The sequence below is a fragment of the Esox lucius genome, chromosome 12 (genome assembly GCF_011004845.1).
Source record: "Esox lucius isolate fEsoLuc1 chromosome 12, fEsoLuc1.pri, whole genome shotgun sequence".
Lineage (NCBI taxonomy): Eukaryota > Metazoa > Chordata > Actinopteri > Esociformes > Esocidae > Esox > Esox lucius.
In genome coordinates, this window is record NC_047580.1 from 7,348,964 (window position 1) to 7,464,111 (window position 115,148).

At 41.7% G+C, this 115,148-nt stretch overlaps 2 protein-coding genes and 1 long non-coding RNA gene across 7 annotated transcripts; all 3 read right to left on the bottom strand.

Moving 5' to 3' along the window:
• Positions 1 to 22,860: 22,860 nt before the first annotated feature.
• Positions 22,861 to 79,513, bottom strand: LOC105030889 (cadherin-2). 4 transcript variants are annotated; one of them, XR_003782657.2, is made up of 16 exons: positions 79,406 to 79,513; positions 78,713 to 78,835; positions 78,440 to 78,589; positions 78,133 to 78,277; positions 77,708 to 77,883; positions 77,477 to 77,608; positions 77,165 to 77,347; positions 76,641 to 76,939; positions 69,248 to 69,390; positions 68,895 to 69,122; positions 67,971 to 68,192; positions 67,707 to 67,828; positions 67,538 to 67,612; positions 67,361 to 67,453; positions 66,583 to 66,858; positions 65,483 to 66,502 (listed from the first exon to the last, which is right to left on the bottom strand). XR_003782657.2 is itself a non-coding variant. In XM_029123893.2 (15 exons), exons 1-15 carry the CDS (start codon positions 79,436 to 79,438, stop codon positions 66,649 to 66,651), a joined length of 2,334 nt encoding a protein of 777 aa, XP_028979726.2. In that variant the 5' UTR covers positions 79,439 to 79,513; the 3' UTR covers positions 65,483 to 66,648. The 4 variants fall into 4 exon arrangements, 2 of the variants coding, with proteins under 2 accessions (XP_034151609.1, XP_028979726.2); XR_003782656.2 differs by having other exon boundaries at positions 65,489 to 65,589; positions 66,400 to 66,858; XM_029123893.2 differs by having other exon boundaries at positions 65,483 to 66,858.
• Positions 79,514 to 93,732: 14,219 nt separating this feature from the next.
• On the bottom strand, positions 93,733 to 106,972 carry LOC106024589 (cadherin-like protein 26). 2 transcript variants are annotated; one of them, XM_013136553.4, is made up of 19 exons: positions 106,536 to 106,972; positions 104,314 to 104,385; positions 104,104 to 104,196; positions 103,464 to 103,625; positions 103,235 to 103,382; positions 102,828 to 103,000; positions 102,585 to 102,713; positions 102,282 to 102,467; positions 101,727 to 102,007; positions 101,445 to 101,587; positions 100,430 to 100,657; positions 98,997 to 99,218; positions 98,538 to 98,665; positions 97,428 to 97,487; positions 96,384 to 96,422; positions 95,819 to 95,926; positions 95,573 to 95,611; positions 95,352 to 95,423; positions 93,733 to 94,646 (listed from the first exon to the last, which is right to left on the bottom strand). In XM_013136553.4, the coding sequence occupies exons 1-19, from the start codon at positions 106,563 to 106,565 to the stop codon at positions 94,440 to 94,442; spliced, it is 2,520 nt and encodes an 839-aa protein (XP_012992007.3). In that variant the 5' UTR covers positions 106,566 to 106,972; the 3' UTR covers positions 93,733 to 94,439. The 2 variants fall into 2 exon arrangements, with proteins under 2 accessions (XP_012992007.3, XP_012992008.3); XM_013136554.4 differs by lacking the exons at positions 104,314 to 104,385; positions 106,536 to 106,972 and having other exon boundaries at positions 103,464 to 103,671; positions 104,104 to 104,181.
• Positions 106,973 to 111,300: 4,328 nt separating this feature from the next.
• Positions 111,301 to 113,906, bottom strand: LOC105030891. Its single transcript, XR_829648.1, has 3 exons — positions 113,840 to 113,906; positions 111,958 to 112,134; positions 111,301 to 111,336 (listed from the first exon to the last, which is right to left on the bottom strand). It is a non-coding gene; the product is annotated as an uncharacterized LOC105030891 (long non-coding RNA).
• Positions 113,907 to 115,148: the final 1,242 nt, after the last annotated feature.

Consider the following 115,148-nt stretch of genomic DNA (forward strand, 5'->3'; position numbering starts at 1 on the left):
ATATGTTCCCTCTGCTCCCCCTGTCTTTGTGTGTAATTGTCTCTGTAAGCCCAAAGAGCTGGGTCACGCTTCGCTCACTTTTGTTCTTTATTTTCAAACATATTAAAAGACTGTGGCCGTTACACGGTTCTCCTGCTCCTCCTTGTTCCGCCCTCGAAGCCGTGACAGGTTTGCATTAAAGTCTTTTACAACAGATTCCTCACCAAGGACACAATCGCATTGGTCCCCTCAGGCAACTACAATCGTTGTCAGAAGAAATTCTCAAACAGCTCAATCCAATGGCTTGAATATCTGGCCTCTGATGAGAATATATCGATACAGCATGCCCTGAAACGGGTTGAAATGAAAATCACGGCATACTATGTTGATGGATATGGTGAACGAGATGGTGTGTGCACAGCCTATGAATTTCTAGGCTGTTTCTGGCACGGTCACCCAAAGTGTCATTGTTCAAAAAGCACCAATCATTTGACAAAGAATTGGTTGATGCACCAGCAATGTCTGGCAAAGTTTGAAGCTTTAACCCTTTGACGTGTACAATACCACCAATGTGATCAGGCTATAGTGGTCCCTGAAGCATACGATCACACCGGTGTAATTAGAACGTATTGTTTACAACGCACCATTCGAACGCCTAGGTACAAGTGATGTAACTCTGGCTGGTCAGACCGCTGGTCAGACCGACAAGAAGGGTTACTTACATACCAACAGGCAGCCAACACTAGCAGTTATATTTTTCTATAATAAACATAATACACAAAAACAAATGATATTAGCGACTACTATAAGGCATCTTACCATTTCCTGGTAGAGCTGACAACCGGTCGAAATCATTGTGTAAAAACTTTCTAGAAGTTACCTTACCAGTTTGTGGGCGCCGCTATGCTTTTTTATCAACCAAAATATAGAAAGGTGATTTACTCATTTTAATTTGCCAGTCTTTCGGACAGATTTGCCATCCTGGGAAAACTATAATTTGTCCCAATATATCACTGTAAAAATATCTATAATTTCAAGAAAAAATGATAACACGCAATGAAAGCACTTGTGCTTGATATAGACACCTAAAAGCGCATTTTTAAGTTTAAAATGATTGCGACCCACCGCCCTTTGCCTCACAATAGTTTGATCCAGTGCTCAGCAGCGACACATCATGCAGATATAACTACAGTTTGTGTTTGGAAATCTGAGGGAGTCTGTTGTTGGTGGCTGACTTTCAGTAACTAGTTCTAACAAAAGATATGTTTGATTTTTTTTTCACTTCTACAGCTCAATACAATAAAACAGATACAATAAAAACGGTTAGCTGACGTTTGCTAGCTAGCTACAGTTACACATCAACCAGCTTTTGCAGCTCTTTGAATTTGAGTCAATGAAAGAAGCTTGCAATGCAATGTATAGTGTTCCTTACCTGGCAAGGTGACGGTTCATGTCAACCTTCTGAACAGCACTCAATGCATGTAGCTAACGTGGGATTAATCCAGTCAGTTTGTTTTGGTAGGGTTCTGTGATGGCAATTTCTAAAGTCAAAACCATTTACGAAAATGGGGTAAGTTCTCCCACATTCCTCTACTTATCTAAACATGGGGACCCAGTCCTTTAATCAGTAAGAATACATCAGTTTAAGAAATTTCCCAGACAGTTCACACACAATAACTCAATTGGCAGCTCTAGTAGCAAAATGATGGCACAAACTAAAACAGTGTTACAGCACTACTTTTGTTGTAAAAAAGGAATGTAATCTTCAAAAATAAATGTTGTCACTGATCGCATTTGTCCATGACTAACTGCAAGAATCGGAATTTATTATTTGTCAAACTTTTGAGAGCTTCTGAATAATTACCTAAATACATAATTTACAAACCACCAATTGCCTGATAGATAGCGTATTTTTTATTGATACAACAAATGAAGCGTGTCAGTATCTTTCGCGCCGCGATCTTTAGAAAACCGACAGCAATTTTTAGATTGGTCAAAAATTATTCAATATACATTTTTAACAGTAACTAGCGGTAGAGGTTTGCTAATATAATTGAAATAAAAAATGTGATGCTTAAAGGAACCGTATGTAGGATTGTGGCCAAAACTGGTACTGCAATCACTTTTAGCGGTGTTTCCCCTCCCCCTCCCCCCTGACTCGAGGTTGCCAGACAAGCTGCAGGATTGGGCAGAAACGTAGGCTGCTTCTACGAGCTTCCAATGGCAAGTGACGACGAGTCGTACACAGTACGTTTTTTTTCTGTTAATTATGCTTATGCTTAATTAACAGAAAGAGATATTTTGTGAAGTAATTATGTATTGCAAAAATTTACTAATTGTCATTAGTCAAATATAATCGTAAAGAAGTATGCTCGTATGTGACAATACCCCAGATAGCAAAAAATATCCGCACGGCTTCTTTTTGCCGCCAGCCCTAAAGCTTCGTTCACACCAGACACGGCAATCTTTATGCGTTCCGGCGGAAGACCATTCATTTCAATAGAAAGCAATCCGCACCGCTGCGTCTAATCTACCATACTCGGCCAGATTTGGTTGCGGTACGGCAGGTGTGTCGCATGAGTTGACATTTTCCAACTTGTGCTGTGCTTTTCCGTACGGTATCAGAAACGGAAGTTGATGTACCACCAAAGAAGAGCTAATATGTAGCTTTCAATTACGGGTTTATGGGATCGCAAAAATAGATTTGACAGCTCATTTATTATTTGTAATAGCCTACCAGATCAAAGTTTGAAACGCTAAATATTTGAGCGGGACATATCCTAGACCTGATTGGTTAAAACATATTTGGATGGATGACGTTTTCATTTCATCTACTACAATGAAACATAAACTGAGAAAGCTTCTGCTCATGCTTGCATGGCTACACTTCCACGCAGCATTTTTAACATTTAGGTCTCGGTAAACGTCCGAGGTAGTTTCATACAAACAAGGGTGGCTAGACACTAGCAAAATGAGGCTCTTCTCCATCTTTGCGATACTGGTAATGAAGATGCGGAAGATTGATTGCGTTTTTTGCGTAGATTGATTGCGATGTTTGCGTTAAATTACCGTACAGAAATTTTATGCCGTGTCTGGTGTGAACAAAGCTAAAGCTGTCGGCTGTAGGTGCGTCCTGCTGGCAGGGATGAAACGTTTGCCGCCGAATACCTCACTCCCATTTCTTGCGAGATTTCTTGACTGCTTCATTTTCTCTGGTGGTTGCCTCGGTCTAAAGGACCGCGGTCCTCCGGCGGCAAGACGCTTTTAAATACAAGGCTACTCTCAAAATCGACCGGCCATGTTGGTTTGGACACACATTCGCATCAGTTCGTCGCTCAATCACGAGTTACAGCCTGCAGTTTGCTAGCTAGCAAAGTAATCGACTACCATTGTTTAAGTAACATGTTTCCTTTTTGTGTAACGCAATATTATGTTTACATTGTTTTTAGTTTATATATTCAAGATGTGTAGTCATCTTTGTTCTTGCCTAACTAGCTAAAGTAGCCTTGTTAACGCTGTTGTTAGTACATGTAGAATTTTAACGAGCTATAATAGGTAGCAAAAGCTTTACATCTAGAAAGACTAAATTTTACTTTTAGTGTTATCTTACAAAAATAACGATGTATAAATGTTGTTTAAATTATTTTGTTTGCCTGAACAAGTATGCTGCTAGTCCAGTAGCTAGAGTGGCTAGTAAGTGTTAGCTAGCACATGCTGTTTTGCCTTTGTTACAGTACACACTGTGGCTAGCAAGTTTTGTGCTGTGTTGCTACTGTACTGGATTTAAGGCGATTATGATTTCTAATTCTCTGAACTGCTGTACTTTTTATGTTTGAGGAAAATTATGTGTTCACTTGAATCACAGCACTCGGTGAATACATTTTATTTTTTAACAATTTCACTGTTCCACATTTGGCAGATAATGTTTCCCCCCCACAGCATAGCTACTGTATATTCCTAACGTTAACAATCCGGTTTTGTTCACGTTTTCTTGCAGATACCTTGGCCAGAGCATAACCGGTTATCTTCACCCAAGAGACCTACTGTTGGTCAATCGTTTTGGTATGTATTGCTGTGCTGCTTAATTTGTGACCCTGTAACTAAACTATACACTTTGTTAGATTTTCAAATTTCTGTTGCCTCTTTCTCAGAACAAGTTTTCTCCCCAGTAATCCAGACTTCACAGAGCCAAGAGTTTGAGTACAAGTAAGTGATGTTATTTGTGACGTTTTTTGTCTTGGAAACTATTGCTTCTATTTAAGATTAGGAATCCTTTTATCCATAATCTGTTTTTCATTAGGGCACTTGACTTTCTGGATAAAAGGAGTCAAGGTGTGTTGTACATATCATTAGCTTTGCACAGTTCAATTATTGTTTCATTACTGAATATGCAATCTCTGCAGTGAAATTAAAGCTGTTATGTTTGTTCCCCCAGCTCGTCAAGTACTAAGCTTTACACCACCAGCAGCAAATTTACCCTGGCAGCATATGGGTGAAAACGCTGGAGGTATGTAATACGTTGCGCTAAACTAAGTTTTACATTTAAGCCCAATTCATTAAATGTATGCAATTACTTCAAACATATTTTTACGTCAATGATTATCAATAGGAGAAAGTCATCGCTTTGTAATTGGCCCTTGGATGCCCCTGGCATCTTGTGTACAGCACAAAGTTTTCAGCTATGAAGGTATATTCTAGGCCTATGTTATATTGTCCAGTGTTTTAACAGTATTGAAAATATTGCCTTTAGTAGTTGTTTTTTTTATTTTTTTATGTAGATTTCCAGAGACTCCAGAATGAAAACCAAGCTCTGAGGGAGGAGAACCAAGCCCTGAGGGAATGCAATGCACAAGCAGGTGAGAACGTGCACTCTTTCTTAAATTTTACTTTTTTGTGTGTAATGTAGGTTCAGAATTACCATATGCCTTTGATTTTGTAGCTTCGGATGATAGCGGCTCACTTCAAGAGCAGGTGAAGCAAGTAGGGACAATGTTGAAGACGTTTGCTCTCACTGGGCAATCAGGTACAACTTGCAAACAACACCTGTGGTTGTTAGTTTAATACCTGTACGATATAAATGTCGTAGTTTAGTATTTGAGGGACCAGGACTGACTACTTGATTCTTTTATTCTGGGAACCCCTGTAGGTGCGTTACCTGAAAGGAGCATCTGACCGTGAAGGCAGAAAAAGCCACACAGCTGAGAAGGACCCACAGCCGACCCCTTAAACCTAGGCTGACTACTGACACCCCAGCATCACTGAACTGGAACACTTTCTTTATCCTGCAGTCAGTAACATCAAGAAGCCAGAAGTGCCAGACTACACTCACCAAATCCACCCAGTTCACTGTGGAAATATATATTTTTTTTGTATTTTTACTTTAGTATTGGCTTATTTCATTCCGTCAGTGCTTAACGATTCTATTATAGTTTGTAAATCCTATTTCATACCTGTTATTTGATATTGCACATTAACTAGTACCAAAATTCTACTTTCATTCCGTCAGTGTGCTTAACTGTTATTCTATTAATAATAGCTTGGAAATACTATTTCATACCTCTGATACTTGATATTGCACATTACCTGGTACCAAATATTCTACTTACTGTTTTTAACATCAGCATTTTTCATTCCGTCACAGTGCTTAACTGTTTTTCTATTTTTAAATATAGCTTGTAAATCCTTGTGCCACAGGTCAGCATTGCTGTTATAATGTTCTGTTCTACTACTGTTTTTACCTCTGTATTTTTATATAAACAAAACTTGACATATATATTTATCACAGATACAAGAGACACAGATCTTATTGCAGCACGGTGTAAATCTTGTGCTCTAGGTCAGCAATGCCATTATAATGGTCTTTTCTACTCTAGAGCTTTATTCTAAATTATTACCACTTTTCCTATTGTTAGAAATGGCTTGAAAATGTGATGTTATACCTCGATTTATTTGGTATCCTGCACATTCTTTGGTACCAAATATCCTTATTGCTTGTTATGTTTACTGGTAATTCTTTTCATCCCAGAGCTGGCCTCTTTATATTATAAAAAAATATTGTTTGTGTTATTTGCTTGTATGGCTGGTTTTTTAAATTTTTTTAACCAAAATTTTATTGGAAACCTACGTGTTCTGTAGTGTGTATTTATATGTATATTTTTTTCTGCCTGTTATTTATTTCAGTGATCTCACACATCTTGTTTGAATGACAGTTACTGTACTTATTTGTGTGTTTTCATTACGTATTTCCAACCTGTGTTAACATGTCACATGCACTATTGGAATGTATGATGTATTATGTTGTACACCACCTTTCTCGGTTTTTATGGAATTAAAACACCAAATGGAAATTTGTCTGGTTTGATCAATCATTATTCTCGATAAACTGCATGCTATAAATATTAAATATATATATATAAAAGCGGCAGATCGCTCGAAAATAGCGTTTGCTGCGGAAGATCCGCCTTCTGTATAACGGCATTGGAATGGCGGTTGGCTCACGGGCCGTCCGCAGAACAAAGGCGGTGAGCCGGCAAACGTGTTTGCTATTAAGACATTCTGACGCTTCTGCCGCTGGTCCGCCAACTCATTGCTATCTGGGTACTAGCTTTCAGACATGACTATGTAATGGGATTCGAACAAGGGCTATTGTTGAAGGAGTCCGCCATGGCCAATATTGGAGACATTCTTACAGAAATATTGTCACCAAGAGGGTATCTATCATTTCTTTATTATGGAACTGTTTTTTTTTTTTTTAAATCTGGAATAAAGAGCAGGAATAAACTGTTTGCAAGGTATACCAAAAACAAATGAAGTGAAGACTGGCAAAACTGTGATGGTGCGAGTGTGTAAAGGTGAGGCAAAAAAGAAAGGAAAACCAAAACGAGGGATAATGATCAATAGTACCTTTACTCTAATGTATACAATAGGATGTTCAAAAACAGCACCTCATGGTGAACAAGAACCAAACAATAGTCTGTGGGGTTCAATGGTAACACAAACACATATATAAGCAGCTAATTAGTGATGGGGAACAGGTGCGTCCTCGGGGATGGTTAGAACACAGGCGAGGTGTAACACCGGAGAGGCGGACAGACATTACAAAAACCAACAGAATTGTTTATTATTTGAAACTTTTTAAATCCAAAATAAGAGGTAAATTCCGGCTGTTTAGCAAGGAGCAAGGCACAGCTCCTTAATGTAGCTGGTAGCTTCATTAAATAGTACCTGCAAAACACTGGTCTTAACGTCAACAGTGAAGAGTGTTGTGGATATTCTTGAACTGATATATACTTGGTCCTATACATGTATAAATGAAATACAAGTTAAAGGTACTGAGTCCCCATGTTTGGATGAGAAAAGGAATGTAGGATAGGGGGATCTGGTATTGGCTGAGGGGGCATCATTGACTGGTATCGGCAGGTTATAAGGTTACTCATTCATCTGCCCATCTGTAGAACTCATCAGGGCATCTATTGTCTGTCCGGATGCTGTAAGAGCTCTTTAGAGTTCAAGAGGTTACCCATGTGGGGAAGGACAGCTTGCCCCTTATGTGAAGCATAGGTATTGACAGAACAAAGGGAATGTGTTTTATTGACAAGACAGATGGGCAGCATCTTACCACACCCCTTTTACTTGTAATAAATACAGACTGTTCATGTATCTACTTCAGAGACTCCTCGGACGATTATTTTTCTTAGCGTTTGACACGTCTCTATATTTGCAAATAAACTGTTAATTATGTCAAGAGAATTGTGTCTCTGTACTTCCTCCTTTAAGAGTTCTGATCAATGAACTTGCCATCACAAAAGGTGACTACAGTATGCTGGCCTTCTAGGCAGAGTTGCAAATAAGAAGCCATATCCCATACTAGCCAAAAAAAAATATTCATGAAGATGGACAAAAGAACACAGACACTGGACAGAGAAAGAAATCTGCATAGAAGGCCAATATCCCAGAGTCACCTCTTTATTGTTGATGTTGAGACAAGAGTCTTGCTGGTTCTGTTTAATGAAGCTGCCAGTAAAGGACCTGTGAGGCTTCTGTTTCTTAAACTAGACAGTCAAATATATTTGTCTTCTTGCTCAGTTGGAGACTCCCACACCTCTTTCTATTCTGGTTAGAGCCTGTTTGCGCAGTTCTGTGGTGGGTGGTGTGTGTCAAATATTTTCAGCAACCTCGCATGACTTACCCCATACATGTTGTGCAAGCTTTATCGCCATAATCTGGTTGTTTGGCTGCAGGACCTTCCAGAAACCGGTATATATATTCATGTGATACCTCATTGTTACACAAACCAGTAATGACAGAGATGGGCTTCTATGGAAGTTATGGTTTCAAATGCAGCCATGAAGTAAATACCTGCATCAGTCATTTCACGAGAAATTCAGAGGAAGGGACACTGCACGTGATTTAATTGCAGTTGTGTTCTGAAATGAAACATTATCTTTCATAATTAAAGGTTGTCAAATACTTTTCCATGTTCACTTTCTCCACCCATTCTAATCACCCAGGTAGAAACTGGCAAAGAAATACATGTAACACAGTGTGATAAAAAAAAATGTATTACGTTAGTGGGTTGGGCAAATAGGGAAGGAATACTGGTATATTGACTTATTGAGAAGACAAGACAGGTTCTGTCAGTTTATAAATAAATACAGTAATCCTCAAATGTCAACTTGACACATAAGTACATTTCTGTTTTTACAGAAGCCACCACAAATGATCCCCAGAGTTTTCTCAGAGGACCCTGACGGGAAGCTGCAAGAATGGCAAAAATGACAAGGCCATGTATTGTGTTAGAAGGGTTTGGTCTTGAGTCAAGTAATACCGTAGAAAACGGGTGCTTGAAAAGATATGTCCTGACCTATGCCTTTGGTGCACATGGACTGCTGCAGCCTGGGTTTTACACTTCTAATTAATGTTGTTTACATCAATAATCAAGGGATTATTAATCTACAACGATACTATTCCCCTGTTTTTAAAGGAGGAGATCACATGTACCATCAGAAAAAAAACATGTTGCTATGCAAATGCTATGAAGGACAGGCTGTTCTAAGGTTGTCTGCAGATTTATTTCCAGATATGTAGAGCACTATGTATGATGGGGTTCTGATTATAATGTTTATTTCTCCAGCATGACAGAGGCCGAGTGTTTTGCCCTTTGAAATTACCATCCCAAGCCAGCTTGGTGAAGCTGGTGTGTTGTGGAGCCACAACATATATTATGAACCTTACTTGGATTGGACAACCAATTGGACAATGCAGTTCAGTTTGAGCTGTATGTCAAGCAGCACAGTACCTAGATGCAGTGTTGCCATGTGCAATATAACATTGGGTTACTTTGATATCTAACTGGAGAACACATATAGGGTGGCAATCCTATGGGTTACTTTTAAATTGCATGGTGGTTGCCATGGCATTGCTATTTAAAAAGAAGTGCAGGGAAGGAAAGGAAGGCCAGTTGAGTGTCTATGTTGTGGTTCTTATAGCTCAGTGGCTAACATGCAAGTCATGACAATTGATGTCACAGAGCCATTAGAAAACCTGGAAAATCTGTGTTTGGCACCACACTTTGGATTTAGTATTCAAGAGAATTCTAAGATGCAAGGTGTTAAAAAGGGGCAAGTGCAGGTTTATGGGCTGAAATATGTGCCACCAGAAACTGAATTTGAATCATTTATATTTGAATTTGAATTGCTAAACTTGAATAATTGCATTGAAAAACTGAATTTGAATCACATAATTTGAAATTGTATTGTTTAATTTGAATAATTGCATTGAAAAACTGAATCTGAATTGTATAATTTGAAATTGAATTTATTCGTTTGGATCCGAAGTCCAATAAAATGTGATCCTCACTGAAAATTAAACTCTCTATATATCTTCACATTCACTTCTCACAATTCAGATTCAGTTCTCAAATTCAATTTCAAGTTACTGAGACAGACATCCGGGTAGTTGGAGGATGAAGGAAGAGCAATCGAGCGCAGATCGATAGATAGCGTTCATTGGCGCACAGGACTTCTCTTGGGCCAATCAGCACCTTCATTTTGGAGCATAGTACATGAAACAAGGAAGAAGCTCTTGCCTTGCCAGTGGCCGGCCTTAACCCAGAACGCCTAGTCTGGCGTGACCACCATGGATTCGGCTGGGACAAATACGGTAATTACAATTTCCCATATCTACGATCTAACGATCTTTTGTTTAAATGTTGTTAATGATATAGCTGTTTTTATAGAAACAGGGGAAATTAAATCTTTCTCTCGACGTTGCAAACACAGTAGCTATTATCCCACGTTTTTATGGTAGCCTACTCTGGTAACATCTTTGCCTGGTGTTTATTATTTCTAAGCGTTTGCCTCTTCCTCTGGTGAAAATGTTGTTGCAAACGTAGCTAGTGCTAGCCGCCGCCAAGTAGACTGGTCATGTCTTCAGCATGATTATTTCCGATAACTACTCCTTGTGATTGTCATTGACACCGTCAGGGTACTGCTTACTGAGAGGGAGGGAGGGAGAGTAGTAAGCGTGTCTGTGTCGCTGTATTTGGCAGGTGTTAGGATAATGTAAGGCCATAAACTTCCGGGCAATTACACCATAGCACTAGCCCTACTAATTTGAATTGAATGCAGAGCTAATTCCGGTTGACTTGAACACAAAAATAGCACATTTACTCTTCGAAAGAAAGCTGGCTGTTCTCCGTATTTGCAGGGAAAATAAAAAGGGATGGTTTTTAAAACTAGCAATCCAGTAGTGCTTTCATTATTTTGTTGAGAGCATTATCTAGCTAGCGCTACAGTAAATATGGGCTAGTAGCAATAAAACCGTGCTTGCCACTATATAATAACATCATACTTGGTCAACTTAGTGTAAAAACAGTCATGTTTACATTAAATGTAATAGTGCATATGGTATTGTGGTCTATAAATATAGTGCCTGTTGTATTAATGTTGTTTTATGTTGATATAGCTAGCCATTTACTTGAATAACTTTTTGCAATACATTTTCTTTGGAATATGGAAAACATCCCACTTTGTAATTTTTTATTTGGTAATTCAGTTTCCATGTAGATTTCATTATCATTGTAAGTACTTATGTACCTCTGTGCTGGTACAGGTAAACCAAATATTTAACATGATTGTTTGCTTTCTGTCTCTGAAAAGGTGAACATCCAGAGGCGGGTGACACAGTAGACTATCCAGGTCACCTGTCCCCCAGCACGTTTCTCCAGTGGCTCACAGGACAGGGCCACATTCCTGTCTTACCAGAAGAAAAACACAAAAGTCTTTGTGCAGTTCAATCACACCTGTGACATCCTGTATGGTTCACATACAGTTTGCCACCCAACAGTCGCTGCATGTAGTAATACAATCCTCGTGCCTGTTAAGCATATGCAAACTTCTGAGTTCAAACAAGTGATGACAGAGGCCTAGTGCCCATAATCACTATAACGTTAAGTTTCACCTTGCTAAACATTGTGCAGATCACAGCATAAGTTGGTCAAAAATTAATCTCCAAAAGAACAGCTGGGTTGTTTTAAGTCACAGGTGGGACTGGCAAGTTAGCTAGCACGATGCCTTCTATTTCTAGATCTTACTAAGTTTACCGGTACTTATCTGAGCTAACGACATGATCACTGTCACTAGTCACTATGAAGAAATCATTGACTTTCACTTGGTGCTATTCACTGACAGTAAAAAAAAAAAAAAAAAAAAGGGGTTGTTATTGTACACACAGCTGTTTGTAGACTAGCTCCAGCGCTCCTAGCTGCGTTGCTAAAATAATAGCAGAAACAATGCTAACGTGCTAGTCATAAATATAGAACAATGGTGCTAGCTAGTCGTCTAATGTAATTGTAAACATGATTTGTGTATGCTCGCGGACTAAACGAAACGTTTCTACAAAACAGCTATAACATTAACGACAGTTAAACAAAAGATCGTTAGATCGTAGATATGTGAAATTGTAATTACCGTATTTGTCCCAGCCGAATCCATGGTGGTCACGCCAGACTGGGCGTTCTGGGTCAAGGCCGGCCACTGGCAAGGCAAGAGCTTCTTCCTTGTTTCATGTACTATGCTCCAAAATGTAGGTGCTGATTGGCCCAAGAGGAGTCCTGTGCGCCAATGAACGCTATCTATCGATCTGCGCTCGATTGCTCTTCCTTCATCCTCCAACTACCCGGATGTCTGTCTCAGTAACTTGAAATTGAATTTGAGAACTGAATCTGAATTGTGAGAAGTGAATGTGAAGATATATAGAGTTTAATTTTCAGTGAGGATCACATTTTATTGGACTTCGGATCCAAACGAATAAATTCAATTTCAAATTATACAATTCAGATTCAGTTTTTCAATGCAATTATTCAAATTAAACAATACAATTTCAAATTATGTGATTCAAATTCAGTTTTTCAATGCAATGCATTCTCGTTATCACCTCCCTATATAGTTTCCCCAGTTCCCTATGTCTTTATTGGCCATTGTTCCCCCGTGGCATCTCTTCTTCCTGTTCATTTCCAGTAAGTCTTTGAATTAAATTGATTTTATTTACACTGAGCCTGTGTTCTGCTCCACTACTGATGACTTTACATGTCTACATAAACTTATCTATTGAGATTATAAAACCAACTACTTGTTGATGGTTTAGCATGTTAGAGACATCCTTTCTCCAATTCTGTAGAATATTTGCTGCCAATGCTGAACTTTAAACGAAATTTAACGGAATCTGAGGACAGTGAAAATCTGCTTTACTTGCAACAGAGGAACATATGGTAGAACTTTATTTTGCAGGATGGAAATAGCAAGGTTTTTTGCAGGAAACAACATAGAAACAAAGAGGAATAAAATGGGTGACAACATGGTAACTAAAATAGTAAGCATGTTTCTGCAGAAATTGGTAGGTAATTGCTAGGAAAGTTGTGAAGGAAAAGCACTGTAACTGAGACAGCAACACTAGGTCAGAGCATGCTACTCATCCATTAATTGTTTGTTTCTTTATGCTGAAATGACAAGGAAACTTTAAGGAAACAATACAGCATATAGACCGCAATAACCAAGTAAGACTGTGGCAATTACCCATCAATTGTAGACAGGGTTGGGTAGGTTAATTTTTTAATTTTAAGTTAAAAGTTACCTTTCCACATTTGTAATCAGTAACATAGACTTTTTATCTGAACATAACCCAAAATCTAATGATGCTTAACCCTGTTCTGTTATTTGTGTTTTATTCATGTTTTTAATTGCTTCAAAACATTGTTGAAAAATAAATTACTCGAAAAGGGTATTGACATTGTTGTATATAAAAAAATAAGATATCCGTAGCTTTTCGCGCATAAACTAAATCTGCAGAAGTGAGATGATTTGCTCAACAACCAACACGTCACAATTTTGCAGAAACAACTGGTACGCGAATGCACGTTTGCAATCGTGAACATCCGCATAGAAAATAAGATTTACCCGCGTGAACATAAACTGCGATTATTATGGCCACCAGCAGCGTACTTTGTGTCCCGGGCGGGACGGTGGGCTAAGCCCCGAATGTATTGTGATCCTGGCAACGCCTCTGGCAACCAGTGATGGATTTTCAAAAAATGAAAGAAATAAATTGTGATTAAAAACCTGCACTCTTAGCTTCAAGTAAATGACGTTAGCAGCCAATGATAACCAATGAACACAATTTTCAGAGATGCAAAGCAAGAATCACACAGTCTACCTGTTTGGACCAATCAATCAAATGTATTTATAAAGCCCTTTTTGCAACAGCAGTTGTCATAAAGTGCTTTACAGAGACACCCGGCCTTAAACCCCAAGGAGCAAACAACAGTAGTGTTGAATTTCAGTGGCTAGGAAAAACTCCCCAAGAAGCCCTAACTATAGGAAGAAACTTAGAGAGGACCCAGGCTCAGAGGGGTGTCCATTCCTCTAGGCTGAGATATTAAGAGTCCAATTGGAATAATTACACATTATAATCCAGAGTCTATTTAATAAGTATGACCAGATGGACAAGGACAGGGACAGCAACAGGCCCCCCAAACCAAGTACTCCACAGGTGTGGACCAGGACCTCATGTCCTCCTAAAGTTTAAAACTTTCCTCATATCAACAACGATTTATAGTGGGGAAGGAGAACTGAACCAGTCCCCCAGCACAATAGTATAGCAGTATAAGACCTTGGAACTGAGACGGGGGGGTCCGACGACACTGTGGCCCTACCCGGGGGAGGCCCCGCTCTGGGTCCAACAGGCAGGAAATCAATCCACCCACATTGCCAAGCATCAATCAAAGGGACACCCACCAACCGCACCCACACTGAATGAGGGCTGAGTATTGCCAGCAGAGTACAGCCCAAATGCACAAGTGTGCAACAGAGAGACAACAACAAGCCAGTGACTCTTCCCCCGAAAGGCATTGGCGATGAGAGCCCACCTGGCAAGACAGCAAGGGTGGACAGTATCAAGCCTACTGGTCACCTTCACGCCCCCGGGCCACACCTAATTATAAACCGTGCTGTAGAGATGAGTTTTTAGTAGACAAAGTTTTAACTGAGTTTGCATTTCTAACCTTAATTGGCAGATCATTCCACAGTAGTGGAGCTCTATGAGAAAAGGCCCTGCCTCTGGCTGTTTGTTTAGATATTCTAGGTACAATTAAAAGGCCTGCATCTTGCGATTGTAGGTTACATGTAATTATGTATGGCTGGATCATTTCAGCAAGGTAGGTAGGAGCAAGTCCATGTATTGATTTATAGGTTAAGAGTAAAACCTTAAAATCAGCCCTAACCCTAACAGGCAGCCAATGTAAGGACGCTAGGACAGGAGTAATGTGTTAAATTTGTTTTTGTTCTAGTTAGGATTCTAGCAGCCGTGTGCAGCACTAATTGAAGGACAGAGTTGATGTGGCCGTGTCAAATGCAAATAATCATCCTTTGGCAGAGTGCTTCCCAACACATCATTTCTCCTCAAATGTCGTGGTGAATTCCATATGTTTTATCTTGAAGGCAATGCCATGATACAGCAATATACACTCACCTAAAGGATTATTAGGAACACCTGTTACATTTCTCATGAATGCAATTCTCTAATCCACCAATCACATGGCAGTTGCTTCAATGCATTTAGGGGTGTGGTCCTGGTCAAGACAATCTCCTGAACTCCAAACTGAATGTCAGAATGGGAAAGAAAGGTGATTTAAGCAATTTTGAGCGTTGCATGGTTGTTGGTGCCAGACGGGCCAGTCTGAGTATTTCACAATCTTCTCAGTTACTGGGATTTTCACGCACAACCATTTCTAGGGTTTACAAAGAATGGTGTGATAAGGGAAAAACAAAATGCCTTGTTGATGCTAGAGGTCAGAGGAGAATGGGCCGACTGATTCAAGCTGATAGAAGAGCAACTTTGACTGAAATAACCACTCGTTACAATCGAGGTATGCAGCAAAGCATTTGTGAAGCCACAACATGCACAACCTTAAGGCGGATGGGCTACAACAGCAGAAGACCCCACCGGGTACCACTCATCTCCACTACAAATAGGAAAAAGTGGCTACAATTTGCATGAGCTCACCACAATTGGACAGTTGAAGACTGGAAGAATGTTGCCTTGTCTGATTAGTCTCAATTTCTGTTGAGACATTCAGATGGTAGAGTCAGAATCTGGCATAAACAGAATGAGAACATGGATCCATCATGCCTTGTTACCACTGTGCAGGCTGGTGGTGGTGGTGTAATGGTGTGGGGGATGTTTTCTTGGCACACTTTAGGCCCCATAGTGCCAATTGGGCATCGTTTAAATGCCACAGCCTACCTGAGCATTGTTTCTGACCATGTCCATCCCTTTATGACCACCATGTACCCATCCTCTGATGGCTACTTCCAGCAGGATAATGCACCATGTCACAAAGCTCGAATCATTTCAAATTGGTTTCTTGAACATGACAATGAGTTCACTGTACTGAAATGGCCCCCACAGTCACCAGATCTCAACCCAATAGAGCATCTTTGGGATGTGGTGGAACGGGAGCTTCGTGCCCTGGATGTGCATCCCACAAATCTCCATCAACTGCAAGATGCAGCCTTTCTGAAGGCGAAAGGGGGTCAAACACTGTATTAGTATGGTGTTCCTAATAATCCTTTAGGTGAGTGTAGTTGCCTAATCTATTAAACAATTCCTGTAAAAGTTATTTGGTGCAACTCGTCCTGGCTGTGTTGTGCATTTGACAAATAAACCTTAAACTTGAAAAAGATACAGTGGATATAAAAAGTCTACACACCACCTTTTAAAATGCCAGGTTCTTGTGACGTAAAAGAATGAGACAAAGATAAATCATGTAAGAACTTATTCCACCTTTAATGTGACCTATAACGTGAACAATTACATTTTAAACCAAACTGAAATCATTGAGGGGGAAAAATAAAAAACTCACAACAACCTGGTTGCATAAGTGTGCACACCCTTAAACTAATACTTTGTTGAAGCACCCTTTGATTTTATTACAGCACTCAGTCTTTTTGGGTAGGAGTATATTAGCATGGCACATCTTGGCGTGGCAATATTCAGATCACCCCACAGATGTTCAATTGGATTCAGGTCTGGCTTGGTCATTCCAAAACGTTAATCTTCTTCTGGTGAAGCCATGCTTTTGTGTATTTGGATGTGTGCTTTGGGTTGTTGTCGTGCTGAAAGGTGAACTTCCTTTTCATCTTCAGCTTTCAACAAACACCTGAAGGTTTTTTGCCAATATTGCCTGGTATTTGGAACTGATCATAATTCCCTCCACCCTGACTAAGGCCCTGGTTGCAGCTGAAGAAAAAATGCCCCAAAGAATGATGCTGCCACCACCATGCTTTGCTGTGGGTATGGTGTTATTTGGGTGATGTGCACTGTTGTTTTTGCGCCAAACATACCTTTTGGAATTATGGCCAAAACGTCATAACTTCAGCCGAGCTTGGATGTTTTTCGTTGTAAGAAAAGGCTTCCGTCTTGCCAGCCTACCCCATAGCCCATTCATATGAAGAATACGGGAGATTGTTGTCACATGTAGCTGTGATGGCAATTCCATCAATCAGAACTCTTAAAGGAGGAAGTACAGAGACAGAATTCTTTTGGCATAATTAACAGTTTATTGCAAATAGGGAGACGCGTCAAATGCTTACAAAATAATCATCAGGGGAGTCTCTGAAGTAGATACCTGAACAGTTCGTATTTATTACAGTTAAAAGGGGTGTGGTAAGATGCTGCCCACCTGTCTTGTCAATAAAACACCTTCTCTTTGTTGTGTCAATACGTATGCTTCACATAAGGCGCAAGCTGTCCTCCCCCACATGGGTAACCTCTTGAACTCCAAAGAGCTCTTACAGCATCCGGACAGACAATAGATTCCCTGATGAATTCTACAGATGGGCGGATTTACGAGTAACCCTTTAATCTGCTGATAGCAGTCAATGATGCCCCCTAAGCAAATACCAGATCCCCCTCTCCTACATTCCTTTTCTCATCCAAACATGGGGACTCGGCACCTTTAACTAGTAACCCATTTATACATGTATAGGACCAAGTATACATCAGTTCAAGAATTTCCACAACATAGCACACAGCCAATACTTGCCAGAAAATCCTGCAGTTCCTATAATGTTGCTGTAGGCCTCCTGGAAGCCTACCTGACCAGTTTTCTTCTCGTCTTTTCATCAACTTTGGAGGGACGTCCAGTTCTTGGTAATGTCTCTGTTGTGCCATATTTTCTCCACTTGATGATGACTGTCTTCACTGTGTTCCATTGTATATCTATCCATCCATCCATCCATCACCTTCCGCTTATCCGAGGCCGGGTCGCGGGGGCAGCAGTCTAAGCAGGGATGCCCAGACTTCCCTCTTCCCAGACACTTCCTCCAGCTCTTCCGGGGGGACACCGAGGTGTTCCCAGGTCAGCCGGGAGACATAGTCCCTCCAGCGTGTCCTAGGTCTTCCCCGGGGTCTCCTCCCGGTGGGATGGGACCGGAACACCTTCCCAGGAAGGCGTTCCGGAGGCATCCGAAACAGATGCCCAAGCCACCTCAGCTGACCCCTCTCGATGTGGAGGAGCAGCGGCTCTACTCTGAGCTCCTCCCGGGTGACCGAGCTTCTCACCCTATCTCTAAGGGATCGCCCAGCCACCCTGTGGAGAAAGCTCATTTCAGCCGCCTGTAACCGGGATCTTGTCCTTTCGGTCATGACCCAAAGCTCATGACCATAGGTGAGAGTAGGAACGTAGATTGACCGGTACGGCTCAGCTCTTTCTTCACCACGGCAGACCGATGCATCGACCGCATTTCTGCAGAAGCTGCACCGATCCGTCTGTCAATCTCCCGTTCCATCCTTCCCTCACTCATGAACAGGACCCCTAGATACTTAAACTCCTCCACTTGAGGCAGGCACTCTCCACCAACCTGAAGTGGGCAATCCACCCTTTTCCGACTGAGGACCATGGCCTCGGATTTGGAGGTACTGATTTTCATCCCCACCGCTTCACACTCGGCTGCAAACCGTCCAAGTGCATGCTGAAGGTCCTGGCTTGAAGGGGCCAACACAACAACATCATCCGCAAAGAGCAGAGACGAAATCGTGTGGTCCCCAAACCTGACACCCTCCGGCCCCTGGCTGCGCCTAGAAATTCTGTCCATAAAAATTACGAACAGAACCGGTGACAAAGGGCAGCCCTGCCGGAGTCCAACATGCACAGGGAACAAGTCTGACTTACTGCCGGCAATGCGGACCAAGCTCCTGCTTCGGTTGTACAGGGACCTGACAGCCCTTAGCAAAGGACCCAGGACCCCATATTCCCGAAGCACCCTCCACAGGATGCCACGAGGGACACAGTCGAATGCCTTCTCCAAATCCACAAAACACATGTGGATTGGTTGGGCAAACTCCCATGAACCCTCCATCACCCTGTAGAGGGTATAGAGCTGGTCCAGTGTTCCACGGCCTGGACAAAAACCACACTGTTCCTCCTGAATCCGAGGTTCTATTGTATATCTAATGCTTTGGAAATTATTTTGTGCCCTTCTCCTGACTGATACAGTGGGGAGAATAAGTATTTGATACAATGGTGATTTTCCAGGTTTTCCCACTTACAAAGCATGTGAGTGACGGAATCTAAAACAAAAATCCAGATAATCACATTGTATGATTTTTAAGTAATTAATTTGCATTTTATTGCGTCAAGCACACACATCCTTCCACGTGATGTAAAAGAAAAGATTCATCAGACCAGGCCACCTTTTTCCATGGTCCAGTTCTGAGGGCGAAAGGGGGTCAAACACAGTATTAGTATGGTGTTCCTAATAATCCTTTAGGTGAGTGTAGTTTCTGAGCATCATACTGCCAATTGGGTCATGTCATTATAGTAGATGTCAGTGCATAATGATCTTATATTATGTAACCAATGGTCTATGTGATTTGGCTATGACATGTTGTGGCTGTTTCTTATAGCCTATTCATCTCCATATTTCTCCCTGAATCCTCAACAGTGATTCAGGAGGTCCCTCTGGCTCTTGACCCCCACCCCACTGTGACGCCATCATCTGGCTGGCCATTTCAGAGCTTCCCTAGGAGTCGATATGTCTCCCCCTTCTTTCTCCTATTCCCTTCTATACATGATGTTAGATCACCACATATGATGTTAAATCAGCACATACGATGTTTGATCACCACATATGATGTTAGATCACCACATATGATGTTAGATCACCACATATGATGTTAGATCACCACAGATGTTAGATCACCACAGATGTTAGATCACCACATACGATGTTCGATCACCACATATGATGTTAGATCACCACATATGATGTTAGATCATTGGATCCGCCTCCTTGTCGCGCCTCCTGTTAGTACCTTTATGAACGGAAGCTAATTTTCCATCATGTATAACATTCCTGGGAGTGTGTAACCCTTATTTTAAACACCTTTGCACTGTTGTATGTTCTGTGTAGGTATGGACTTGAATGTGTAGATGAACTTGAATCTGTAAAGGAAACTTTGGCCTTGCTTTACAAATTAGTAAGTAGATCATTGAATTTTAAATCAGATGGCCTGAAACTCGACCTGGATCCTGCTAACATCTAGTGGATCAATTCCTCCAGATTCCTAATCCATGTTTGGCCTACACCACTGCAATTCAAACATGATGAGGAATTTCGTTTTTTACCCAAAAAAAGCATTATACTCTCCTGCATTAAAGTGTTATACTTTCCTGCATTAATGTATAATTCCTACAAACTACAGTGTCTCCTTTCAACTATATGGTCTACTCTATTAAGGTCATGAGCTAGAAACATTTAGATTTGTGTACATCATTTTAGGTGGAAATCGACTTTTTAACAGGTGAAAGACTCACCCAACCCCCCCCCCCCCCAACAATCGTACCATTTGGATGAAAAGACACAGACACACATGTGAACCTAAACTGACAATTCTTGGGATAATTAGAAAATGTTGCTTTATTTAACACTTCAATGTATCTTTAAAATAAAATATACCACAGAAGTGTATATATATACAATTTTGAATAAAATATATACATTCAAAGCCAACACCAATATTACAGTTAAGCCCAAAAGTATTTATACCAATGCAAAATTTTGAGCTATAGTGAATTTTTATTTGACCAATAGGTTTCTTCTGGCTGGAAATGACGTAAACAAGTGACAATACACGGCAAGACATTGTGCTGGAGACACAAATGAATAACGTAATTATTTCTGTTTTTAACCACGGCTTGCAGTTGACTAGTACCTGACTAGAGAACTACTGCTGTTCAGCTGTTCTCAATTTATAGGTGATTAGAATGCTCTCTCATGGTGGAAATCACAAGACCATTGTAAATGGTATAGAAATTGTAATAATAATAATAAAAACATTCGTAAAAATGAAATAATTATGTTATTAATTTATGTTATTAATTTGACAAACTGGCCACTAACTGATACAGGCTACGGTGCTGTAAGCTGTTCAAGCTCGCGTGTTTGGGATATTAGCGATCACTAAGCTTGTCAAAAGTCCATCCATCCCTGTATTCCAATCGAAGTTCCAAATTCAAGTGAAATGGGCAAGCACCTTTTCATAATCTTACTGATAAAGGTAAGTTAGTTGAAAAGTGGATATTTATCATCCATATATAATGCGAAGTCAGGTCTGTCTGAGATTGGGTCTCCCACTTCAAATTCACTCATTGGACTCCAGTATTAAGGTAAAGGGTAAAGCATGACATGGTTTTCAAGAGAAATCGGTTCAATTCATAAAAGGCAAATGTAATGGATTTGGAAAGTGGGCTGACCGGGCTTTGAAATAGGGAGCAGAAGAGAAAGACATGCGCCAACATTCATAAAGATATTGTCCGCATTATTATATACAATAATAAATTATTGGGGGGACAAATTGGCCTTTTATGAATATTGAGGGGGTCTTTTGGGCTGATTATTACTAGGCTGGTCTCGGGAAGAATTTACGAGTCCTGACAGTCGGAGACCAAATCAAGACCGAGTACAAATGCAACCAAAACAGAGACACTCAACAAGGGGTCTCGAGACTGGACTTGAGACCGAGACCAGCCGCGAGTACTAGAGCTCTGCCTGTTATACAAGTGCCAACTAGCCAGTCCTAGCAGAGGTTCTTGGCCCGCTGAGGGTTAAGTGGGCTCAGAATGTGCTGAGGTTCTGAGTTTTGCAGATAGAGGCCAGGTTCTTGAACCTGGGGCCCAAGTAGAGGAGTGTGTCCTGGTTGAAAGGGGTGTCAGGGAAGGAGATTGCGTCTAGTTGGTTGTTGGTTTCTAGGTCCCCTTCTTCAGCATAAGGGTGGGGGGCGTAGTCTCCTAGCTCTTCTCCTGGAACCTGCATCAAGTGGATCTTCTGAAGACGGTTGGATGGAGGGATGTTCATGGATGAAGAGTGGTGTTAATACAGTTAATTAACAATCAAACCGTTGACTAAAGAGCAAATCAGTATGAAAGTTACAATCATTTTGGTTTTTTGCAACTCTCGAATACAGATATGATTGTTTGAGTTGTCAACTGATTGAGTAAAAGCTGTTGTGATTTCTTGATGTAATTCTCTTGTCTCCCTGAGGAGTATCTTTTTATGTACCTCAAACAGTTTATTGACCCCTGTTGGAAGAGAAACATATACCAAACAACACACATACAAACACACACACACAAACCCCTACACCATCCGTAAAATGAAAGAAAACATTTATTCAAAATCTTAATTCCTGTCCAGAGCCAGTGGTGCAAGTGTTTGTGAGTGCACTCTGAAAAACATTATAGTACTGTGCCACAAACAATTGAATTGACAGGTTATTAGATTTCTATAGCTTACCTGTTGCAGACGTGTTCCACATTCAAACGAGGAATGTTGTGAATTGCTTTTGAAGTCGTGCTGAGATATTACTTTCCAAGATACTGGGAAAACCTAGGAAAATATATTCACATCTTTTCAATCAACAGTTTTCTATTTGTTAAGAAAATGTATTATTTTTGATTGAATATTGGAGGTTTCCTAACTGATGACGTTTGGTTTTGATGATAAGTAACTTTGGTGTCCACTTTGTTGTCCACTTGTGTGATAGTAGTAGGCACCTAGGATCAAAGACAGCATATTGTATGATGGGGGAAAAGCATATGACCAGAGAATAACATGGAATTGTAGTGAATGTGATGTCTGTGGTTACCATGCAATCAGTTCCTGGAGCCTCAATGTTAAATTTGATGAGATGTTCTGCAGAGTCTTCATTTATCGGGATCGGCATTCGTTTGTTCTTACAGGTCATCTGGAAGGACAACAGTAGAATACCTACAAGAGATTTGTATACATGTTGATTAGATACAAGTTGTCCTCTGTGGTAACTGGGTCTGTGAAATTTGTATTTGGTGGAACTTGACACTAGGTGGCAATGTAGGCCAGTTTGTATATTCCCCTGAACAAGACTTGAAGGATAGTGTGTGATCTACCTAGTAATAGCAGAATGGCAGCCATGAAAATCACTACAGCGCTCACTCCAATGTTGGCTCCACTGGACCTTTGCATACTGCATTGATACGTGCCAACGCATGCACACACAGTGATTGTCAGGTTGTGGCGCACACCCTGATCCTGCTGGTCAAACACCTCTAGCACCAACTGATGGTGACCTGCATACACTGTGTTCTCTTTCACCAGGGTCACTGTGTAGCCTGTAGTAAGAAAAATAGAAAACCACATTAGTTTTGCTACTTGGTAACCCAGAAGAAATTGAGAGATGTAGGTACAATTGTATGTATGTAAAGGGTCAAAAAGCCCATATGTAATGAAGTATGAGGAATGAGAGGCCAGACGTTTATCAGGAAGAAATCCTCACCATGGTTGGGGTTAATACTCCACTTGCCCTTGACATCATCCCCCAGGAGCTGAAATCTGAAGGGTCCACTGTAGGGATCTTTATCCAGGTCGTAGGCTGTGATGTTGACCTTTGAGGGTTCATCTGACAGACACATGCCCATAGTGGTCATCTCCAACTGTGGAAGGTTGTCGTTCCGGTCCTTTAGGTGGATGTTGAGCGTTCCGGTTCCAGTCATGGGCGGCTTGCCTGGCATTCAGAGAAACTGTCATCTGCCACATAATAATGGCTCTCTGGATGATCTTAAGATACAGTGGTTTTTAATGGATATTAGTTTATTTGACAATACTAGAGCAGTACTTTATGGTTCTTACCATCATCAACGGCAAACACTGTCACTTGATAGACATCATTCTTCACGTAAGGAGATTCTCGATCTAAGATTTTAGTAGTGGTTATTTTACCAGTCTTTGCGTCTACTGCCACCCATTGGGCCGGGTCATTTCCTTTCATGTACCTGCAACACATGATTTAGGACTGTTAGCTTGATGTTTGGCTGTGAGTTGTTTCCATCCTTACATCTACCTGTATTATATTTTTTTAAATGTTGTTCATGTCATTTAAATCCATCTACATCACTTGTCAGGTGCCATCCCCTACACTGCGATGGTGGCCATAAGTCAGGTAGCTTTCCTTAAAAGCTGCCACAGCTATAATGCTGACCCTATTCTATACCTATACAGTTACCACAGCAACAAAAAGACAGGCCTTCATTACACCAATCAAAAAAAGGATTGTGGTTCTTGCAGAGGTGAAATTAATTATGATGATACATTTCTAATATACTTAGAAGCAGGACAGGCGCGGATGATACAAACAAAGGTTTTCACATGAACAGACATACTCAAAACAGCAACATAAGAACATAACAGGAAACAGGGATGTACAGGAAACAATGACCGACGGGAGGAAATTATATAGGGACATAATTAGGGATAATCGAGATACGATGGATCCAATCAAAGAACATAGAAACAGAGAAACTAGAACATAAATACACTGAACATACAAATGCCACAGCTGGCACGGCACAGGCCATGCACATTTGTTACAATACCGTAAAACAGTATTATAGTAAGACAATTCATAAGAGCTTTATTCACTGCATACTAAACAATGCAAGTGCATGTCAAGTGTATTTCAAGACAGACTTACAAAAAGTTGTTGGCATAGCTCCGGTCCAAGTCTTTGGCTGTTAATGTCTCCAGGTACCAGCCCACTGCCACGTTCTCATCCACTGACACATTTTTAACAGCTGGGGTGAAGATTGGCGGGTCGTTGACGTCCTCCACCCTAATGGTCACGTGGCGGAACAGTGGTAGATGCCGTATCGAAGTTTCCACATCCCACAAGCCTTTGGGAGGACGTCTATTGACCTTACAGGAGAAGTATGGTTCCTCATTCTCTACACTAACTGACACGTTTCTCACAGAGCCCTCCTCATAGTCCAGAGGCTAGCAGGAGAAAAAAACAAACATGGAAAATTTGTTAACGTTTACATCCGATAGCAATGGAGGGATATGATTATTGCACCACTATTAGTTGGTTACTACAATTCAAGTAATTGAAAACGAAATGCTTTTAATTAGTTGATTGCAAGATAACCAACAACAGCCAAAATATAAATAATACAACAAAGTTTATTGTAGAAATTGTTGAGTAGTCACAGACCTTTTCAACCAGCAACACTCCTTCATTGGTTTTCAGGTCTGTGATGATTCTGAAGTTCTTATCCTTGTCTCCATGGATTGTGTACACAGCTTTCCATGCTTTAGTACCCTTGGTATCTTGGTCTGAAACCTGAAGCCGAAGTACTTCCACACCACTGTCTCTCTCCTTGATGCTTCCTACACCCTAAATAGCATCATATGCCAGGATGGTGGACCATTGTCAGTGAGGTATAGTAACATGGAGATGACATTTTTACAAATACTTCCACCGCCTATTATGTCACAATGAGGATGATATAATTCTGTTTCCCACCGTTTGTCCAGTGAAGGTAGGCGGATGGTTGTTTCCGTCCTCTATATTGATGATGACTGTGCAGGTGCTGGAAAGCTGAACCATCTCTCCACGGTCTTTAGCCTCCACCAGGATGGTGTATTTATCTGATTTCTGAAATGGAGGATTGAAATGGTCATTGACACTACAGTTAAAACTGTATAAGAGAGACTGGACAATAACGGAACTATAAATAGAGGCTATTCTAACCTGATGGTCCAAACACCCTTTGAATGTAATTCTTCCTATTGTATCTTGTTGGTCAAGGAAAAACTCCAGGTCCTCTGTGGGTTTTGGGTTGATGGACACAATCTTCAGGTCAAAGGTGCTGTTCTTAGTGTTTATTTTATCTTTATCTTTTGCAATTACAGCTGTCAGAAATTCTCCTGATATGAGAGGAAACAGTTTCCCAAATACATCAAACATAGATTAAGTACAACCATATTGTTCAATCCAAATGTTCATTCAAAATTTGTACTCTGTCGCTAATGTCTGCAGTTCGGGTTGCTATTAACAATATGTCAACATTTCACCTAATCGCAAAGTATGTTTTTCATGTACGTGATAATTAAAAGTATGACAAACATAGTGTAGTACCTTTTGAGTCATTCTCTCCCCGGTTGATAGTGTATGTGCTTGGATGGAAAACAGGTGCGTTGTCATTGATGTCTAGAATCTCCACCTCCACTCCAAGCCGTGTATTCGGTTCCAGTTCCTCATCGGATACATATTTTGCCTCAAATATCAGCTGTCGTCATGTGTAAGAAGGAAGATAAGAATCAATGAATCAACCAACCATTAATATATAATAAATTAAACACAGTTTACAAATTAAACAATTAAACAAAGTTAACAACTATAAAATACTTAGATCCCTCCCCTTCTTACCACAAGTTTCTCGTTAGACTCGTAGTCCAGCTCTCCTTTAAGATAAATCTCTGGGCTTCTTTCTGTCATGAACAATTTACCCTTTGGTTCCTGATCAACACCTGGACCGGTTAGACTGAAGCGCGTCGGAATGCTGCTATTTCCTTCAATCTAACACAAAAAATCCAATAAATTACATATGAGACTTCCTGTCTTCGTGCAAGAATGTGCATGCATATCTGTCCATCCACATGCCAGTCCTACCATGACAAAATAGAGAGTGGTTTAGACTTACTTGATAAATGACACGAGGATAAGGTCCTTGCCACCCCTCTTCAATATTTATAACATCTATAATCCATGATCTCTTCTGCCGATGGAGTAACTCTTCACATGACACACTGACAATCCCCAGACACTAGAGAAGCAATCAGACCGGAATTGAGACCTTAGTAAGAAAAAAGGTATTCCATATGGTTTTCTACCTTTACATCAATGGCAATTTTCCAATACTAGCCTCTGAAAAGTAAGACTTAATTGAAGCTCAGCCATTTGTTGTCTGTCTCACCGGTGAGACAAGCAAGACATCACATTATTTTACCAATAGTTCTACTAGCAACAGCATTTTTTACTGGGTCCACCTATACACTGTTAATGTATTGCACTGCCAGAATTCTGTCTGGAACTTGACCAGTGGGATAATGTTCAGACTAAGACACCAAGGGTACTAAAGCATGTAACGCTTTGGAGACAAGGATCAGAACTTCAGAATCACCACTGACCTGAAAACCAATGAAGGAGTGTTGTTGGTTGAAAATGTCTGTTAATTTAGATGTATCATGGGTTTCATCCTCCTTCACCTCAGTCTGCTTGCGCTGCCCGGCGCTCACAGACCTAGTGTTGCATGGACTCAACATGTATCCATTGGGTGGAGCAATGGATACATGTCACTCAAACTAGGCCTACAGTTCAGCTGTCATCATTAGGTCATCAATTCAGGCGTGATTGCAAACTACCTATCATGGTGTCTGGGTCATTTCTGAAAATCTTTATGTTTGGATTTGAGGACCATGTCGGCATCTCTGCTTAGACTGCTGCCCCCGCGACACGGCCCCGGATAAGCAGAAGAAGATGGATGGATGGATGGACCATGTCGTGGTCGGGGAGGAAAATGACAGCAGTATGGAATACTAAAATGTATGTAAATGTACAAATGCAATAGCCAAAATGTTAAAGGTTTTGAGTCTTTGTTTTCTTTTTAACATCCCTATACACAGTTAGGTCTGGAAATAATTAGACACTGACATGTTTTATTTTGTCTGTTTACCAAAGAATATTAAAGTTAAAGTTAAGGGTTAATGAAAAAGGGCTTAAAGTGCAGTCTTTCAGCTTTAATTTGAGGGTATCACATCCAAATTGGAGGATTTACAGCTCTTTAATATGTAGCCTCCTCTTTTTCAAGGAACCAAAAGTAATTGGACAATTTACTCAAAAGCTGTTTCATGGAGAGGTGTGAGCTATTCCTTTGTTTCTTCTTCATCAATTAAGCAGGTAAAAGGTCTGGAGTTGATTGCAGGTGTGGCATTTGCATTTTGAAGCTGTTGCTGTGATTGCACAACATGCAGTCAAAGGAGCTCTCAGTGCAAGTGAAACACGCCATCCTTAGGCTGCAAGAGAGATTGCAGGATCATTACGAGCGGCCAAATCAACAGTTTGGTACATTCTGAGAAAAAAACGAACACACTGGTGAGCTCTGCAAAACAAAAAGGCCTGGACGTCCATGGAAGACAACAGTGGTGGATGATAGTAGGATCCTTTCTATGGTAAAGAAAAACCCCTTCCCAACATCCAGCCATGTGAAGAACACTCTACAGGAGGTAGGTATATCATTATCCAAGTCTACCATAAAGCAAAGACTTCACAAGAGCACATATAGAGGGTTCACCACAAGGTGTAAATCATTCATAAGACGTTTGCCAAAAAACATCTAAAAAAGACAGCCCAGTTCTGGAACAGCATTCTTTGGATTGATGAAACAAATATCAACCTGTGCCAGAATGATGGGAAGAAATATTAATGGGAAAGGCCTGGAACTGCTCATGATCTGAAGCATACCACATCATCTGTAATACACGGTGGAGGCAGTGTGATGACATGGCCATGCTTGAGTTCCAATGGCACTGGGTCACTAGTGTTTATTGGTTGATGAAGACAGAAGCAGCCGGAAGAATTCTGAAGTGTATAGGGATATATTGTCTGCTAAGATACAACCAAATTCAGTGAAGTTGTTTGAACGGCGCCTCACTTTACAGATGGACAACAAGGAAAACATACTGCGAAAGCAACCCAGGAGTTTTTAAGGCAATGTAGTGGAATATTCTGCAATGGCTGAGTCAATCAACTGTTATCAACCCGATCAAGCATGCATTTCACTTGCTGAACATAAAATTTAAGGCAGAATGACCCACAAACAAACAACTGAAGGCAGCTGCAGAATGGTCTGGCAAAGGACAATAAAGGAGGAAACCCAGTGTTTGGTGATGCATTCTAGACTTTAAGCAGTCATTGCCTGCAAAGGATTCTCAACAAAGAACCCATCCCAGCTACAATCAGTTTTTCAAATTAATTCAGAATTTTCTTTTAAGTTAATTACTTTGGTGACCACCTTTATTGGGCAACTTTTGATTAATCTAATCAATGTTTATTGATTTGACAAAACAGGAGACTCCTGTCGGGCCCACTAAAAACCTGTAATTGGTCAGTTCCTAGTGAATATCGTGGGGGATTTGCATTGAGGTTTTAAAGCCACATTAAATAATCAGAAGAGGACTTGGCAACACGTTGATCAATTATTGTAGGCACATAGTGCTCCCACCAGCAAGCAGATGGTTATCCATCATCATGTTCAGGTAATACTTCACACATGGTTGCTAAAACCCATTCCTCCAAACATTGTTGACAATGTATAGATATAGAATTCCAGTGTGGTCTCCCATATTTTCGAGAGTATATGAGCAATTTCTTTGCTTTCAAACCAGTGCTTCCATTGCCAACTAGTCCCCCCACCCACTTTACTACCCTTCACTGCAAATGAGTGGTGCTCTGATGTTTTAGTGCTTGCATCGGAAACTGTGTAAACTTGGCCAGAGTCCCAACAGTACTGTCTGTCTTGCTAAAAGACAAATCGGTCAGGCAAATATATGAGAAGTTGGTAGCCAATATTAGACGTGGTCAGGCTCGATATACAGTACATTTGCTTTTTAATTATAGCAGGATTAAACTGCAGCACCTTGTACATGATCATATGAATTACATTATAAAGCTAGAGGTTTCCCCCGCTACCAGTGACCTAAGTATTGTTTCCAAAATAACACTCAGCCCTCTAATCACTGTACTCCATAAAAAAATTGCTCACTTAATAGGTTTAGAATCGATAGTCTGCCGGCCTTTAAAGAAGGACCCAAAATGTCATTAATGAAAAAAACTGAATATATTTAATTCAATAAATCATTGAAACAAATAATGGCAAGATCCTCCCTTTATCTAAATACATTGTCAAAGTTTTTGAAAACAGTTAAAACAAATCCAAGAGAAAACATCTCAATAACATTATTCAAGAATAGCATTCAATAATCAATCAATGAGAAGTACAAAATTTTTTTATTTCCAATGTAAAACATCAAAAAAGTAATGTGGTAAGCAAAAAAAATGTAATCAAATATGGTTTTGGTTAGGCTTACCCCGGCAGTGCGTTTAGAGATCCACATAAATCTCACCAGGACAAGGTGATGTTTTTCAACAGATTGGCTTCAATTAACTATCCTACAGATATACAGTCATCAAAATGCCAAGGTGGTTTAAGCCTACACGCAACACAGACCTAATCTGAAGTGGATCCAAAAAAGACATGTTAGAAATAAATGGTGTAATAGACATGGTTATCGAGTTATTCGGCCAGGTTTTATGGGGATTATGATCCAACAGTACTGTCTGTCTTGCTAAAAGACAAATCGGTTAGGCAAATATATGAGAAGTTGGTAGCCAATATTAGACGTGGTCAGGCTCGATATACAGTACATTTGCTTTTTAATTATAGCAGGATTAAACTGCAGCACCTTGTACATGATCATATGAATTACATTATAAAGCTAAAGGTTTCCCCCGCTACCAGTGACCTAAGTATTGTTTCCAAAATAACACTCAGCCCTCTAATCACTGTACTCCATAAAAAAATAGCTCACTTAATAGGTTTAGAATCGATACTCTGCCGGCCTTTAAAGAGGGACCCAAAATGTCATTAATGAAAAAAACTGAATATATTTAATTCAATAAATCATTGAAACAAATAATGGCCAGATCCTCCCTTTATCTAAATACATTGTCAAAGTTTTTGAAAACAGTTAAAACAAATCCAAGAGAAAACATCTCAATAACATTATTCAAGAATAGCATTCAATAATCAATCAATGAGAAGTACAATTTTTTTTTATTTTCAATGTAAAACATCAAAAAAGTAATGTGGTAAGCAAAAAAAATGTAATCAAATATGGTTTTGGTTAGGCTTACCCCGGCAGTGCGTTTAGAGATCCACATAAATCTCACCAGGACAAGGTGATGTTTTTCAACAGATTGGCTTCAATTAACTATCCTACAGATATACAGTCATCAAAATGCCAAGGTGGTTTAAGCCTACACGCAACACAGACCTAATCTGAAGTGGATCCAAAAAAGACATGTTAGAAATAAATGGTGTAATAGACATGGTTATCGAGTTATTCGGCCAGGTTTTATGGGGATTATGATCCAACAGTACTGTCTGTCTTGCTAAAAGACAAATCGGTTAGGCAAATATATGAGAAGTTGGTAGCCAATATTAGACGTGGTCAGGCTCGATATACAGTACATTTGCTTTTTAATTATAGCAGGATTAAACTGCAGCACCTTGTACATGATCATATGAATTACATTATAAAGCTAAAGGTTTCCCCCGCTACCAGTGACCTAAGTATTGTTTCCAAAATAACACTCAGCCCTCTAATCACTGTACTCCATAAAAAAATAGCTCACTTAATAGGTTTAGAATCGATACTCTGCCGGCCTTTAAAGAAGGACCCAAAATGTCATTAATGAAAAAAACTGAATATATTTCATTCAATAAATCATTGAAACAAATAATGGCCAGATCCTCCCTTTATCTAAATACATTGTCAAAGTTTTTGAAAACAGTTAAAACAAATCCAAGAGAAAACATCTCAATAACATTATTCAAGAATAGCATTCAATAATCAATCAATGAGAAGTACAAAAATTTTTTATTTTCAATGTAAAACATCAAAAAAGTAATGTGGTAAGCAAAAAAAATGTAATCAAATATGGTTTTGGTTAGGCTTACCCCGGCAGTGCGTTTAGAGATCCACATAAATCTCACCAGGACAAGGTGATGTTTTTCAACAGATTGGCTTCAATTAACTATCCTACAGATATACAGTCATCAAAATGCCAAGGTGGTTTAAGCCTACACGCAACACAGACCTAATCTGAAGTGGATCCAAAAAAGACATGTTAGAAATAAATGGTGTAATAGACATGGTTATCGAGTTATTCGGCCAGGTTTTATGGGGATTATGATCCAACAGTACTGTCTGTCTTGCTAAAAGACAAATCGGTTAGGCAAATATATGAGAAGTTGGTAGCCAATATTAGACGTGGTCAGGCTCGATATACAGTACATTTGCTTTTTAATTATAGCAGGATTAAACTGCAGCACCTTGTACATGATCATATGAATTACATTATAAAGCTAGAGGTTTCCCCCGCTACCAGTGACCTAAGTATTGTTTCCAAAATAACACTCAGCCCTCTAATCACTGTACTCCATAAAAAAATAGCTCACTTAATAGGTTTAGAATCGATACTCTGCCGGCCTTTAAAGAAGAACCCAAAATGTCATTAATGAAAAAAACTGAATATATTTAATTCAATAAATCATTGAAACAAATAATGGCCAGATCCTCCCTTTATCTAAATACATTGTCAAAGTTTTTGAAAACAGTTAAAACAAATCCAAGAGAAAACATCTCAATAACATTATTCAAGAATAGCATTCAATAATCAATCAATGAGAAGTACAAAAAATTATTATTTTCAATGTAAAACATCAAAAAAGTAATGTGGTAAGCAAACATTTTTTTATCAAATATGGTTTTGGTTAGGCTTACCCCGGCAGTGCGTTTAGAGATCCACATAAATCTCACCAGGACAAGGTGATGTTTTTCAACAGATTGGCTTCAATTAACTATCCTACAGATATACAGTCATCAAAATGCCAAGGTGGTTTAAGCCTACACCCAACACAGACCTAATCTGAAGTGGATCCAAAAAAGACATGTTAGAAATGAATGGTGTAATAGACATGGTTATCGAGTTATTCGGCCAGTTTTTATGGGGATTATGATTCATAGTACTTCAGTCAATACCCCTTTCATGTTAAAGTCAACACTTGTTTTTCAGAGTTGTAGGCTACTCAGTGTAAGCATCCCAATCTAAACTGCTGCCACCATTTTCATCTATTATAGAGGATTTGCGAGCAAGAATTTTGTTTTCTAGCTGCCCTGCATCGAACCTTTGTTAACATTTGTAATTGAAATCCTAGTCTTAATGATCCCAAATGATCTGAACCCAAACTGTATGAATGTGTGACAGCCTCGGTTTATCCGTATTTCTGTAGACCCCTGCCTCCCATCATTCAGTAGATCTTTGCAAAATAAAACACTAAACCTTACCAGTGTCATGAGCAGACAGGTGGTTGTTCCCATATTGTATCCAGGTGTTTGAGAATATGGTACTCCAATGCCAAAAGGTCTCAGATTGTCCCTACCGCTGCTAAGTGCAGAACTAAAGAGATATTACAGCTGAACAGATCTTGCTTTACAGTAGACTATATATGAGAGAGGGAGACGCAGGCTAAAAAGTGTGATGTCATTCACACCTCATCAAGCCCTACTGTGGGTGAATGACTAGGCTTTACATAGAAGGGTGTGTGTGGGTGTGTTCTTTAATTCTTTGTCTTTAATCTTTTCATTTTACACTTTTGTCAACTTTGTGATGCCAAACTTACCAGCAAGACCCCAATCCATGACGAGGCCTGTTTTGCAAACACCCTCCTAATCCTGGGTAATGCTGAGGAAATGTCCTTCACATTTTAAAGACACCCAGGCACTTTTAGAAACACATGACCTGGATTATAAATCTGGTCCCAATGAGTCAGAATGCTGTGGGGAGCCACCAGAAAACCAGCGAAAAAGGTTTTCTTTGGAAGTCTTGGCTGCATGCACAATCATGTAGTAACTACCTATGACTTGTCTGACAAGCAGAGTTCACACACAAATTCCATGACTTTTCCCTGACTTTCACTGACTAAAAGGCTGGATTTCCATGACCTATAATGAATGGAAAAACAAGCAGCCTTTGTGCAGAGCACTGAGCAGACAAAAACCAGCCCACAATATATTAAACACATCAATTTGCAAGCTAACTAGATCACAGACGTTTTCAGTACAAAGGTACGTTTTTACTGGTTAAGCCTACACCGATCAGCCATAACATTATGACCACTGACATGTGTAGTGAATAACATGAATAATCTCGTTATCGTGGCACCAGAGCATCTCCAAAACTGCAGCCCTTGTGGGGTGCTCCCGGTCTGCAGTGGTCAGTACCTATCCAAAGTGGTCCAAGGAAGGAAAAGCGGTAAACCATGGTTCATTGATGCACGAGGGGAGCGAAGGTTTGCCCATGTGGACCGATCCAACAGACGAGCTCCTGTAGCTCACATTGCTGAAAAAGTGAATGCTGGTACTGATAAAAAGGTGTCACAACACAGTGGATCGCAGTTTCTGCTGGGAAACCATGGGTCCTGCCATTCATGTGGATGTTACTTTGACACGTACCACCTACCTGAGCATTGTTGTAGACCACATGTACTTTCATGGCAAAGGTATTCCCTGATGGCATTGGCCTCTTTCAGCAGAATAATGCCACGAAAGCAAAAATGGTTCAGGAATGGTTTGAGGAACACAACGAGTTCAACTTGGCCTCCAAATTCCCCAGATCTCAATCCAATCAAACATATGTGGGATGTGCTGGACAAAATAGTCTGATCCATGAAGGCCCCACCTCAAAACTTACAGGACTGGAAGGATCTGCTGCTAACGTCTTTAGGCCAAATACCGCAGCACACCTTCAGAGGTCTAGTGGAGTCCATGCCTCGACGGGTCAGGGCTGTTTTGGCGGCAAAATGGGGACCTACACAATATTAGGCAGGTGGTCATAATTTTATGGCTGATTGCTGTAGTGCACAGTTATGATCATCATTAAGATGATGCTCCTGTCGGCTTCATCGGGTGGCATGCTTCTTACTGTTTGCGTGGCTGTGAAGTGCTCCCTCTCCCATATTTGATATCGGTAGCAGTTTTACAAACTTTACATTTAACTTTTCTGTCATCTACTTTTAACACCCAGTCTTTTAAGTCATCATTATGTACCCAAAGCTCTTAAAATGTACATTTTCCTGGCATGTTTGCCTTCGTTAGCAGGTACAGGAGGCCACATCTTGACTAAAGTGATTGCCAGTTGACGAGCTGGAAGGGAATAAATGGACGCTGAAACATTAAAGTGGCCTAACCATAACAATATGGGAAATGCGTAAAATAACCTGATAAAGAACAATACTGTATGGAAAATACATTTTGATGAATGGCAACTAGAATTTAAACATGCTACTAAATTCCCTGATATTACATGACTTGGATTAAAAACTACAAAATCCCGACTTTCCATGATATTCCAGAAATTCCATGAAAAGTCGTATTTTGAATGCTGTCGTAATCTTCGTCTTTGTACCTGTATGGGGACCAAGGGAAAGGCCCTGCAAGGAGAGATTAGCTCATTCTACTGCTTTCATGATGAAAATAATGTCTACGGCAAGAAAAGGGCAGCCAAACAAAAAAAGCATGTCATTGGCCTTCACCTCACACACCTTCAAGGAAGTACACACCTTCGAACGTTCCGGCCTTCTACATTTTACTTTCAACCATTGCAGTGGAGATAGTGTCAGTCCTGACACTGCCAGAGACAGTTTTTTAACGTTAACTGATGGAATGTATGAGTTATTATTGGATATTTTAAATGGGAAATGCTGCATAGGGCACCTTTTAAAAAACTCACATTGTATATTTTGGTATAATATAGCAAATTCACAATTATTTTATTTGACACTATGTTCCTAGCACTAATTCACTGTATAATCTTAAAGTGCAGTCAAAATATTCACTCCCTGTCAGATTTGTATTTACATATCTGCATATGTTTTACATTGGATATTGTCAGATCTTTTTCTGGGTTGTAGTACAGTTTAGAGGTTATCTGAGCAAAAAAGTACACCAAAGTTAGGTACTTGCTTGATTTATTTAGTGCACTGGTAATACAAATATAATCTTCAGGTGCTTAACAGTTATTACCCCCATAGTTAATTACACCCAATTAATAGGATTATTGGGGTAAGGTGTTTGAATTCCTTTGTATAAAATCTGGCCTGATTTGTAACAGCCATGCCCAGCATAAATATGACTTCTAAAGGCACATCATGCCATAAGTGTGCAGTGGCAATTGGTTTCTGGATCGGTGACTCCATATTGTTTTAATGTAGGGAGTAATAAAACAATATACGCCTAACAAGCCTACTAAATAGGAAATACCAATATGGGCATCTTGTGATGAAAGAATGCAATCATGTGAATTTTCATGCACTGGTATGCACATTCGCTGTCTATACATTTTTTTAAATAAAAAGCTATTTGTCATTTTATTTTCAAAACAAAGTTGTGGTGGTTAACATAATTAAAATGTTAATTAAAATGTGAAGTAAGAAACAGCGCCACATCTTTGCAAATTAATTTCCATGCTCTAACGCTGTTTTCCTAACTTAATGAAAATGACATTGCAATGTGATTTGAATTTTTATTTTTCCACTGCCCTTTCAGTCATTCTCTGAAGGCGGGAATCTGTCAGGTCCTGGCTGGGTGCTTCTAGGCATCTCTATGCACCTGGGGGGTGCCTCTAGGCATGTGCTGCTGTTTTTAATTGTCCCCAATTAGAGGCAGCTGCCCCGTGTTGCTTCTAATTGGGGACCCTATTTAAGTTGCTCTTGGTTTGCTTTTGGTGTGGATTATTGTTTGTGCCGTCTGCCTCTTTTTCTGGTTGTGCTGCTCTTTTTGTTGTTTTGGTTTGCAAAGAACATTAAAAAGATGTTACCCTCCTCTCGCTCAGCGCATGTGTTATGGAAATTTTGAACTAAGGTGCATTTGAGAAATGTCTGTCTTTCTATTGCCTGGTATGTAAATCTTTACCATGTTCTTCTGCCTAGACCAAGAAGGGTATCACTCCTTTGTTTCTTAGGAACGTGGTCCTTGGGGGGTCCGTTGGCCCCTTTAGGTAAACACAACAATAAACATTATAGCAGGAAGGATAAGGTGGGGGGACAGCCTGCCCTTTGGGTAAAACCTATGTGACACAAGACAGAATGGGCAGCATCTTACCACACCCCTTTTCCCACTATAAGTACTAATGATTGTCATGTATTAAGTTAGATGATTATTTTGTAAGCGTTTGATGCGTCTCTCCATTTGCAAATAAACTACTAATTGTGCCAAGGGAATATTTTCTATGTACTTCCTCCTTTAAGAGTTCTGATCGATGAAATTACCATCACACTTGTCAGACGGAAAATGTAGGCTAACAATCTTAAAGGTTTAGGTAATGGCAACTGCAGGGCTAGTGCAGGAAATGTTGGATTTCACAGATCATATCGAAAGCAATTTGATTTCCTCATCAGATGCTCATGGAAGTCTAAATGCTGCAGTCACACCCCAGTTCTCATTGTTGGCACTGAGGTGGAGAATGTAACCAGCTTCAAATTCCTGGGTTGTAATTTGTACTTGCATTTACCTTAATTTCACATCTATGAATCCCACTTGTAAAACTCCCAAAACGGGACCCTTAAGTGTAGCGCACGTTAATGCACGCATATTGTTAATCCCCACTTAGACAATTGAGTCGTTTTCACGAACTGCATTGTGGGATTGTTGAGATTGCAGATTGTTGACTGCAGATTGCTGTATGCTGCCTGCTGTTACCTACCTGGCTACCTGCCAAACCTTTTTCGAATTTACTCTATATAAACTAATTGGTCAAAATTCTATTTTAAGAGTTTTACCAACGCAATATTTTTATCTGTTGACCTCTTCCCCAATTTTACTACACCGGGACTCTTTTTGGACATAATTAACGGAACTACTCACCCCTGAACACCCAAGGCTAAGTATCATTAAAATGCCTTATCACTGTAAATGTTGTAGCAACAACACGGAGGAGAACTATCGTCTTCAGTTAAAGATAGCAGAGTTAGAGGCTCGGCATCTGTTGCAAATGTCAGGCAAGGATTATGCTAGTGTAGAAATAGAAAAAACTGCGACAGTGCCACCAGGAAGAAACTATAGTTTTTTTTAGCCCCCCGGCACAGCTCCTGCAGCCGGGCAAGAACTTTCTCTTGGTCACTGGGAAGAAATGCCGTCGACCAGTTAAACCTGAATCGTTGCTAAATCCAACTGAGACTTTCAACAGGTTTTCCCCACTAGAGTCGGAGTCAAGGTCCGAGCCGTCTTCGGAGGGGAATGGTCGGCAGGCATGTTCTACCGGTGGCCTTGAAAAACAAAAAACTTCCATTACACGCAGTATCAGACTAAAGTATCAGCCGGCGATCGCACACTGTTTACCGGGGGGCAGAGCCACCGATGTAGCTGCAATCTGGGGTTGGTGCTAGCGAAGTCCAAAACTGGCAAGTATAGAGAGTACAGAGATATTGTTATTCACGTTGGCACCAACGACGTTAGGATGAAACAGTCAGAGGTTACGAAGCAGAACATAGCATCAGCGTGTAAATTAGCTAGAAAGATGTGTCGGCATCGAGTAATTGTCTCTGGCCCCCTCCCAGCTAGGGGTGGTGACGAGCTCTACAGCAGACTTGCGCACCTCAATCGCTAGCTGAAAACGGAGTTCTGCCTGTCACAGGAGGTAGAGTTTGTAGATAACTGGCTTTCTTTTTGGGACTCTCCCAGAAATAGGGCCAGGCCTGATCTGCTGGGGAGCGACGGACTCCATCCTAGCTGGAGTGGTGCTCTTCTTTTATCTAGGAACATTGACAGGAGTCTCACTCCTATAGCCTTAACATGAGATAGGGTGGAGGTCAGGCCGCAGGCTATTAGCCAGCCTGCTAGCATAGTGGAGTCTCTCGATAGCATAGCCAGAGTAGTTAGTACAGCTTTACCTATTGCCACTGTGACTCGTTCCAGGCTGAGAAAAGTTAAACAAGGTAGTGCTAACAAAAACAACCTTATTAAGACAAAGCCTTCCTCCGCCTCGGTCACAAATAAAAATGACTATTTCACCTTGCATCTCAAAATGGGACTCCTAAATGTTAGATCCCTTGCTCCAAAGGCAGTTGCCGTAAATGAATTAATCTCTGACCATAAACTAGATGTTATTGGTTTATGTGAAACATGGCTAAAGCCTAATGAATTCACTGCCCTAATTGAGGCCTCTTCTCCTGGTTATACTAGTGATCATATCCCTCGTGCATCCCGAAAAGGAGGGGGTGTCGCTATTTTATGACAGTAAATATACATTTACTCTCAAACATATCACTGAGTTTAATTATTTTTAATTAATTAAGTTTTACTAATAAAAGTTAACCAGGCCGATAAATAGTTTTACATACCTACTATTTATAGGCCCCCTGGGCCATACACAATGTTCCTCACTGAGTTTCCAGAATCCTTGTCTAACCTTGTAGTCATGGCAGATAGTATTCAAATTGTTGGCAATTTCAATATATGTCTCAGGTCCAACACATTGCCACAATCACACCCTAGATTTAGTCCTGTCACGAGAAATAGATATTGTAGATCTAATAATATCCCCCCAAAATGGATTATCGGATCACTGTGTTATTACATTTACCGTTAAAACAAGAAATCCACTTGCTCCGCAAACCATGAGTTTCAAAAGCCGTACTATAAATTCTCGGACTACAAATAAATAACTTGATATTCTTACAAGTTCGCTCATTAACGACAGAGTAGATGAATCTGTAAACGATCAAATCGAGGATCTAAACTCAACACTGCGAAATACATTTGACACAGTTGCACCAATAAAAACTAAAGAAATACGCAACAAGAAACTTGCTCCCTGGTACACAGACAATACTAGAGCACTTAAATAGTTATGGTCCTCAAAATCTCAGTTGTCCTGAGAATGTCCTGAACCTCCCTGACCAGGTGTCAATGGGGACACTTGATTTTTTGACACCGTATTGCTCAACACATTTACTAAATTTGTAATGAGTTCTAAACCCACAAACTCACAGCTAGACCCGATTCCAACAAAATTACCTAAGGAGCTATGTCCTGTGCTAGGTCAGCCAATGCTGAACATAATAAATTGCTCCCTTTCCTCCGAATGTGTACCAAACTCACTAAAAATAGCGGAAATTAAGCCTCTTCTAGAAAAATCTAATCTGGATCCCGACATATTATACAATTATAGGCCAATATCGAACCTCCCGTTCAAAAATCTTAGAAAAATTTGTTTCCCAACAACTGAATGCCTTCCTAAAGACAAATAACATTTATTAAATACTCCAGTCCGGTTTCAGATCCCATCATAGTACTGAGACTGCACTCGTGAAGGTAACAAATGACCTTCTAATGGCCTAAGGACAAAGGTTCTGCATCCGTCCTGTTGCTTCTTGATCTTAGTGCTGCTTTTGACACTATTGATCACACCCTTCTCTTAGAGAGACTGGAAACCCATATTGGGTTAAGTGGACATGTTCTAGCCTGGTTTAAATCTTATTTATCTGAAAGATATCAGTTTGTTAGTGTGGATGGCATATCCTCTGACAAGTCAAAGGTATGCTTTGGTGTTCCTCAAGGCTCGGTTCTGGGCCCATTATTGTTCTCACTATATATGCTCTCTCTGGGCAATGTAATCCAAAATCACAATGTAAGCTTTCACTGTTACGCTGATGACACACAGTTATATATTTCAATGAAGCATGGAGAAGCCCCTTAGTTAGCTACTTTGGAAGCATGCTTTCAGATATTAGGAAGTGGATGACAGAGAATTGCTTGCTCTTAAACTCAAGGAAAACAGAAATGCTCGTTTTAGGACCCAAGAAACAAATAGCGTTGTTAGCAGATCTCACTGTGAACCTTGATGGCTGCATGGTCGTATCCCAAAAAACTATAAAAAACCTTGGCGTTACCCTTGACCCTGACCTCTCCTTTTGAAGAACATATAAAATATGTCTCAAGAGTTGCTTATTTTCATCTTCGAAACATTGCAAAAATTAGAAACTTTCTTTCAAAAACTGATGCAGAAAAATTAATCCATGCTTTCGTTACTTCTAGACTAGATTACTGCAATGCTCTTCTCTCTGGTTATCCAGACAAATTAATAAATAAACTTCAATTAGTGCTGCTTCAATTAGAACAAAAAAAATGTAACACATTACTCCTGTCCTAGCGTCCTTACACTGGCTGCCTGTTAGGGTTAGGGCTGATTTTAAGGTTTTACTCTTAACCTATAAATCAGAGGTGTCAAACCGGTTCCACAGAGGGCCGAGTGTCTGCAGGTTTTTGCTCTCTTTGCTCTCTTGCTGCTCTCCTTGTACTTGATTGGTTAATTAGGTCACTGATTGGTTAGTTTCTACCCTCACCTGGTTGTGTAGGTATGAACTAGGAACCAATTTATAGGAAAAACCAAAAACCTGCAGACACTCGGCCCTTTGTGGAACCGGTTCGACACATGTGCTATAAATCAATACATGGACTTGCTCCTACATACCTTGCTGAAATTATCCAGCCATACATACCTACACGTAACCTACGATCGCAAGATGCAGGCCTTTTAATTGTACCTAGAATTTCTAAACAAACAGCTGGGGGCAGGGCCTTTCTCAAACAGCTCCACTACTGTGGAATGATCTGCCAATTAAGGTTAGAAATGCAAACTCAGTGCAAACTTTCAAGTGTCTACTAAAAACTCTTCTTTACAGCACGGTTTATAATTAGGTGTAGCCTGGCCGGGGGCGTGAAGGTGACCAGTAGGCTTGATACTGTCCACCCTTGCTGTCTTGCCAGATGGGCTCTTGTCGACACTGCGATGCCCTCCCTCCAATGCCTTTCGGTGGAAAAGTCACTGGCTGGTTGTTGTCTCCCTGTTGCACACTTGTGCAATTGTGCTGTACGCTGCTGGCAAAACTCTGCCCTCTTTCAGGGGGGTTGTGGTTGGTGGTTGTCCAGGGGGATTGCGGTTGGTGGTTGATGCCTGACAATGTGGGAGGATTGACTTCCTGCCTGTTGGGCCCTGTCCGGGGCCTCCCCCATGCTGGGGGATTTGAGGAATGCACTTTCTAACTTTTCTCAGTCTCCTCCAGTTTTACATTTTAGGAGGAGATGAGGTCCTGGTCCACACCTGTGGAGTACCTGGTTTGGGGGTCCCGTTGCTGTCCCTGTCCTTGTCCACCTGGTCATACTTTTGACCTAGTCTAGAATCAAATAGACTCTGGATTTAGCCCAGAGAAATGTATTTATTATTCTAATTGGACTCTTAATATCTCACCTGGCACAGCCAGAAGAGGACTGGTCACCCCTCTGAGCCTGGGTCCTCTCTAGGTTTCTTCCTAAAATTCGGCCTTCTTAGGGAGTTTTTCCTAGCCACTGAAATCCAACACTATTGTTGTTTGCTCCTTGGGGTTTAAGCCCGGGTGTCTCTGTAAAGCACTTTGTGACAACTGCTGTTGTAAAAAGGGCTTTATAAATACATTTGATTGATTGATAATGGTCGAGGCCCTTTGGGTCTCTTATGGCAACAAGTATGCAAAGTTTCATGCAAATTGAGCCACATATGGCCGAGTTACGGGACTGTATATGTTACTGTAACTAAGCAATTGTCTTTACATTTGCACATTCAATTAAAGCTGCAAGCAGCATTTAGTGGGTTTTAGCATTTATTTAGCATGAAAATTATGCAATATGGTATGTAGGGTAAAAGAAACTGCACACGTGTACAAACATTAACCCATTGTTGGATGTTTTTTCCTGTCGAATGGTGAACCTGTGTACTTTTTACATACTGGTCTGGTTTATACAACCCTTGAAGATCTTCGTACATACAGGTGCTGGCCATAAAATTAGAATATCATAAAAAAGTTGATTTATTTCAGTAATTCCATTTAAAAAAATGAAACTTGTATAATGTATACATTCATTCCACACAGACTGATATATTTCAAGTGTTTATTTCTTTTAATTTTGATGATTCTAACTTACAACTAATGAAAACCCAAATTCAGTATCTCAGAAAATTTGAATATTGTGAAAAGTTTCAATATTGAAGACAGCTGGTGCCACACTATAATCAGCCAATTAACTCAAAACACCTGCAAAGGCCTTGAAATTGTCTCAGTCTAGTTCTGTAGGCAACACAATCATGGGGAAGACTGCTGACTTGACAGCTGTCCAAAAGACGATCATTGACACCTTGCACAAGGAGGGCAAGACACAAAAGGTCATAGCTAAAGAGGCTGGCTGTTCACAGAGCTCTGTGTCCAAGCACATTAATAGAGAGGCCAAGGGAAGGAAAATATGTGGTAGAAAAAAAGTGTACAATCAATAGGGATAATCGCACCCTGGAGAGGATTGTGAAACAAAACCCATTCAAAAATGTGAGGGAGATTCACAAAGAGTGGACTGCAGCTGGAGTCAGTGCTTCAAGAACCATCACGCACAGACGTATGCAAGAGATTTCAGCTGTTGCATTCCTCGTGAACAAGACACAGCGTCAGAAGCGTCTCGCCTGGGCTAAAGACAAAAAGGACTGGTCTGCTGCTGAGTGGTCCAAAGTTATGTTCTCTGATGAGAGTACATTTTGCATATCCTTTGGAAATAAAGGACCCAGAGTCTGGAGGAAGAGAGGAGAGGCACAGAATTAACATTGCTTGAAGTCCAGTGTAAAGTTTCCACAGTCAGTAATGGTTTGGGGTCCTATACCCCTGGTTGGGATCCACTGGTCTATAGCATAGCTCTCCAGCACAGCACTAATCAACTAGCTAGCGAACTTCATGTAGCTCAATTAGTAAATTAGCTAGCTACAATACCGCATACAAAATAGTTGTAAGATATGTGGTAGCTATCCGCCGTCAACCTTGTTTGAAACAGGAACTAGCTCGCTATATCAACGAGAGAGTGGGCAATGTATGCTTTACCTGGTTGTGTATAACGTTGTGGGAAATTAGGTTGCTAACTAGCTCAATTAAACTCACCTTACTATGGCATATAATCCTTTGTTTCAGGAAAACTCAGGCGCAAGCAGCATCTGTTGCAAGAAGTCTAGCTGCACATACAAGTACCAGAAATAATTATGAAACAAAGAGGCGAGATGTCAGAGTTTGATACCCTCTGGCTCTGAGTCTTTTTTTGTTGCCTTGGCCTGCCTGCCACTCGTCCTAATTTGGAAGAGGCGGACAGTAATGCAATTTCGAAATGTGGAAGGGACAAGTCCCTAGTGAAATATCCGCCTTCGTAAGATACCATTTTTAAAAATGTGGCTTTCCAATAGCTTTTTTAATAGTTTCCATTTCCAGTGTACAGGCTACATTACATCACTTTTAACAGGAAATGTTGCAATAATTAGGCCTATTATATCTATAAACGTTTCCAAAATATACCACAACAATTTACCAAATAGGCAAATATCCCCATTACAATACCTAGCTTCATTTGAAAAGTACCCACAAATCCAACAGGCCGACTTACGATTTGACATTGACACAAAACAGCATGCAAATCCGTTCAGCGGTCTCGGAGGAGATGTCGTTAATGTGGTTTTCACTAAATTCAAAATGGAGGAAAAGGGGCTAATTTGAAAGACCCCAGAGACTTTTTTGGTCAGCATGAGAAGGGGCATATCTGGAATTTGGTTGCATGTCTCTACGACATTCGGTTCATTAGATCTGAGGTTCACTTTTTCCATTTTCGACTGAGTGCTACAGCGCCACCATGAGGAGTATGGGTACCATGATGGCCAAGGTCCTTCAGACATCTACAATCAGGCAAAGTTTGGAGAGTTTTGAGCCAGAGGGGACTGAGCTATGGACCTCTGAAAATGGCCCTGGAGAATAATAATAATAATAAAACGTACAAACATAAAAGGTTACAATAAGGTACCCTACCTACAATAAGGTACCCTACCTATGGTACTTGGTCCCCTAATAATAATAAAAATAATAATAAAACCAACAAAAACAATAGGGTACCGTACCTACGGTACTTGGTCCCCTAATAATAATAATAATTATAAAACCAACAAAAACAATAGGGTACCGTACCTACGGTACTTGGTCCCCTAATAATAATAATAATAAAACGTACAAACAAAAAAGGGTTTTGTTAATAACTGTTTACTGAACCCCTTGGATAAACTTGTCAGTCCTTTTGTGAGATAATACACTACATCGATGTCATCCGCAGATTGTTACATTTACGCAGAGGTTATTCCTCTGATAGCACCAGAACTTGCATTACAGAAGTAGGATTGGTAAAACAAATAAAAATAGAAATAGAATAACTGCGAAATAATAAAACATTGAATCAAAGAGAGAAATAGAAAAACACATCCTAATAATAAAACATCAAAGAAGAAAATAGAATAAAATTAAAAAGTGTGGTTAAGTTCAAGCGCTGAGTCATAGGCATAAGTGTTTTTTATGCAGCATAACTGCTAAACGCAGCTTCAACATGTTTAGTTTGGACTCTGGGCTCCACTAGCTGACCTGAGTTCATGTATGTAAGTACCCTGCTCAGTTTATACTCTTTAAGCATATCAGAAATGTATTTGGGGCCTAAACCATTCAGTGATTTATAGACTAAAAGCACCACTTTAAAATCTATTCTGTAACTGACTGGAACCCAGTGTGAAGACTTAAGAACCAGAGAGATGTGCTCTGTTCTCTTGGTCCTGGTTAACATTCTAGCAGCAGCATTCTGAATGAGCTGCAGCGGTTTTACAGTCTTTTTGGGAAGTCCAGTTAAGAGGCCATTACAGTAGTCAACCCTACTAGAGATAAAAGCATGGATGAGCTTCTCTTGGTCTTTTTGGGACACCAGCCCTTGATTTTGGCTTTATTTTTAACATGATAGAATGCTGTTTTGGTGACCGCTTTGATAAGACTGTTGAATGTGAGGTCTGAGTCAATCCCTGGTTTTTAGGGCCTGGAATTCAGCTCTTTACTAATACTAGTCCTCTTTTGTTGCCAAACACAATAATCTTGATAATGTTTTATCTTGGTTCACCCAGGTACACACCCGATTCCAAAAAAGTTGGGACACTGTACAATTGTGAATAAAAACAGAATGCAATGATGTGGAAGTTTCAAATTTCTATATTTTATTCAGAATACAACATAGATGACATATCAAATGTTTAAACTGAGAAAATGTATCACTTTAAGGGAAACATAAGTTGATTTTAAATGTCATGGCATCGACACATCTCAAAAAAGTTTACCACTGTCATTGCATCAACACAAGGCCATGTTTACCACTGTGTGGCATCCCCTCTTCTTTTTATAACAGACTGCAAACGTCTGGGGACTGAGGTGACAAGTTGCTCAAGTTTATGAATAGGAATGTTGTCCCATTCTTGTCTAATACAGGCTTCTAGTTGCTCAACTGTCTTAGGTCTTCTTTATCGCACCTTCCTCTTTATGATGCGCCAAATGTTTTCTATGGGTGAAAGATCTGGACTGCAGGCTGGCCATTTCAGTACCCGGATCCTTCTTCTATGCAGCCATGACATTGTAATTGATGCAGTATGTGGTCTGGCATTGTCATGTTGGAAAATTCAAGGTCTTCCTTGAAAGAGACGACGTCTGGATAAGAGCATATGTTGTTCTAGATCTTGGATATAACGGTCAGCATTGATGGTGCCTTTCCAGATGTGTAGGCTGCCCATGCCACATGCACTCATGCAACCCCATATCATCAGAGATGCAGGCTTCTGAACTGAGCGCTGATAACAACTTGGGTTGTCCTTGTCCTCTTTAGTCCAGATGACATGGTGTCCCAGTTTTCCAAAATGAACTTCACACTTTGATTAGTCTGACCACAGAACACTTTTCCACTTTGCCGCAGTCCATTTTAGATGATCCTTGGCCCAGAGAAAAGCCTGCGCTTCTGTATCCTGTTTACATGCGGCTTATTTTTTGACCTATAGAGTTTTAGCCGGCAACGGCGAATGGCACGGTGGATTGTGTTCACCGACAATGTTTTCTGGAAGTATTCCTGAGCCCATGTTGTAATTTCCATTACAGTATAATTCCTGTATGTGATGCAGTGCCATCTGAGGGCCCGAAGACCATGGGCATCCAGTATGGTTTTCCGGCCTGGACCCTTACGCACAGAGATTGTTCCAGATTCTCTGAATCTTTGGATGATATTATGCACTGTTGATGATGGGCCAAACTCTTTGCAATTTTTCTCTGAGAAACTTCTTTCTGATATTGATCCACTATTTTCCGCCGCAGCATTGGGGGAATTGGTGATCCTATGCCCATCTTGACTTCTGAGAGACACTGCCACTCTGAGAGGATCTTTTTATTCCCAATCATGTTGCCAATTGACATAATAAGTTGCAAATTGGTCCTCCAGCTGTTCCTTATCTGTACATTTAACTTTTCCAGCCTCTTATTGCTACGTGTCCCAACTTTTTTGGAATGCTCTCATTAAATCCAAAATGAGCCAATAGTTGGCATGACATTACAAAATGTCTCACTTTCAACATTTGAAATGTTATCTGTACTCTATTGTGAATTAAATATAAGTTTATGAGATTTGTAAATTATTCCATTCCTTTTTTACTCACAATTTGTACCGTGTCCCAACTTTTTTGGAATCAGGTTTGTATTTATGTGCTCTATACAGTGACACGGTGAGTCTATTGAGCTATTGTCATTCGGTTTGAGAGCAATATATATTTTTTAGTATCATCTGCAGATCTATGGTAGTTAATGTTGTTGTTCTGTAGAATGTGGGATAGAGGTAGCATAGAGATTGAACAAAAGCGGTCTGAGAACTGATCCCTGGGGACCTCCGCATGCCATTGCCACTCTATCAGATTCATGATTGCCAATGGTGACAAAGTAACTCCGGCCATCTAAATAAGATCTGAACGAATTAACTACCACCTCTTGGGTAGGTTACACAGCTTGTTCAAACCTCAAACTTTCTACTATTTACTTTATATAGTGATTATTTTATAATTTTTGTATTATTTGTACTATGCTTGCTCTATTGGGTTGAGATCAGGTGACTCACTCGGCCATTGCAGAAAGTTCCACTTCTTTTGCCTTAAAAAACTCCTGTGTTTGCTTTCGCAGTATGTTTTGGGTCATTGTCCATCTGTAAAGTTAATTGCCGTCCAATCAACTATGCTGAATTTGGCTGAATATGAGCAGACAATACAGTTGTGCTCATAAGTTTGCATACCCTGATAGAAAAGGGTGACATTTTGGCATTGATTTAGAAAAAATGATTTATCTTGATTTCTATTTAAGGATAGTGATCATGTGAAGCCATTTATTATCAAATAGCTGTTTGGCTCCTTTTTAAATCATAAAGATGACAGAAATCACCCAAATGGCAAATGTTTTTATACCCTTGAATGTTTGGCCTTGTTACAGACACACAAGGTGACACAGAGGTGACAATGGTAATTAAAGGTTAATTTCCCACACCTGTGGCTTTTTAAATTGCAATTAGTGTCTGTGTATAAACAGTCAATGAGTTTGTTAGCTCCCACGTGGATGCTCTGAGCAGCCCAGATACTGAGCCATGGGATGCAGGAAAGAACTGCCAAATGACCTGCGTTACAGGTTGCCTGACAACACCTTGACACGCCTCACAGCTTCTGGCACACTGTAATTTGGAGTGAGGAGACCAAAATAGAGCTTTATGGTAACAACCATAAGCGCTGTGTTTGGAGGGGGGTCAACAAGCCCTATTGTGAACAGAATACCATCCCCACTGTGAAGCTTGGAGGTGGCTAACTGATTTTTTGGGGGTGTGTGAGCTCTAAAGGCACGAGGAATCTTGTGAAAATTGATGGCAAGATGAATGCAGCATGTTATTAGAAAATATTTGCAGACAATGTGCATTCTTCTGCATGAAAGCTGCTCTTTAACTTTCCAGCACAACAATGACCCTAAGCATAAGGCCAAGTTGATCCTCCAGTGGTTACAGCAGAAAACGCTGAAGGTTCCGGAGTGGCCATCACAGTCTCCTGACCTTAATACCATCAAGCCACTCTGGGGAGATCTCAAACGTGCGGTTTATGTTAGACGACCAAAGACTTTGCATGACCTGGGGGCATTTTGCCAAAACAAATGGCCAGCTATACCACCTGCAAGAATTTGGGGCCTCATAGACATCTATTACAAAAGACAGTGTAGATGTAGTGATTGTATGAGTTAGTGAACTGTTGTAAGCTGTTGTAACCAATGTAGATGTATTGATTGTATAAGTTAGTGAATTGTTATAAGCTGTTGTAACCAATGAAACAAAATATTAAATGTTTGTAATATGAGCTGAAACTGAAGGAGCAAGTAGGAGAATAGGGAACCCTGTTCAAGCGGTTGCCGGGGAGAGAAAGATTTAGTATGTCTGTTTTGTGAGAAACAGGTCACAGGTCAGAGACACACACACATAGTCGGACAGACAAGACAGAAACCAGAAGGGGGGGCAAGGGGATACTTGCAGTTATCCTATAAGGAATAAAACTGGGATTGGGCCAATGGTACACACTTAAGTTAACGCCTCTATCTTTTTTGGCGTAGTAGAAGTATAAAAATGATGTTTTGACTGTTGATCCTTAGACATTGTGCGGCGACACGTGTCTCCAGAAGCTTCTGTAATAAATGGACGTATAATACGGTAATTGACCTGACTCCTGGTGTTTTATTCTCCTTTCCAACAAACCAACTCGGGGAAGTGTTAGACTTCAACAATTTTGGGGGCTGGTCCAGACAACCTACGCGAGATTCACAGGTTCAGAGCCGGCTCATGATAAAGGTAAGCAGAGCCTGTTATATCTAAATCTGCATATTGGCTATGAACTAAATTTTGAACCTGTGGAAAACGTATTGGGAGACTGGTTTAAATTCAGGGGGTCAGAGGAACGGTCTGTGAGTTAGAGTCTCACTGTAAGTCGGGTTAGAGGCCCGTTAATGGTGTGTGAGTTAGAGTCTCACTGTAAGTCGGGTTAGAGGCCCGTTAATGGTGTGTGAGTTAGAGGCTCACTGTAAGTCGGGTTAGAGGCCCGTTAATGGTGTGTGAGTTAGAGGCTCACTGTAAGTCGGGTTAGAGGCCCGTTAATGGTGTGTGAGTTAGAGTCTCACTGTAAGTCGGGTTAGAGGCCCGTTAATGGTGTGTGAGTTAGAGTCTCACTGTAAGTCGGGTTAGAGGCCCGTTAATGGTGTGTGAGTTAGAGTCTCACTGTAAGTCGGGTTAGAGGCCCGTTAATGGTGTGTGAGTTAGAGTCTCACTGTAAGTCGGGTTAGAGGCCCGTTAATGGTGTGTGAGTTAGAGTCTCACTGTAAGTCGGGTTAGAGGCCCGTTACCGGTGTGTGAGTTAGAGTCTCACTGTAAGTCGGGTTAGAGGCCCGTTACCGGTGTGTGAGTTAGAGTCTCACTGTAAGTCGGGTTAGAGGCCCGTTAATGGTGTGTGAGTTAGAGTCTCACTGTAAGTCAGGTTAGAGGCCCGTTAATGGTGTGTGAGTTAGAGTCTCACTGTAAGTCGGGTTAGAGGCCCGTTACCGGTGTGTGAGTTAGAGTCTCACTGTAAGTCGGGTTAGAGGCCCGTTAATGGTGTGTGAGTTAGAGTCTCACTGTAAGTAGGGTTAGAGGCCCGTTAATGGTGTGTGAGTTAGAGTCTCACTGTAAGTCGGGTTAGAGGCCCGTTACCGGTGTGTGAGTTAGAGTCTCACTGTAAGTCGGGTTAGAGGCCCGTTACCGGTGTGTGAGTTAGAGTCTCACTGTAAGTCGGGTTAGAGGCCCGTTACCGGTGTGTGAGTTAGAGTCTCACTGTAAGTCGGGTTAGAGGCCCGTTACCGGTGTGTGAGTTAGAGGCTCACTGTAAGTCGGGTTAGAGGCCCGTTACCGGTGTGTGAGTTAGAGTCTCACTGTAAGTCGGGTTAGAGGCCCGTTAATGGTGTGTGAGTTAGAGTCTCACTGTAAGTCGGGTTAGAGGCCCGTTAATGGTGTGTGAGTTAGAGTCTCACTGTAAGTCGGGTTAGAGCCCCGTTACCGGTGTGTGAGTTAGAGTCTCACTGTAAGTCGGGTTAGAGGCCCGTTAATGGTGTGTGAGTTAGAGTCTCACTGTAAGTCGGGTTAGAGGCCCGTTAATCGTTCTGGGGTTGACTACCCTACGCCACTTCCCGACGGGGACGGTGGAGAGTTGCGAGTTAGAGTCTTGGCAACCAGTCGGGTTAGAGGCCCGAGGACTTAGGGGCACCTCGAAATACTTATTGTGTGTAAAGGTTCAGCTGGGTTAGAGGCCCGGGGAGTTTGGAACTCCCCAAATTTTTTATAAGAAAACTGGGTTTAAGTCCCAAAAAGTGTTGGGTCAGGTATCCGTTAATCATTTGTTAATTATTCTGAGTCAGGGACTCACAGTAACGTAAGTCAGGTTGAAATGGACGGGGAGTTTGAGAGAGAAGTTGATGACAATGGGCGGGGTCCAGGCACGGGAAAGTGGAAACAATTGGGGATACAGGTGGCAAATGTAATGACTGTTGTAGGCAGGATGGACCCAATTCAGAAAGAAAAAGAAGGGATAGAAGAGAAATTGCGACAAGTGGTGAGTGAGGCAGGATTAAGGATGGAGGAAAGGAGACCATTACATGTTATTTTGTGGAATAAGGAGAAGGAGTGTTCCAAAAATCAGCAAATTTGGTCAAGAGAGGGAGATATAGAGAAAAGGAGAAGGAATGGGAAAAGCACAGAAAAGAATGGTGTAAATTAGCAGTGTGGTGTCAGGGCGTAGACCATTTGAACAAAGAGAAAAAGGGACAGAAAATTAAGGAGGAAAAAGAGGGAGGAGAGATAGAACCCCCAACATATGAAGATGACTTGGGGCTTGGTACGGACCGGGCACCATTATATCCAGTGTTACGTTTACAGAGTGGTATATTGTCTTTAGACACACAGAATAGCAAGCCCATAACTCAAGTCACAGGAAAGCAAGATAAGAGAAATTTTAGTAGGAAGGCGGAGTCACAGAGCGAAACAGACACTTAGGGGGAGGTGAAACCGTTAAAGGCAAGGGCAGAGAAAGAGGAGCGAGAAGGGGAGGCGATTAGGAGAAAATAAACAGGATGAGATTACAGGGGCCAGAAAGAAAAGATCAGGCCGTACTAAAGGCAGGTTAGGTGAGGACTCAAGGTCGGGGTCGGACGATAGTGACACAGTGAGAAGGACCAGAACTAGGCAGAAAAAAGGGAATTCACATAGAGGACGGGTGGTACTCACGGGCAATGCAGTAGGGAGATGGACTGACTCAGACGAAGACCCCGACGCAGACAGTAGTGGAGACGGGAGTAAGGGAGACGTAGACGTATACCCTCTGCCGCGTACGCCCCCACCAGAACATAAACTACACCATGACGCAGTAGAATCAATTCAAAAGACTCAAAATAAAATGTATACGCGGTCACAAGCAGAGGAAGCTGGTTGTGCTGGGTTTCAGCTGCCTCTCTTTAGAGTGGGAGGCGGCGAACCGCGATATAAACCATTGGGGCTAGGAGACGTACAGGCACTGGTAGATAAATTACCCCCGATGGGAGAGGGAGGTGGACTATGGTTGTCACAATTTGATAAACTCACAGCTGGTCAAATGTTGGCACTGGGGGACTGGAGGGCAGTAGCCACCCGAGCCGTGTCCGCCCAGGCTATGACTGAGATAGAAAAAGGGGCCGCCACTAGGCGGAGCCCTGACGACACTCCTTTCAGTCAGGTGGTCGGGCGCATAGCCACGGCCCTGAGGGAACGATTTCCCTTGCCCGCTGGGGCCCCGATGCCCAAGTTACCTTGGGAAAAAGAGCCACACCCTAGACAGTATCTAGAAGCATGTAAGGACACATGGGCCAAACACACAGGGCACCACCCGGGGAAGGGAGTTCTGCAGCAGGAGTGGTTTAGAAGGGCGGTCTTAGAGGGACTTCCAGAGAAAATAAAAGAGGCAATGATGGCAAATCCTGACTTGCCGGGTAGCCAAAGAGAGGCTCAATGAAGGGAAAAAGAAACACAGACAGATGGCAGCCCTAGGCTCAGGAGAACCTGACACACCCGATTTATACCCTGTTCCCACATAGGCACCCCAACCTCACAGTGGCCGGGGGGCATTCACCGCGCCCTAGGTGTGCGGACCTGAAACCACACGCAAAGGGCAGTACCTGGTACAACCGGTGAAGGGTGAAATAGCAGAGATATACTGGGGACTATTGACACCGGAAAAGCCAGACAAACAGGGTATTTTGTCCCAGTACTTCAAATGGAGGCCGTGGATCTCCCTCCTCGAGCCGTACTTTCCTCCGCCAGACCCCCCACATGTAACCCTATTTTATGATCGGCAGGGCGACGAGGTGTATAGAGAGGGGTTTGGGGATGTAGTGTGTGGGGACACGTGGCAGGTCGGGTCTAAAATCATATATGTAGGCCCTGAAGGGGTAGCGGCAGATGTACAGTTGACAGAAGAGCACGATCAGTGGTATATGATAGCGGAGGAGTCCGTCCCGCATGTGTCACTGGCCCTGCATCCTAAACACCAAGCAAAAGACCTGGGGCCCATGGTTAAAAGGGCAGTCGAATGCACTGATTGGACACTCCCTCAGGCGCCAAACGTATGGTACTCACACAGCTGTAAGACGTAAAAATGGTTCACCTGCATTGACCTGGCTAATGTTTTTTCTGTCTCCCACTAGCAGAGGAACTTCGTGATATTTTTTCTTTCACACATAGGGGTCGGCAATGGCAGTACACGAGACTACCACAGGGGTTCGCACTTTCCCCTGGTATATTCAACCAGGTACTGAGAGAAGCGCTGCAGGGATGCTGCCTGCCGACAGGGGTAACTTTGGTCCAGTACGTAGATGACCTGCTGCTGGCGGCCCCGACGGTGGCCGCCTGCATCCAAGCTACAATGACGGTCCTCACCAGACTGGCAGAGAAAGGGTTCAAGGTGTCAAAAGAAAAGCTACAGCTGGTAAGGACGCAGGTCTCCTTTCTGGGCAGAGTAATCTCGCAGAAGGGAGCGGGGCTTTCCCCAGCTCACCGCACAACCATCCTCCACCATCCTAAACCCACTAGTGTTCAGGAAATGCTATCATTCCTGGGGCTCACGGGGTATAGCCGCAATTACATCCCAAACTATTCAGGGCTCACAGAGCCACTTAGAGCGCTAGTTAAGGAGCAGGGAATGCATAAACTTAAAGCCACTCTCAATTGGACTTGCCCGGCCGACCAGGCCTTCATTTTGCTGAAACAACAACTAGCCACCGCAGCTGATCTGGCCATACCTGACTACACAAAACCCTTTTTTCTAGATGTTTCTGAAACAGGTCAAGTCATGAACGGGGTCCTGTTTCAGAAAAAAGGGGGAGATAGGAACATCCTTATGTACATAAGCGTAGGATTTGACAAAACCGAAAAAAGGCACCCCACCTGCACACAGCATGCAGCGGGAGTAGCGAGACTCATTCAAAAATGCGCACACATAGTGATGGGGCATCACCTTCAGATACTCACAACACACAGTGTAGTGGCGTATGTAAATTCACCGATGTTTACTATGACTTCCCTCAGGCAACAACACCTAAGCAAAGTTCTCGGGGCTCCAAATTTGACTTTCACACATTAAGGGATGAATATTGCAGACCGAATGGGGACGGGGCTACTACATGAGTGCGCACAAGAGGTAGTGAGGGAGAGTAAGACACGAACCGATCTGGAGGTAGAACCCCTCCCAGGGGCAGAGGACCTCTTCACTGATGGGTGCTGTTTCAGACACGAACAAGACGGCCTGAGGGCGGCTTTTGCGGTAGTGAAACTAACACCAGAGGGTTTAGTCACGCTGAAAGCAGAGAGGCTCCAGGGGATGCAGTCAGCCCAGAGAGCAGAAGTTAGAGCACTAATAGAGGCCCTTAGACTGGCCCAGGGAACAACAGTAAACATTTACACTGATTCGGCATACGCAGTAGGCGCAGCACACGTGGAGCTAGGACAGTGGTTGAAAGCTGGGTTTAGAACCGCAGGAGACAAACCGATTAAACACGAGGCAGAGATGAGAGAACTAGCTGAGGCCCTAGACCTGCCCGAAAAGGTAGCCATCATAAAATGCAAAGGACACGATAATTCAAATAGTGTAGTAGCTCAGGGAAACCAAGCGGCAGACACAGCAGCAAAACAGGCAGCAGGGTACACTCCGCGAGTGATGGTGGTAAGAGCAGAAGAGGAAGTGGGGTGGGGAGAAGGCCCTGAGAGAGACGGGCTAGTGAGACATCAAAAGGGGGCTTCCCCACAAGAGAAAACAATTTGGCAACAGAGAGGAGCAACAGAGACGAGTGGGCTCTGGAGAGGGCCAGACGGTAGAGTAATACTTCCACCAGCTATGCAGGGAGATAAATTTGCAGAAGCCCACGGGTTGGGCCATGTAGGGCCAGCACAGATGTTGAGGAACTTGTGCCATTGGTGGCACCCGTTTATGGTAGACATGGTATGTAACTACACTAGGACATGCACCATCTGCACACACCACAATCCAAAACCGACGATCAAACCTGAGATGGGGGCGTTCCCCATGACGACGAGACCTGGACAAGAGATAGTGATAGACTACACGGACATGGGGGAAACTGTACGGGGGTGCCGCTACATGTTAGTGTGTGTGGACATGTTCACAGGGTGGCCAGAAGCCGGGCCGGCAAGAATGGAAGACAGTCAGACAGTGATCAAGTGTTTAGTGAACCAGTACATTCCCAGACACGGCTTCCCAGAGAAAATTAGGTCAGACAATGGGACTCACTTTAAGAACAGTGATTTACAGAAGGTAGAGAGATTATTGGGCCTAAAACATGCTTTTGGCACTGTGTACCACCCACAGTCCCAGGGAAAGGTAGAAAGGATGAACCAAAACTTAAAAAACAAGTTGGCTAAGATATGTGCACAGACTAAATTGAACTGGGTGGATGCACTGCCACTGGCACTGATGACGATTCGGTGCTCGTTAAATCAGACCACTGGGTTCACCCCATACGAGCTGCTGACGGGGAGACAGTTTCCAGGACCAGCCGCGGGGCCTGCGGTCCCGGAAGGGGTAAAGTGGCCCAACGATCACAGAGTGTATTTTGATGAATTGCGAGCTCTAGTTTCAGAATTCACCAACAGAGTCGGACCAGAACGGAGTGGGTGTTGCTGAAGGTCATCAAGCGAAAGTGGTCAGAGCCAAGGTGGACGGGTCCTCATCAGGTGGTGGAGAGAACGAGTCATGCGGTCCGCCTGAGGGACAAAGGAGAGACGTGGTACCATTGGAGTCAGTGTACACCAGCGCAGGAGCCAGGAAGGTTGTTAACGGACCTCATCCAAACCGGAAAGGAGGAGCTTTCCCCCGCATGGACGGAAGAAGGACCGACACCAGCCGGACCGGTGCCAGGAGCGGACCCCAGGACACGGCAGGACAAGGAGCGAGTGAAGGAGACAGAGGACGGCGCCAGGGGAATAGACTCTTAGGGGAAAGAACTGAAAAATACTGTAACAAAAGGGGGTATAGGACACCGAGTGGCTCATACCACTCGTACCAAGATGACAGGGTTACAGAGAAAGGTCTGAGGAGATGAGAATAGAATGAAGTGGTACATGGACATTGGTGGAATAATGATGTGTGTTGTATGTTGTTACAGGTTTCCCAGGTTGGCATCGGGTCTTCATTCCCCCAGCGAAGAGGTTCGCGACCCCACCTGAGGACACCTGTTTGAGGAAATTTGGGGGATTGAATTGGACTATGTCAAGGGGTCGCATACGAGCATTCGGGGATAGATAATCCGCTGGAGGAATGGATGATCTCGATGTTCGGCCAGTGGAGAGGTTTGATAATGTCTGTTCTTTTATCTCTATCTACATTTGGTACTTGTGGGTGTTGTTGTATCCCATGCATAAGAGGGCTTGCCATGAGAGTGATCTCTACAGCCATTGAGAAGGCTCCAGGATCGCCATCAGGGATGCTGATGCCTCTACTGGAGCAGCATGACCTGGGAGAACTAGAGCTTGGCGAATAGGGGTGATCTCTCTGGGGAGAGATCAAAAGGGGGAATTGTAGATGTAGTGATTGTATGAGTTAGTGAACTGTTGTAAGCTGTTGTAACCAATGTAGATGTATTGATTGTATAAGTTAGTGAATTGTTATAAGCTGTTGTAACCAATGAAACAAAATATTAAATGTTTGTAATATGAGCTGAAACTGATGGAGCAAGTAGGAGAATAGGAAACCCTGTTCAAGCGGTTGCCGGGGAGAGAAAGATTTAGTATGTCTGTTTTGTGAGAAACAGGTCACAGGTCAGAGACACACACACATAGTCGGACAGACAAGACAGAAACCAGAAGGGGGGGCAAGGGGATACTTGCAGTTATCCTATAAGGAATAAAACTGGGATTGGGCCAATGGTACACACTTAAGTTAACGCCTCTATCTTTTTTGGCGTAGTAGAAGTATAAAAATGATGTTTTGACTGTTGATCCTTAGACATTGTGCGGCGACACGTGTCTCCAGAAGCTTCTGTAATAAATGGACATATAATACGGTAATTGACCTGACTCCTGGTGTTTTATTCTCCTTTCCAACAAACCAACTCGGGGAAGTGTTAGACTTCAACAACAGCATGCTGTCATTGAGTAAAAAGGGGGCAACATTAAAAACTAAGGGTAGTGACTTTTGAACAGGGGTCAGTTCAATTTTTCCTTGTTGCCATGTTTTTGCACCCACGACTGCCTGGCAATTCACGTCTCCAACACCATCGTTAAGTTTGCAGACGTCACCACCATCATAGGCCTGATCTCTGACAATGATGAGTCAGCCTATTGAGATGAGGTAAGGTCACTGACTTTGTGGTGTCAGGATAACAACCTCCAACTCAATATCAGCAAAACGAAGGAGATGACCACGCCCCCATACACATTAATGGGTCTGCAGTAGAGAGAGTTCACAACATCAGGTTCCTCAGGTTCAACATCAGTGATGACTTGACCTGGTCTCATCACATTAATGTTGTGGTGAAGGAGGCCAGGAAACGTCTCTTCTTCCTACATCGATTAAGGAGATTTGGCATGGATTCCAAGATACTCACCAACTTCAACAGATGCACAATCAAGAGTATCCTGACTGGCTGTGTCACTGCCTGGTATGGCAGCTGCACCACCCTTGACCGCAAAGCACTTCAGAGGGTGTTTAAAACAGCAGAGAGTATCACAAGGTCTGACCTGCCATCCCTGCATGTTCTCTACACAGAGAGGAGGAGCAAACGGATCATCACAGATCCCAGCCACCCATGCCACGGACTGTGTACCAAGCTGCCGTCAGGGAGAAGGTACAGGAGTATTCAGTCCTTAACAAACAGGCTACGGGACAGCTTCTTTCCATAGGCTGTAAGGCTGGTCAACTCGGGAACCCATCTTCCCTTCCATCCATAGTCCATGCACACCTGTCACTTTATATCATGCACACCTGTCACTTTATATCATGCACACCTGTCACGTTCTATCATGCACATCTGCAACTTATATCATGCACACTGGTCACTTGTACATTGCACTACGGTTGTATAGTTGTATAGTTATTATTACTGATGTGTGTTTTTGTATAGTGTTATTACTGATTGATTGTGTTATCTTGTTTTTTTTATTATAATTACTGTTACTGTTTAACTTTATCTGCACTGTCGGGAGTAGGAAAACCAAGCATTTCTTTGCCGTAACTTGTTATATAACTTGTTATACAAATAAACCATTGGAACTTTTGTTTTATGATTGTGCAATTTTGTTATGACCTACAGTTGAATATGAATCCCATAGGAAATAAAAGATGTGTTTTTCTTTACAACTGGTACATACAGCTCCGGAAAGAATTAATAGACCACTGCACCTTTTTCTATCCCTTCCAAAATAGTTGAAAAGGAAAGTTTTGAGTGAGGAACAGATGCATTCAATTTGTAGTGGTCTCTTAATTTTAACCCCTTCTGTTCCTCACTGAAAACCTTCCTTTTCAGATTTTTTGAAAGGAAAGAAAAAGGCACAGTGGTCTCTTAAATTTTTCCAGAGCTGTATATTACCAATTCTCCAAGGGTATGCAAACTTTTGAGCACAACTGTATATTTCAGATTGTTGATGAAAAAGGGGTGTGCTGTCATATGAACAATTTATGAAAACACATGACTTTCCCATACCCATTAAAGAATTTGATTATGTAACTAAAGTCATTCCAGCTTGTCTACTACACTTATGCTTTTATAAGGTCTATCCTCAAATGCCATGTATACAATTTTACTGTATTGATATTTTAGATTAAAAAAAATATAATAAAGAAAGTGATAAACACATTTGTATAATTTTCCATAACAAAAACAAAATAATTCCCTGAGGCACATTTTACTGAAGATTTTTATTATGGACATCAACTGGAAGAAAACATGGTTATTACCATTTAAATTTTGTATTACAAACAAAGGTCAGAGAAGGTCAGAGTCCACTTTGAAATACTGCATATGATTTACACTGTGAACTCTTTTATTGCTAAATGTCTAAACACTGATAATAAATACACCTTCTGTAAACAGGAAGTAGAAACAATGTTGCACCTATTTTTTGATTGAGAGATGGGTTTCTGGCACAACTTTCTAGCAGATTATTATTTTGGATTTGTAAAAGCCAAAAATTCCTTTACTCTAAAATAAATTATATTTTATTAGCATGAAAACTATTGTAACCTCAAGTATGTTGTTAATTTTTTAATTCCTATGGCTAAATTCTATATTCATAAACAAAATTTCTAATTTACATTTATATCTATTTCTTATAGGAATAAGCTATTTTATGAAATCTACTCGAAATCTACTAAAATATTTGGAGAAAATGCCTGAATGTCCTTATACCTTATCTTATGTATGCAACCTCAAAGACTGTTACATTTTGCAGCAATATATCTAATACTATGTTTCCTATATACTTTTAATTTTTTATTTTGTTTGTGTTTTAGTTGTGTTTATTTAGTAATTGTGACCCTGTATGTACCGTATGTTTCTTACATGCCTTACATTGTTCCTATTGTTCAGTTATTTCCTTAATCTTGTCCTCTGTAAATCTTTTGAATAATAAAACATTGTGCAGTAAAAAACAATACTACAAGATGGGACATATACCTTTTCTACCTTATGACCGTATTGATGTGGTGTGATTTTGTAAAGTGGTTATGGCAAGATAACTTGGGAACATTATACAATTACTTTAAAAATATAACTGAAATGAAACACATAGCTTTCTGAATTGTGGGATTTGATCACTGGGAGAATTTGACAGAAATGTGTTCTATTTTTGTTCTCCGTTCTTCGCTGTTGAAGTAGAGATAAGAAAATAAGCAAGGCGTTGAAAGGCTCGGCGTGTGTCGAGACTTTGCAGGGACCTTGCATGACTTCCCCCAGACTTGTGAAGGCTTTGTCGTCATGGTCTGGTTGTTCGGCTGAGAGACCTTACAGAAACCGGTATATAGCTACGTAATACCTTGTTACACAAACCAGAATGGGGAGGGATGTGCTTCTACGGTAGTTAGGATTTCAGATGCGGTCATGCAGTTCTTCGTCATTTCACAAGAAATTCTGAGGAAGTGACACTACACTTTCTAGCAATTGTGTACTGAAATGGGACATTCTTATTCCAAATTAGGTGTCGAATGTTTTCCATTTTAACTTTCTCCACCCATACTAATCACCCAGGAAGAAACTGACAAATAAATAGTATGTTTGTCGTAACGTCTGGTCGGGTGTAAAACAAGTTCAAAAAATAAGATTAAGTTTGATTCGCAATAGGACCATCAGCACGAAAAACAACCTAATTGATAACAATAATAATCATAATAAGGGGCAATATAAAGTAAGATGAAGATTTCTTATTTCTGTAGTTCATGCGTTTGTAATGTTTGAATTACGTTTGTGTATGTAATGCGCTAGACAAAAAGCTTTGAATTGCTGTTCCACTGCGGTAAGTGCTGTTCCACTTGCCCATATTCAAGATTCGTAATTTGATCGTCAGTACCTCATTAACAAAACCTGCCAGATCGAAACATATTACATTTTCCAAATCTGCTTACGACTGCAAATTACGACTGCAAATTCTTAAGAAGCAACACCCCTTTGGTTTTCCATTTCGGTTTCATAGTCGAAAAAAACGTGAACAACTGCTTTACTACGATGTGAGGTTTAAGGAACCGTCTTAAAAGTGCGTCATTGTCTGGTCATGTTTATGAAAAACGTTAGTGGCTAATGTAATATGTCAATAGCTCGTATCAAAATAACCAACCAATATAGCTTCATGGACAAATGCTCTACCATCAGCAGCCTTTAGTTTAATAGTTTTCTAAATTAGGACATTTTTAATAGTTTTTAAAACAGTTTTCCATCAAAAATGCTCTTGGACCCAATACCTTTTATTAAATCAAAATAAATAACCGAAATAGCTTCAGGTACAGCTACCATCAACTTCCATTAGTTTCACAACTAATTAGGAAATTATTACTACTTTTTAAATCAATATAAAATATAAAATAGCTCAGACTCAATGTATCTTTTAGCAAAATGCCCAACTGAAATAGCTTCAGGGACAGCTGGTCTACCATCACCATATTCTGCACGAATATAAAGGTAACTTCACCTCAGTAGCCTATGCCTCACACATGGCTATAGTATCGAGGTTACTTGGAGATCATAAATGGTCGCTGGTTGGCATCTTGATCAGTGAAGGTATAAATAAACCAGTGGTTGTAAGTGGAACGATTACCCTAATAACTGCAGTTTGCTCTTTTTAGGACCTCTGCTCTGGGACGCTAAAGAGGAGGCCTATGCTATTCCGCGCAGATTTTTTCACGGAGAATGATGAATGGTTAATTGGCGGTTTTAGGCTATAATTTATGCTGATCTGTCTACATATAGGTTGATGATTGACACACATAAAAGGTTGATGATTGACACACATCGGGTGTGTCCTATGAAAATAAGGTTCATGGTTGTAGACATATCCAACTGATCAATCTGCGATGACGTCAACACTTGTTTTAAAGAGGTGCGACAGTTTCATCACCCTTGGAGATGATTGCAAGTCTTTCCATACGCTTGAATCTGAGAATTTCTGAGAAGGTTTTGTAAATGAGGGCCATTGTTTCACTGTTATGGTTTCAGCCCTTTTCTTACATCAGTGGGTGGGGCAGATAGGAAAGGAGTATTGGTATGTTGGCTAATTGAGAAGACAAGATAGGTCCTGTCAGTTTATAAATAAACACAGTATCCTCAAATGTCAACTTGACACATAAGTACAGTTCTGTTTTTACCGAAGCCACAAGAAATGATCCCCAGAGTTTTCTCAGAGGACCCTGATGGGAAGCTCCAAGAATGGCAAAAATGACAAGGCCATGTATTGTGTCAGAAGGGTTTGGTCTTGAGTCAGGTAATACCGTAGAAAATGGGTGCTTGAAAAGACATGATGTCCTGATCTATGCCTTTGGTGCACATGGACTGCTGCAGCATTGGTTTTGATCCAGTCCACGGCATCAGCAAAAATAAATCTCTCCTTTATCTTTCAACACTTTCTGATCCGATAAATGGTTACATGCTGTCACAAACGGTGGTGTAGTGCAGTGTTGCATGGACAAGGAACCAGGTGCAGGCAGAGGTAGTCGGTGTGGATTCTTTAATTGATAAGAAATAAACAAACACCGAGCACAAAACACACAAAGTAAAGGGCTGACTAAAGCAGCAAAAAACGACAATATGAAATAACACCAGTACTTACAATAACGGCAACATACACGACATCCAAACATGACAAGCACAATGAGCCACAATGTGGGGAGCAGAGGGGAAACATACATACACATACAAATTAGCTAGATTGGGACCTGGTGTGGAAGATTGGAAACATGTGACAGTCCGGGATGTGTTCGTGAGATATGGAAACTGAGAAACTATGGCACGGTGTCGCTGCTGCTCACCGCACCATGACACATGCCTGGAAATATGTCTTTATATTTTAAATTTGACCCCCATCAGTGTTTTACATTAATAATGAACTGATTATTTATCTACAGTAATGTCATTTACATGTTTCTAAAGGAGGGGATCACGTGCCATAAGAAAAAAGCACTTTGTTATGCAATTGCTGTGAAGGACAGACTTAGCAAATAATCTGTTTGAAATATCTTTTTAAACACAGTAGGGCAGAGACATGGCATACTCCACACTATTTCCCCCTTTTCATTTTAATAAAGACAAACCTAAAAATACATATATTTGCATGCAACAATGGTACGGGGTTCTCCTATACGGCAGGGATAGGGAAATGGGTCACCAGTTACAAGCTGGAATGGTCAGACACTGTGACACTAAGTTTTTATATGGATTCTTTATACCCTAGTGAATTATTTTCGAATGCCATGTTCCACCTCACTACGTCTAGTTTTTCTGTTATAAGGCAATTTGCATAGCTGAATTTGGCTTACAGTGTATTGAACCAGAGCCAATGGAGTGGGTGGCTAAGAAAGTGCTGCTAGCTATACTCTCTAATTTCCTCCTTGGAATCGACACTATCTACGGATTCTTTAAACTCTACTGAATAATTCTCAAGTGCCATGTTCCACTTCACAAGAAATTCAACACTACTGTTGTTTGCTCCTTGGGGTATAGACCTACGTTCGCCTAGATTCTGTTGTTCAATGGACTTACATTAACCACCTTTTTACTAAGGTAATGTTTTCAAGATGGCTGTTTACAAACCAACAAGTTTTAGAACAGATATTTGAAAGCGATTAAGACGCTGAAGGAGATTCTGTCCAGGACCACTATATACAGGCTTAGAGAATGATTATTTGCCAGGCCCAGATGGAGGGCTCGCCGGCGAGCGCCTGGTGGCCGGGTTTGCAACGGAGCCCGGTTGGGCATAACCCTAAAAAGCAACGTGGCACCCCCCTCTCCATCCTATGGGCCCACCACTCATGGGAGGAACCGCTGGGGTCGGGTGCGCTGCCATATGGGTGGCAGTGAAGGCCAGGGGCCTCGACGGACCAGACCCGGGCGGGAGGGGCTGGCTCTGGGGACGTGGAACGTCACCTCTCTGTGGGAGAAGGAGCCGGAACTTGTGAGGGAGGTGGAGCGCTATCAGTTAGATCTGGTGGGGCTTACATCCACACACAGTCTCAGTTCTGGAACCGTACTCCTGGATAGGGGATGGACTTTATTCTTCTCTGGAGTTGCCCAGGGTGTGAGGCGCCGGGCAGGGGTTGGGATACTCACAAGCCCCCGGCTGAGTGCCGCTATGTTGGAGTTTACCCCAGTGGATGAGAGGGTCGCCTCCCTACGCCTACAGGTTATGGGGGGGAATCTCTGAATGAATGTTCTGCTGGGGGACTTCTACGCACACGTGGGCAATGATGGAGACACCTGGAGAGGCGTGATAGGGAGGAAAGGCCTCCCTGATCTGAACTCAAGTGGTCGTTTGTTGTTAAAGTTCTGTGCTAGTCATGGATTATCTATAACGAACTGGGAACGTCTGGAGGAGGTCCCCGTCTTCAACTCATACCTCCGGCTGAGCTTTTCTGGCATCCCTGTGGAGGGATTGAAGAGGAACAATGCGGATTCCGTCCTGGTCGCGGAACAACCAACCAGCTCTTTACTCTTGCAAGGATCCTAGAGGGGGCCTGGGAATATGCCCATCCAGTCTACATGTGTTTTGTGGATTTGGAGAAGGCGTATGACCGGGTCCCCCGGGAGATACTGTGGGAGGTGCTGCGGGAGTATGGGGTGAGGAGGTCCCTTCTGAGGGCTATCCAATCCCTGTATGTCCAAAGTGAGAGCTGTGTTCGGGTTCTCGGTAGTAAGTCAGACTCGTTCCAGGTGGGGGTTGGCCTCCGCCAGGGCTGCGCTTTGTCACCAATCCTGTTTGTAACTTTTATGGACAGGATATCGAGGCATAGTCGGATTGGGGAGGGGTTGCAGTTTGGTGGGCTGGGGATCTCATTGCTGGTTTTTGCGGATGATGTGGTCCTGATGGCATCATCGGTCTGTGACCTTCACCACTCACTGGACCGGTTCGCAGCCGAGTGCGAAGCGGTTGGGATGAGGATTAGCACCTCTAAATCTGAGGCCATGGTTCTCAGCAGAACCTTGGCCTCCGGGTAGGGAATGAGGCGTTACCCCAAGTAAAGGAGTTCAAGTATCTCACGGTCTTGTTCGCGAGGCAGGGGACAATGGAGCGGGAGATTGGCCGGAGAATCAGAGCAGCGGGGGCAGTATTGCATTCGCTTTACCGCACCGTTGTGACGAAAAGAGAGCTGAGCCGGAAGGCAAAGCTCTCGATATACCGGTCAATTTTTGTTCCTACCCTCACCTATGGTCATGAAGGCTGGGCCATGACCGAAAAAACAAGATCGCGAGTACAAGCGGCTGAAATGGGTTTTCTCAGAAGGGTGGCAGGCTTCTCCCTTAGGGATAGGGTGAGAAGCTCAGCCATCCGTGAGGAACTCGGAGTAGAGTCGCTGCTCTTTGCATCGAAATGAGCCAGTTGAGGTGGTTCAGGCATCTGGTAAGGATGCCCCCAGGACGTCTCCCTAGGGAGGTGTTCCATGCACGTCCAGCTGGGAGGAGACCTCAGGGTAGGCCCAGGACTAGGTGGAGAGATTATATTTCGACACTGGCCTGGGAACGCCTCGGGATCCCCCAGTCAGAGCTGGCAAATGTGGCTCGGGAAAGGGAAGTTTGGGGTCCCCTGCTGGAGCTGCTGCCCCCGCGACCCGATACCGGATAAGCGGATGAAGATGAGATGATGAGATGAGATGTAGTTTTTGAGATGAGAAGTGTTTTTTCTGCAAACCCCAATACAGGAATATTCATGGTTATTGGAAAGTAGTTAGTAGCTTACTGTTCTGATAACAAGATGTATGTACAACATCCCTTACTGCCCTCTGTTGGCTCTTTGGTGTTAATACAACACTGCAGCTATCAAGTTTGGAAATATTGTTTGATTTCAGTGTTAGGGTAAATAACCTTTTTCTAGCATCCCAAAAAATTTACATTGTTGTATTATTTGTATTGATTAGTTTGACCCCAAAACACTGTTATGGTGAGTAAAGGCATGGGGGAACTAAAATATGTAATTGAAACACACTGTAACTTCATTATGGTTTACCATTATTTTTATCACAAAAAATTGCATATTACATTTTGTTTTGCCTTTTCAACACATATAATGTCATAAGTGTCTCAGGAGTCTGTTGTGATGTATTCTTAATTTTAGCTGAGAGTGTGGTGATTTCAGAAACAAAACACCATGATATTTATTACAGAAATGCCTGTAGAACCCTAAATGTCATAGTAAAATACTGCCAAAAATCCCTTCAAACAAATGTTCTGTCACAATGAAAATACAAAATTGGGGAATTCCAATTCAGTGTGTTAGATGCCAAATGCATTTTTGTGATAAAAGTCAGTCACAGGTTTTAAAATTTAACAGTGTGAGAAAAAAAAAGTTTCACATTTCGATTATTCAGTGATATCAGCCGAATCCCGTAGACCCCAAACATTTTTGTCAGGTACAGCCCAATGTAATGAGGGACAAACAGACATGAGTATTATTTCAGTATGACCGTTAAAGTCATTTAAGATGATATCCTCACCTTAGATGATATGCTATAGTGAGTTGTGTGGCTGGCCTTCACCAGCATCGGGGTGGCGACTGCCTCGTGGCATCCAGATATTAGTTGTTCGGGAGAACAAGAGCTACAGACAGATACCACAGTCATCAGATGGGAGACAAATTATTTCAGTTGATCACCCATGAAATTGGCCAGTCACTTAACCTGTTATACAGGTGCCAACTAGCCAGTCCTAGCAGAGCTTCTTGGCCTGGGGAGAATGAAGTGGGCTCAGAATGTGCTGAGGTCCGGAATTTTGCAGATAGAGGCCAGGTTGTTGAACCTGGGGCCCAAGTAGAGGAGTGTGTCCTGGTCGAAGGGGGTGTCAGGGATGGAGATTGCGTCAAGTTGGTGGTCTGTTTCTAGGTCCCCTTCTTCAGCATAAGGGTGGGGGGCATAGTCTCCTAGCTCTTCTCCTGGAACCTGCATCGAGTGCATCTTCTGAAGACAGTTGGATGGAGGGATGTTCATGAAGGAAGAGTGTTGATAACACAGTTAATCAGCAATCGAACAAACTGTAGACCAAACAGCAAATCAATATGAAAGTTTTCTTTAAAAATAAATTTAACTATTAATTACAGCTGTGTTTGAGTAATCACATTACTGAGTAAAAGCATCAACTGTCTTTCTGTCTTAACATAATTCTCTTTTTGACATGAGGAGTGTCTTTTCATGTATCTTGAACAGTTTATGGACCACTTTTGAATAATAAACATATTATACAAAACTATATAGACACACACACACATACACACACACACACACACACAGAAAGAACCGTACATCAGTAAAATGAGTCTCAGAAAAATGTTTGATTGAAATATTAAAATTTAAATACCTGCCCAGAGCCACTGCTGATGATTTTTGTGGAAGATTTAAAAATGTTATTGTAGTAATGTGCCACAACATTGAATTGACATGTTATTAGAGTCCTATAACCTACCTGTCGCAGACATGTTCCTCGTTGAAATGAGGAATGCCGTGTATTTCTGTTGACATCATACTCTGATGGTACTTGCCAAGATGGTGGAAAAGCCTAGGAAAATATATTCACATTTTAAATGTCTTAACAACTCCCAGTGTGAAACTCATTTTGACTGAATATTAGAGGTTTCCTAACCGATGACGTTTGGTTATGTTCATAAGTAACTTTGGTGTCCACTTTGTTGTCCACTTGTGTGATAGTAGTAGGCACCTAGGATCAAAGACAGCATATATTGTATGATGGGGGAAAAGCATAAGACCAGAGAATAACATGGAATTGTAGTGAATGTGATGTCTGTGGTTACCATGCAATCAGTTCCTGGAGCCTCAATGTTAAATTTGATGAGATGTTCAGCAGAGTCTTCATTTATTGGGATCGGCATTAGTTTGCTCTTACAGGTCATCAGGAAGGCCAACAGTAGAATACCTACAAGAGATTAGATACAAGTCATCCTCTGTGGTAACTGGTTCTGTGAAATTTGTATTTGGTGGGACTTGACACTAGGTGGCGATGTAGGCCAGTTTGTATATTCCCCTGAACAAGACTTGAAGGATAGTGTGGGGTCTACCTAGTAATAGCAGAATGGCAGCCATGAAAATCACTACAGCGCTCACTCCAATGTTGGCTCCACTGGACCTTTGCATACTGCATTGATACGTGCCAACGCATGCACACACAGTGATTGTCAGGTTGTGGCGCACACCCTGATCCTGCTGGTCAAACACCTCTAGCACCAACTGATGGTGACCTGCATACACTGTGTTCTCTTTCACCAGGGTCACTGTGTAGCCTGTAGTAAGAAAAAAAGAAAACCACATTAGTTTAGCTACTTGGTAATCCAAGAGAGTATTGAGTTGTAGGTACAATAGTATGTATCTACAGGTGCATCTCAAATAAAAGTATGGCTCAGTGGCGTAGTGGTTAAAGACAGAGCCTTTCACGTGGGTTACCTGGGTTTGACTCCTGGGAGGGCAACAATGATCAACACATATTGCGGTCTGGCTGAACTAGGCTTGCCTGGTTTCTTGTTTATTATAATATTTTGAGATACTGGAGCTGTAATCATCAAGACTCACCACAAAAAAGGCTTGAAATATTTCACTTTGTGTAATGAATCTAGAATATATGAAGGTGTCACATTTTTATTAGAATTACAGAAAAAAAATTACTTCTCCACAATATTCAAATTTTTTGAGATGCACCTGTAGAGGGTCCAAGAGCCCATAAGGCAGGGGTCTCCAAACCATTCCACGGAGGGCCATGTGTCTGCTGGTTTTTGGTTTTTCCTATAAATTGGTTCCCAGTTCACACCTAAGAAACCAGGTGAGGGTAGAAACGAACCAATTAGTAACCTAATTAGTCAATCAAATACAAGGAGAGAGCGAAAACCTGCAGACACTCGGCCCTCCGTGGAATAGTTTGGAGACCCCTGCCATAAGGGATGAAGTATGAGGAATGAGAGGCCAGATGTTTATCAGGAAGAAATCCTCACCATGGTTGGGGTTAATACTCCACTTGCCCTTGACATCATCCCCCAGGAGCTGAAATCTGAAGGGTCCACTGTAGGGATCTTTATCCAGGTCGTAGGCTGTGATGTTGACCTTTGAGGGTTCATCTGACAGACACATGCCCATAGTGGTCATCTCCAACTGTGGAAGGTTGTCGTTCCGGTCCTTTAGGTGGATGTTGAGCGTTCCGGTTCCAGTCATGGGCGGCTTGCCTGGCATTCAGAGAAACTGTCATCTGCCACATAATGATGGTTCTCTGGATGATCTTAAGATACAGTGGTTTTTAATGGATATTAGTTTATTTGACTATATTAGAGCAGTACTTTATGGTTCTTACCATCATCAACGGCAAACACTGTCACTTGATAGACATCATTCTTCACGTAAGGAGACTCTCGATCTAAGATTTTAGTAGTGGTTATTTTACCAGTCTTTGCGTCTACTGCCACCCATTGGGCTGGGTCATTTCCTTTCATGTACCTGCAACACATGATTTAGGACTGTTAGCTTGATGTTTGGCTGAGAGTTGTTTCCATCCTTACAACTACCTGTATTATACTTTTTAAATGTTGTTCATGTCATTTAAATCCATCTACATCACTTCACAGGTGCCATCCCCTACACTGCAATGGTGGCAGCTTTCCTTAAAAGCTGCCACAGCTATAATGCTGACCCTATTCTTTACCAGTACAGTTACCACAGCAACAAAAAGACCGGCTTTTATTACATCAATTTTAAATACAGAGCCTGTGGGTGTGTACATTTGTGTATAACATTTTTTATTAGGTACACCACCAAACAAAGGTGGCTGTGGTTAGATTTTTAAAGCAGGCAGATAGACTAAGAAATTCAGTTATTGCTGGATTAAACATTGCAATGGACAAAGAAGGCTTTTTTAGGTGAGTGCCAGAATAGTTATTTTATTTAGATTTTTAAATATCACTTGTCAAGTGCCATCCCCTAAACTGCGATGGTGGCCATGAGTCAGGTAGTTTGCCTTAAAAGCTGCCACAGCTATAATGCTGACCCTATTCTATACCAGTACAGTTACCACAGCAACAAAAAGACAGGCCTTTATTACACCAATCTCAGCAGAGTTTGTGGGTATGTACATTTGTGTATAAAAATGTTTATTAGGTACACCATCCAACAAAGTGGCTGTGGTTTGATTTTTAAATATAACGATATAACAAATAATCTATTACGATCATACGTGTTACGAGGGTGGGCCGCAAGTGGGCCCAAGCGCACGACACCAGGCACAATCAGAGAAACAAAAAGGGAGTTTTAATGGTGGCTGGTATGGAAGGGTTGGGGCAGGGTAGGTGGGTAGGTAGGGCGAGGCAGACAGGACAGCGGGTAGGCAGAGCAGTTGGATGACAGGCGGGCAGGTGGAGGTGTTTGGAGGCTGGGTAAGGTGGATATTGGTAACGGGGAATAAACAGGGTTAGTTGGAAGGAACAACTAAACTGGGTGCTCAAACTATGATTTGGAGCGGCTGGGAACGTTACTACCTAGTAGTGAATAACAACGATCTAGCGCCGGACAGACGGAAACCAGGGTATATATAGGCAGGCTGATGAGGGAATGAATAGCAGGTGTGGAGACTTGAGGGACAGACTACTATGATGTGGAGGGCGTGACAATAAGCATTTGGTAAAATACAGCTCTTTAAAAAATTTAGAGACCACTGCACCTTTTTCTTTCCTTTCCCAAAAATGTTAAAGGAAAGTTTTGACTGAGGAACAGTAGTGTTAAATTTGCAGCAGTCTCTTCTGTAGCGCACTCAAAACCTTCCTTTTCAAATTTTATGGAAAGGTGCAACTGTCTCTTAATTTTTTAAGAGACAGGAGGTGTAAGTCTAAATTACGTAATGCAAGTTTGTGTGCTATCAGGGGTGTAACCTTTGTATAAATGTAACAATACGCTGTAATCTGCTGATGGCAGATAACGCAAATTCTTGTGCTGCTGTTGAAATTAATGACATTGATGCAGGGTATCTGAAAAGTACTGAGTTGATCCAAGCGCTGGTGTGGGAGGATTGACATACTGGGGTGGTGCAGTAAACCGTTTTGGGAACTGTAAGTGGAGAATCACTCTGTAGGGTGGAGAGTCCTCCTGGTTAGAGAATTGTAACAATGTGACTAATTTTCTGTGATCTGTGAACGTACATATACTGTATGTTTTGTTTGTTTTTAATCATTGAAACTAATCTGTATATGTAAACTTGTATACACAGGGCCCAGCTGTAAAAGAGACCTGGGTTTCAGTCTATGTTCTCTTTTGAAATAAAGGTTTAATAATAATAATGCCGGCCATAAACAAGGAGTTGAAGAATCTCTAACGTAACGTCACAAAGGAAACTAAAAAGGATTTCAAACTCAAAGTACCGAGCTGAGAGGAGTGGAGACATGGCACAGACAACAGGAGGAACAAAATCTGGGGGTTGGTGGGGTGCTGCTCCAGTCATCAACAAAACAGCAACGATTTCCAGGAAAAGCTCCTGAGGAAGCTGAGGGAAAAGGTGCCCCAAATTTTTCATTTTCATCATTTGTATCTCTACCGACAGACACAGATCTTCAAATCCAGAGGGCACAAAGGGCCCTTGTTGAAAAGCCAAGCATGGGTCTACCCCATAGGTCTGTTGCCTACTTTTTTCAGTACAACATCAAGTAAGTGTCTTGAGGAATGTCTGGCAGTAAAGGATTATAGTGCATGGAACATTCCTGCTGTAGGTTGACCATGCATGCACTCACTGAGTGATTCAGAGATGCGTAAAGCCATGTCAGAGTAGCGGGAGGCTATATTTACAGCAGATGGAGACAATGCCCCGCCCTGATGAGCACTTTCTATCCCCAGGCCAAATCACCTGCGGTGAATCGGCCTCAATACACCAGCAGATCTTCAAAACTTTTGTTATGTCTCCTGGGTAACAATTCTGGAAAGAGACGGGTATATTGGAGAGACCAAACTACTCTGGTTAAACAAATGTGACCACTTTTGGTATTTACTTTATGACGACGTTTTGTTACATTTGAAGTCATGTTTGTGACCTTTACAAATACTCGCAAGAAGGGCACCTTTTTATTTCCTAAAGCAATACAGTTTCTCATTTTTGGCATGGATTTTAGTAATTTTGGATGTCACAAAATTAACAAACACCCACACCTCATTTGCAGATTTGTTACACTGGCTGTTGTTTAGGGATAATAGATGACACTGTTTGTAGAGCTCAGTGTCTATTAGGCCCTTCAAAATAAACTGATTTACAGACTTTTTACAGCTACTGCCTGGTGTAAATTCTGAATGTTAAATATAAACTATACTGTATACCTTGTTATTTTGGATTATTTCCAAAATATTTAAAAAGGTCAGACTGGGTCTGATTAAGGAGCAAACTGGATTCATTAAATGTATTCATACACTGGACAATATCAGAGAGACTGACATTTGAGTGGGTGAATTATATATTTTTTTATATAAAAGAAACTTGAGAGCTTTGATTTATAGAGCCAGTTCTGAGCTAAACGGCATATACAATTAAATACCAATTAATTAAACCTAATCAAACCTCAAACGGGACACACTACAAGCTAGCATCAAAGACACCTTATGCACATATTGTATTTAAACATTCCAAACACCCAGTTTGAAGACCACTAGTACAAAGACTAACAAAACCTGTAAGGTGTTGGAGGGTTGTAAACACTGGGGCTATATTGTGATCAAAAATTTTATCTAAAGGTAACATTTTTAAATCACCTCATTATGGTGAAATGAGTGGAGGAATATAATCTATTCTTTAACAGGCATGCCAATCCAAACTCCTGTTGGGAGACAGGGAATTATTTAAGACAACACACAATAATGACATTCATGTTATATATTCAGTTTGAAATGCTCTAGAAACAGGACATAGATAACGGAATTAGTATAATGAGCTGGTGTGCGTGTTATTATGAATTTAAACCAAGCAAATTCGATCTAATGTTTAAATGGTGGGTGAAATCTGTTATAACGGCATTGTGTACTATTATTGAGAAAGGTAGACATTTTGTACTTTTATTAGGACCAAAATGCAACCTACTCTGCATTTGGAGAATTTTCAGAACCAAGATATTCCATGTTTTAGTTGTGTTATTTGAAAATGGATTGACACACCCATCTAAACTCCATAGTGAAAAGCAGAAATACGTTTTTAGAAAAAAATGAAATACATTTAAATAAGCAGGCTTTTTTCTGTCTTCACTTTGCTTCTGACTAGTCCCCCAGTCCCTGATGCAGAACAATCGAAACACTGCATTATGCTGCCAGCACCATGCTTCACCGTAGGGGGGTTTTGACCGGTGCTTGGTTACCTCCTGACGTGACATGCCAGAGAGTTCAATCTTAGTTTAATCAGAACAGAGATTTTCTTAGTGGCTTCTGGAAAGTCCATTGCCATAAAGGAAGTCTTGGTCACCATCCTGACTAAGGCTCTTTGCCCCGATTGCTCAGTTTGCTGATAAGAGTAATATATTGCTTTGACCTTTCGATATGGTTGTTTGATCATGGTAAGGGTGCCACTCATGCACAGTTCATATAACCATTCACCCGGATCACAATAACGTGGGTTTTATGTGTTTAGTAGCTTCCCAGAGTGGTGTACCTAAGTTGTCCTTTATACAGAAGTAGTCACATTGGGTACATCTTTAGAGTATGTATTGTGAGTGGGGAATTGGGAGATGAGGTTAGAGATGCTTCTCAAGGAAGAGAAGGCGAGGGTGGTTGAGTGGGATACATTTTTTGAAGTTAGGTGTGTGTGTTTTAGATCAGACCTGTGTAAGAGAGATTGGTCCACCCATGTTTTAGAGTGGTCATAATAAAAAGTATTTTACTGTGGTTCTTTAGCAGACCTGCTCTCATTACCACAGTGTTTAGTTCAGGCCTTCAGTGTTAGTTGTTTGTGAGGTACTGTTTCATGTTATGACTCTACTAAGCCTGTTAGAAGATTACTCAATCTACTGTATAATTCCTGCCAACTTCCATCTTGTGTTTACTTGTTTATTGATTTCCTAGCCCGTTGCCTTCTGTACTGTAGCTGGTGATCTGACCATCTGACCTCTTTGCCTGTTTTTTGGAATATGCCTTTCGCCTAACCTTTTGTATTTCTTGCCTGCACTGACAACCCATTTTTCTGAAACATTTGCCTGTATGAAGACCATGAGACTTCTTGCTCGTACTGTGTTTTGGATAAATAAACATCTGCAGCGCCCTGTGCTTGAACCCAACACTTAGCTTTCCTGGCTCGTATTCATTACAAGGTGTGCCACTTTAGGGTTACAACCCAAATGTTAAACAGGTTACATGCGCTAAAATGTTGTTATTGCCTAATAATGGGCATCAATATATGATATTTCTTTATCAATACCAAATGAAAAGGCTCATGTGGTGACTTGTACGTAATAAGTTGCCACATTAATAATGGCTAAAAACTTTTGTTTCCATCTGCCTTTTACTGATTTTAATAATCTTTTAGCCGTCTTAATTGTGGTGTTTTATTTGTATGCTTTATTTTTTTATGCTACATTTATTTCTAGCTTGCCGTGATGTTTTATTTTTTTCATTTTAGGCATAATAATGTAAAGCACTTTAAACTGCCTCTATGTTTGAAATGTGCTATACAAATAAACTAGCCCTGCCTTGTCTAGACAGATAAGATAATTAATTCCAAGTGCCTGCTGCTCTTAGCTGTCCTCATCTTGGCTCATAGAGGTAAAGGTATAATGACAGAATCTGGACTTTAACTATTCAGCTTCTGTTTACAACTTAAACTTAAATCAACAGCTTTCTATTAAATAGATAATTTTTATTGAATATTTAATAACTTCATTTGAATATAACTTTAAAGGTCATCATTCAAATAAAACACACACCATTTGAAGCTTGTTTGTATGACCATGCACACACACACCTACCTCAACCACCTTCCTTTTCTCTGAGAAGCATCTCTGACCTTATCCCTGACTCACAAAACATAAAGATATACCAAAAAATACCAACTTATGTACACATCATCCAACATGGGAACTTACTAAATGAGCACCTTGAAGTTTTGGTGGTTCCAAACTTTTTCGATTTAAGAATGATGGAGGCCAATGTGTTCTTGGACACCTTCAAGGCTGCGGATATCTTTTGGTTCCTTTCCACAGATCTGAGCCTCAACACAATCCTGAGAGCAGTATGGACAGTTCCTTCAACTTCATGGCCTGGTTTTTGCTCTGACATCAATGCAGTGCCATATCAAAGGGTCTGAATTCTTATGTAAATGTTATATCTCTGTTTTTCCCCCAAAATGTCTAATGTCGCAAGTCACTTTCGGGTATTAATTGGGTATTTTCTGTGAAAAAGAATTGATCCTTTTAAAAATAGATCCTTTTAAAAATGAGTCCGTAACATAAAAACATTTGGAAAAAAGGAAAAGCTTCTGAATACTATGAATGATCCTTCAATAATTCATATATGTATATCTCTATTTAGGGAGTTGTTCAGTAGGTAAAATTGACACCTTTGCAGACTGCAACTGGGTTTTGAAAACCTTTGCAATGTACTCTATATACGTGAAGTAAATTCTAGGTATTCTCAGTGTTGTATCACAGCCTGGTGGTAACCTTATACATCAAAGCAAAATGGGTAAAAATAAATGCAAACATGTTATGTTAGAAGAAGTGGAAGAAAATGTGTGTAACACAAGATACTGCCACCTCTTGCAGAATATAGAAACAGTTTTGTTTTTGTGAACTTTCTGTAATTCTTTATCACATCAGAAATTACAGGCAAATACCCTGGCACACAAATATGTTGGAGACTATATGCGCCAATGGAATGGAATGTAAACAATGTGTCCAGCTATAAAAGATATGATGTCACAAAACTTTCTCTGTGGTCTGCTCATGAAATTTACAGGATGTAAATAAGGGGATGTGATTGATATGTTTAAGATCCTTGCTGCATGCAGTTAGAAAGCAAAAGTATAACATGAAAATTGTATTCATTTTCAGAAAGCAAATTATTGCATGGAGATTGCTTAACTAAATTAATGTTTTGAAGTGAATAATAAATAGAATCCTGTACCCTGGCTTGTTGTTTGGCTTTTTTAAATGTACTTCTATGTAGTGAAAATTGTTTGTCTGTGTGGTAGTGGAATATAAATATATATAGAAAAAATAATGTGCTAAATAATTAATCTGGTTAACTTTGGGCATGGTGTGATGACTGTTGCCAAGCATTTTGTTCTAATATATATATGACACACAGTTGAAGAGTACCTATGATAAAAATTGCAGACTTATACATGCTTTGTAAGTGGGAAAACCTGCAAAATCGGCAATGTATCAAATACTTATTCTCCCCACTGTACCATAAAATTATAGACTGATAATTTTTTTGTCAGTGGGCAAACGTACAAAAGTAACAGGGGATCAAATAATGTTTTCCCTCACTGCAGACCAACGTCCCTGTGGAACATTTCCCACAATTCTTTTGCATCTGGGAACCTTCTACCCTACACTGTATTGTGTTCAACCTCAAAGTTGTATGGTGTTATTATGTTCTTACCAAAATTAATTATGATGATACATCTCTAATAAACCTTAAAAAACAGAGTCCTTGAGAGGCAATTCAAAATAGCTATATTCACTGCATACTAAACAATGCAAGTGTATGTCAAGTGTATTTCAAGACAGACTTACAAGAAGGTGTTGGCATAGCTCCGGTCCAAGTCTTTGGCTGTTAATGTCTCCAGGTACCAGCCCACTGCCACGTTCTCATCCACTGACACATTTTTAACAGCTGGGGTGAAGATTGGCGGGTCGTTGACGTCCTCCACCCTAATGGTCACCTGGCGGAACAGTGGTGGATGCCCTATTGAAGTTTCCACATCCCACAAGCCTTTGGGAGGACGTCTATTGACCTTACAGGAGAAGTATGGTTCCTCATTCTCAACACTAACTGACACGTTTCTCACAGAGCCCTCCTCATAGTCCAGAGGCTAGCAGGAGAAAAAACAAACATGGAAATGAGTTAACATTTACTCCGAAACAATGGAGGGATATGATTATTGCACCACTATTAGTTGGTTACTACAATTCAAGTAATTGAAAACGAAATGCTTTTAATTAGTTGATTGCAAGTAAACCAACAACAGCCGAAATATAAATAATAATAAAAAACTTTAAATAATGTTAATTGTAGAAATTGTTGAGTAGTAACAGACCTTTTCTACCAACAACACCCCTTCATTTGTTTTCGGGTCAGTGGTGATTCTGAAGTTCTGGTCCTTGTCTCCATGGATTGTATACCTGGCCTTCCATGCTTGAGTACCCTTGGTATCTTGGTCTGAAACCTGAAGCCGAAGTACTTCCACACCACTGTCTCTCTCCTTGATGCTTCCTACACCCTAAATAGCATCATATGCCAGGATGGTGGACCATTGTCAGTGAGGTATAGTAACATGGAGATGACATTTTTACAAATACTTCCACTGCCTATTATGTCACAATGAGGATAATATAATTCTGTTTCCCACCGTTTGTCCAGTGAAGGTAGGCGGATGGTTGTTTCCGTCCTCTATATTGATGATGACTGTGCAGGTGCTGGAAAGCTGAACCATCTCTCCACGGTCTTTAGCCTCCACCAGGATGGTGTATGTATCTGATTTCTGAAATGGAGGATTGAAATGGTTCTTCACACTACAGTTAAAACTATATACTGGAAAGACTGGTTAGTAGCTATACAAAAAAATTGAGGCTATTCTAACCGGATGGTCCAAACACCCTTTGAATTTAATTGTTCCTGTTGTATCTTGTTGCTCAAGGAAAAACTCCAGGTCCTCTGGGGGTTTTGGGTTGATGGAGACAATCTTCAGATCAAAGGTGCCATTGTTTGTGTCTTTTCTATCTTCATCTGTTGCTCTTACAACTGTCAGAACTTCTCCTGATGTGGGAGGAAATGGAGAGTTCTGATTGGATCAACAAATCCATCAATCATAAAGGAAGGTCAACCATATAAGGTTAAATCAAAAGTATTTACTCTGTCGCTAATGTCTGCAGTTTGTGGTGAAGTTAACAATATATAAACATTTAACTGAATCTAACCCAACTGAATCTTAACTGAACTGATGTTTGGTGTGTGAACTGTGTTGTAAGTAATAATTAAATGTAAGACAAACAAACAACATATAACCTTGTGAGACATTTTCTTTCAGGTTGACAGTGTGTTTGCTGGGCTGGAAAACAGGTGGGTTGTCATTGATGTCTAGAATCTCCACCTCAACACCAAGTCGTGAGTTCAATGTTTTATCAAACTTATCTTTGGCCTCAAATGTCAACTATAATGCCAAATGATAAAAAAGAATGCAATATGAAACAAGCAATCAATCAACGAATAAACCAACCATCAACTCATCAAATGAAATACGAAATAAGCAATACATGAATAAACTAAATCAAAGTAAACAAACATTAAGCAATGCTGAGTTGCCTTCCCTCACCTTGAGTACACTACAAAACTCGTAGTCTAATTCTCCATTAACAAACACTTCCCCGGTTGTTGTTTCAATGAACAGTTTGTCCTTGGGTTCCAAATCAACTCCTTGACCACGCAAATGGAAACCTACCTGGAACTCTTTTTCAGTCTCAATCTGAAACAAAACAACCAATCAATTAAACTCATGACTTTGTATGTGTTTGTCTTTGAATTAATTGTCCTGGGATTACACTGTATTAAGAATTGCAACTCTGCTGACAAAGTGGTCTTTACTTACTTTACCCAGCATGTAAGGATAAGGTCCGTGCCACCCCTCCTCAACCTTAAAACTTTCTATGATCCAGATTCTTTTCTGCCGATGCAGTAACCCTTCACAGGACACACTGACAATTCCCAGACACTAGAGAACCAATCAGAAAGCAATGGTTACCTTGTTCATAAAAAAAGGCATTCCAAATGGATTCCTGCCTTTTACATCAATGGCTCTTCTAAGACTAGAATCTACCAAAATTTTGGCTAGCACCATCTTCTGAGACCTCGATTTTATTCTGAAAAGGATGGGAACATTTTTACTGAAAATGATTACTTCTGTCTGTAGGACTGAAAGCCACATGAATATGAAACTTCAGAACATGAGATCTCCGTACAATTTCCGTTGTACTAGTCATACCTGTACATCTCATGCTACTCTTATTGTGTAAACATGTCAGTCAACACTACTCACTTTAGAAAGAAGGTAAAAGAAAGCATGGAGAATTGTGGTACCAGTGGGTTAGTTATTCCAGACTGTGTGCCTATACAGTACATATTATCAACAAGAAATTCTGTACGAAAAACAGTGTACGAATGTGTCACTCTCTCTGTTCATCTGTTATTCCATACACCCCTGCCTCCCTTTGTTCACCAGATCATGAAATCATTATTCAGGACATCGTAAAAGCAGATTGTAAAATCAATCACTAAACCTTACCAGTGTCATGAGCAGACAGGTAGTTGTCCCCATATTGTATCCAGGTGTTTGAGAATATGGTACTCCAATGCCAAAAGGTTTAATATGCCCCTACCTCCGCTGTGAGCTTTGCCCTAAGTGCAGGACAAGGGTGAACTCTGACTCACCTGTGCATTCAAATGCCCTGCAGTGGGCGGGGGGAAGCTAAAACTGGGCTTTCGATAGAAACCAGGAAGTACCCAGAAGTATAAACATTCTTTGACCAACAACTATAACAGAACCTGCAGGAGCCTGGCCTACCAGAAGTAGTTACTAGGGCATGACACGGCACCCCTAAATAGACTTAAAAATAACTTGTGTTTCATGTTTCTGCTACGTGGATGTTGCATACTGTGTGAAAAATCCCATTTGTTTTCACAGTACCTTTCAACGTCAGGGTCATTGACTGGAGGTTTATTTCTTCCTCATTGAACTTGCACAATGCATTGTGTAATGGCACTCTGACACTTATTCCTGCTTGGTCCACATACACTGACTTAAGGATACCACATTTCTATCCAGTTATTTATTGTAACTGAGTGTTCTAGTTATTCTAGCCCTGACTCATGTTGGTTGCTTGCTAAATAACGAGAAACATCTGATCCACTATCAATTTGTCACAAGCCTTTGACAATTCGAGCCATTGGAGGGACGAGACGGAAACAGACATGGATATCCAGTATCCAGAAGCCGATGAATTAATGTCACGATCAAATATATGAATAAAGAAGGCCATAATATACATTGGGTCTTCATTACATTAAGCAATAGAAAATAAGCATATGGGTCAAGATTTCCCCCTCCATGAACTGCCACCTTAACGTGGTGGAGGGGTTTGAGTACCCGAGTGACCCTAGGAGCTATGTTGTCTGGGGCTATATGCCCTTGGTAGGGTCTCCCAAGGCAAACAGGTCATAGGCGACGGGTCAGACTAAGAGCGGTTCAAAACCCCCTTAATGATTCGTACAATTTTGATTTCCGTGACGTCGCCCGGTATGGCGCAGCCAGGGCCCATCCTGGAGCCAGGCCCGGGGTTGGGGCTCGTATGCAAGCGCCTGGTGGCTGGGCCTTTCCCTATGGGGCCTGGCCGGGCTCAGCCCGAACGGGCGACGTGGGGCCGCTTTCCCGTAGGCTCACCACCCACAGGAGGGACCATAAAGAGCCGGTGCGAAGAGGATCGGGCGGCAGTCGAAGGCAGGGGCCTAGACAACCCGATCTCTGGACACGGAAACTAGCTCTAGGGACGTGGAACGTCACCTCGCTGGCAGGGAAGGAGCCTGAGATCGTGCATGAGGTTGAGAGGTTCCGATTAGAGGTAGTCGGGATCACCTCTACGCACGGCTTGGGCTCTGGAACCACACTCCTTGAGAGAGGATGGACTCTTCACCACTCTGGAGTTGCCGATGGTGAGAGGCGGCGGGCTGGTGTGGGTTTGCTTATAGCTCCCCAGCTCTGCCGCCATGTGTTGGAGTTTACCCCGGTGAACGAGAGGGTCGTTTCCCTGCGCCTAAGGGTCGGGGATAGGTCTCTCATTGTTGTTTGTGCCTATGGGCCAAACGGCAGTGCAGAGTACCCAACCTTCTTGGAGTCTCTGGGAGGGGTGCTGGAAAGTGCTCCGACTGGGGACTCTATCGTTCTACTGGGGGACTTCAACGCCTACGTGGGCAACGACAGTGACACCTGGAGGGGCGTGATTGGGAGGAACGGCTCCCCTGATCTGAACCTGAGTGGTGTTCAGTTATTGGACTTCTGTGCTAGTCACAGTTTGTCCATAACGAACACCATGTTCAAGCATAAGGGTGTCCATCAGTGCACATGGCACCAGGACACCCTAGGCCGCAGGTCGATGATCGACTTTGTTGTCGTCTCATCTGAACTGCGGCCGTATGTCTTGGACACTCGGGTGAAGAGAGGGGCGGAGCTGTCAACTGATCACCACCTGGTGGTGAGTTGGATCCGATGGCGGGGGAGGAAGCTGGACAGACAGACCTGTCAGAGAGATCTTTAACTCCCACCTCCGGCAGAGCTTCGACTGGATCCCGAGGGAGGCTGGAGAGATTGAGTCCGAGTGGACCATGTTCTCCACCACCATTGTCAAAGCGGCCACTCGGAGCTGTGGCCGAAAGGTCTCCGGTGCCTGTCGAGGCGGCAATCCCCGAACCCGGTGGTGGACACCGGAAGTAAGGGATGCCGTCAAGCTGAAGAAGGAGTCCTATCAGGCCTGGTTGGCTTGTGGGACTCCTGAGGCAGCTGACGGGTACCGACAGGCCAAGCGGGCTGCAGCCTGGGTGGTTGTGGAGGCAAAAACCCGGGCCTGGGAGGAGTTTGGTGTGTCCATGGAGAAGGACTATCGGCTGGCCTCGAAGAGATTCTGGCAAACCATCCGGCGCCTCAGGAGAGGGAAACAGTGCCCTACCAACGCTGTTTACAGTAGAGGTGGGCCTGCTGTTGACCTCAACTGGGGATGTCGTCGGGCGGTGGAAGGAGTACTTCGAGGATCTCCTCAATCCCGCTGTCACGTCTTCCATTGAGGAAGCAGAGGATGAGGGCTCTGAGGTGGACTCGTCCATCACCCGGGCTGAAGTCACAGAGGTGGTCAAGAAACTCCTCGGTGGCAAGGCACCGGGGGTGGATGAGATCCGCCCTGAGTACCTCAAGTCTCTGGATGTTGTGGGGCTGTCTTGGTTGACACAACTGTGCAACATCACGTAGTGGTCGGGGACAGTGCCTCTGGGATGGCAGACCGGGGTGGTGGTCCTTCTTTTTAAGAAGGGGGACCGGAGGGTGTGTTCCAACTATAGGGGGATCACACTTCTCAGCCTCCACGGGAAAGTCTATGCCAGGGTTCTGGAGAGGAGAATACGGCCGATAGTAGAACCTCGGATTCAGGAGGAACAGTGTGGTTTTCGTCCGGGCCGTGGAACACTGGACCAGCTCTATACCCTCTACGGGGTGTTGGAGGGTTCATGGGAGTTTACCCAACCAATCCACATGTGTTTTGTGGATTTGGAGAAGGCATTCGACTGTGTCCCTCGCGGCATCCTGTGGAGAGTGATTCGGGAATATGGGGTCCTGGGTCCTTTGCTAAGGGCTGTCAGGTCCCTATACGACTGAAGCAGGAGCTTGGTCCGCATTGCCGGCAGTAAGTCAGACTTGTTCCCAGTGCATGTTGGACTCCGGCAGGGCTGCCCTTTGTCGCCGTTTCTGTTCGTAATTTTTATGGACAGAATTTCTAGGCGCAGCCAGGGGCCGGAGAGTGTCAGGTTTGGGGACCACACAATTTCGTCTCTGCTCTTTGCGGATGATGTTGTCGTGTTGGCCCCTTCTAACTAGGACCTTCAGCATGCACTGGGACGGTTTGCAGCCGAGTGTGAAGCGGTGGGGATGAGAATCAGTACCTCCAAATCCGAGGCCATGGTCCTCAGTCGGAAAAGGGTGGCTTGCCCACTTCAGGTTGGTGGAGAGTGCCTGCCTCAAGTGGAGGAGTTTAAGTATCTAGGGGTCTTGTTCACGAGTGAGGGAAGGATGGAACGGGAGATTGACAGACTGATCGGTGCAGCTTCTGCAGTAATGCAGTCGATGTATCGGTCTGTCGTGGTGAAGAAAGAGCTGAGCCGCAAGGCGAAGCTCTCGATTTACCGGTCAATCTACGTTCCTACTCTCACCTATTTTCATGAGCTTGGATACAGGGGGCCGAAATGAGCTTTCCCCGCAAGGTGGCTGGGAGATCCTTTAGAGTGAGAAGCTCGGTCACCCGGGAGGAGCTCAGAGTAGAGCCGCTGCTCCTCCACATCGAGAGGGGTCAGCTGAGGTGGCTTGGGCATCTGTTTCGGATGCCTCCGGAACGCCTTCCTGGGAAGGTGTTCCGGTCCCGTCCCACCGGGAGGAGACCCCGGGGAAGACCTAGGTACACGATGGAGGGACTATGTCCCCCGGCTGGCCTGGGAATGCCTCGGTGTCCCCTTGGAAGAGCTAGAGGAAGTGTCTGGGGAGAGGGAAGTCTGGTCATCCCTGCTTAGACTGCTGCCCCCGCGACCCGGCCCCGGATAAGCGGAAGATGATGGATGGATAGATGGTCAAGATTTCTCCATGCAAGTGTTAAAGTGTACATGCAAAACCAAAACTTCTGATGAAAAAGTCAAAAGACATTGAAGAAATGACAGGCGTAAGTGTCGCTGCTTAGCTAACCTTACCTATGTTTGGGATGGCTGTGTTAGTTTGTGGAGTTGCTATGTTTCCATTTAGGTAGCCACAATATTGACTGGGATGGATGTGTTAGTTTGTGGTGTTGGTATGTTTCCATTTAGGTAGCCACTATATTGATTGGGATGGCTGTGTTAGTTTGTGGTGTGTTTCCATTTAGGTAGCCACCAAATTGATTGGAATGGCTGTGTCAGTCTGTGAGTGTTTATGTTTGTGTGTGCATGTGTGTCCATATGTGTAAGTGTAGGGCAGGGTCAGTGTTGTGTCAAGAAGTTTGAGCAAATGTTAGTTAAGTTCTATTAATGATTTAGTTAAATTCTATTAATAAATGATGAATGACTGATAAATAATTAATAATTTCAATCAAATAGGGTTTGACAGGATTTGCAAGAGAGAATTTGTGAAATCAGAGAGATTTTATTTATAATACATTTTGAAAAATGTTTTGTTGTTATTGTCTTAATTTAAATAATACGGTGGGGCAAAAAAGTATTTAGTCAGCCAACAATTTAGTCAGCCACCATTTTGTCTCTCATAATTGAAGTGTACCTATGAGGAAAATTACAGGCCTCTCTCATCTTTTTAAGTGGGAGAACTTGCACAATTGGTGGCTGACTAAATACTTTTTTGCCCCACTGTTTATGAACGTGGGGTGGCATGGTTGAACAAAATAATTGTGCGTGAATATAAAAAACTAGAATTATAAAAACTAGTATCAGTAACCAAAAAACTGAAATAACAAACTCTAAACAGACTAGGGAAACGACGAAAACAGGAAATACAGGACCTTACAGTTACAATCGACATCCTATAGACAGACTAGCAAGCAAGCAAGTTTATTTATATAGCACCAGGGACGTCACAAGAAATTCATGGATGGGAGGGCTAAGACTCATTTTGAAGGGGTCTGGGCAATTCATACATAGAAGCAATTCACTGTGGTTTACAAAGAAACATTAAAATATAAAAATACAATAGAATAAAAACAAATACTAGAACAAAAACATACATCATAATTATAACATGGAATAAGAAAATAAAAACGAAATGAAAACACAACTGGTAGATTTCATAGTAGAGAACCAGGGTGATGTGTTCTGTTTTCTTGGTCCTGGTTAACATTCTAGCAGCAGCATTCTGACTACAGTGTATTGTATTTACACACTCAGTTTCTCTTTCAATCTCTCACAATTTTTTATGCCAAACCGGTTTGACATCAGCTATCTACATGCTAAACGTAAAGGTCAGAGCAAGATGTGTCTGTGGAGAATATTTGCATATTACAAGGCTCACTGTTGAGCTGATACACTTACAGAAACTTAGGAAAAGTAATAAATAATCGCTTTCTGTCAAATTTTTATTATTTTTAATAAAATACTTTGTACAGAAAGGTACACAGCCAGCAACATTTTAGAGAGGACCTTGAAATTAAAAGCAGGCTCTTGCTGGTTGTTACCTGCTGGCCTAAAGCATTGGTGGATAGATTTTAAACTGCTGAGTTTTCTATGCCTTCCTCTTTCAGTTTCAAATGCCCAACAGTGACCCCAACCACAACCATGAAGTCCCTAAAAAGAACATCAAACAATCAATCAATCAAATGTATTTATAAAGCCCTTTTTACAACAGCAGTTGTCACAAAGTGCTTTACAGAGACACCCGGCCTTAAACCCCAAGGAGCAAACAACAGTAGTGTTGGATTTCAGTGGCTAGAAAAAACTCCCTAAGAAGGACGAATTTTAGGAAGGAACCTAGAGAGGACCCAGGCTCAGAGGGGTGACCAGTCCTCTTCTGGCTGTGCCGGGTGAGATATTAAGAGTCCAGTTGGAATAATAAATACATTTCTCTGGGCTAAATCCAGAGTCTATTTGATTCTAGAGTAGGTCAAAAGTATGACTAGATGGACAAGGACAGGGACAGCAACAGGCCCCCCAAACCAGGTACTCCGCAGGTGTGGACCAGGACCTCATCTCCTCCTAAAATGTAAAACTGGAGGAGACTGAAAAGTTAGAAGTGCATTCCTCATATCCCCCAGCACAATAATATAGCAGCGTAACACCTTGGAACTGAGACGGGGGGGTCCGGCGACACTGTGGCCCTACCCGGGGGAGGCCCCGGACAGGGCCCAACAGGCAGGAAATCAATCCACCCACATTGCCAGGCATCAACCAAAGGGACACCCACCAACCGCAACCCCCCTGAATGAGTATTGCTAGCAGCGTACAGCCCAATTGCACAAGTGCGCAACAGAGAGTCAACAACAAGCCAGTGACTCTTCCCCCGAAAGGCATTGGAGGGAGGGCATCCCAGTGGTGACGAGAGCCCACCTGGCAAGACAGCAAGGGTGGACAGTATCAAGCCTACTGGTTACCTTCACGCCCCCGGGCCAGGCTACACCTAATTATAAACCGTGCTGTAGAGATGAGTTTTTAGTAGACACTTGAAAGTTTGCACTGAGTTTGCATTTCTAACCTTAACTGGCAGATCATTCCACAGTAGCGGAGTTCTATGAGAAAAGGCCCTGCCGCCAGCTGTTTGTTTAGAAATTCTAGGTACAATTAAAAGGCCTGCATCTTGCGATCGTAGGTTACGTGTAGGTATGGCTGGATCATTTCAGCAAGGTAAGTAGGAGCAAGTCCATGTATTGATTTATAGGTTAAGAGTAAAACCTTAAAATCAGCCCTAACCCTAACAGGCAGCCAGTGTAAGGACGCTAGGACAGGAGTAATGTGTTCAGATTTTTTTGTTCTAGTTAGGATTCTAGCAGCCGTGTGCAGGACTAATTGAAGTTTATTTATTACTTTTTCTGGATAACCAGAGAGAAGAGCATTGCAGTAATCTAGTCTAGAAGTAACGAAAGCATGGATTTATTTTTCTGCATCAGTTTTTGATAGAAAGTTTCTAATATTTGCAATGTTTCGAAGATGAAAATAAGCAACTCTTGAGACATATTTTATATGTTCTTCAAAGGAGAGGTCAGGGTCAAGGGTAACGCCAAGGTTTTTTACAGTTTTTTGGGATACGACCATGCAGCCGCCGAGGTTCACAGTGAGATCTGCTAACAACGCTCTTTGTTTCTTGGGTCCTAAAACGAGCATTTCTGTTTTCCTTGAGTTTAAGAGCAAGAAATTCTCTGTCATCCACTTCCTAATATCTGAAACGCATGCTTCCAAAGTAGCTAATTTAGGGGCTTCTCCATGCTTCATTTAAATATATGACTGTGTGTCATCAGCGTAACAGTGAAAGTTCACATTGTGATTTCGGATTACATCGCCCAGAGGCAGCATATATAGTGAGAACAATAATGGGCCCAGAACCGAGCCTTGAGGAACACCAAAGCATACCTTTGACTTGTCAATGCTAACAACACACAGGTGTAAACACTAACACACATGATTAGTCAATGTTTCAGAACATTGGATGACAACTATTGAGATTGAGAAAGAGTGGTGGAGGAAGAATGAGATAAGGTGGACCTGTGAGAGAAAGAAATATGATCTCTTATGAGATTTGTGTACAGCCAAACCTTGGCCATTTCACTGTTGTGTCAATTAATAAAAATGCCACTAATTGCACACTTAGTAACCTGTTGTCTTCAACTGTACATAAAATAAAAGTAGAAAATGACAAGAAAATGACATGAACCTCAGACTATTGATATTTTGTAACATGTCTAACTGCATTAGACATTAGACAAGAAGCAACAGGACGGATGCGGAACCTTTGTCTGAGGCCATTAGAAGGTAATTTGTTACATGAACTTGAACTTGTTAATATAACCCCATGCTAAATTCTAATTGTTGATCTCTTTGGCTGTAGTAACATCATCCTAGTCCCTTTAAAAACATCAATTAATTCCTTGCAGTAACATGTAGGGCAATGTACATTTGCTACAATGCATGATTAATGGAACACAGTTTAAACACATTTGCAGTACTATATTCATCTAACTTGTGCTTACCTCAGCAAAACCAGCAAAGGTGTTCCAAGGGTTAAATTCCTCTGTATGGAATATACTAAGGGGTTTCAACACAGGTTGTCCACTTTCAGTGGTGCGGTATTCTCTGGGTACTAGTTATGCAATTATTATGCTTACAGAAAATAGAAGAACGGTTGACAAGGTGAAGTGAATTACGCTCTGTGAGGAAAACAATGTGAGAAACCTAAAAAAAATAATAATTATGTGAGAAACCATGAATATTGTACTGTTTTTATGGAAACGCTATAATATTGGATATTCCAAGTTTACAATAATGCTCAGTTTACTTTAGTTGAGTGGGCAAGCCATCTGGGATAAGGACAACATAACATTTTTAAAGCAAATCCAGATGTACATGCATTTCATACTGCTCATTAAAAAAAAAATCAAAAGCAGTGCAGGGATTTCCATGCATTCTGTGCTTTTGGACAAAAACAATAATCTCTATCAGAAATAAAACGTCTAATTCAATTCATCAATGTTTTTGAAGTTTAAAAGTTGAAACAATATATATCTCTCTCCACCTCACTCACTCTCTCACCCACACACACACACACACACACGCACACACACACACATAATCCCTTGCATTGTCTGTCTGTTAGTTATAGAATAATTTATAATTTTGCTTTAGTGATCTTTAAATCATTTCATGGCCTTGCACCTGAATACATGTCTGACATAACTTTCGGACATGTTCTTGGCAGGCACCTCAAATCTTCTGGCACTTGCCTTTCAGGTACCAAAGGTGAGAACCACAATGTTTGCTGAGGCCCTTTCACCAACTATGACCCTTTTCCTTTAAAACAAGCTTGGAAATCAAACTGGTCAAACTGATTGTATAAAAATGTAGGCCCAAGCGTACTGTAAGGGTCTGCTGGGAACGTCTGGCCGAGTCTCCTGTCAGAGAGATCTTTAACTCCCACCTCCGGCAGAGCTGTTCTCCACCGCCATTGTCGAAGCGGCCGCTCGGAGCTGTGGCCGTAAGGTCTCTGGTGCCTGTCGAGGCGGCAATCCCCGAACCCGGTGGTGGACACCGGAAGTAAGGGATGCCGTCAAGCTGAAGAAGGAGTCCTATCAGGCCTGGTTGGCTTGTGGGACTCCTGAGGCGGCTGACGGGTACCGACAGGCCAAGCGGACTGCAGCCCGGGTGGTTGTGGAGGCAAAAACTCGGGCCTGGGAGGAGTTCGGTGAGGCCATGGAGAAGGACTATCGGCTGGCCTCGAAGAGATTCTGGCAAACCATCCGGCGCCTCAGGAGAGGGAAACAGTGCCCTACCAACGCTGTTTACAGTAGAGGTGGGCAGCTGTTGACCTCAACTGGGGATGTCGTCGGGCAGTGGAAGGAGTACTTCGAGGTTCTCCTCAATCCTGCTGTCACGTCTTCCATTGAGGAAGCAGAGGATGAGGACTCAGAGGTGGACTCGTCCATCACCCGGGCTGAAGTCACTGAGGTGGTCAAGAAACTCCTCGGTGGCAAGGCACCGGGGGTGGATGAGATCCGCCCTGAGTACCTCAAGTCTCTGGATGTTGTGGGGCTGTCTTGGTTGACATGCCTGTGCAACATCGCGTGGCGGTCGGGGACAGTGCCTCTGGGACGGCAGACCGGGGTGGTGGTCCCTCTTTTTAAGAAGGGGGACCGGAGGGTGTGTTACAACTATAGGGGGATCACACTTCTCAGCCTCCCCGGGAAAGTCTATGCCAGGGTTCTGGAGAGGAGAATACGGCCGATAGTAGAACCTCGGATTCAGGAGGAACAGTGTGGTTTTCGTCCGGGCCGTGGAACACTGGACCAGCTCTATACCCTCTACGGGGTGTTGGAGGGTTTATGGGAGTTTGCCCAACCAGTCCACATGTGTTTTGTGGATTTGGAGAAGGCATTCGACTGTGTCCCTCGCGGCGTCCTGTGGAGAGTGCTTCGGGAATATGGGGTCCTGGGTCCTTTGCTAAGGGCTGTCAGGTCCCTATACGACCGAAGTAGGAGCTTGGTCCGCATTGCCGGCAGTAAGTCAGACTTGTTCCCAGTGCATGTTGGACTCCGGCAGGGCTGCCCTTTGTCACCGGTTCTGTTCATAATTTTTATGGACAGAATTTCTAGGCGCAGCCAGGGGCCGGAGGGTGTCAGGTTTGGGGACCACACGATTTCGTCTTTGCTCTTTGCGGATGATGTTGTCGTGTTGGCCCCTTCAAACCAGGACTTTCAGCATGCGCTGGGACGGTTTGCAGCCGAGTGTGAAGCGGTGGGGATGAGAATCAGTACCTCCAAATCCGAGGCCATGGTCCTCAGTCGGAAAAGGGTGCCTTGCCCACTTCAGGTTGGTGAAGAGTGCTTGCCTCAAGTGGAGGTGTTTAAGTATCTAGGGGTCTTGTTCACGAGTGAGGGAAGGATGGAACGGGAGATTGACAGACTGATCGGTGCAGCTTCTGCAGTAATGCGGTCGATGTATCGGTCTGTCATGGTGAAGAAAGAGCTGAGCCGTAAGGCGAAGCTCTCGATTTACCAGTCAATCTACGTTCCTACTCTCACCTATGGTCATGAGCTTTGGGTCATGACCGAAAGGACATGATCCCGGATACAGGCGGCCGAAATGAGCTTTCTCCGCAGGGTGGCTGGGCGATCCCTTAGAGATAGGGTGAGAAGCTCGGTCACCCGGGAGGAGCTCGGCGTAGAGCCGCTGCTCCTCCACATCGAGAGGGGTCAGCTGAGGTGTTTCCTGGGAAGGTGTTCCGGTCCCGTCCCACCGGGAGGAGACCCCGGGGAAGACCTAGGACACGCTGGAGGGACTATGTCTCCCGGCTGGCCTGGGAACGCCTCTGTGTCCCCCCGGAAGAGCTGGAGGAAGTGTCTGGGGAGAGGGAAGTCTGGGCATCTCTGCTTAGACTGCTGCCCCCGCCACCCGGCCCCGGATGAAGCGGAATAAGATGAATGAAATTCAGCATAAGAAGATACGGGGGTAAAATTGAGATAGATCAGATTACAGATTTTCAGCTACATGACAGGCTATGTTTTTTGACTGTCTATACCAGGGGCATTAATATCTGTCCTTCAAATCCAAATTCATTCAATTTTTTCATTGCAACCCCTTTAATAAGGGACCTATTCAGACTTAAGACACCAGGTGGGTCCAATTAATGATGAGGTAGAACAGAAAACCACCATTTGCCGGCCATCGTAAGGTAAGATTTGAATATGCCTGGTCTATACCTTAAAATGCCACTGTTGTCATGTTCTGGCTGGGGTGTCTCTATGCATTTCTATGTGCCTGGAGGCCACAGTCAGGGCCTAACTGCAGAGGTGCCTCTTGGCATCTCTATGTGCACTAATGTTTAATCATCCCCAATCAGAGGCAGCTGCTCCCTATTGCCTCTGATTGGGGATCCTATTCAACTGGCCCTGTTTTTCCCTTTAGTCGTGGGTCATGATTTCTGCTTTTTTTTCCTTGCGTTTTGGGAGACTGCTTGGCTTCCTTTTTGTTTTTTACATGACAAAGAAGATATTAAAGGATATTTTCTGAACCTCATTCTGCTCCACATTCAACCTTGACAATTGTCTTTAATTATCTTGGTTGGAATTCTTTAATTATTTTGACTGGAGCTGTATAATGTCTTTGGCTACCATACAGTTAGACATGTTACAAAATATCAATAGTCTGAGGTTCATGTAATTTTCTTATCATTTTCTACTTTTAGTTTATGTACAGTTGAAGACAACAGTTACTAAGTTTGCAATTAGTGGCATTTTTATTAATTGACACAACAGTGAAATGGCCAAGGTTTGGCTGTACACAAATCTCATAAGAGATCATATTTCTTTCTCTCACAGGCCCACCTTCTCTCATTCTTCCTCCACCACTCTTTCTCAATCTCTATAGTTGTCATCCAATGTTCTGAAACATTGACTAATAATGTGTGTTAGTGTTTACACCTGTGTGTTGTTAGAAATGCAATGATTTCAGTGTGGTATACTAAATGGGAGTTTTTTCTGCATGGTGACAATTGTGCTTAATAAAGTGTGTTGTATGTAGGGTTTTGTAAAAAAGATTGAAGAGATGTCTTTGAAAACAAATGTATAGTGCTTATAGGTTATTGCTTTTCATTCTTGAACTTTGCAAACTGGTATTGTGTATTATTGTTCATAGACCAATTGTTCATAGTTGATTTAGATAGTTGATTTAGAAAACTTGAATGCATTTACATAAGAGCCCAAGGTCACAACTCTGCAGATCTAGTCGTAACCTTTACAGATGGTTCAGTTGGTAAGTTATATACCACACCGCTAAGCTCTCTGTCTCTCCAGGCCTTAAATCAAAACCAGTTCTACTACTTTGTCTTTAGGAGCCTCAGAGCAGATTGGATGAAGCATTAGGTATGTTTCCAACTCAGTTTGCTGAGTTTTCAATAAAACAATTAATCAAACAGGCCTATGAACTAAAGGAAATGAGTCATGTTGTAACTGGTGTATCTGGCTGTATTTGTGTCAGAATCTGTTGCCGGTGTGTCAGTTTTACAAAGAACTCAAGGGTGTGTTCCATGGAATCCATGGTATTGAAAGGTTTTGTTCCAAGGAATCCGATTTAGGTAAATGTTTTGATCCAAGCAATCCATGTTATTGTAAGGTTATCATATCATGTTCAGTGAGTAAACTTTGATAGCCATTTCAGATCTTAATATTTTTTTCTTTCAAAGATCACTAGAGCGATCAACAGAGCTATAAAGGAAAGGGTACATATCTTTCCATGATCACCATCACATGAACCAAATTTTAAATTCCGAACAATCACCTCATGCAGATGAATTGTCTGAAACTGTATTTTGAAATAAGTCATGACCCGAATGATGGAAACAGGTTGTGTTCAAGACAAAACTATAGGTAAAGTAAAAAATGCAATTAAAATGAATTGGCTAAATTAATCAATCAATCAATCAAATTTATTTATAAAGCCCTTTTTACAACAGCAGCTGTCACAAAGTGCTTTACAGAGACACCCGGCCTTAAACCCCAAGGAGCAAACAACAGTAGTGTTGAATTTCAGTGGCTAGGAAAAACTCCCTAAGAAGGTCGAATTTTAGGAAGAAACCTAGAGAGGACCCAGGCTCAGAGGGGTGACCAGCATTAATACATGCTATTGTGTCAGTTTTAATTGCTGTATGTTTAAAGACAGCTGCTTTTTATCTACAATAACTCAGCTATTATTTGATGGAAACTTAGCCATAGTAATACTTTGTACACAAGTAAAAACATGTTCATTACATTTAAGATGTTCAAGAAAAAATCCTCAAAGGAAGATAAAATTTCATTTTTTTTGGTGTAAGACTAATTAAGGTGTTTAGGTAAAACCCATTATTGTTACGAGTGACAAACCGAATGAGCAGCTTGGAATTCAACCAAGAAGTGTGATGATTGTAAAATGAAAACACAGATAACAAAGCACTGTCCAAACAAACACAAGAGGCACCGGCACCTGTCAAAAGAAATATCCACAAGGTCATCTGAGCATGATCTTGTTTATTCACCATAAAAGGTAGGGCTGAGATAGAAAATATTCATTAATAGTCCCTCCTTGTATGGGTTAAAGGTTTTTTATGAATTTGTATGATGAGCCATTCAAGTGCATTCAGGACAGTTTCAGGACATATTTTGGGTGTGGCAAATAACCTGACATAGGACCTACCTATCTTCTTTACACCTTGGTTGATTGATGAATGTACATATGTCGCTTGGCCAGTTTTTCTTACGAACTACATGTGAGATTCTGGATACAACCCGTGTCTGGGTATGCCAATGCAACAATACAAACTGCTGCTGAAAAGGAATGAAGAATGTGGTTTGATCTATCTGCTTAGAAAAATATTATTTGAAAATGTACTTTTTGGGAATGTCCTAGTGGGCAGAACCTAGCAAAAAGGAAGGGGGAGATTAGCACAACCTAGAGCTAGGAAAATAGGATTGGTTTGTTCGAGCATATAGGAAATGTTTTCCAGTAGGGATTGTGTACTACGTGAAACACTTGAGTGCAGTTTCTCAATTAGATCTGAACTCCTTTTCAACAATGACATTATGGCAGATATTTCATTGATGTTTCATAACTTTGGGAGGAATATAAAGAACTACCGGATGCTTCAGATTTCTAGTTTCATTTGTTTAATGCTTATTTTTTTCATAAAAAAACACAAATATAGGAGGCATTTGAACAGTAGAAAAATAAAACAAGGGGACATGCCCCTCCACCCCAAAAGCCCTTGTTCCCCCACTGACTTCCACTTTGAACGTTCTCACACAATGTGGAACATCTGGATGATACTGTGGTTCTGGTCCAACAGACTGCTGTTTGAGCTCCAGCGACCCATTCAGTACAATGACCTGACAACAAATTCTAGAGGTTGTCTGTCATCCTTTTGACCCTCTTTACCATCCTCAGAACACTGACAAGACTACGGTTTCAGTCAGTAAGAATATCCCAGTGCCGTCGACAATGAAATGCTTCATCAAAAATATCAACAGAGAATTTTAAGAGTAACTGTGTCCTCTTCTCTAAAGGACAGGCCTAAACCCATTCACCACAAACAGTTGACAATAACAAACATGAGCAATAAGCATTCTTCTCCAATCCAACTCCCAGTCCAGCGTGCGTGCGCGTGCGTGCAATAACGTTGATTTGTGTGTATGTGGGTCTTAACAGCAAGGCAGGTAACTCCTGTCCTGGTCCCTACAGGTTTCAGTTACTACCAGTTAGTTGATTCCAGTCAACTGCTTTCCCAGGTCTGAATGACACACTGATTACAGGACGAAAAAGAGATGTGTTCTTGCCTTCTAATGCTGACATTGAAAAGCTCCCGTCTACAGCATTATGTTCTTCTCCTGCATGTCCTGACGACAGATGCCACCAAGGGTTTTGAACTTTGGCCCCAGGTCCCCCAGGAACTCCAGGTCATCCCCAGGGTTGCTTAGTGACAGCTGGTCCAGCGACTGGCTTTTGCTTCCTGTTCCTTCGTAGGTGTACATGTAGGGTTGGTAGTCAACCTCGTCTCCAATCATACACAGCCTCTGAACGTTGAATAAATGTTAGAGGACATTATACATTTTTGTTTTCTTAATAATACCATTTACATTTGACAATAATTACATTTTAAAAGAGCTAATGTACATAATATTTGTAATTAAATGTGATAGGAGAGATGGTGCGATATGTTTTACTAAAACAAAATGTACTAACGGAAACTAAAATATCCCACCCACACATTGCACTTTCCACAGCTTAACAGATTCTCAGGTCCCTGACTATGTAACCTATTTCTACAGATCCATGTCTGTATCTACATGCTAGGTTCTCAGCTCTGTCTCTCCAGTAGTCCCAACTGTACACATTTCAATAGTATCCCCAGACAAGTTGATAAAGTTATCAATCAACTATCAGGCCCTCAATGATTTGAACTGGGCATGTTTGTCTAGGGCTACAATGAAAATGTGGGCTGTTGGTGCTATTCTTGGAGTAGAGATCACAACCACTGATCTACATGTCACTTGTGTGTCAGTCCCATGATGTGCTACGCCCTCATATTGCAACAACACCTGAATGTTACCCAACAATTTCTGCTAAGATGCCTCTTACAGAGGATTATGTTGTCTCATTGGGGCTGGCCAGAGGGGATTTACCCCTCAGGGACACACTGTTCCTTCCATGGGGCCTTTCAGGGCCAGTGTACACAAAACTGCTGTACAGTCTGTGCTGCTGAGTGAAAGATATCTTACCCGCTCTATTCGCTCTGAGATGCTCTGGTCTGACAACAGGCTGAAGGAGCGAGTGTACATGGAAGAATTGGCCTGAGGAGAGAACCAAGAAATAAGTGAAAATCATGAGAAACAAACACGGAGGGTGGAAAGAGGAACCACAGTGTTTTCTAGTGTCTACGTTATGTATCAGAGGTTTCAAGTGGACCAGGTTCTGACACTGACCTCACATCAACACTTACCCTCACGGTACTTCTCCTGCTTGAATTCCACGTCTGGTACTACAATTAGAATAAACACTCATATTGTTGATTTCCGAAAGATTATCAACTTTACTGGAATAAACCTTGATTATCTGGGGTTTATCTGTAGTAACCTGTCATATATTACATCAACAGTACAATGTTAGCTGTGCCATTGTCTTATCATACAGCAAAAGGAATATTTGGGCTATGATGTCCCCTTGTGGGAAGCCAGATGTCACTCACTCTGCCTCGCCGAATTTGGCTTGCCAGAGTTCCATTGGCCTCGCCCACTCTCTGTAGTGTTCCCCCTCTTGAGAACCCTCCCACACCAATGGAAGACATAGTGGTGACCTGGGGGGAGATGGAAGGTGTAGACATGGGCACTAAAACATGAGCACTATTATCGTTATTCCTGATAATGTATACTAATATCTTACTGAATGGTGCAACACAATAATACTATTATATGAGCATGTTACTGTAAGTAACGTAATAATGTAATGTAATTAAGAGTAGTAATGGAAATGCACACATTGTGAAATCTGGGAATTGTAATTGAAGCTGTAATGGAGGACTATGAAGAGTTAAATTACCACAAAACGGAAACTGTGGAAAGAATTCTGCTGAGATATTTAGGAAGAACATGTAAGATCTTAACCTCTCTCACAGATCAAAGACAATGCAAATCGGAGCTATGTTATAGTCAGGTTTCAGCTTGTCAAATAATTTGCATTTGCAAGTTATTTTGCTGTGGGCAGATTTCTGCAGCACTTGCAAAATCCGGTTTTTCAGTAAGGCAGTGACTCACATTGGCCTTTTCTGCGTATTGATGCATCTCACTGGTCTCCTGTAAAAGCAGAGAGCAGTGGATATTGCACAGCATAAAGATCATTGATATTGGCTGTAATCATAGAGTTGTAATGCTAATATAGTAACACATCTGGATCTGTGAAAGTTATATATTATAGTATAATAACATTATAAACAAAATGTAGTGTAACAGCTATCTAAAACAAGCAAAATTAAGTAACAGGTGGACTGGTAAGGACATTTTGATACTAGGTAATTCAGTCCTACAGCACTGGACCTTCTCCTTTGGGCATGGTATGCTTATACGAACAAACGCGTCCATCATGGAACAAACTCACAAACGTGCACCACCCACCCTAATTTACAAAGCCGTAATGCGTACCATGAAGTGTCCCAGAAAAAGCCCTGTTCTACTTCACTCTACACAATCCTTAGCACACCATGTATCTGTAGTAAATCTTAAACTGTCAACGAGGCCTACAAGTAGTAACAAGGCAATTTTGCGATGTAATTGCCAAGTTCTGCAGAAAGCTATTTTTATCACTCTAATTGGTCAAATACAGAATAGTAAAAGAGATGGGATGACGTTAAAAGTGATATAACTTTGGGAAGTCCACAACAGAAACGAGCCAAACTGGAACAGGAAGTAATTCACCTTTCCTAGATAAGTGTTATAGTCAGTGCCACAGTGCGTAAGGATTTTTAGGCAGTCACTGATTCAAACTTAAAAGCTCTTAAAACCCTGAAATTCATGTTCCCTAGGCTAGCCCTAACTATAACTTAAATAACCTAACCTTTATGCCTAAACCTAGTCCTAACTCGTAAACCTAACACGAGATGCCTAAGCCATATAGTAATCCCAATTGGCCTTTCCGTGTGCATGTCACACATTTGTAATAAGCAACTTGTGTCCACTTGATAAATTCTTGTGATAATGTGCTGCACACACAGCTCAAAACCTTAGACCTTCTTGTTGCCATAACTGTGTTTTTTGAAACAGAAAGAAAGAAATTAAGGAAGAGAGGAGGTGTGGATAGTTTACCGGTATGACTCGGGTGGTCTGCTTCATTCCGTCTGTTTTGTCCAAGGTTACAGGCTCACTCTAAGACAGGTGAGCAGAAGAGAAAGAGAAGAATGAAGGAAAAGATCAAGGAAATAGTGGGAACCGTGTAGAGAGGAAAAGGCGGGGTAAACACAGAATAGAAAATTATGTCAGCTCACAGACAAGGAGAGAAGCAGGAAGAGTGGAGAGAAAATGAATGGAAAAAAATCCAAGAACAATTAAAAGTAAATACAATGATCATGTCAGAGCAAATACCAGAGAAAAAGCTGCCAACAGGACATAACTGTCATACTCAGATTTAATGAGGCCAATAAAGGAAGCACATTTCACTGGTATGGTACACTATTAGAAGTACTGGTCACACAAAACCTCAAGGCCCAGTTGTTCAAAGAGTTTAAACTGGATCAAAATTATACGGATTTAGAAATCCCATGTTTTGCTAACCAAGGTCCTGATCAGGATAATCCTGATCAGGATAATCCTTTGGATCAAAGGTATCCCAATCCTACAAAAAGGTTTTGAACAACGTATACTGAAGGTTGTATCCAGATCAAAACCAAGATTGGATTACGTGATCTAATCCAGTGTCACAATCCTTTTTTTCTTTTGAACAACCCATTTTCAAGATTTGATCCAATCCGAATGCGGAAGTCAGCTCAGGTCACTTCTGAACAACTGGACTCTGGTGATTGCCATAGTAAATCAAGATTTATATACCAACTTCGGTTAGTGGACGGGGTTGTTGGAGAAACCTCTTAATAGTTCTATGTGACTTTCAGGTGTATATTGCTTGTGCCAACGTTTAGACAACATGTTATTCCTGTTCATCCGTTGTGTCGTATAGTCGTTAAGGTTAAACACAAATGTTTTTTAAGCTTCACTGAGGGTTGCATAGATGTATGAGTTCTGATTGTGCGTCTTATATGAAAGAGCAACTTCACTTTGTTTACACTCGTGACTGTGTGCTAATAGACCTATATTATTACTACACACAGACACGTGCACACACCGAGGCACACCCACAGTCATACAGCCTCACACATGGAGGCACACCCACGTGCACAGCCTCAGAAATGGAGGCACACACACCTTGCATGCGGAGCCCCCTCCCTCCTCATTGTATTTGATGAGAGTCTGGTTCCCCTCGTCTTGCAGGTTTATGGGAAGGTGTGCAAGTGTCTTACTGCCACACTCAAAAAACAAGACCAAAAGCAGCACTGGGGAGGAGAAAACAAACAGGTCATTACCAGCTATCTGACATTTTACCATACAAACATACATCACTGTTAGGAGTCATATTTTTGATCATAGCAAGCCATTGCAGTATTGCTGCTATCAACTCATATTTACACGTTTTATCTAAATTTGATAGCTTTGATTTTGTTTAGACGGAATTGGTGTCTCTTGATATTCCCCACTCCAGATCTCATGTCATATGTACTATACTATGGGTGTCTCTAAGTGTCTGACTAAATGGGTATCTTCTATAAAACTCTCCATTATCTCTATGTAAATGTAATCCATTATTATGATATTGTTGTTACTCACGTAAGAGAAGCAGCAGTCCAGCTAGCAGTAGCCCAATAGCGGCCCAGCCCAGAGTGGATGTCCTTGGCAGAAGGGCCCTACAAATATCCACTTCCCCACAGTCACACACCAGCACATGGACAGTGGAATTTCCCCCCTGGCCCTGCTGGTCCTGGATCACAAGAGGTACCGTGTAGTTACCATACGGCAAGCTCTTCAAGCTGACAAGACCCGCCTCCATCCCTGATTCACAGAAGAGGGGGATAAGTAGAGGAAATTATGTGGGAGGGGGGGGTTAAATACATTAAATTCTGACAGTTATTTTCTATTTTTATTTTTCATGTTAACTGTTGGGGTTTTCAGTACATACAAGGTCTGGATTGTTATGCTATTTTGTCCTCTGAGATTTTGAATCTGTGGTGGCTGGATGGCCTATTAGCTCAGGGAGAGATGTAGGGTTTGATCATTATCTAAAGGCAGGGAGGTGCAGATTCCCTTGCTGCCCAGAAGGCAAACAGCATGGTCTTGTAATGGATGTGTGGTTCACCTTGAAGCAGGTAGAATGTGGTGTCATGGGGCAAGTTGGGATGGCTGAACACCAGACAGGCTGATAAGTTGCAGGGGTTAGACAGCACAAGCAAGGTACCCTAACAACAATGAGTTGATATAGTATGGAAGTGAGGTGACGAGGGCAGAGTTAGTACAGGCACGGCATCCTGGGTGATGTCATACTCTACAAACATTGTAGTGCATGAATTCAATTGATATATGCAGGGAACTGCAATATTGTCTAGGGTCACGGCAAGTTTGTTTGTACGCTGGGTGTGTGTGTGGGGGGGGGGGGCGGGGGGGGCATCTGGGAAATGTCAACTGTTGTGGAGAGTTTTTTCAAAGAGTTGGTGGGCCCACACCCAAGCAGAACTTTCAAAACATTTAGGGTTAGGCTTCTTCTACCACACCCTAAACCTAACCCTAACCCCAGAGATAGGGTGGCAGAGCCGGCCGGGAAGTAAGGGGAACATGAGGGTCATAGGATGTGGATGCCAAAAGATATGATATAACTGAGGAAACTTTAGTACCTACACTAATGGGTGTCTGTATAGACAAAGCCATTCCGCTACAATTCTGGTACTGCTACCAAAACAATGAAAATGTATCTCTTAAACCTGTTATCAACCCTCGGTTGATCTATCTACTAAGCCAGCTGCAGGTAATGCTAAGTTAGCATGCACAGGTGAACTAAGCAATTGAGAAGATAGATAGTACTTAAAATAGATGCTGTTAAATAGCAGGATAAAATACTGTAAAAACAGATTAAACAATATCATAGTTATATTCTACATTTCAACACATTGTCTTTGTTTTGGACTACTACATGACCCCATCAGCTCTGCATGCATCATTACTAAGACAAAGGAAGTACTTTGTGTGTGTGTGTTTGTAATTCTTCTGACCAATGGCAGGATCCAGTTTCCAACGGCTCTTCAGTGATTTCTCTTTATCGTCCACTCCAAGGGAGAAGGAGCAGGGACATGAAAAGGGAGATTGGTCCTTGTCTTCAACTGTCACATTCACCTTGTTACCACACATGACTAACTCCTTCTTCACCACATGAGGAATGTTATCATTGATATCTCCCAGGTGGATCAAAACAGTTCCTGTGGCCGTGGCAGGGGGCTCACCTGAGAGACGAAGACAGACTTTATCATGCTTGACACCATACGCACATGTATACGTGCAGTGAACTTTGTTTTTGGGAGGGCTCAGTATTCCAGAACTTTGGATTTAAAATGATACACAGAGGCAGTAGGGGTTACAGTGCAGACTGTGAGCTTAAATGTACATATTGCTGGATTTGTGCATAGTAGAATTTTACCATTTTGGAATACTAAAAAGTATTTGGACTGATTAACATTATGTACAATAACGTAGTAGTTGCATATCCTTTTCATGCTTTGATTGTCAAAAGTCCCATAAACATCATGAGATGCTTGGTATATTCCCTGGTGATGCTCTGCAGTCATTTTCAGTTCTTGCTTGTTTATGTTTCTTTTTGCCTTTAGTGTTGTCTTTGGAATATGAAAGTCCTACTCAATTTGATTCAGACCTGGTCATTGAATTGGCCAATGAATTAATAATTCCACTTTTTCCCACTATTGTAGCTATGACAGTGTGTTTAGTGTCATTGTCTTGTTGCATGATGAAACACTTTCCACTGAGACTAATTATTGCATCTGAGCAGATAAGATGTTTATGTACAGCTCAGAATTACACTGTACAAGTACTTATGGTACTCTAAAATGGGGGACTGAATCATTAATGGACGGAAATATACTTAAATTATAGCTAAAGATAGTCTGCTCTTAAAGCCCATAAAATAAACATAAATTAAGATACATTGTACTGGAATGAAGAGCCCATAGACATAAAAGCTCACACAGAGACACGGACAAAAATACACAGACTTACCATTGTCTATGGCTCGCACTAAGATAGAGTAAATGTTGTCTTTGTTGACGTAACTTGACTCCCGGTCCATTGGCTTCACTGTAGTCACCGCCCCTGTCTTGGGATCTATAGTGACCCAGCCTGCTGGGTCAACCAGCTCATACCTGTTCAGGAAAAATAGACAAATGCATACTGTGTCAATACATACATACCTGCAAAATCAGTTGCTGGAAACAATATCATAGCCCAGGTGAATGAAGAATATTCATGATGTTTCAAAAGGTATCACCCGTCCCCACTCACCTGATTTTTTCCAAATCTGAATCAACGTCAGTGACCTTAGGCTTGTAGAGCATCTTCCCTGGTTGGTCCTCCTCCTTCACATAGACGTCTGTCACATTCTTTTGAAACACTGGTGGGTCATTCACATCTATCACCTTGACTGTCACGTTTGTGGTCTGGGACCGGACTGTCTGCATCTTGGAGTGAGCCACGCGCTGTCCAGAACTACACACGAACAGAGGCTGCTCATTCTCCACGGCGATCAGCACATTAGTCAATGTTGTCTTCTCAAAATCCTTGCCCTGGGTAATGTAGTACCATAGTTATCTCATTAAAACAACAGCAGAAATACTACTCTGCACTAGACTGTCCCATGAAGATTGCAACATTTTAATCAAGCAACATGTCAACAAACGTTTTCCCTTGTTGGACAAAATCATGGCCAATTGTCTTGCAACATCAACGTCGTCATTACTGCCAATGCCAAATGCTCCAACAGTTCCTGGAGAGAGACCTGGAAGGTCTGACTCAGGCAGAATCTTACAGGCCTTCTCATGCCAGCTCAAACGGACTCACCTTGATTACACTCAGTACACCTTCATTGGTCTTTGGGTCAGTCACAATCTTATAGTTCCCATCCTCATTCCCTTTTACAATGGAATATACGGCCCGCCATCCGGGGGTGTTAGGGGTGTCTGCATCAGTCACAGATACTCTTACAATTTCCTTATTTGATTCCATCTCTTTTATCTCAGCGATGTACTGCACAGAAAGATGGTATGGTTAACATGTGACTTATACAAATACATACATTTTAATTCAATTTATCCCACACCCAACTGATTACACAACCAACCAATCAACCAAATAGTAACTTACTGTATTGTCTTTGAACAATGGTGGGTGGGTATTGGAGTCCAATATGTTTAGGATGACTGTTGCAGTTGAGGACAGTACTGGTATCCCATGATCCTTAGCTTCAACAATCACTTTGTACTTCTTTACTTTCTATGTGAACATCAAATAAATATTATATAGATCCCAACATGAAGATGTAGACTGTGTGCGTGTGTATGTGTTTGTTGGGGGGGCGCATTTTTGTGTTTTGCAATGCAGTCTCACGTCGTAGTCGAAGCAGCCGGTGAAGGTGAGCTGGCTCATCTTGGTACCCTCTACCTGCTTTACGCTGATCTTGGGCTCTGCTGGTTCCTGAGACAACACCCTTACACTGATTTTCGAGTTGTCCGTGTTCTCCTCATCAATATCTGTGGGTTTAAGCTGCACTGGAAGATACCCTGAGACAAGGAGAGGAAAAGGACAGGATGGTAAGGAAGAAACAAAAGGACAGGTGACAGGAAGGAATTAAGACAGGAGGAAGACGACACAGGAAATAAGTTTAACTTAACATGTTCTCCCTGCTCAATTAAAGAAGCCACTTGATTTCTCACACTAGGTCATTCTTGTGTGACAAGTTTGTTTAAAGCCTACACCCTTTACCCATACAGTTGTGTTGTCTGGTATAGCCTCACCTTCTGCTGAGTTCTCTGAAATACTGTCTGTCATGACAGACTTCTCAAAGGTTGGTGGATTGTCATTGATGTCCTTGATCGCCACGTTGAATGCCAGAGTCCTGTCCACAAGCTCACCAGTCTGCTTGTCCAATATATCAAACTTAATCTGTGGGAAATAATGTTATTGCTGTCACTTTATGTTTAAATATTCTATCATGGCATGTGTTTGTGTGTTTAACTCACTCACGTTAAATAATGGATATTTCTCCCTGTCGATGGGCTTGCGCACATATACCGATCCATCGTGGTTGTCAATGAAGAACACGTCCAGCGGATCCTCTGTCACTCCATTTCCCGTTAAACGGAATTGCCGATTGTTTTGCAACATGTCCATATTGTCGTTGAACATCTGGAAAGACAGCCTTGTTTATGAGCAGATTGCAGGGTTAGGAATTCTGGGAAACAAGAGGTGTCAAAAGTTATCACTTACTACAGAGTAGTAGTGATACCAATATCACTTACTACAGAGTTATGTTGGGAGTAATTTTCTTTTGATGAATTATCATGAATTAAAAACTGGATGATTAAAACTATATGTGTACACTATGTGTGAGGCCATTACAACAAGGATGACAAACCATTTACCTTTACTTTTTTATTGTGTAGATGAATGGTTTATATTTGAGTTTTTGTGTATTTTCCCAATATAACACAGCTAATTGCAGAATGAATATTCTTATTGCTGCTTAAGAACAGACACTAGGTATTGTATATTGGTCATATACCAATCACCCTCATAACTTATTTCTTAATTGACCGGTTTGTACTTTTACTGATGTAGCACGTTTGACAGTGTTGTCCTGTTTGGTGCTCTAAAATATCTTTACCTGCGTGACTAATTTGGGGAAAGGTCCAGGGTCCTCCTCCTGTATCTCAAAAGTAGACAGGACCCACCTTCTTTTGGAACGCACCAACAGCTCCTTCAAGAAATGGGAGGGGAAGATTGTCACTGTTTCTTTGTCTATTAACTCAAATTTGCTTAATTGTATTTTCTATTTTTGTGTAAAATCATTTTAACAAAAATGCATTTTACTTACCCTATTTCCTCGCTTGATCAGTGTATAGTTGGCAGTATCATGTGCTAATGCTAATGAAATCAGCACAAAGATCTGATGACAGAATAGATATTATATTTGCAGTTGCGCAGATAAAAACAATACAATTAGATGAAGGTGTGATTTCCACCCTGGGGTAAAACTATAATCAGGTGAATCGCAGGTGAAACTGAAATTATTGGGAAAACCTTTTTCTAAAAAACACATAAATAATGCATTATTAAAAAATAAAGCTAAATAAGTTGTTCTTTCTGAACAGAGGTTCACAGGAAGGAACGATTCCTTCTGCAGTTTGACACTTTTCACAAAACAAGGTATCCAAGAACATCCTGTGGTATTGTGGTATAAGGCATTTTGTTTACATATGAGAATTGTAAAACCTATTGTTCTGGCAGAGAAAATCTTTTGACTAAAGAGAATTGTGAGAAAATGTAATGGACTGCATCTTTAGTTGACTGATGGAGTCCTTTTGTCTTCCAAAATAGAAAGTAAGCCCCTCCTCTTGTTTTTAGCTATTGAAGAATATTACATAGTGTGTGTTTCAATAGAACTGTGTGATTGCACCTAATGTAGTATAAAGCTCCATGGCAAGAGAAAGCAATGCAATTTCCAGTATCCACCCCAAACTGAATGCATCAGAGAGAGATGGATGTGTCAAGAATCCTCTGGGATGAGCAACAAACAGGACAGCAATGGTGGCTGGTATGTTAGGAATAGCTTAGCATAATATCCATGTCTGTCATTCAGATGCCACTATAAGAATATTTCTACAATCAGGTGATTTAAATTCCACTGGCCATTGGATAGCACATGAAGCTGAGCAAGTATGAGAATTGCTGGACGCAGCCCTAACTTATAGAACTTGGTGATACTATTTGAGGCATTTTCCAGGGAGTGGTCCACAGAACCAGTTATTTCTGTTTGGTAGTTATGGAAGAATGACAGAAAAGACAGGGGTTTTGTGAGATTTTACCAAAGGTGAACAGAAAGGATCATGTGTGCATAGTCCAATTGTGACGGGTTACAAATTAACATTCCTTCCCCAGGCTTACAGTCATGGAAGTTGTTTAGCCTCTGGTTATTCCACTCCTCCTCACTGCATCTCTTTTGCAGCTACTTGATTTGTGTTCAATCATATCCCATTGTCATATAAAGGTTGGCAAGTTAGTGACCATGTGATACAAATGTATTTGAGAAAGCCTACATTTTGCCACTCAGCCTGTCAATAGTCATTCCACTGCAAATTGTTGAAGCTGATTGTCAAGGGCACCAGATAAGAAAGCCAGTGTTATAGGTTTAGCACATGGCTATTCTGTAAGAGGAGTAGGATGTTCTGGGATTACATGGGCCTCTTTAGAGAATTGTTTGCCTCTAGTTTGCTACTAAGCTAGGCTTATCATAAACCATCTCCACCAAAAAGATGCATTATGAGTTCAGGATCTGACATCATGTTAGCAATTAGGGCTTTACATAGGAGATTAATGGCAGATACAGTGGCTTTCAAAAGTGTTCACCCCATGGAATTTTTATTGTTCTACAGCATAAAATCAAAAAGGATTTAATAAAAATGAAGTCATTGTCACTGATCTGAACAAAATGTCCATAATGTCAAAATAAAAGATATATCTACAAATTGTTCTAAATTAATGATAATACAAAAAAAAATTAATCCATATTATTATTCATGTCTGTAAACATATTAAATCAGGGAATAGAGAATTATTCAGCCACAATGGATCTTTGTGGCAATTCTGTGAAGAGACAGTGGGGAAAACAAATCAAAACCTAAAGGTCAAATAACTCAGTGGAGTAGACACAGAACCAGCAGACGCTCTGCAGAAGATAATAGTAAAAGTAATAGTCCAGGACCAGAGACAGAGATAACAGAGATTTCTAAAATACATACATTCAAAACCAAATATTTCCCCCAAAATGTGATTTTAAACTCAAATAACAAAAAATCTTAAAATGTAGCCGAATTGAACATTTTGTGACATTATTAATGAGGTTGAAAAGAAAGCTGTCAACATTCAAAAAGTAGACACCAAAACATTGCTGGGTTCTACTACAGCTATTACACTACAGACCATACAACACTTTTGTCATTTGTATTCCTGCTATGTTAACAATGAAGCAAAGGTATCTATTGGGTTAAATGTACTTTTCCACAGTGTAATCTGTAAAAGATTATCTTGTACACTCACCATGAGCTTTAACACAAAGGTCTTCACCATTCTGACCGCTCTGCTTGATTCTCTTCTGGGTGTGTGTCAACTCTTCAAAGTGGGAGAGTGGGAGAGAAGTTTGGTATGGACTATTTGTGAGGAATGGCCCACTAACCCTCCAGGCAGTTAGCGACTTAGGCATGTATGTTCCTGTGGTCGGTGTGTATTTACACTTTTCATAGGGACGTAAGTGTGGGCATGCGTGTACAGTATGTGTTTTTGTGTGGGGGTCAGCGTGTGTATATGTGTGTAGTTAATAACCTGTTGCTATTTGAAACCTCAGCTTCCCAGGGCTTCAGTGAGGTTTTTGTTTAGTAGGTGAGGCTCAGGTGTACAGAGCTAAACCCTCCCTCCCAGGCTCAGATACTCAAATCTTAATGGCTGTGTTAAGGCAGGCAGAATGTTTGAGAAACTCTTTGGCTGATATTTCCAGTGATGTTAGACAGCCAAATATGGCCATGATGGCACACACTTCTAGACTCACAGTTTTTTCCCTCAGGCCATAAGGCTCCTCAACCACCAACACTGATCTAGGATCATACTGATCACATATGAACATTCCAAATGCTCTGATGTCTTTCTATGTAAATTAGAATATTTTAAGTACCCATATATAGGCATATTACACTTTACGTATATTTAAAATATTCAATAGTTCTACCCATATTGTTCATATTCCCCATTCTACACTCTTTAAACTTGCTGCTATTTTACATATATTATGTATATTTTGGCTATATTTTTGCTTTATATATTTCTTAATTCTTACAACGTAGATGCTGTGCCATGTCACAAGAATGCCATTGATCAGAATGACGCTGTGTTATTCAGTGCATTTGAAAATACTTTGACTTTGAACTGTACAGGTAAAATCATACTTTATAAAATATGAATCATTAGTCTCAACTATATTTTATTTAAAAAATTAAAAAAACATACAGACATCACATTAAGGGTGTTTCATTTATTAATATAAAAGAAAAAATATAGAGACATTGAAAAGAGCACCAAAACGAGCCTCTCTTTTCAAAGAAAAATCCAGAATGACAGAGTCAACAGGAGGTTGTGCAAGGTGTATTTAATTAAGAAAAGTCCCTTGTCTTCAAGTGTCAGCCAGTTCTGAATAAAATATGTTCTCCATGACAAGGGTGTTATGAACCTGAATGATTAACAGTTACGATTAACTGGTTAGCACTGCGTGCTAGGAATCCATTGGAACCATGCTCGTTTGATAATATCAAAGGGATGCATTTCATACTGGAAAAGGACTGAAGTCTACACAAAGAAGAAAAAACACACCTACACTATAATGCATTATTAGTATTGTTTGTGTTGGCAAAGTCCCGTGTGTTGGCGAAGTCTGAGGTTAAATCATGCAATATGGTATTGTGTTATACAGTGGGGAGAACAAGTATTTGATACCCTGCCAATTTTGCAGGTTTTCCCACTTACAAACCATGTAGAAGTCTGTAATTTTTATCATAGGGACTCTTCAACTGTGAGTGACAGAGATCATACGTTTCCTGTAGTTCTTGACCAGGTTTGCACACACTGCAGCAGGGATTTTGGCCCACTCCTCCATACAGACCTTCTCCAGATCCTTCAGGTTTCGGGGCCGTCGCTGGGCAATACAGACTTTCAGCTCCCTCCAAAGATTTTCTATTGGGTTCAGGTCTGGAGACTGGCTAGGCCACTCCAGGACCTTGAGATGCTTCTTACGGAGCCACTCCTTAGTTGCCCTGGCTGTTTGTTCTGGGTAGTTGTCATGCTGGAAGACCCAGCCACGACCCATCTTCAATGCTTTTACTGAGGGAAGGAGTTTGTTGGCCAAGATCTTGCGATACATTGCCCCATCCATACTCCCCTCAATAAGGTGCGGTCGTCCTGTCCCCTTTGCAGAAAAGCATCCCCAAAGAATGATGTTTCCACCTCCATGCTTCACGGTTGGGATGGTGTTCTTGGGGTTGTACTCCTTCTTCTTACTCCAAACACGGCGAGTGGAGTTTAGACCAAAAGGCTCTATTTTTGTCTCATCAGACCACATGACCTTCTCCCATTCCTCCTCTGGATCATCCAGATGGTCATTGGCAAACTTCAGACGGGCCTGGACATGCCCTGGCTTGAGCAGGGGGACCTTGCGTGCGCTGCAGGATTTTAATCCATGATGGCGTAATGTGTTACTAATGGTTTTCTTTGAGACTGTGGTCCCAGCTCTCTTCAGGTCATTGACCAGGTCCTGCCGTGTAGTTCTGGGCTGATCCCTCACCTTCCTCATAATCATTGATGCTCCACAATGTCCTTACACAGCTCTCTGGTCTTGGCCATTGTGTAGAGGTTGGAGACTGTTTGATTGAGTGCGTAGACAGGTGCCGTTAATACAGGTAATGAGTGGAGAACAGGAGGGCTTCTTAAAGAAAAACGAACAGGTCTGTGAGAGCCGGAATTCTTACTGGTTGGTAGGTGCCCCAGTCTGAGTTCCTGTGCACTGTGAATTAGGACCTTTATATTTTGCTCCACTCATCCTTCCTTCAGTCACAAGGACTCTGTTTAAAATAAAATAAAATAACTTGGCCAGAGACCACCTGGACAAACCACAGGGTTTCTAGAAGTCCATTCTCTGGACAAATTACCTACAAACTTTTCGGTAATAGAAAAACTGCTATGTTTGGCAAAACCCAACACAGCATACCACAAAAAGAATTTCAAAATTTCCAAAAGACTAGCGTGGTGGTGTGAATGCCAACACATCGGGCTGCTTTTCCTCTTTTGGACCTGGTCAACTGCACATCATCAAGGGAACCATGAATTCTGAGGTATACCAGGAGATTGTTGAACAAAACATCAGGAAATCAATCAGGAGCTAAAGCTGGGCCACAAATGGGTCTTCCAACAAGACAACGACTCAAAGCATTCATGCCAATCAAAGAATCCAAGCCAATTCCAAGGAATGGATCAGGAGACTGACCCATACAGACACCTAGAAGCATAGATTTGTTTTACTCACAATGATATTTGGAAAAGCTATCTGATCATAAAGGGTTGACGTTTTGCCACCCTCTATAGCCATGGATATTGACTCAGGCTGATCAAATACTGGACAGGAAACCAGCTGCTTCTCTTACCTTCTTCAAATGGTAGCTGGATGTTGATAAAAACACTGTTCAAACTGTAATGTAGGATTTTATGACATTCTGAGTGGTTGTTAGATCTTTGTCATACAGCTTGTAAAAGAGAGGTTAATGTGAACCTTTATTTCCACCCAGAGGTTTCCCAGCCAGGCATGACCCCCGACTAGTAAATCATCAAGATAAATCTTCTCACAGAATGTGCTTAACTGAAATTGTCCAGTTATGTAGCTGGTTTGTTCATAACTACTGTACATGAGCATATTCATTGACACCCAGACTGAATCAGTTGCACTACTAACATATGAAGTGTGAGATTTCATTTGGTTAAATGGGTTAACTGAAATTATAAGATTTAAAATGTTGTCCTCCTGGCCTGCAGGCAATTTCGAATGACAGTAAGGCAGGCCCAGGTCAGTCAAGTGAGGATCTGCAGGAGGGCAGCCACAGTAGAAAAAGACAGCATGAGGAAGGAGAGACAGTAGAATTACAGACAGAAGAAGCAGGGACAGAACAACAAGGAGGGACCGGTTGCGATCAACCATGACTCAAAAAAGACTCAATGGCATTGCTGTGTGCCATATTCACCAAGAGAGGCTTGACAGACTGGACAGACAAGAAATTGCCCAGCAGTATGTTCAGGGTAATGAAAGGAGGTGTCACAAGTGTTGTCGAGGTGCGTGAATAAGGGAGCCAGACGCAGGGAGGTAGTTTCACTCTCTTTCTCATTTGAAAAAATGGCACGCGCAACAAAAACAAGAGCGCAAAATAAGCGTGCAAACAGCTTCACAATTAATAACACCAAACATAGATCAATACCACACAAAGACAGCCAGAAACACAGGAACTTACATATGCGATCTAATGAGGGAATGGATACCAGGTGCGTGCAATAACAAGACATGACAGTGCCGTGGGAGGAGGAGCGGCGTGGCTAGAAGGCCGGAGATGACGCGCGCTGAACACCGCGTCGGGAGGGGTGGCGCGGGTCCTCCACGCGCGTCCTCGTTACAGGAGGAGAGATGTTTTTGGGTCCTTCATTGAGTAAATTTGTTTGGCTGCACTAGACGGAATTTCTCATACTCTGTATATTTACTTATTTTTATTTATGTAAATATGTTGTTGTTATTTTATTTTATTATTATTATTATTTTTTGCAAATAGGTTCTTTGCTATTTTGTTCATAATGATATACTTTGTATGCTGAGATAAGCACATGTTTAAATAAAACATACTTTGCTGAAGACATGAAGTTTTGGTGGGTGATTGGCATACTAGTCAAATAACAGTCTGATCATGCATTGCTAGTGGTGATCAGGTAGGCCTTTGTTTACCTTTTTTCATTGTTATTTATCCATGATTTCAAATAAGAATCCCCCAATGGCTTTTTAGTGCAAATCATTAGCCCAAATTACGCAAAGTAACTACTTGAGCACTAGTTAAAGCCCAAATTACGCAAAATAACGAACTGAGTTGAAATCATTTGCCGACAGGGCATTAGATCACTTGGTCCCCCCCATTTAAAAAATCCTATCTGCACCCCTGGTTGTCATGACTTCCACATTTTGGCCTGAGATTGTGAGATTCATTACAAATACTTACCACCATCCATTGTCCCGGGGTAGTGTAACCGCTCTTTCCCCTTCTTACCCGCTCTGTGTGAGAGATTGTGTATGATTACTCAAAGGGTTTGCATGCCTGTGAGAAATGGTTCATTACACCGTATGACCAAAGCCAATTCCAGCCCTAATGCTACTGAAGGTGTGAACGACTCCGAAGGGGGGTAAATAATAAAAGAAATGTCTTTGAAGTTTGGCAATTGATCAAAAGTTGTTTTACACGTTTATTAACTTTCAAACAGTCATTACTTTCCCATTGTTCCTCCAATCACTGTGAATGAGAACCTTTTAACTTGTACAAAGTCTCTAATTAAATGTAATTTAATTTAAAAACAGAGAATGTAAGTTTTTAAGTTAAGCCCAAAAGGAGCTTCTATGTCACATGGCCGGATTCCACACATTTTAAAAATGGTAATCATTCAAGGACATCACTTGTTGACTAAGGACATCACGTGTTATATGACTTCACAGGCCCAACCTTAAAGTGTATGTTTTTGAATTACTTTTTTTAATATATACATTTAAACCCAAAAAATATAAGACACCTTTCATGGTACGGTGATGACCAGCTTCATCGTAGCATGCACTCCTGGTTCCCATCCACACACAAACACATCCCGGACTTGTTAATTGTGTCTTGTCATCCATTACTCGCACCTGATTCCCCTCGTCTTATTATGTGTCCTCTGCTTGTGCTGTGTGGTTGGTTATTGTCGCTTGTATGGTGCAGGTAGCTGGTGAGTGGATTTTGTCTTGATGCCAAGTTTCTGCGCTTTACTTTGTTTCAGCTTGTTTGATAAAATTGCTCTATACACGACCACCACGTTACAACACCTGCAAAAAAAGTGTTTGCTTTAGAGACTGAGTGCTGAGTGAAACTCTGGACATTTAAAAATAGGAAAATAGTTCAGTCTTGAAAGTGAATGTACAAACGCAAGTATCTGATATTTTCCAGTGCTGACTCCTAAAGACCAGACAAAATTGGTCTTCTTCACTCAACTTCTCAACACTGAGCCTCTACTTGCACTGACACTGAAAAACTTTTTACACAATTGCTCCCACACACGCAGGGACACATTCCAGCTCTGTGGACCTCTGTGTTTGGACAGCCTCTATTAGGTCGATGCATCCAAAATGTTTTTCTTGAACAAACTATAGAGAATATACACTCACCTAAAGGATTATTAGGAACACCATCCTAATACTGTGTTTGACCCCCTTTCACCTTCAGAACTGCCTTAATTCTATGTGGCATTGATTCAACAAGGTGCTGAAAGCATTCTTTAGAAATGTTGGCCCATATTGATAGGATTGCATCTTGCAGTTGATGGAGATTTGTGGGATGCACATCCAGGGCACAAAGCTCCCGTTCCACCACATCCCAAAGATGCTCTATTGGGTTGAGATCTGGTGACTGTGGGGGCCATTTCAGTACAGTGAACTCATTGTCATGTTCAAGAAACCAATTTGAAATGATTCGAGCTTTGTGACATGGTGCATTATCCTGCTGGAAGTAGCCATCAGAGGATGGGTACATGGTGGTCATAAAGGGATGGACATGGTCAGAAACAATGCTCAGGTAGGCCGTGGCATTTAAACGATGCCCAATTGGCACTAAGGGGCCTAAAGTGTGCCAAGAAAACATCCCCCACACCATTACACCACCACCACCAGCCTGTACAGTTGTAAAAAGGCATGATGGATCCATGTTCTCATTCTGTTTACGCCAAATTCTGACTCTACCATCTGAAAGTCTCAACAGAAATCGAGACTCATCAGACCAGGCAACGTTCTTCCAGTCTTCAACTGTCCAATTGTGGTGAGCTTGTGCAAATTGTAGCCTCTTTTTCCTATTTGTAGTGGAGATGAGTGGTACCCGGTGGGGTCTTCTGCTGTTGTAGCCCATCTGTCTCAAGGTTGTGCGTGTTGTGGCTTCACAAATGCTTTGCTGCATACCTCGGTTGTAATGAGTGGTTATTTCAGTCAAAGTTGCTCTTCTATCAGCTTGAATCAGTTGGCCCATTCTCCTCTGACCTCTAGCATCAACAAGGCATTTTCGCCCACAAGACTGCCACATACTGGATGTTTTTCCCTTTTCACACCATTCTTTGTAAACCCTAGAAATGGTTGTGCGTGAAAATCCCAGTAACTGAGCAGATTGTGAAATACCAAGACCGGCTCGTCTGGCACCAACAACCATGCCACGCTCAAAATTGCTTAAATCACCTTTCTTTCCCATTCTGACATTCAGTTTGGAGTTCAGGAGATTGTCTTGACCAGGACCACACCCCTAAATGCATTGAAGCAACTGCCATGTGATTGGTTGATTAGATAATTGCATTAATGAGAAATTGAACAGGTGTTCCTAATAATCCTTTAGGTGAGTGTACATTTGTAATGGGGCATGCATTTATGAAGTCACAGTGGCAGTTCTTGATATTTGGGGGCCCTAGGCCCTAAGGGGGGTTGAAGCCCCAACATCTATTTTTTTTTTTACATTATTGTCCTTATCAAAGTCATAGCAACATTTTGAACATACCTTCTTCATTGTTGAATGGATCTGCCACTTCCAAAGACACTTGCATTCCTGCCCCTTTCAGTAGACTAAATCAATTAGTTTAAAAATAATTAGCTGAAGGATACATACTGCCTAATAAGGTATGACTGCAGTGAAGCACAAACCATTTAACCGTTTTGTTCAAGTATACATTTTCTTAATGATCAAGTGCATTTATATACCTTTTTCTCATTCTCCTGCACCATTCCTATCTGTCAGCTGGGAGGGACACACATACCTGGAACAGACATTATATTCTGTGTCACTACACTGTCAGAGCTTTCTTGGGGAGCCAAGAAATCAGAAATCAGTAGCACTGTCGCTATCACCATCATAAGCAACATGTGTGATTTTAGAAGAACGACATGATGGAATTGAATCAATGTCTTCCTAACCTCTGTCTGGTGATCGTTTCTGATGTTCCTGGTCAGGGATAGTGCTTTCTTATGTGTCTGTCAAACAGTCATATTCAGTAAGTAATAGCTGTAGCCGCTAAGCTATTCACGTTCATGATAAAAGTAGTAGCCGCAACCACTAAGCTACTACTGGACACTCACGCAATTTTTCTCCTTCCTTCATTATTTTGTCCCGCTCACATACAAGCGTTTCATATTCTAAACATGTTTCTGTCTATCTTTTGTGTTGTGTAGCAGGCTCAGGCTGACTGAGTAAGCTACCTAACGGGTTTTGCGCTGCTTCAACGAGAAACAATATGGGACAGACCATTTGAATGAGAGACAGGGTTTCGGCCCGAAACAAATAATGTATTAGAAGGCATGATTTAATTTAATAATTTTGAGCAACACAATCAGATCAATAAGACCATTTTTTTTTACAAAAATGTATGTATTATTATATATATTTTTGTTGTATTTCAGATTTTCACGGGGCCCTAAGCCTTCTGTGGAAATAGACAGTTGCCTACTTTGCCTTATGGTACCAACGTTATGGCCCTGGCATGACAACAACACATGTGGATTTAGGCTGTATGTGGCTCACTTCTACTATCTATGGCTTTCTAGGAGTAAAAACTCCAAGATGTACATCTGTAATAAGTCTTCTCCTGTAATTGTTGGTAGTGCTGTCAGATTTTCACCCAAACAGGCAGAAATAAAAGCCTGGATAAGATTACCCCCTATCTCGTCTACCAAAGTATACTTCCTGTAGCTAGCTGATATACTCTTCACTGACACACAGATCTTTACCAGCATTGTTCTGGAGGGGTGTTGCCTAACTTGATACAATCCGCTGATTTCTGTTGATGTTTCTATCCACTTTTTCAAATACAGCT

Coding starts and splice junctions, on each gene's coding strand:
- LOC105030889 (XM_029123893.2), bottom strand. CDS start 79,438: ATGGGGACAACTACCTGTCTGCTCATGACACTG. Junction 77,609..77,707: donor AAGGGTGTTTGGACCATCCG/GTTAGAATAGCC, acceptor CCTCCATTTCAG/AAATCAGATACATACACCAT. Junction 77,348..77,476: donor CTACCTTCACTGGACAAACG/GTGGGAAACAGA, acceptor GATGCTATTTAG/GGTGTAGGAAGCATCAAGGA.
- LOC106024589 (XM_013136553.4), bottom strand. CDS start 106,565: ATGGTGAAGACCTTTGTGTTAAAGCTCATG. Junction 102,468..102,584: donor CATTGTTCAAAGACAATACA/GTAAGTTACTAT, acceptor CTTTCTGTGCAG/TACATCGCTGAGATAAAAGA. Junction 100,658..101,444: donor AGTGCGAGCCATAGACAATG/GTAAGTCTGTGT, acceptor TTCGTCTCTCAG/GTGAGCCCCCTGCCACGGCC.